This window comes from Dermacentor andersoni, chromosome 8, assembly GCF_023375885.2.
Source record: "Dermacentor andersoni chromosome 8, qqDerAnde1_hic_scaffold, whole genome shotgun sequence".
In the NCBI taxonomy this organism is placed as follows: domain Eukaryota; kingdom Metazoa; phylum Arthropoda; class Arachnida; order Ixodida; family Ixodidae; genus Dermacentor; species Dermacentor andersoni.
The window spans coordinates 128,219,209-128,354,636 of record NC_092821.1 but is presented as its reverse complement, the minus strand read 5'-3'; the positions used below and the strand labels follow the sequence as shown (position 1 = coordinate 128,354,636).

The 135,428-nt window shown below is 45.1% G+C and overlaps 6 protein-coding genes across 9 annotated transcripts; 3 read left to right on the top strand and 3 right to left on the bottom strand.

Moving 5' to 3' along the window:
- The first annotated feature begins 7,371 nt into the window (after positions 1–7,371).
- LOC126525623 (uncharacterized) lies at positions 7,372–20,542 on the top strand. Of its 3 annotated transcripts, none has more exons than XM_055067764.2 (3): positions 7,372–8,387; positions 16,856–17,135; positions 17,633–20,542. In XM_055067764.2, the coding sequence occupies exons 2-3, from the start codon at positions 16,863–16,865 to the stop codon at positions 19,478–19,480; spliced, it is 2,121 nt and encodes a 706-aa protein (XP_054923739.1). In that variant the 5' UTR covers positions 7,372–8,387; positions 16,856–16,862; the 3' UTR covers positions 19,481–20,542. The 3 variants fall into 3 exon arrangements, with proteins under 3 accessions (XP_054923739.1, XP_050029509.1, XP_054923740.1); XM_050173552.3 differs by having other exon boundaries at positions 16,852–17,135; XM_055067765.2 differs by having other exon boundaries at positions 7,373–8,387; positions 16,880–17,135.
- Positions 20,543–34,975: 14,433 nt separating this feature from the next.
- On the bottom strand, positions 34,976–49,026 carry Srp68 (signal recognition particle 68). The gene is made up of 10 exons (XM_050173551.3): positions 48,820–49,026; positions 47,396–47,462; positions 45,078–45,333; positions 43,992–44,108; positions 42,012–42,224; positions 40,880–41,089; positions 39,861–40,073; positions 38,805–39,020; positions 37,688–37,813; positions 34,976–35,306 (listed from the first exon to the last, which is right to left on the bottom strand). Exons 1-10 carry the CDS (start codon positions 48,908–48,910, stop codon positions 35,076–35,078), a joined length of 1,740 nt encoding a protein of 579 aa, XP_050029508.1. The 5' UTR covers positions 48,911–49,026; the 3' UTR covers positions 34,976–35,075.
- A 1,020-nt stretch (positions 49,027–50,046) lies between these two features.
- PGS1 (Phosphatidylglycerophosphate synthase 1) lies at positions 50,047–68,965 on the bottom strand. 2 transcript variants are annotated; one of them, XM_050173550.2, is made up of 11 exons: positions 68,889–68,965; positions 67,693–67,825; positions 66,818–66,895; positions 64,745–64,930; positions 63,180–63,307; positions 61,729–61,910; positions 55,904–56,058; positions 55,100–55,252; positions 54,164–54,383; positions 51,990–52,072; positions 50,047–50,448 (listed from the first exon to the last, which is right to left on the bottom strand). In XM_050173550.2, exons 2-11 carry the CDS (start codon positions 67,813–67,815, stop codon positions 50,329–50,331), a joined length of 1,428 nt encoding a protein of 475 aa, XP_050029507.1. In that variant the 5' UTR covers positions 67,816–67,825; positions 68,889–68,965; the 3' UTR covers positions 50,047–50,328. The 2 variants fall into 2 exon arrangements, with proteins under 2 accessions (XP_050029507.1, XP_054923738.1); XM_055067763.2 differs by lacking the exon at positions 68,889–68,965 and adding an exon at positions 68,665–68,852.
- A 91-nt stretch (positions 68,966–69,056) lies between these two features.
- DNAlig3 (DNA ligase 3) lies at positions 69,057–76,922 on the top strand. The gene is made up of 3 exons (XM_050173548.3): positions 69,057–70,699; positions 71,383–71,787; positions 72,667–76,922. Exons 1-3 carry the CDS (start codon positions 69,401–69,403, stop codon positions 73,633–73,635), a joined length of 2,673 nt encoding a protein of 890 aa, XP_050029505.1. The 5' UTR covers positions 69,057–69,400; the 3' UTR covers positions 73,636–76,922.
- A 1,747-nt stretch (positions 76,923–78,669) lies between these two features.
- On the bottom strand, positions 78,670–96,702 carry LOC126525617 (dynein axonemal assembly factor 5-like). Its single transcript, XM_050173546.2, has 10 exons — positions 96,072–96,702; positions 94,673–94,865; positions 92,993–93,066; positions 92,368–92,597; positions 89,682–89,879; positions 88,011–88,154; positions 86,160–86,322; positions 84,991–85,247; positions 82,416–82,719; positions 78,670–81,077 (listed from the first exon to the last, which is right to left on the bottom strand). Exons 1-10 carry the CDS (start codon positions 96,700–96,702, stop codon positions 81,013–81,015), a joined length of 2,259 nt encoding a protein of 752 aa, XP_050029503.1. The 3' UTR covers positions 78,670–81,012.
- A 481-nt stretch (positions 96,703–97,183) lies between these two features.
- Positions 97,184–106,815, top strand: ND-ACP (NADH dehydrogenase (ubiquinone) acyl carrier protein). Its single transcript, XM_050173547.3, has 5 exons — positions 97,184–97,527; positions 102,888–103,013; positions 103,571–103,658; positions 105,078–105,191; positions 106,688–106,815. The coding sequence occupies exons 1-4, from the start codon at positions 97,360–97,362 to the stop codon at positions 105,167–105,169; spliced, it is 474 nt and encodes a 157-aa protein (XP_050029504.1). The 5' UTR covers positions 97,184–97,359; the 3' UTR covers positions 105,170–105,191; positions 106,688–106,815.
- Positions 106,816–135,428: the final 28,613 nt, after the last annotated feature.

Sequence of the window (135,428 nt, the reverse complement as noted above, 5' to 3'; positions counted from 1 at the left end):
GTATACGGACTACAGGGCGACCGAAAGAACTCAATTTCCTTGTAAGTAACATGGGTACACTGAAATCGACGAGCACACTGCAAAGTTCGCAATTCCAAATTTCGACTGCAGTCCTCAATTTCAAGTTGCATTCATAGGCAGAAGAAAAATCGGATTATCGCGCAATCGCTGGACCGTACACCATTTGCTCACGGGCGTACCTCCATATAACAAACAAATCATGCACAACCCAGGGACTGTGGGAACCGGTGTCAGCGAAGCTTTGGTGAACCGGCAAGACGGAACGGCGAATTCATCATATGTATAGATAAGATAGGCGCAGCGGACTTGAGACGGCGTGATAACTGCGTCGGTCGATTCGTTGACCGCCGATCGAGCTCGTATAACCTACAGAAGAAAGGCCTACTGCATGCGCGCCCGCAACGCCTTGCTTCCAGAGGTGTCCCCCTATATGGCCCGCAAGGAAGCTTCGCGTCTTCTCCTTGCATCCCTGGAACAGTATAGCTTTATGGACATGGTGGTGACGGTGTACCGCAGTGACACGAAAAGCGAAGCTTATGGGCGAAGTAATTGCTGGCCTCGATAGCCAGGCTAAACCCACCTGTTGCTACAATTCACCACTACCAAGGTGGTCGTTTGCCCGCCTGCCTGCATAGTTGGAAGTTTATTTTCCCACTGATTGCACGGGGAGGACTGAGGGAGAAAAGAAATCTGGGAAAAGCTGACGAGCACATCGGCCCTATTACACAGGAAGCGCTCGGCCACATGTACGAATAACAATGTAAAACCATAGCAAAAATACAATCGCTCCGGGGTATCTTACATTACAAACAAAGAACACCACAAAAAATAAACCAATGTACATCGTCACACTTCGTTGTGTGGTTAAGATTAACACATACAGGCAAGAAGGTACGTATCTGCTGCTGGCTTACAAAAAAAAAAAAAAACTGGAAAGACAAGATGTTTAGCAAGTACGCAATTAACATACACAATAAACATTTCATAAGCGTACATCGGCAAAGTGAATTAGTGCGGTCGAATACCTTAATAAAGAACGTTATTGGTGCGCGAGGCTTACGGAAATCACATTCGGAGTTCTGCGCAACGATCCGTAACTGGCGCTCCGTGTTGTTCCGTATACAGAGCACCGGAAATGCCACGCAGCAGCCGAAACAAGATACTCGGGGGTGCCACGCTCAACTCCAGTGTTCCAGAGGACCCGGTGAATGACGGACAACAAACTTGCAAAGTCATTGTCGCAGTACCTGCGTCACACATGGCTGCATGCGTTATTTTTTTTTTATTGCGCTATTTATTAGGATTCTTTACTACATGCACATGCCTTACGTCTGTCATGTCGGTTCTGCGGAATCCCGCGAGGTGGAGGAACTATCATGAAAGCAAAAAAAAGGTGGCATCCACCCATAGTTGAGACAAAAAATTCATCCCGGACCTGGACGAATTTTTCCTCAACTGAGAAGCGTTCTTTCTGAGAAACACGTACGGGCTTCCTTTGTAGCCTCGTGCTGCGTATACGGGTGGGCGCCAATTTTTCCATTTCATGCCTTACGTCTAGCCCTCACTCCCTCCCTCTCCTCCCGGGCGAATTATGATAATAAGCAAATTAGATCAGCGGCCTCTCTCTCCTGTAAAATGGCATCGCTTAGGGTACAGAAGACCCACGGCGGCGGCTTAGCGGCTATGGTGTTGCGCTGCTGCAGTTTCAAATAGGTTAGAGCCTTTGGGTCGTATCTTATCCCACAGCAATAGGGCTATATATATAATTTTTTTTTACCTACACTGGCTACACGAGCGGAGCTAGTGTAGGAGGTCGCCATTGTTTTTTTTTTTCTTTTACTTTGTGTAGTAAAGTGTAAGCTCCGCCCACCTACACGAAACAATTTTTTTTTAGCTGTAGTGTCTACTATGAAAACTACACACCGTGGTTTCGATGAGCGTAGGCAGCAGACGACAAGCAAGCAGGCTGGCGTTGCAAACGCGTGGCGCCGAACGTGCGTGGCTGTCGGTGCTGATCATAGCGACGATAGTGAATATTCGCTGCAAGGGCGGTATCGAAGTGCTGGCGTGATCATGCATCACAGAGGAAGGTGTGCTAATCTTCCAATAAGATAAAATCATTTTATTCACGGTGGTGCGGGCTGTTCCAGACTCCGCGCTATACCATACGCATTGAGAAGTTGTCATCGTGCACTGCGCATTCGCGATATATTTAGCTGCAGTTTGTCTAGATTCGCTCACGAAAGGAAATTCGTACATTGGCCTTTAGTTTCAGGCAAGGGCATATACGCAGCCAGTAAGTGCGAAGTCAGGCGAAGTGCGGAGCTAGGCGCTTTTCGTCTGCTGATGCTGAAGACGACGCGCTGTCTGCTCTGATTGGCTACAGCCCAGCGAGCCAAGTGCAGCACACGACGTATAGCCTCTGCCCGCGCCACTACACTCGCGTACGCGAGCTTGCATGAAATGTAGGTTAAAAAAATATATATATAGCCCGAATAATCGTCATCTGTCTTTCCCGCATTTCCTTTCTTTAACGCTGTGAGCCCGGTGCTTCCGAGTCACGAACGGCTTGCGCGTTATCAGCGTGACACAGCATTCTCGGCAGGAAAGTAGCGACCGCCGAGTTTTCAAGAAAGGAAATGAAAGCAAGGCATTACGGCGTGCCTCATAATCAGATAGTGGGCTTGGCACTTCAAACCCTGGAATATCTAAGCTTAATTAAGGGCACAGATCTGGCACCTTGCGCTGAATGTATGCAAATATTAACAGTAACGCCAAAAGAACCAGTGGTAGCTAAATGAGAAGGACGATTATGAACGTCTGCCGCGACACCTGGGGTCTCGTATCACGAGTGCCCGGGGCGTGAACATGTCGAAGTGCGCATGCTCCGTGTACGACTGGACATATCTGCGATCGAGATCAGAAGTGCAAACATTCCTGAGCTCGGGCTCGTCGCGTGCACTCAGAAGAGCGATAAAGCGCGGGTAGATTTTTTTTTTTTTTTTTTTTTAGGAATTCGTCGTTTCATTTTCTAGCCTCTCTATCTCTCCATAGCAGCCGGCGTCGACGACGCTGGGGTGATCAATAAATATGTCGGCAGCGAGCTCAGTTTTTCACGTTGCCGCAATGTAGGTGTGCCGGCGCAGCCGCCGTAAGAGGTGCGATGAAACGTAAAAGCCATCACAGGCATGCAAACACGCGTTCAAGAGCGTTATCTAAGTGCTGCATGCGGACTGTGCGAGACAAAATATTTCACTCGTCGTTTTCCGTTCGCCAACGCAACTGCGGTTATCTCGGAGCGCCTCAACTGTGCGATGACTCAGCTCGGCTCCACGCATCTGAGCTCTCAAGCGTGGCTCGAGCACCTGTCGTAGTAAACCTGCAGCGTTCCCGCTGCGCCGTGACGCGAACATGCACACGCACACAAACAAAAAAGAAATCCGCCTCCATTCCACCTTGTGAAAGCGGTTGTATACAGCGAAGCTGGTGGGGACGTTAGATGAGTACCACGGTCATTTCTTTAATTCAATTAAGTACAAGTAACTTCCCCTGTGTTGTCCTTGGGGTCTTTGTTTGTTGGCTTCTTATAATATGATTAAAAAATCGACCGCCCTCGGTTAACCCCTTTCTTTTCGTTCATTACATAACGAGACTCTCGAATCCGGTAACTTTGATGCGTTCAGGTAACATTTGTGGGTTTATTGACCGGTTGCCGTCACCCAAAAAGATCACGTACTCGTGACGCCTGCGGCAGAAAGGATGTTCCACAACCGCCGCCAAGGTTTGTGAGTGGTGGCGCTGGCTAACACTCCCAAGGTTAGTTCTCGTAGTAACACATAAACACCCAAGAAAGTGGATGGGAAACGGCGCCGCGGTAGCTCAATTGGTAGAGCATCGCACGCGTAATGCGAAGACGTGGGATAGTTGCCCACCTGCGGCAAGTCGGTTTTTCATCCACTTTCGTCTCCATTAATTTATCATTTCGTTAATTCAATGATTAAGTAGAAGTAACTTCCCCTGTGTTATCCTTGTTGTCTTTGTTGGTTTGTTATGATATGATTAAAAAGTCGGGCGCCTCGGTTAACCCTGTTTCTTCTCGTTCGCCCAAACTGACGTTAGACGACGGTACACAAGCACCACCACTACAAGTTGCGTACGTCGCGCGCAGGTGCAGCATGCATCTTCATTCTTCTGGGCCATCCGCCAGGCGCAAATGCCTTATTGAAATAAATTGCTGTTCAAAATAAATTGCGTCAAAGAAATGCGTAAAGTACGACTTACACACAAGCGGAAGACATTATAGCTTCGGATTGTTATTCGAATATACGGGAAAACATAAATCTGCTAAGCAGAAACTGAACGACAAAGACATTTTTTCCAGCTGCCGTTTGAGGTCTGTCCGAGTGGCTGCAGCAGCTAGGTGGCGGTAACATCTATGGCGCTACCGTTAGCACAGCATACAACCCTATTCTTGTAGGCCCTCCGCATAGCGCTAGTGCGTTATTGAACTAATTGAATTTCTAAAAATAATATGCCTCAGGAAATTCGTGACGTACGACTTACACACAACCTGCAGACAGAATATAGCATCGGATCGTAGTTCGAGTTTACGAGAAAGCATAATACCGTTACACGGAAATTCAAGCACAAACCACTTTTGACAGCTGCCGCTTTTTTGGGTAAGCACGCCACGAAACATTCCAACCAACTGGAGGCTACAGCAGCGCCACAGTAAAAATGAAAGAAAGAAAGAAAGAAAGGAAGGAAAAGCCACCGCCATGTTTAGTGTACTGCGTATGCCCATATGTATGTAGACAATACAAGCCGTATCATCGCACGCATCGCTGCCAAGCGCACGCAGCGATCGCAACCGCGACGTGCGGCCGTTTCCGTCACATTTGCTTGCTCGAGCGACGAGAACCGCTGCAGACAGAGAACGCGTTGCCGCCATGTTCCGTACTCAATGACGCGTCGGCGTCGCATTTATGCAGGGCGACCAAGCTATAAATCGCAGAGCAAGTTTTAACCAGCGGACACGAAAGCCCGAATAGCTTCAGAGTGACAAAGTATTGTTTCAAAGCCCTGTATACACTTTCGCTAATTTCACTTCGTATAAGATAAACGTATACTGGGGTCTGACGTGCCAAAATCATGGGCTCCGATTGCGAGGTGGGCCGTAGCGGGGAACTCCGGCTCAATTTCGACCACCTGGGGTTCTTCAAAGCGCACCCAATGCACGGTACGCGCGCGTTCTCGCATTTCGTGCTCCGTCGACGTGCGACCACCGCGGCCGAGATTCCACGACATCCTGTTTAGCAACGCCACAAGCCGATAAAGCCACGACGGCGAGTATAGGCTCATTATTAAACGAGCAAATCAAGGTCAAAGTATCCTTTCTTATACTCTCTCGTCGACACCTCGGCGCTTTAGTATTTTAGTTTCTTTTTACTAACATAACTGAATGTGTTTTTGTTTTTTTCTATTCAGTGCTCTTTTTAAAAGAGGCCGACGTCTTCTGCGCCGACGAAACCAAGCGTATATGCAAGCAACTTAGCGGTAACGGCGTTCCGATGCCGAGCACGAAGCCGAGAGTCCGATTCCCGGCAACTTACCGAGATTTCGTTGCACTCTGACAAGCCCAAGGTCGGTCGATCGGCCTAGTTAGTTGATCAGTCAAAAGGCGTTATCGATTGTCGACACCAAGGCGCACGGCAGACACCGTGCGCACGACGCTCAAGATTTGCCCCTCTGCAGCGCGCATGTACTTGCTAAAGGAACTAAAAGTTAAGCTAGTCTTATCGTAAGAAGCCAACAAACACTGACACCAACGGTAACATAGGGGAAATTACTTGTGCTTAATAAATGAAATAAAGAAATGATAAATATAATGGAAATTAAAGTAGATGGAAAAACAACTTGCCGCAGGTGGGAACCGAACCCACAACCTTCGCATTTCGCGTGCGATGCTCTACCAATTGAGCTACCGCGGCGCCGTTTCCTCAGCCACTTTCTTGGGTATTTATGTGTCCTAGTAGAACCCTGGGAGTGTTAGCCAGCGCCAGCACTCACAGACCTTGGCGGCGGACGTGGAACGTCCTTTTGGCCGCAGGCGTCACGAGAACGTGATCTTTTTGTCTCAAGGTCAATAAACCCACACATGCTACCTGAAGGCATCAATGTTGCCGGATTCGAGACCCTCGTTATGTAGTTAAGCTATAGTTATCGTGGTCAATGTTTATAAGTATCAGCGCAAAATGAAAAGAAGGGGAAAAAAGGAGGAGAAGACAGACGACAGGGAAGGGCACACGGACAGTGCTTTTTAATGCTGTCCCCGTCTATTATGGCGCGTCCTGCAAAAGCGCACAGTCGGCGCCAAAAGATTGTGGGATGCGGGTTCCGCGACGAAGCTACATTTCAGAGCAGTCACTTGATAAGGTGGAAGCTTGGGCGAGTTGGTGATTCAATATCGACATGCGTGCACAGCGCAAAATACGAGGACTGAAGGAAGAACACGGCACAGGCGTTGACTTCAACTGATCTTTATTTGCGAAATCACCAGAACTACATACACGAGCAAAAGTAATGAAGAGCAGCTTTTGCATTATGTCACGCATGAACCCCTATTGCATCGCAGCCAGATACTTGATTTCGTTTTTGGTGAGGGCAATAGACGGCATGCTGATGCAAACGTCACCCAGCCGCTGTATCTTTCAGAGATTGCCCTTGTGACCCTGAATTTGAAAACTGCGTCGTTATCTCCAAACACCGAGAACAGCTTACACGTGAAGTCATAGAGGCTGGCAAGATACAGCGGCTGGCATCAGCATGCCGTCTATTGCCCTCACCCAAAACGAAATCAAGTATCTGGCTGTGATGCAATACGGGTTCATGCGTGACATAATGCACAAGTTGCTCTTCATTACTTTTGCTCGTGTATGTAGTTCTGGCGATTTCGCAAATAAAGATCAGTTGAAGTCAGCCGCCTGGGTGTCGTGTTCTTTCTTCAGTCCTCGTCTTTTGCGCTGTGCACACATGTCGATTCAGAACAACGTTTGCTTGCAGCTGCGCAGTAAACAGTACAGCGCAATGTCGGTAGCGTACAGTGGGCCACGAAAATTTACGAGGCACTGCAGGCTCTGTAAACAAAAAAGAAAAAAAGCTGAATTTTCGCGGCATACAGCGTCGAATTAAGAGCTTCATTGGGTAGTACATAGCCTGTTCTATAGCGTATACGCAGTGATTTATCAAATTAGAAGCGCCATGCCCCGGCACAACAGAAATTCGCATTTTGCGGGAAGCCCGCGTTGTAACCACCTGCCGCGGTATATAGTCCAGCGGCGTTGCGCTTCTGAGCTCGAGGTCGCGAGTTCGGTGCCAGCCGCATTTCGATGGGCGCGAAATTCAAAAAAGCGCTCGTGCGCTTATAGATTGGGGCGCACGTTAAATAAATAAGAAAAAGCACCAGGCTATAAATATTATTCCGCAGAATCAAATCTCAGTTTTGCAACGTAAAACTACAGAATTTCAATTTAACCACTGCCTCGACCGGGCAGAAATTCACGCTTGCAGCACGAAGGAAGGAAGGAAGGAAAAAGTGGAGAAGGAAAGTCAGGGATGTTAACCAGTTTAGCTTAACCGGTTTGCTACCCTACACATGGGAGCGGGAAATTGCAGCACGAAATTCGCGTTCGGTAAACCTCTGTGGTCGACTGCTATAGCACACGGAAAGCGAAAGATCTGCAATTCCAGGCTGCGTCTGCAGACTCGGCAAATATTCAGCTGTATTTCTCAAATCCTGCGTCCCGTAAACCTGCGACGCCTACTGCACATACGCGATGAAACACTGGCCACGTATACGATGACAGGGCTGAGTCAAAGCGTAGTTTCGCACCACGCTCTCGTCGCTCGATCCGCGACGAGCATGATGGTGGCACGGAAGCCTCTAGTCAATCGTCACCTGCAGCTCACGGACGGATACACGCGCAAAAAACAAAACAGAAACAAAAAACAAAAAAGAAACACCGCACGAAACAATCGCATGTCGGGGGTGATTCCGGCACCGTCGCTGCCGTCTCATCCGCGGCGAAACCGCGGGCCGCGAACGATGCCGATACCCCGAGCCAACGTTCGGCAGAGCTGCTAGTCACGTGACCGAGTCGCTTGTCGCGGCCTCGCTCGCCCAGAAGCGCATGTTGTCCCGGCGTAGCGGCGGCAGCGGCAACAGCGGTGACAGTAGCAGCCAGCGAGTGGGCGGCTGCTGCACCAAAGTGCGCCACGGAAATAAGGAAGACAAGCCCGAGCGGTCCGTGCTTCGCCGGTGACCCGGAGCGGCGGAGGAAAAGAAAAAACACACGACACTGCCTGAGGTACGGTACTATACGCTATTGAATTTGTGGATCGCGTGTTGCAGCGGATCTCGATTAATTCGTTGGAATGCGGGGGAATTGAACAGCCGTTTGGGAGATGTTGACCCACGTAGTGCCCGAGAAGAATATCTCAAAAGCTGCACCCCGCCACCGTCAGTGTTGTCAACCCCATGCAGGAAGGATCCGGGTTGGCTCCGAAGCGTTGACTTTAATAAATCCACCTTATTTTTGGTTCAAGTCGCTCCTAAATCATTTGTGCCGCGCTGGGCTTGCTTTGTCGAAATTCTCAAGCGTGGAAAACTAAGCGCGTAGCCTATAACTGTGGTTGTCTTTATAGGCTGGAGGGCGAGCTTTCAATTCCTGATGGTTCAGTAAACCAATTACTATAAGAATTAAGATTTCACCAAAGCAGCGAATTTCATTATTTCGGTACACATGTACTCTACAAGGCAACAAATCATGGTGCACAATTAACTTATATGAAACTGCGTTCGGGCATTACAGGGTTAATTAATTTGTTGCAATTTGGCAGCTGTTCTCTGGTTGCCCTGTAACGTCTTGGGCCCGAGGCTGACGACGGAAGAATCAACGAGTAGCTTCGTGAAAGTAGAAGCGCGCTACCATCTAGTGGGCCGAATTTAACGGAGCGGTTTGGCATGTCGATGTGCTCAACTGCATTGGCTTGGCGGCCGAAATAAAAAAAAGTTTCGTGCATTTGAATTTCGGCGCTCGTTAAATAACCTCACATGGTCGAAGTTAATCCGGATCCTTGTAGGTCCATGCGTTTGGTGCGAGCTACAGCAAACATCACAATTTTTATTTTGACCGTGGCGATGGGCGTGCCTTTGCGACTTGCTTGAGTACATGGACAGGCCATATGCTGCAAAAGACCTGTGCAGGTGATTTGGGACAGCGAACAGGTACTGCGAGTTTGCTTGCAAGATTCAGAGCTCGACCTCGGTGTCATACTGCCGTCGCAGATTATAGGGAAATGAGGAGGATTAGATAACGGCAGGTCGTGCTACGAGGTAATGGTACTTGTCTGCCGGAAATAACAATGCAGGAACCAGGTTTCCTTCTATTCTATTTTTTTTCTTCGTTTGTTTCTCGTTATTGTGCTCCAAGGCCGCCGTTATCGCCAACGTCTCTCAATAGGCGCGGCTGATAAGATTACGAGAAAATGGGGGGGGGGGTATTTATAGTATAATGTGTGCGTTGAAACGACGTCAGAACAAGTCGTCTAGCTGCTAAATAGAGGAACTAGGACTTGTTGCTTTGTGAGAGTGCAAGTGCGCTGTCTTGCACGTGAGCTTTCCGATTCATATCGACACGTGTACTTGTTTCCTTATCGGGTGACCGCGTTTGAACAACTGTGTTATGGCTCAGCAAGGGACGAGCCTGCGTGTATCGGAAGTTCCTCAAATGTTATTGATGTTTCTATCCGCTGTCTGGTTGTCACCGAACTTTGTGCAATCTGCGTGTGTGCGCGGCGCGAGTTGTGTAGTACTTTCTGGAAGACACGCGGGCACCAGCGATTACTCTGGAACCTTCGATGACTTATATATGTATAAAAGCCGATGCATGTCGATGCCCTTGACCCGCTGATCAGATTTTCGACGATCGCCGACTGTGTTCGCCGCTATCGTTGTCCTTTGAGTGTAGCCCGTTTTCAAGGGCACAGGTTCGGCCAATAAAACGCAAATTTCGTCAATCACAGTTTTGATGCTTTCTTCGCCGTCACTATACTACGTGACAATATACATGCCGATCTGGAGGTTTAGTAGAAGAGAACGATGCTTAGCTGGCTTTGGGTATCTGGCTCTTGCAGAACGCCGTTCTTCGCAATGACGAGGAAAAAAAACAACACATGAAGAGGGAAAGACGTGTACACAGCCTTGTCAAAGGAAATTTTCGGCTGAGTATCGAAGTACTGAGTATTTATCGAAGCACTCAATTGGCCGATTGGCACGCGGTTCCTCAGACTCGACCACCTGGAAGATAAATTGCTTCCGGTATAAGGTGACTGTGTAGTTTGTAGTTTATTAAGCGATGGGCAAGTGCCAGAATAGGCCACCCAATGGCCTGCCAATCCATGCAGTCATCCAAAATGAACACTGACGACTACGGATTACACGAAAAAAAGGTGAAAAGGGTATTGCGAATTAAAATATCGCGGACAGGCCGGCTGCGCCTTGAATTTAAAGCATGCAACGCTAGACTGCGCTGTGTGCGCTTCTAGCACAGCGTAAAGGAATGTCCACAAACGTTCGCACGACCCGCACGAGAAACGCGTTGGGTGTAAGCCATGCAAAGCCGGCCATCGAGACTGATTTCGAAAACCAATATCAACTCTGCACGATCCGCGGGGTGATATTCGTATACATTGTAAAAAGTTCCGCCATATTGTCGAATTTGGTAATGGCGGCATTTTGAGCCAATCGGAGCGGCAGCATAGCAGCCCTCTGGGCCAATCAGAGCTGACCAAATTGCAAGCTCGCATAACGCGTCACAGAATACGGACCCAGAAAAGCACTGCACCGGAGGCCTGAGACGTTGCAGGTGCAATTGTTACAGCGACGCTGCGCCAGGAAAAAGCCGGCGTATCGCATAACTTGTCCGAGAGCGCCGTGGCGTGACACCTAACGTCGTGAGTGAGTGAAAACGAACGCTTACCAACGCTACGGCGGCGAAACGCGCCCAGCTGCAAGACCTCTCGTCTTGGGGGGATTATCCGGGGCATTACGGCTGCGCAATCGCACTGTAAAGGCGCGACTCCGAAGCGCTAAGTCATCGCCTCCCTTTAGCCTTACCGAGTTGTCTCGCTATATGGTATCCTCTTCAGACCTGAATAAAAACACCCGAACGAACAAATCAATAGCCTGCCCGTAATGAACTGTTCCGTGAAGGGTGCCCTACAGTGTTAAAAATGTCTGCACCCTTTGGGGCGTATCATGTCCCACAACAATGATCATCTGTCTCGCCCGCATTTCCTTTCTTTAACACTGCGAGCTCGGCACCTTCGGCACTTCCAAGTCACGGACATCATGCGCGTTACCAACGTGACATAGCATTCTCGACAGGAAAGTAGCGAGCGCAGCGTTTTCAGGAACGGAAACGCAAGCAAGGGAGATGACGGGGCGTATCATGTCTCACAACAATAATCGACATCTGCCTTGCCCGCATTTCCTTTCGAGTGCTCCTATCTAAATACATGTTAAAGGAGAATTCGTTTTTCTCGGCAACCACTGCACCAAACTTGACGAGGTTTGTTGTTGTTGGTTTCGAATTGTCAATTTTTTTACTAAAAATTGGCAAAAGTCAAAAAGTTTCAGAAAACGAGACTACGCAGTTTACAACGCTGCAACTCAGCAATGATGAGCACGAGGTCGTAGGATCGAATCCTGGCCGCGGCGGCCGCATTTCGATGGGGGCTAAATGAGAAAACACCCGTGTACTTAGATTTAGGTGCACGTTAAAGAACCCCAGGTGATCGAAATTTCCAGAGTCCTCCACTACGGCGTGCCTCATAATCAGAGTGATTTTGGCACGTAAAACCCCATAATTTAATTTTAATTTTAACTCGGCAATGAAAAGTGATAATACAATTCTGTGAATTGCCTCTCATAGTACATCTAAAGCGGACAAAATTGATATGTTAAACATGAATCTCAAAAACTATTTAGTAATATGGAAATACAGTTTTTGCAGAACTCTTGAACACAACGTAACAAATTCACGTAAAATATAAATTTACATATATAATTTGACCGCTTTGAATGATCTAATGGATTCCGTTTACAGAACCGCGATATCTGTTCTTGATGCAGAACTATTAATTTGTAAACTTCGTGCTTCTATTTTTTCCGAACTTTCGAATTTTTGGAAATTTCTTCAATTATATTCAGGCCATAAATCGAAATTCCACTTCCAACAGTCCCTAGAATTTAGCTTTATCTTACAAATGCAGCCAATTTCATTAAAATCTGTGCAGCGGTTATCTCAGAAAAGCGTTTTTGCGTTTTACATGTATTTGAATAGGCCGCGTCGGAGTTAGGCCTGAGCTAAAGCTTCCGCTTAACGATGCGATCTTGGCACTTGCAAGTCACGAACACCATGCGCGTTGTCAACGTGGCATAGCATTCTCGACAGGAAAGTAGCGAGCGCAGCGTCGTCAAGAACGGAAACGCAAGCACATGACGGGGCGTATATTGTCTCACAACAATAATCGACGTCTGTCTTGCCCGATTTCCTTTCTTTAACGTTGCGAGCTCGGCACTTACAAGTCAACTTACAAGTCACGAACAGCATGCGCGTTATCAACGTGACGTAGCGTTCCCGACAGGAAAGTAGCGATCGCAGCGTTTTCAGGAGCGGAAACGCAAGCAAGGCCATTTGACGGGACGTATCTTGTCTCGCAACGATAATCGTCGTCTGTCTGGCGCTCATTTCCTTTCTTTAACGCTACGATTTAACGTCAATGTGGCACAGCATTCTCGACAGGAAAGTAGCGAGCGCGGCGTCTTCAAGAACGGAAACGCAAGCAAGGCAGATGACGGAGCGTATCATCATAGAGAAACATGCACGTACCTACGTAAAGAGTGAACACTCGAAGCGTTTCGCGGCCGAGCCAGTAAGGGTCTGACCACCCGCCAGGCGGCGTAGCGATTTGCACTTCTACTTTACTTCAAAGGTAGATAGCTTATCATACGTCTACGAGGTTACGTCCACGCATCCCGTTTCCATAGACGTTGATGCTGCGCCGGTCATGCGCCGCTGGTTACGCCCGCCCCGCCGCGCTTTTCCACGCGTCGCCTCGCTCGTGCGGCGTTTCCTTTTCTTTGAAGATATAAGTTTGCGCTTTCTTGTGTTAAAAACATGGTTAGGAAGACTTTTGTTACGCTGGGTGAGTGTAGTTTGCACGTGTAGCATAGAATCTGAGTCGCGGCACCCGTTAACCGTGCAGCCGCACGTTTGTTTTTGCACCTGTCTTTTCCGGAAGAGCATGTGCATCAATCACTTCGAACGCGTAACTTTCTATAAGTCCCTCGCAAGACCTTGCGTTTAAAGTACAGAAGTTGTGCTTCTGTGCTCACCTGTACCATCACACAAGCGTTTCATTTGGCGCGGCTCAAGCAGCGTAATGCGCATTTGGGATCGTGTTGTGAAGGATGTTTACCTCACTGCAAATTCACGCTACGTGCGCCTGGCCCGGTTCGCAATATCATTATTACTTTACGCTTTGCTTGTCGTGGTTGAAACATTCTTCTAGTTTGTGGCTGTATCAAGTGTGTGATCCATCTTTTCCTGTCCAATTTTCTATGTAAACAAAAAAAATCAACTTTTTTCTATGAAACCACTGCTTCCTATTGTGTGCTACTGAGCAAAGCGACTCAGAAATGGCAAAAATAATTGCAAGAGAGCTCTGACCGCACTGCTTTAACAGCGGAGCTGTTTAAGCTTGAGTTACAGCCGTGCCCGGCGATCACTCAAAACGGCGCAGCTATGCGAATGGAAGTGGAGAGGAGGAAAGGCTAGGCGAGCCAGAGATGCAACAGCTGCAGTTATGTCCGGAATGGGCACGGCTTCGGGCCGACGGGTGAAATGATCAATCATTGTTCGAATGTACCAGCAGTCGTGAGAGAAGGAAGCGGCCCAACCAAATCAAGATGGACGGGGTCAAATCGGCAGCCAGGTGGCAAGAAAAATTGCGTAGCTGAATTCGTGTGGCGGTTCACTTCGGCGGTCTGGCACGCGAGGCACGAACGTGCCCACTGACGAACATCGGTGCTAATGCTTGGCCAAATGTAGCGCTGTGTAACGATGCGCTGTGTGGCTCGGATGCTGCGATGGCAGATGTCGTGAAGGGACTGGAATAGCGCACGACGGAAGGCAGCGGGAACGAAGGGGCGAGGTGCAGCCGCTGATACGTCACACCAGAGTGAGCCAGGCACAAACGGGTGAGGAACCAGTTGTCGAAGGAGGAAACGGGGATGGTCATGCAGCGCTTGCAGCTCAGGGTCGTCCATCTGCGCCCGAGCTAGACGTTCCCAGTCCACAGTTGATGTCGAAGTGCCGAGGTAGGTGATGCGGGAGAGTGCATCAGCTGCCTCCTCGTCGGTGCCCTTGATGTGCCGGATATTGGTAGTGAATTGCGATATATAGGTCATGAAGTTAACCAAGTTCACGTGCGACGTAGTACTTCGAAGAGTTTGTACGGAACACAATACACCAGAGACTTATGATCCGTTAGAACATAAAATGGCTGGCCCTCCGGGAAGTGCCGGAAGTGCTGGATGTTGGAGTAGATAACGAGCAGCTCGCGGCCAAAAATGCTGTAGCGAGTCTCGACATGTTGGAGCTTCCGAGAGAAGAAGCCCTGTGGACGCCACTCAGAGTCGAGCGCCGATGGCCACGCCGAAAGCATTCACCATGATGCCAGTAGGCACGTTAGTTCTCGAGTGGATGAGAAGCACCGAATCGTCGACGGCTTGTTTAGCAGCCCTGAAAGCAGCTTGAGCTTCGGGAGACCAGGATATTGCGGGTGAGGAGCTCTTGGTCCTGCGAATAAACTCAGTCAATGGGTGCATAAGTTCAGCGCAGTGCGGGATAAAGCGTCGAGAGAAATTCACTAGGCCCAGGAACTGGGCGAATTCCCAGCGCCGAGGTGCGGTGACCCAGGAGCTCGAGCTCCGAAGACTCAAAGACTCAATTCTGGGGGTTGACAACCAATCTAAATTGTTGAAGGGTCTTAGAAGGGACTACTTTTGCCATGCCGACCGAGGGCGCCGACTATTAGCGTGCGCGCGTGGCAGCGTCGGTGGACGCTACAGTACTACACGGATAACGTGCGTAAGGAGATATTTATAGTGAATACATACGATATATGGTACTCGCGACGCTTCTAAGAAGGTGTCCATGCCTGCATGCATAACCCGCTGAAGTAGTAGGTGAATGGATGGATGTTATGAGCGTCCCCTTTGGTGGGTCGCGCCTCCAGTCTCTTGCTATTATACTGCCTAATGTTCTAACTCGGCTAAAGAAAGAAAAAAAAACAAGAAAAGAAAAAAGCACGATGAATTCCCGTAACCAATTTTTCTGGCTCCCTATTGTGAACTTTGTTTTTGTACGTCACCGTTTTTCGTCGTTTCCCTACTTCCACCGATCTTCCAATCGCCTCTTACTAATATATATTGCGGACATGCTTACTTTCCCCCTACTCTCGCTGAACCCAAGGGCTTCAAGGAGTCCAGTGGTGCCTAAATCGACCGCTGGGCAGATATCTTCACATTAAAAGATGTTCCATCGTTTCCCTAGCTTCACCACAGCAAACAGATGTTCCTAGGAGTTGGCTTCTCCGCAATATGCGTCTTTCTCAGGAAAAGTGACATTTACAGGTTTAGTCCGTTTTACGGCGTACCAGTGCGTACCCATAAATTTTTAAATTTATTCAGTAATTATTTATTATATCCAGTGGTTGTTCTAAATTTCACGAGTTTCTGTCAAGCTGGACTGCCCAGCTTAACGCACAAGCTACATTTTGGAAGCTTAAGCGTGCTGTTTTGTCTGCAATTGTGTCTATATACGTCAACTAATATATTATTATTATTATTATTATTATTATTATTATTATTATTATTATTATTATTATTATTATTATTATTATTATTATTAACCGAGTGCGCCAGCACCAAGACCCTCGAGGTTGTTTCTGGGCACTTTAATAAACAGCATTGATTGATTGATTGATTGATTGACACGCACTGCGGTGTAGTACGCGCACCGCAACTCGGCGGGAACGTGTGCGCGAGCAGTAACGCTCGTGCCACCAGCGGAGGTCAGAACGCTGGCTGCATGGTTCCGGCAGCGCTGATTCAGCGCAGCGCAGCGCAGCGCAGCGTGGCATGGCGGGCCCGTCCACTTGGCTTCGTCGATTTTGCAGCCAAACGCGCTGCGCTTCGCAGGAGGCCCTCTAGCCTTGCACGCGCGAGCCGATACCGTGAACAGCATGACGGTGACGGCGCCAATGGTGCGAACGGACCTCGACAATCCGTGTAATTGCTATCGCAGTAATGAACACAAACACACAAACAATGACGAGCATTGAACCTTTAAAAAATGGTATTCTGGGCTTCTACGTGCCAGAACCAGGATCTGATAAGGGACTCCGGATAAAATTTGCCCACCTGTGGGTCTATATAACGTCTTTAACATGGGCCTAAATCTAAGTACGCGAGCGTGTCGGCATTCCGCCCACATCGGAATGCACCCAGCGTGGACGGGAATCGAACCCACCACCTCGGGGTTCAGCAGCGCAATGCCACAGCCACCGAGTCACCTTGGCGGGTGAGCATTTAGCGTCGACACGCTTGAATCAGTGAGCAATGTGCGCGTAGTGGGCGAGACAAGAAACTCGGTGCAATATGTGCACGCAGAGCGTTTCCCGACCGATATGTTTTCTGACCAGGAAGCGTGGGCATGCTCCGACGAAACAGGGTCCACCCCGCGGTCCTGATCGCGCTGCCGTTCCTGGCCACCTTGCTGCTGATGACGTCGCCTCCCTGGGGCCTGCTGACGGGCCGCGGTAGCGGCCAGGTGCCCGCGGAGTACCTCAGGCACCGCTACTGGAACTACGACCCCGACGTCCAGGAGCCCAGGGATCCGCGCCAGAGCTGCTCGCTGCCTGCCCTGCACCCGTTCCATCCCGCCGTGTGGCCGTACCTGAACCCTGTCACGCCCATCGTCTGCAAGGTGTGTGTGGCTATAGTCACAAGTCTGATAGGCTTAAACGTAGCAGCGATGCTATGGAAGAGGGTTCTAGAAGACGAATTTTCCTCCTGTTCTGCGTCTGCAATACATAAAGGGGTGTTTTCAAGGTTGCAAACAAACTGATTGATTGATTGATTGATTGATTGATTGATTGATTGATTGATTGATTGATTGATTGATTGATTGATTGATTGATTGATTGATTTTAACCTCCCAAATCAGCCCAGTGAGTTATGAATGACACCGTTATGGAGGGGGGGGGGGTGGCGTTGTATCAATTTCGACCGCCTGCTTCATTAATGTGTACATAAAGCGTGTTGCACGAGCGCTCCTGCACTTGCCACTAGCGAAATGCGTCCGCCACGCGACAGGGAGTTGAACCCGCGACATTCTGCTCAGCAGCAGAACCGCTGAGCGATCGTGGCGTGAGTGCCAGCATGATCTCATTTTTTTTATCTCTTTCTCACTTTTTCTGCAAGGTTCGGCAACCCTGGCTGACGTTTATCGACTCGTACGGCAACCTGCGGTTCAATGCGTCATCGAGCTACTCACTCTCAAGCCTCCGGTGCAGCTACAAGTCCGTCCAGCGCGTCACTGACAACAAGATAACGTACAGCGACGCAGTGCCTTTCACCAGAGACAAAGTGCCTCTCAATGACGACGTCATCACCGTCAGTTGTAGCAACGCGCTGAAGTGGCCCATCTACAGCAACATCCACGCTGTGGCGGTGCGGCGTAGCTCTCCCGTTCGTCCCAGCGTGACAGCTCCGAACAAACGAACACGAGGACCAAGAAGCAACGCCAGCTTCAGAGGTTCCAGGCATGCGAGTAGAAAACCGCGGATAAAACCGAGGCAGTCACCAAACGTGCTAATCTTCGGCTTGGACTCAGTCTCGAGACTGTCCATGATGCGGTTCCTGCCCAAGACGTACGATTACCTCGTCACCCAGCTCAACGCCGTCGTCTTCCGAGGGATGAACAAGGTTGGGGACAACACGTTTCCAAACTTGCTGGCGCTGCTGACAGGCCGGCGAGTTGAGGACGTCGTGAAACCTGGACAGAGGGACAAGGTCTACGACGACGTCCACATCGTGTGGAAGGAATTTCGGGAAGCCGGTTACGAGACGCTCTTTGCCGAGGACTTCCCGGCCTTCGCCTTGTTCAACTACCTCGCCCGCGGATTCACGAAACCGCCCACGGACTATTACCTGCGTCCTTTCTGGCTCGCCGTCTACGAGTCCTTCCTGCTAATGTCTAGCTCGGCGCTGTGCTTGGGAAACGGGCCGAAGCACATGCTGCAACTCGAATACGTCAAACGCTACTTCGACGGCCGCAACGCTAGCAATTCCGATAGGCCTTTCTTCGCCTTCTCCTACCTGGTCGAGATCAGTCACGACTTCTCGCAGCAAGTCGGAGCCGCCGACGACGACTTCGTCGAGTTTCTCGACTACCTTCGCTCCAACGGCCACCTGGACAACACATTCCTCTTTTTCCTCTCGGACCACGGACATCGCTTCGATTCGATCCGATCAACCTTCGTGGGTCGAATCGAAGAGCGGCTGCCATTCTTCGCCCTCGGGCTTCCCGCAAGAATGGATTGGCTAGATTCGCAAGCGCGTGGTGTCGCATCGAAGTCGACGCTGACGCGCCTAAACGTCTCCCAGATCGCGTCCAACCTGGAGACCAACGCGGGTCGCTTGACGACGCCGTTCGACACGTACGCCACACTTCGGGACATCGCGTCATTCGCGAGCGGTGGATCTGCGATCGTCAGCCAAGACGACTCGCACTACGGCATCAGCCTATTCGGTGAGGTTACGCGAGACAGAACTTGCGAGCGAGCGGGCATACCTTCCGAGTACTGCTCCTGCGGGTCGGAGGTTCCCGTCGAACTGGACAGCTCTCTCGTCAGGAAGGCGGCCACGGCGCTCGTGGAAAAAGTCAACGACCTCTTGAACTCCGACGAACTGGACGAACCGTTCGCGAGGAGGCGACGATGCGCCAGGCTTAGCCTGCGTCGTGTCCACGACGCCCAGGAACTGTTCATCGTGGACAACGTCAAGGAGACCGCTGGCGGCGCGCGGCGCCTCAGGGTCACCGTCGAGGTTCTTCCCAGCGCCGCCATGTTGGAAGGCCTGATGGTCGTCAACGGGGAGGAACAATTCGACGTCTTAGGGGACATCAGTCGCATCAACAAGTACGGCAATCAGTCCCACTGCATCCGTCACGCGGTCTTGCGGAAGTACTGCTACTGCCTGGCGGAAGCGCCGATGAATAATGAAACTTCGAGGGACTACGAGGAGCAGACATTTCCTACGATCACCTAGAAATAAGTTCTCGTCGAAATAAGTTCTCGTCGAAAACGGATTTGCACGAAGTGAGCGACCGAGGCAGAACATGACGTTTTGTTTGCGCCCTGGTACGAGGCCGTACCGGGGTGTCCTCGGAAGTGTGCGGATGCAGCTGGAAAACTGCGACTCGCAAGAAGACACAAATCAGCCATGTACATACTTCTATGAAGGCTGTCGCAAGGTGGCGAGACGCCACGTTTATTGCCACATTCTAAGGCGAGTACCATGCATTTCTTTGAATCGAGAAAACAACATTCTTTTTTTTTTTTTTTAGAAAGTGAATCTCTTACGCAGTTTGCGACCGACATATGTGCGATGCTTTGTTAATACCTAAGTATGTATAACGTCCCGTTATAGCAGAGGCAGACTTTGCAGAGAATTTCGTATAAGATGATGACAAAGCCCAACGCCGAAGGCTGCCGTAATCAAGCTGTTTTGTAACTGTTGCGAAACATAGGTGGACTATGACACGGTCAATTGAATCAATGTGGCAGTTAGCTTTACACCGTTCGAACATCTCATCGCCGACGATGCCACGCGCGCTTCGAACAGAACGTACCTTAAAGGGTGTTGCGGTCTTGTACCTCTAGTGCCAGTTCTGGAGCAATAAGGTGCCGAGGCATAGCCTTTTAAGGCAGGAGCTCTGGTCTCATGTTTTCGGGTAATGCGTCCGCGAAGTCGGAAGCCGTTGGGAGACGCTTCAATTGGTTATGTGGTGTCACATGTGCTGGAAACTATACGTGGCAGTAGATTGTACTATAAAATAGTCTAGTACTCTTGAGAAACGGGTCCGACGACTGCAGAGGGGACATACCGAGCAATGACTTCGCATCATTCACAATATATATGTACATATTTTTTCTCAACAGCATCAAAGAAAAAGAGGCGCCAAGTTTTGTTGTGAAAGCTGGCCGTTACTCCTGCCATATTTATGTAACTTAAAATAAGGTGACATCATTTCTTTCTTTTTTACGTTGGCGTTTCGTGCGCAACATAGTTGCGAAATTATAGTTACGAAATAAATTTTTGCAAACAGCACTGTGTATTTATCTCTTTTTCTTCTTAATTTTCTTTGGGGAGTATCTTGTGTTGGGACGGAAATATCACAACGATCATAAAATTATTGCTCTTTGGAGAAAGTGCAGAACTCAAGGCTTTACATATGTATGGTAGGCGACAGCGCCTTCCAGCACTGTAACACCGGTGACATTCCCCTGGCCTCGATTGGCTCCGCGCATGGTGGAGGACCGTTCTTGTTTTTTTTCTTCACATGTCCAATTCGCGAAGCATTGCAGCTTCTCCTGCGAAATACTTATGCACAGCATGTTCATATGCCAGTACGCGGGACAGCGACCACATTTTCGCGGAGAATATGCGTCTTGTAGCGAAAGAGGCACCGTTGATTTGTCCGCGTGGTGGAAAGGAACGGCGGAGAAGGAGTGAAACTCTCTTCTTCAACCTCCATCTTTCTCTCCCCATTCCCTCGCCTGAGATTGCCGCGTCATGCTCGCAACTTTCTGTGGCTATGAAGGGAAAGCTACGGGGGCGGAGCTTCTGCACACATGTCACCGCGCCTAGTCCGCCAGCGTTTGACAGTGCTTTCGGTCGCTCGGAACAGACGCTGAATCGGCGCAACTTCCCGAGCGACGCTTTCGCGTTTACCTAGACGCGGAAGGGAAAAGCCGCAAAATAGCATTCAGTGATGTGTTTTGTCTTTCATATATTTTCATCTTTTATATATTTTGTCCTCATAATCAGAAAGTTGTTTTGGCACGTAAAACCCCATAATTTTAATTTTTTCGCGATGAAATCTTCAAGCAACAAAGGAACACTCAATCTCGTCGATGTAAGTCGCCTTTGAATGTGATCATGTATTTATCACATAGCTGGTCGGTGTACAGTGTAGTTGAAGGGAACAGCTAATCAATAAAAATATTACTAAAAACAATACAAGCGGAAAATAACCTTCAACGTTACCGGGAATACGCTGATATCTGTGGGCGCTTATGTTGTCTCAGCGATAAGGGCGAGACCCCTTTTACAGTGTACCGTGCTGCGCATTGTTGTATGTTGGGGATTTAGACCCTTGGGTCGGCTCAGTATATTCGTACAGTCTTCCTGTAACGGCAGCTCTTCACCGTTGCAGATATCAGTCATCGCGAAGTGCAGCAGAAGTCTGCATTTTTTTTAGAGCACAGCTTTAGGCGTCCGTTCCTGCTACGAGCATCGGCGTTGTCCCTCGTAACCGAGCGAGTGAGCGAGCACAGTGAAGGATGAAAAACGGCAATAGCGGAGGAAAGCGGAGGAGGAAGGTATGGCGAAAACGTGAGAAGGAAAGTGTTGTGTAGCGCAAAACAGGCTTTGCGGCCATGATGGCTAAGAGATGGCGCCAGAGTAGCGCGCTTTGCCTATGGAAACAAAGCGCTGCATGAGCGGAGGTCTGTCTGCGGCGGCTGCTGTGAATCGCGCCCACGCGTCACCCACGTGCTGTCTCTCGCGATCTCCCGATTAGCGAGCTAGTCGCACCATACTCCACTCCGTTTGAAACGTGCCGCACTAGACATTGTCCGCGCCAGCCAATATAAGGAGAAATGAAAACGCGTATGGAACTGCGCTCAAATTTTACATTAAGTAGTATTGTATTCGTCCGTGAATTTTTTTATCACCTAGAGAGAGCCGCCAGAATCATGACAGAAAATCCACCGTCATTTTCGGAGTTTCCCTGCCTGGAAATGGCCCGTTCTGCGCCAAAGCTGTGTGAGCCTTCATATCGGCCGACTATCGCTAACTGTGGTGAAACCTTGCTCAGTGGCGTATGCGCAATTTTTTTGGGGAGGCCACATACTAACAGAAATGCCGAGGGAGGGGGGTAGTCTCGTGCCCAGTGCGTTACCCCCTGGCTACGCCACTGACCATGCTGGTAACCGAACCATCACGTCCACCATGGGCGTTTCATCCTGTAGGTGAAACAGGCGGCTAAGCTGGCACTTCGGAAAGGGCGTAGAGCAACTTACCACTCGATATAACACTACCAGGACAACGAGTGGAACGTACATCAGCAATCCCATTGAAATGGGATTGCGGCTAGGGCGCTGCCTAGCCTGACAACTTTACCTACAGCCGTTTATTTAGAAGTTCCCTTGTTTAAAACCCTACGTCTCGGAGCCTTCTGTAAGGTAACAAAACCTTAAATTACCTCTGGGTGAATGCTGCGACATGGTATCAATGGTGTCGGCGCTACTTCCACGTTATTTTCGAATCGAATACAAACAGTCGAGAAACACGACCTTCTAATATCGACTCGGATACCGAATATTTTCCCATTTCTACACAATGGTGAAATATAAAAAGGTTGCGTGGAATCCGTCCGCGGGTAAAAAAAGTACAAACTATTATTTGCAATACACTATTTGACACATGTAAGGCCATTCGTTCACAACGAAACTTCCAGTCAATTGAGGAGCTTCTAAATCTGAAACTGAAAGGTGACGATGTCTGGGGCACTACGACAATGACAGTAATGAAACATAGGAAAAACACGGCACCTTATGTTAAGGGAGCAAATTATAAAACTACAGCACCGCACATCGTTTTACAGGGATGCAAACATATGGTGAGATCGTCCAAATAATAAATTGATTTGGCTAAGCCGATAGAACGATTCATAGGCTGCCTAAAGTTGAGCAAAAGAGAAAACTGAACTAGTTGGTATATGGCTGTACAGCTTACAAAAACAGCGTTAACTGTACGGTCCAGGTAAAGAGGGACACAACAAGAGCTGTGAAGTTGCGGCATCCGTATTGAAGGACTGCGAATTGTTGACCAGAAGATATTTACCTATGCGCTCTTAGCAATTCTGGTGCCTCTTGGCGGTAACTGCGGCTACCTGCGGCAGAATCATTCGGGGCAGCCTCCGCTTGCATCTGGTTTTCTCGCTTTAGTTCTCCCCTGTAGAGTTTAGCACTTTCGTGACCGCGCCTATACCCATCGATAGCATGCTATCGATGGTTACAAGTTAGTTTTGTCGCTCTCCGAGCGCTTCTGGACAGCCAGCGTCATCTAATGGGTGAAAGAGAAACTATCTTATCAGTTCTTTTTTTTTCACCGCGCGGGAATTTTTAAAGCGACATCGTCGTCGGGGTGACGAGCAGTGACGAGCGCTCGTAGTTTCTTAGATGGCGTCGAAGTCATTACTCCACGGAAACGACCAATTTCGACGAATTCCGATGCATCTGCATGCACTCGAATTTCCGTAGATAGCAATGGTAACAACACAGATTTGGAATTTGGAAAGATTGGATACGCTTAGTAGACGATCACAAGGAAGAAGACGGGACAGGCGCAAACTAACAACTGAGGTTTATTCGAGGGAAACACTTAAATATCAGTTCATGCCAGCGCAGGCACATCGGGGTATCAGCAGCAGATAAGAGGAGAAAAAAACACAAAATAAAAACAATGGCGTGGCTCAGCTAATCATATTTTCTAGGAAACGTGCCTCCCTATTGTAAAGTATGATCGATGTGTCGCAGATGCATGCTTGTCCCTTCTTTTTTTATATAATATGCCTCTAGAAGTTCCTGTACTTTTTCGTTACTGCACTTGCGCAGGGTCTTAACCTGGCTGAGCGGAGGCCTGCATTTATGATCTAGGCAATGCATGGGTAAATGATGTTGCTCCCGGTTTTTAATAGACCTTTCGTGTTCTCGGATTCGCACATTCAAACAACGGCCCGTCTGGCCTATGTAGGTTTCGCCACATGTCAGGGGAATCTGATAAATCACGCCAACGTTGCAATCTACATGGGGGTTCTTGCGTTTCACGCCACAGCCACCTTGCTTCTTTCTGGCGTTAAGTCTCTCAATGCGGGCGCAGAGGTGACTCAGCTTGCAGGGAGCCGAGAAAACGAGTGGGACAGCGTGCTTGGTTGTATCTTCTTCAAGTTGTATGCAGTTCTACGAAAATAAGGAATTACAACTGGCTTGGAAGTTTTGTTGGCAACATCAGCGTTTTCTTTTTGATGCGCTTTTAGCCTCTTGTCGAGCGTTTCAACAACTGCCGGCGCAACCACATCAGGGAAGCCAGCCTCATTCAGCCTAGAAATTTGCATGTCGAAGCTGGCCTGCATGGTATGTGTAGATGACTTTTTCAGAGATTGCTCGATAATCTGTTTAGCAATGGCCCTTTTGGTGATATTAGAGTGAGCTGAATCATAGGGTAACAGTTGCTTTTGTGTGCGGGGACAGAAACAGCAACAAACGTTCACATTACCAAAGGCAAGTTTGTGGTCTAGGAACTGCAGAATGTTATTGACAGGGAGCTCGTGTGTAAAAGTTAGACCTAAGGCATTATGCTCAAAGAGATTTAAAATGTCTGCAATGGCATCGTCATACATAGAATTATTTCGTTCCTTCAGCAACACAAGGTCGTCAACATACCTGAAGACATGTACTACTTTGTCTTTGTCAAGTACACCAAACAAGGTGCAGTCAATACTCGATAAAAAGATATTGCATAAAACTGGTGCTACGCACGACCCAATACACACTCCCTGTCGCTGCAAAAAGGTTTAGTTGTCAAAGGTGATAAAAGTAGCACTGAAATATAATTCCAAAAGAGCCAGGAAACTGTCTACCGAGATGCCTGCTGAGTTTTGGAAGCCTATGACATCGTTAGCTTCAATGCAGCTGCGCACTGATTCACAAAGTGGCTGGTGAGGTATGGAATAGAATAAATTTTCTACATCAACGGAGAACCCAAATCCGATTGAGTCAACTGTCTGCAGAAGCGAAATAACATCTTCATAATTCTTAGTGGCAGAGGGATCATCAATTTGCAACATGTTCAAGTGCTTCTGCAGAAAGATACTAATTTCGTGTCGCAATGTGACTTTCTCGTTAACAATGGCTCTGAAGGACACATCAATCTTGTGCATTTTTGCGGTAAAAAACACAGACAGGCTATCGTTCTTACTGTTGTTAACAACATGAGGCAGTTTGACTAGTTCTAGGTTATCGCATAAAGAAATTGCGGGTTGCTTTACGCGTGTACGTTTCACGGGTACCTTTATAAAGTTCTTGAGCACAGTTGCAGTTGCTTTTTCGTTGAAAAGTCCGGAGGGCAGAACGATGAAGCCACCTTTGTCAGATTCGACGAGCTGGAGTTTGTTCCTTACAAAGAAGCCGTGAACAAAGCTTCTGGAGTCTTTCTTGTTACCAGTCTTGCTCACCGATTTTGCCAAGCTGTCGACGCCGTCCAATAGGCACCTTTCCTCGTCTTCCGGACCTGCTTTCCTTGATATCTGGCGGTTCGTGGCTAGCCATTCATGGGATTCCAAAGTTGGTTCGAAGCAACATTTCGGGCCTTTCCGGAGTAGTGATGACACCTTGTCTGAGACCAAGGCTCCGCCCAGACACACCAGGTTACCTCGCTGGGGCTTCCTCTTCTTGAAGCGGGGAAGCATAAGGTTGAGCGTTTGCCTCCAGTAGAATTCCGTAGTCTGAGCCGTCTGTCGCCTTATACCTTGACATATGATTGCAGCCAACCATTGAGGGTCCCTGGAAAAGCACAGGGCTCGAAGCGTGTCCTGATACAAGCGGTCTTGACGCCATAGTTCCGATCGCATGATCTTGCAGATGCGTTTCGCATCTGCTACTGAAGGTTTGAAGTGTCCAAACAGGGCATTGACTTCGTCCGAGATGTAGCCTTTCTTGAGGTATAGGCCCACGAGTCTTGCACGGCAGGAAGTACCGATGACACCCGACATGACCGCTGATGCTTGGCAGGATGAAGGGAGAACACAAAAGGAAGAGTCCGATGTAGAAGAAATGTAGTAGTTTAGCAGGATGCGTTGTTGGGCAAGTTGGTTCATTGCATTTGGAAAGATAGGATGCGCTTAGTAGACGATCACAAGGAAGAAGACGGGACAGGCGCAAAATAACAACTGAGGTTTGTTCGAGGCAAACACTTAAATATCAGTTCATGCCAGCGCAGGCACGTCAGGGTATCAGCAGCAGATAAGAGGAGAAAAAATACAAAATAAACACAATGGCGTGGCTCAGCTAATCATATATTCTAGGAAACGTGTCTCCCTATTGTAAAGTATGGTCGATGTGCCACTGATGCATGTTTGTCCCTTCTTTTTTATATAATATGCCTCTAGAAGTTCCCGTGCTTTTTCGTTACTGCACTTGCGCAGGATCTTAACCTGGTTGAGCAGAGGCCTGCATTTATGATCTAGACAATGCATGGGCAAATGACGTTGCTCCCGGTTTTTAATAGACCTTTCGTGTTCACGGATTCGCACATTCAAACAACAGCCCGTCTGGCCTATGTAGGTTTTGCCACAGGTCAGGGGAATCTGATAAATCACGCCAACATTGCAATCTACATGGGGGTTCTTGCGTTTCCCGCCACAGCCACCTTGCTTCTTTCTGGCGTGAAGTCTCTCAATGTGGGCGCAAAGGTGACTCAGCTTGCAGGGAGCCGAGAAAACGAGTGGGACAGTGTGTATTGGGACACCGTGTATTCGACACCATGTATTAGGGAGTGTACATTGGGTCGTGCGTAGCACCAGTTTTATGCAATATATTTTTGTCGAGTATTGACTGCACCTTGTTTGGTGTACTTGACAAAGACAAAGTAGTACGTGATTTTAGGTATGTTGACGATGTTCTTGTGTTGCTGAAGGAACGAAATAATTCTATGTAGGACGATGTCATTGCAGACATTTTAAATCTCTTTGAGCATAACGCCTTACGTCTAACTTTTACACATGAGCTCCCTGTCAATAACTTCTGCAGTTCCTTGACCTCAAACTTGCCTTTGGTAATGTGCACGTTTGTTGCTGTTTCTGTCCCCGCACACAAAAGCAACTGTTACCCTATGATTCAGCTCACTCTAATATCACCAAAAGGGCCATTGCTAAACAGATTATCGAGCAATCTCTGAAAAAGTCATCTACACATACCATGCAGGCCAGCTTCGACATGCAAATTTCTAGGCTGAATGAGGCTGGCTTCCCTGATGTGGTTGCGTCGGCAGTTGTTGAAACGCTCGACAAGAGGCTAAAAGCGCATCAAAAAGAAAACGCTGATGTTGCCAACAAAACTTCCAAGCCAGTTGTAATTCCTTATTTTCGTAGAACTGCATACAACTTGAAGAAGATACAACCAAGCACGCTGTCCCACTCGTTTTCTCGGCTCCCTGCAAGCTGAGTCACCTCTGCGCCCGCATTGAGAGACTTCACGCCAGAAAGAAGCAAGGTGGCTGTGGCGTGAAACGCAAGAACCCCCATGTAGATTGCAACGTTGGCGTGATTTATCAGATTCCCCTGACATGTGGCGAAACCTACATAGGCCAGACGGGCCGTTGTTTGAATGTGCGAATCCGTGAACACGAAAGGTCTATTAAAAACCTGGAGCAACGTCATTTGCCCATGCATTGCCTAGATCATAAATGCAGGCCTCTGCTCAACCAGGTTCAGATCCTGCGCAAGTGCAGGAACGAAAAAGCACGGGAACTTCTAGAGGCATATTATATAAAAAAGAAGGGACAAGCATGCATCAGCGACACATCGATCATACTTTACAATAGGGAGACACGTTTCCTAGAATTTATGACTAGCTGAGCCACGCCATTGTGTTTCTTTATTTTGTGTTTTTTCTCCTCTTATCTGCTGCTGATACCCTGACGTGCCTGCGCTGGCACCATGTCTGTTTCCATGTCTTTTGTCTCTTTAGTAATAAAGAAAATATCACACGAACGTTAGAACTATATCAGTTCGAAACCAGCAAGGCAGTGCATGCCGCTAATATGAAAAATGTAAAAGCCATGAAATTAACAAATTGAGGACAATTATTTTATTTAAACTTTGCCATTCAAGAACCTTGTTTACATTTTCGTACATATGCAACCGTCAAGGAAAAATCTCAATGACGCTGTCCTTTGATCCAATGTATTGCCCAGGAGCAGCTGTCACCGGTCGTGTATTGTGAGTAATGGCACCGACGTTGTGTAGTCGCAACAGAGAGCACATATAAAAAGCAGGAGTTCTCCAATATACACAAGCGCGAGACAAATGAAAGCGAGCAAATGCGAATATATGACAAACGGGGTACATTATTTAAACGTAGTCTCCATGAGCATTTAGACATTAGTCCCACTGACTAACGAGTCGCGTGATTCGCGTCTCATAAAACTCCTTGGGTTGCCATTGAGAATTGCACCTCTCCCCCCTTTGGCTGCTTCATGAAGTGTGTAACTGACCCTTTCAAGTCATCGTCCGACACGAATCTGGCTCCCTTGAGCTGTTTTTTCAGTTGCCCTAAAATGCGGAAGTGGCAAGGCAACAGGTTTGGCATGTATGGCGGACGTTGCAGCGTTTCCCACTTGAAATTTGCCAGTTTTGTGTTAATCACATCAGCGTCATGGGGACTGGCATTGTCATTGATATGGAGTGCTTGGAAGTGCTGTGCTAACACGTGTCAAACATTATTCGTTCTTTTGTGTTACGTCATAGGCAAGCAGCCTTTATATATAGTTCGTTGTCTCTGAAATAAACGTTGTTGTGCGTTTGCTCTTGGGCCGTCTCCGTCATTCTGTCACCCGCTACAACAGTCATGAAGCAAGATGACCCCATTTGTCAATTTCCCACGTCGTTTGTTCTTCATCCGGCGTTTCACAATATCGGAAACGATTGATAGCCTCTCCAGGTTTAGCAAATTCGATCATTAATGGCCCCTGACGATCGAAAAAAAAAAAGTAAACACCTTTCCGGCGGAAATGAAGGCCTTTCTTTCTTTGGGGCTGGTGAACTCGAAAGTTTCCACAATAAGCCTTGCCGCCGTGTTTCAGGGTCGTAGTAGTGGCACCATGATTTGTAGCCGGTCACAATTGCAGACAAAAAGTCGTCACCCTCATTGTGATACCGGATCAGATGAGTCAAGGCAACGCTGAACTTCTCCGTCATCTGGCGGTGGTTCGAAATCTTGGGCATCCATTGCGCACACAAGAGCCGATGACCGAGATATTCATGAATTATGGTGTGAATCGAACCGTGACTGAAGCTTACACGCTCTGCCAGTTCATCGATACTTATCCACCGTTCTTGTCTAATCAGATCATCAACCTTTTCAATTCTGTTGGGGGTGATTGCACGGTGGCTTTGGCCCGGTCTTGGATTGTCTTTGCAACTTTCATGTCCTTTTTTGAACCGTTTGCTCCAACGCTTCACAGTGGCCAATGAAATGAAATGTTCAACGTATACACGGCAGCCATACAGCGAATAATTTCTTTTTGGGAAACACCTTCAGTTGTCAAAAACCTCACGACACCACACTGTACAACTTTTGGAGCGTCCATTATGTCACGCAACCATGTTCAACCCAGTGTATGAGAGCATTAAAGAACATTTATCCTCACACCCGCGTGTCACTTTTGTAAATGAGAGATGCCTGTGTGCTACGCGTATGCCTCGCAGGTAATGAACCGAACAATTATTGGACGGGATGGGTTGGCTTACTTTCATTTCACTCACCCTCATGCATTAAAAATGCGAAGATTCAATGGAATATACAAATGCGAAGATACACCTTGATAAAACGCAAAAAAAAGTGTAACTGGAAACAAAGTTCACTGCACGTATACACAATACCTCGCAACAAAATATTGAAATATACGTATAAGTCTCCAATGAATCTACGTATCTAAGAAAAAGTCACTGTATATAATGTGTCAAACAAGGCAAATAAACATGTTGCGCAATCACAGATCACAGAATACACCCCCCCCCCCTCCCTCCAATCCCACTGATGTATCGCGCGCGACGGAAGGCGGCGGGCTTCCTCCCCTCTTTTGTACCTCGCGCACACAAGACTGAGCCACCATCGTATGCTCACCTATGCTATGTGTGACCACCACCCCCTTACGCTTTCATTTGAGCATACAGCATGCGGCGCGCAATCACGATGTTATCGCATAGGACTTTACACGGATAATGAGGGCGACGGCAGGAATGCGCCTAGAGTGTCCATACAATTGCTATCGCAATAATATAATATAAGTATCCGGCAACTCAAGCGTCCCGTGGGCCATTACTTTTTAAAAAAAATCGATTTCTCAACATGCGGTAATTCGCTGCGCCGCAACAATGTCTTCTTCTCTTTTATGGAGCGGGGGCACCGAAAGGGGAAAAAAAAGCGCAAAGGAAAGCATGTTGGCCACAATCGAACGCCTACTTTTGGCACCTATAATGTGGCTACCGAAGGAATATCGAAGAAAACGTGAGACTGTTGGTCGACAGAGAAGCATGCATACTGCTCAGTATCCTACACCGGCGAGACTACTTTCCCGAGTGGTCGCGCTCAAGCGAACGCTTTGCAATCCGTCGAGTCCCCATATTGATGCTGGCGAGCGACCATTGTTTCTTTTTCTCGTCTGCAAGCCGGAAAGCGTCTAGAACTCTGCCAGGCGAAAATCAACTCGGCCAGAGAAAAACGAACGCGCACCGAAGTGTGCCGCGCGGTGGTCTGGGCAACACGAGAAAAACGCATGCGCTTTGGCTGGCTCTGACAGCCCGCGGGTAGCGAGAACAAGAAAACTGGAGACGCTCAATGTGTCCTTGCGAATAAAAGTCAAAGTAGAAAAATAAATAAGAACGTAGTTACCTTTGGTGGCTTTAGTGTCTTGACATCGATGCTTTGGCGCAGGTAAAAAACATGTGATAGTCTTTTCTGTGGCATAACGGCACAAATGAACCACCACAACGCTTCGTCTCATCGGACCTCGCTGCGTGCTTTGTCAACTTGTCCGATAGTGTGTTGATTTGGCTTGTCTCGTTGTATAGTCCTATGTACGTTGTATAGTCCTATGTACAAATATCCGGAATTGAAAATCTAAAGCACGACTTTGGAAATATCAATGCACCTTTTGCATCAAAAGTTGATGAGAGCTTTATACTCGTAATGTTTCGGAATTGAAATCCATGTGCTCCGTAGATTCCGCGGCCTTCGCGAGATACCGCGACAAGCCCGCTCGCCATCAAAAACACACTTGAAACTTTGTGCTGGGATGGGGCTCCTTGAGTCATGTGGCTCCCGGTGCATGGGCGTTGCCGTGAAATTCTGCCCGTGTTCGCAATGTTCGCGCTGGAATGTCCTTTCGAGCGTGAAATAGACATCTTAGACAAAATCCGGAACGATTTCCGGCGCCGGGGGTTGTTTTGGTCGGCAGTGCATGACAGCCCGAAAAAATTTCAGGGAAGGGGGCCTGAAGCCCCATAAATGTAGCTTGTGCAGCTTCTTCAACTGCAGTTTACAGGCTTTGTGCACGTTGGCTGGTCCGTGTTGCACATGCCTACGGCGCCGCGGTTCACATACGCTTTCGCTCTGAAAGTTGGGGCGGGAAAGGTGTAGTACGTGTTCGGCCATTCTCTGCTCGGCGTTGTGTACTGCACAGCCATTGTTCGTGTTCAAGTACGTATTCGAACACCTGACGGCCACGTGACTCATTGGCATTCTTGTAACATCTCAAATCGCGAGCGCAACAGGGACAACGCACGCCGAGAGAAACGCCCGTCAACATGCAAATGATGAGAGCGAGCAATGCGCCTGGTTATTACATAGGCGCAACATGGCGCAATTGACAGGTCAACCATATAGAAAGGATTGATCAACAGTTGCGTACGGACGAGACTCCTACCGACGTGCCTACCGACAATTCTCGACATGTCTTGGTCCCATTTCGAAGCGATGCAGCAGCTTTACAGATATTTATCAAAATTTACCCCATTCTAACGCGCGCGTCTTTTACAAGAACATAGTCCAAAAACAACTTGCTTGGGTTACAATCAGACACGAAATCGAAACCGCGTTCTTAATTGGTGCTAGCCATAGAGTTTCCGTAGGAAACTCTATGGTGCTAGCAACAGCTCGCTGTCTTCGCCAGCGTCATCGTCACTGTCATCACAATGTGGCGGCAAAACAAGTTTTTGCGTAGCATGACAACGATGACGCGCCGCTTTCAGGCTGTAATTAGGAAAGATAATTCAAAAACAACTTATTTTAGATGCCAATTGCTAACTTCAGAAGAGTCGCGTAACGGGTTTTTGGCCCTCCGGAGTCTTGCATGCGTCGCATGGCGAAGTAACGGTAACGGTGCCGCAGGTAACGGTGCCGGATTGCTTCGGTTTCCCGCTCCCTAAGCTAGGGATCTTCACGTTGCTGTCGGAGTGCCTGGGCTCGGGTGGCTCTAGGCTGGATCAGCACGCCGACGGCGAGCCCTTTCACGGGGGAGTTCTCGCCGCAGCTCGACGAAGGTTCCCAGTTCCTCGGGGGAACGCGCGGCCGTCCCATCCGTTTTTCTGAGAATGAACTGAATGCAAACGAAGCCGGCGCAGCGCGAGCGAAACCCTTTCCTGCCCTTTCCCTCTCGGTTGAAGCGAAACTGCTCTGATTGGTTGCGCGCGTGGCGTGAGCGCGCGCCTATGCAGCTGGAATCCTCGCTAATGACTCACGCTCCGGCGCAGCCGTCAACTCTTCAAACACCCCTTTATCACAGCTGCTCTACTCTGGGAGCAACTGTTTTTTTTTTACATGATCACAACGCCGCCGAGATTTGTGAGCCAATACAAACTTTGAAAATATATTTGAAAGGGCAGCATGTTCCTGATTACAATGTTGCGAAAATTTATACAAGAAGCAGAGTTTTAGTTATTGAAGAAGCAGGTTATACAAGAAGCAGAATATATTTGGTTACTGCAATAGCTGTACCAGCAGGTGGTGCCGACCCGACCACAAGTGCTTATGCATCTGGTAACCCAGTAATCCGCAAACGCCATTGCATATATCAGAATAATGGACTCGCAACTCTCCACTGTGTTCGATTGCCTCGTATATTCCACATTCTATATTTTGTACTTGTGCTTTCAAGGCATACAAGAATTATCACAAATTATCAAAACTTTACTGTCTTTCTGGTTGAATGGTTGCTGCCTTTCTAAAGTAAATTGATGGAGGAAAAGGTGTGCCCTTTTTTTATGTTACAATACTTTCACTTACTTTGCTTTTCCCCAGCTGTTTTCCTCTTCTCAGTATTGCCAACACACTCCCTCAGGTCAGTGTAGCACATATAAGCTGTGTGCACAACACTCAGATAGTCATGTCACAGTAAGCTTTTCAGATCATCTTTTTGAATGATTATTTCGCGAACATACTCCTTTAGCCATTCAAACAAACATGCCAATGGTGCCACATTTATACTCAGTGATAACACAACAAACACGATTCCCAGCTGTGGTGGCCCAGTGGCTATGACGTTGACATTGCTCAGCTCAAGGTAGCGGGTTCAATCCAGGCCATAGTGGCTGCATTTTGGTGGAGGTCAGCTCGTTTGCTTAGATTTGAAAAACACTTGTTTGCTTAGACTTAAGTGCATGTTAAAAAGAAGCCGGGTGGTCAGAATTCAGCCCCCAATTATGGTATGTCTCATTATCATATCATGGTTTTGCCACTAAAAACCCCAGAAGTTAACTAATTTAAACATCATATTATTAAGAGATTATAAATTATTAAAACACAGGGAAGGACAGAACAGTGGGGTTCGAGATGCCCCCTTCCCACATTTTCTCTGCACTTCTCTTGAACACTTAAGTCATCTCTGCTTAAGAGGGGACAAGGCACTTTAAATTACTTTATTTTCTTAAACAATTTTGATGAATTTTGTACAATTAATGTATCTTAACCAGCTGATTTCAGAAATGCAATTTTTTTCCTATGATAAATATTTTTTTATGATATCCAAAAGATGATGGTCTTTGTTTACGGCCTAATGAGCTAATTAAAAGCAACTTGCACAGTAACGTACAGCACACTGAATCGATTCTGAATGTACACAGTATGTCGCAAGCTAAAAATCGTTGTTTTAGGCCATTTCTGAGTGAAGTTATATGTTGTCAAAATACCCACCTTGATAATAGAAAGATATTGTTGGGCATTTGTCATGACTAATTTTGATAACCTGCAACTTCGCTTCAATACAGCCTAAAACCATTTATAGCTCACGACACAGTATGAACATTCAGAATCCATTCCGTGTGCTGCACATTGCTGTGCAAGTTGCTGTAAATTAGCTAATTAGGCCCTACACAAAGAACATCCTGTTTTGGATGTCATAAAAAATTTATCATACAAAAAAACATTTCATTTTTAAGATCGGCTGGTGAAAATACACTAACTGTGCAAATGCTATTCCAATTGTTAGAAAAATAAAAGTTTTTTTGAAGTGCCTCGTGCCCGCATAAGCAAAAGCAAACAACTTCAGCTATTGAGCTGCATGTTACCATTCATAGTGTCCTGCATGTTTTTTCCTTGACGTTGGTCAGTGAGTGTTACTTCCTAATGTCCTTTTATGCAGATTATGTCCAAAACGAGTTAGCACACCTGCAGAAGCAGCAGTAAGTAAATACAACTGAGCGGTGGCTCTGTCATTTTATTCAGGCACAGTGTTTTCAAACAAAGTGAAACTCTGAGAACGAGAGGTGAAGCACACTGTGTACTTAAACAAACACCAGAGGCTACTTCTTCCATCCGCCCAGCCATCCCTTGACAAAGCCTGTCAAGCCTTGGCCCTTCTTTGTGTCGACAACGTCGTCAAGCGATGGGAACTCGATATGGTTGAGAGCGAGGTCAAAGAACAGCGGTTTGCATGGAATGGGCTCGAATGGTGGTGGAAAGGCGGCAATGTTGGGCTTTGAGGATGTCAGACTCTTGTCCTCAAGGTAAGTGTCCAGACGGTCTACCAGTAACTGAAAAGCAAGCAGGACAGTACAGTAGTTAAGGACATTTAGGTACACTGGTGTTGACTGCCATGCATTTCGGCAATCCACAATGCCACCATGTTAATACTATACATCCTTTGAATTGTGCACAAAAAATGCACCGGCAGCACAAGAGCATAAGCATTCTAAGGTGCAGTCTTGAAGTGAGCTCTGATGCAATGATCTGCACCAGTACGGGTTTGTTAGAAATTGCTAAGTCCGTTTCTGTTGCCGGACGCCGAAAATAACCACGGAAAGTTAGTCGTATACAGCTTTCGCTGTAAAACCGAAACCAGGAAAAGGCTAATTACCCACAAACTAAGAGTGGTCTGCCAAGCAAGATTAAACTACCTGAACAGTTTCTTATCAAATTTTTATATGCCATCAAGTTGCAACACTCCTGTTCGATATGCTGCCACCTAGAGGTGTTCCTTTATAGTACAAAAGTAAATGCATTTCTAATATTGTAGCTAGCGTTTTGTTAACTGACACGAATCTTGGCAGAGATTATTGAAAACAACGCACTCGAAGTATGACAAGAGTACATTCACCGAAAAATGGAAAAATAGGTGAAGCAAGATGAGAATTGAAGTTTCTTTCTTGCATAGAGTAAAACATGTTAAAATGCACTTGGATCCCTATCTCAAGGCTAGTTGATATCCAAAACAAAATTCTCTACAGGAAGCATCGCAAAATACAGGTGGCACTGATACATATGCTTAGACTAAGCAGGTACCTTTACATCAGACGAGCTAGAGAATACAGTACAAAAAATCTTGACAATGCAGGATGTACAACAAGCAAAAGCTAAGACTGCAGATCTACATGTAAATTGAATGCACAAGAAAAAGCATGCGGTGAATGTAACATCAAACGGAGGGAGGAGATCATGAAAATACAGTTTCAATCTCTCTAAATTTGCTGCCCGTTTTACTTTTGCGGGTAGAACGTTCCAGTGGACTACGCCATCACTTCAAGTTCGTGTCTTACTATACACTAAAAGCGTGACATTTACAGTAGACTTCCATTAATTTGGCCCCGGTTAATTCAATTTTATGGTTAAATCGATCTAAGCTGAAGGTCCCAGCCTACACCCATGCATTTCTATGAGCCCAAACTTTTGTTCTTTCAATCCTGAAGTTGGCCTTTGCTGGACAATTCGAACTTGACCAGTCAGCACAGACATGCCTGAACTCCATGGTGACCCGAAAAGTGACCCCTTTAGTGGCAGCGTCTGTCTCGGCGGAGTTTAGGGGACAGTGAATGCATTAAAGACACGTCATCTCCTGTCGAAAACTCTTATTTTCAGCCAATTCCAAGCAATAACCGTAGCTCACAATGTCTGATTGCAGTATTTACCAGATTCTAACATGAGCCATTTTTTTCTCTTATGAAAACTGGGCCGGAAATTGCTTGCGCGGTGCAATGGGACACAATAACAAGACCTTCTTCCACCGTTAGTACGCCTTACCGCAAAGCATGAATATACTGCGGCAAAGCCGACTACAAATAGTGCAGCGAAGCTGACTTAGGAAACCGGTCGCCATTGTGCAACATATATTAGACCCTTGCCCATATTTATTGCTAAAAGGTCAAATGTGCGTTAGATTTCTATTTTGTTTAGAAGCTTTAATGTCATCTCTACATTGGTGTTCTACTTTGTACAATAGACAATGGGCGCGCATTTCATTTGGGGGCATGTTATAATGGGGGAAATATCAAATGAATCAGCAGTGTGTTCTGGCATTTTTTCTGCATCTTGTCTAATTCGACCCGCCGGATAATTCCATCAGTTTCGTTGGTCCCGTCAAGGTCGAATTAGTGGAGGGAGTAGTGGGAATTAGTGAAGCTGACCTCTTTGCCTTTCACCCGCCGTGGTTGCTCAGCGGCTATGGTGTTGGGCTGCTGAGCACGAGGTCGCGGGATCGAATCCCGGCCACGGCGGCCGCATTTCGATGGGGGCGAAATGCGAAAACACCTGTGTGCTTAGATTTAGGTGCACGTTAAAGAACCCCAGGTGGTCAAAATTTACGGAGTCCTCCACTACGGTGTGCCTCATAATCAGAAAGTGGTTTTGACACGTAAAACCCCATAATTTAATTTTTTTTCTCTGCCTTTCCTTCAACAAAACTTCCCTCTCCTCTTGAAATACAGTTGAATGCCTTTATAACGATGTGCTCGGAGCCTCAGGCATCATTTGCTATTCAGGTCACTTCTTTATAAAGACCACGCATTGCACCACTCACAATAAAACCGGGACAGAATAATTCCTTCATTACACAGGTCATTTAGTTGTAAAGGCGTTTGTTGTAGAGGCACTCAACTGTGTAGAGACATTACAGTTGAGTGCAGCACACCCTGCTACCCACCTGAACCTCCTTATTGTCCTCAGGTGTGGGTGCTTCAGCCTCTGATCCGAGAATGCTTTGAGCATGCACCGAGTACACCTGGCCCTCTAGGATGCCATCTAGCTCCTTCAACGAAGCCACTGCCTCCTGCACAAGAGATAAGACGTGGTTGTTACGTTATCAACATTATCATGGTACAGCTTCCGTGATCACGGTATCCTAGTCTTCTTGAATTGAAATTATTGCAGCAGCCTTCCATTAAATGATTGTTGAACCTTCTCTTTTTTCCACGATGAGTATGTTGCACTGAAAGCTTGAAAGTGAAGTGAAAGCTTGAGGTAAACAAGTGGCAATAAAATGCCACATGTGATAGCTTAAACATGTTCCAACCAATAAGCAGGCAAGACCTCTGAAACCATGCATGAACATTCTCACTTTCTTTGTCAAACACACATCTATGATTATATGTATACATGCGGAATGATGTAGTAGTTGCAAAGAGTCCATTAATGTCAAGCACATACAACTGCTTCACGCTGACTGGACTGGCATTGTGTTCTATCAAGAATACTAGTTTGAACACACAACATCCGCTCCCTCTCATTGTCACAAGATTGAAAAGCCAGTTCGTACCTGTGTGCACAAGCTTATCTACACAAGGTCATCATCTACTTATCTTCCAGCTACTGAATGCTACAGCATCAAAAGCTTGCGGTTTCATGCTCTTGAAAAACTTGCAAAACGCACACGAAAGAAGGTATGGACATAGAAAAGGATAAATGTGCAAAGTGCTTTTGTGTGTTTGTCCTTCTCTGTGACCTATCTTCAAAAGCTTTGTGGATTTACGCTCCTGGTGTACTCCTGGAGTAGATTCCTGGTGCACACAAAGAGAGGGCATGGAGAAGGACAAACACACAAGTGTTTTTCTTGTTTGTCCTTTTCTACGGCTGTGATTCCTTAAGCGAGAAGTGGATCTGAGGGACTCGAGCAATGTCAGCAGACAATGTCTGCTGACATTGCCTGTTTCTTCATATGATGTGTTTTTCATTGTGCGTTTCGTGAGTACGACCTGTCTTACCAAGAAGCCCAAGCCTTATAGTCATGCGTGCACAAATTGCAAGCGTTTGCATGGCCTTGCCTTGCTCAGATGAGATGAGACGGCGAGGGCTTGCTGGACATAGTCGCGTCCGCGCCGGTACAGCGCCATTGCCTCTGGGTAGCGGCCTGCCGCAGCCAGTGCCTGCCCAATGTGACGGACCCGGTGCGCCTTGTACAGCAGCAGCTCCGCCTGGACCTGCTCGGCAAAGTCTGAGCCCTCTTCCACGCCTGGCAGCTGCAGCATCTCACCCAAGCACTGCGACAACAGTGGAGAAGGAGGGCACAATTAAGCAATGTTGATGCTGCCATGTTCTCAGTTAATACTGTCTCTTAATTTATACCTTTGCAGGCAAAAAACATTGAAAATATATTCTCAGAATAGTGGATGCTGCTTAACAACACTACCTTTTTTTTTCATCTTTTTTTTTTGTTGAGATGTTTCAAGGTTCTATGTACTGCGCCATGAGAATAGTCTGCATGGTGATGGCGTTAGCGCAGCCTAGCACAATGACGGTACATAGGTGTTAATGCAAAGGCAAGTGCAATAGTTAATGCAAAACAAAACAAGTGCAGGAAAACAATAGTGTGACTTATGAAACCAGTCACCGAAGTGCCTGTTAACACCTCTATAACAATGAGCACTGTGTAACTGTAGCATTCATTGCACAGAAGCACACTAGCAAATCTGCATTAAATTTTGAGTCAAGCTGAAGCATTCACTCAAAGAAACTACTACTTGGGAAATGCCGACAGCAATCAGAAATTATGCAGACATAACTGTCACACAAATGGTCAAAGCTTAGTTGAGACTCTCGCAATTCCTGGGGCAGAGGATGGTGACTCTGTGAAAGGACTGCAGAGTACACTGAATAGAGGAAGAAGAGGTTGAAGAAATGAATGATGTTTTGTATCGCCTACTGCAGGGGACTGAGGCACCTTACCTACTACTTCCATTAAGTGTGACCAGTTTTCGTATTCCATGGCCGTACACTACTCAAACACTAAGTTAGCATTGTATTACAAGCAAGGAAAACTGTCCGACTCACTATCAGCCCGCTGTTGTGAGTGTCCTTTGTACATGGTCACGCAGACTAACCTGGACGATGATCTCGTACGGCCGGACGAGGTCCTGGGGCTTCTTGGGGCCCGACTCGTTCTCTGCCAGCTGGCGTATGAGCAGCAGGTTGCGCTCGACCGTGGTGCGCTGGCGCAGGTACATCAGGTACGAGTGCAGCAGCTGCAGTGCAGACACCGGGCCCTTGCCCTGAAGACCACCGCCTCCTTCGGCACGCAGGTCTTCACGCAGGAGCTGGTCAGTCGAAGCCGGGAGATCACGTGCTTACGCTCGGGACACAATGTGGTGCATGTCGAGTAATGTGACCAGTGGCAGCTATTGTGCCTATATCATAGGTCTGCACACTCACGAGTACACCGACTTATGCTTGCTTCACATTCATTTCACAGAGCATTTGCAAATAACGAAAGGCATGAGCGGATGTGGGAATGAATAGGAGCATGCGCTGGCTAACGCGAGTAAAAACGAGTCAGGTTGTGGAGGGTCTCCAGATTACTTTGTCCATTTAATGTTCTCTAACAAGCCCTGAAATCTCAGTACACTAATGTTTTCACATCCACCAACAATCAAAACTGAGAATTCCATCTGTGCACCTGATGCAGTAAAAACCTTCTTAGAACAAAGCCTCATCTGGCATGAAATTACTTTCGCTATATCTGATATTTGTTAGAAGCATGCAAGCTGATATCGGTGAGATCACATATTTTAGATTGAAATTGCCATACCCAATGATCTGTTATATCTGTGTTTGCTATGTTGAGGTTTAACTGGATTTAACGTTAGGGTATATCTGATTCAGGAACTAAATAGGGAAAATGATAACCCACAATGAATAAAAACTCATCAAAGATAGCAACCACGCGTATAAATGAGATGCAGCTACAATATTGCCCCGTTGTAGTGACATCAGTGCTAACTTGTTTAATGGGCAAGCTTGCACCCAGAAAATCAAGCAACACACAAAGCTCACCAACAGCAATAGCGAAAAACAATGTGTGCATGATACAATAATATGATGAAGCACTGGAACGCCACGTTACCTGCAGCGCATCCTTGCAGTCAAAGAGCAGCCGCTCGTGCACGGCAATCTTGGCCTCGATGTCGGGTGCCTGCGCCAGCTCGCGGGGCGCCTCCTGTGCAGCCAACAGGAACAGCCGCACCTTCTCGTGCCGCACAGGCACCGTGCGGCCCAGCCACGTCACCTCCGACAGGCTACTTGCTTGCTTCTCACGTGCCTGCTCGATCAGGTGCTGCAGAACAGTGCGTGTTGGTTTGTCAGTTCAAGCACGACGACTACGTTACAGTACGTTGTTTCACGTCTTTTCACATTTTATATTCCTCAGTTTGCATCTCTCTAAAGACGTTAGTCACGCAGGCAATCAGACCTTTCAGGACAGAGATCGCAGTGAAATCCCTTTCAACATAATGATCCTCATGCGCCATCGCATGTCGCATTCACAGTTATCACTGCCAACCCTACTGAGCTAAGTATTTTCCCCTATCTGTTTCACAATGCGTGTGGCGTACTGCCGTTGAAACCGTACTGCATGCTTTTAATTGGCGATAACCCAAACGTAACACCGTTCCATGCTGCAGGCACTGCAAAGTGACCATCATGTTTTGCTCTGGCAGCATTGCACTCCGGCGTCGCCCACCGGCTTGATTTCATTTCAGTTTCCTGTCACTGTCTTAAAACACTACGCAATAGGCTAAACACCATGCACATCTTGAGCCCCTCGGGCGCTACCCTGCGTCAGTGTCTTGTGCAGCAATGGTTCTTGCCAAGTAGGCACGCCAAAACTGCTTGCCGAAATACTCCGTCCAAGCAGCTGCTGACCTAGACTGAATTCGAGGAGCACAAACATAACCTTGTAGAAGCCGCAAAAACGGCAATGCGCATCTCAGGCCACTCGGGCTCTACCCATTCGCCAAACGTCGGCGTCTCATGTGGCAACGATTCATGCAACGCTAGGCATCGTGCTGATTTTAACTACACTTGAGTATGCCAAATTTTTCGGTGACTTTGGATCGTACGTATTCCCGGTCAGTCAGTACATTTGTTATCATTTTTTTTTCCCCAACACGTACGAACAAGGTTATACTGTAATCGGAGTTCCACGGTATGCCTACTGCTTGTTTATGGGCCGAGCAAACGAAGGCAGGTCAACTTACATCCAGCTCGTTGCCCATGTTAACGTTGCCCTGAAGCCTCATGCGCTTCAGGTCCGAGATGGCCGTCTCATCACCGATGTTGTACGCACAGTAGCGCAGGCTTGGGCTCAGCTCGTCCACCCGCTGCTGGTAGAGGGCACGTGGAATCTCTCCGAGAGCCTGGGCCAACTTCTCGTAGATGGTCTGCGCCTTGCTGAAGCTCTCCATGGCTTCCTGCAGAACAGAGCAGGAAAAAAGTTCATGATAGCTACTGCTCACATCACACGCATCATAAAAGGCAGTTTCAGTGACAAACGATGCCTTAAAGGAGTGCTGAAACATTTTTTTGAACATGGTAAGAAAACAAAAATTCCCTGTCTGTAGACAATGCTGCCATGAAGATGCAAGTGAAACATGTTATTACACTCCACGCAGCAGGCAGCCCACAATCTTGCGCAGTAGATCACTTGTTCTCTCCTCTGGCTTTCGAGGCTGGTGTATTTTTAATGCAATGCTTTCGTTGCCTCTTCTCCACCCCACCACATTGGTGGGTGCTGGCTGCTGCTGCCTTGCCAAGTAGACAACAATTTTCGTCACTGGGCAAGTTTGCCACAGATAAGTAAAAGAAGGCAACAGAAGTAGCCGAGCATGGTGAAAGAGCGAAGTGAGCAAAATGGGAACAGAGTACTAACGTCTACGTGGTTGCACTACATTCGAATAAACATTGCTCTTCATCTGCATCATTGGTATATCATGTCTGCATGAAATTACATTCTACATATGCCGTCTTGTACAAATATTTCCATCACTAACGCTACGTACGTGTAACAGTTGCTTTACATTTGCACAAACATCAAAGAAAGCTTCGGTTTATGCTGCTTCCCGCATGAATGTGTCATCCATCCTATTTCTTTCCTGCCTATGGCACTGCCCCAATTGGGAGGAATTGATGAGTTGAAGGGGGAACAGGGTAAGTAGACAATGCACTCGTTGCATATCTGTTCATTATTGGTCCCTCTAACAAATGTTTTCAGGAACACAGTACACTGCTTGGAAAAACAGTGCACTCATTCCAGCATACGATTTAGGTTTTATAAAAAAAGTGTTTCAGGGCCTTACCTCAAGACAAGGAAATGAAGCACAAGCACAGTATTTTCGCAGCTTAGTCAACTCTAAAGTGATGCACTCAATTCTTGCATAGTAGTGCAGATTTTGTGTTTCAGGCAAGCCCAATGCAGAGTTATCAGTTGGGTGCGGCTAGCATCAACAAAACAACAAGCCTGCTGGGAGACACTGGTTCACATTTTGCTTGGCCAACACTCAAGCAAAATGGGCATTCTGCATTTTTGTGAATTTTGTTTATTTTATTTCGATACCTTCAAGGTCCATGAGGATGCTACAGAATGGAGTGGTAAACAGTCCTAAATTATAAAAAAACTGAAAGCAAAGCTAAAGTCTGTACTGCTGCCAAATCCAGAACCGCCTCTTCTGTGCTGAAAGACTTGCATTCTTAATTAAAGGCAGATATTGTTTTAATGCACACCGGAGAGGTTTGCCTGTTGGTATACCTAGCTTTCAATTCCATATTCTTGCTTTGTAGTTGGAAAAGAGCTATACATAGGATTTAAAGCGCAGTAAGGCTGGACATTATATTGCCCAGGAAAGGTTCACCGTTTTCAGAGCACGTTTACGTAAAGCCTCTGAGCAACTGCTTTTAGTGAGTAGTTTGACTATTGTAATTATATTTGGCAGCTTATGTACTGCAGTAAACAGAACTATGCTCCCCTTCTTGCAAGCTTTACTACACAAAGCACTGGAACATGGGATAAACTTCACACTACACTTAGTGTCTAGGTTTAAGTATCACGATTACAGGTGCCGATGGCTGCATATCATCCGAGAGTGCCACACTGCATGTTAAGCTTGTGTAATAAACACACAGTGTTAACGCTAATCGTCAAACAGTTAGTGTGAACACTAATAGGTGTGTGGAACCCTCACCTTCCACTGCTGCAGTTCAGTGTGCAGGGTTCCCTCCAGATAAGCGCAGTAGGCCTGTGCTTCCAGCTTGCAGCGAGCATCACATCTTGTCGATGCTGTACACAATGCTTCCAAGGCCTGCATTTGAAAACACATGCGATGGGAAAATGACTCGGAAATTGTGGCAGTTCTTTAAATGCGGTTGTACTCGCGGAGTTTGGTTGCTGTTACTTCTATGCATCATTGGTGAAGCCAAGCATAAATCCTCTGAGTGTTACAGAAACATACTTTAGGTTTCAACAAATATTTATCTGGTTAGATATTGTGACGAAAGGCATTAACTCTGGTTACTGACAAAGCGAGGCGAAAAGCAAGGGGCTAATGTCCTGAAAGACTTTTCTTTTCTTTCTCCAAATAAAAAAAATATAGAGGCATACAATATTTGTAATCAAGAAATCATAAGAGTTCTGAAATGCTAATCCTTAATCTTTTGTCCATTTAACCTGGTTAGCGACAGAAAGTGCTGTCTGTCACAGTATGTCGATATCGCTCTTTTCTTGGTGCTATCTTAAGGAACCTTCCTATTTTCTTGCCCTGTCTGCTAGTGCACTGCTTCTAATTTTAGTTTGAAAGTGCGACATAGACTCGTGTTCTCTCTGTCTCTTACACTCCCCCTTCACCCTCCCCACACATAGGGTAGCAAACTGGACTCAGTCTGGTTAACTTCTCTGCCTTTCCTTCCTTCCTTCTCCCTCTCTCTCTTTCTCTATAGTGCATAGTGATGAGGGTACGTTGCTCAAAAGGGCATGTCTTGACAGCTTGAACGTCTTAAGAAATCTTTATAGATTGAGTTCGGTGCCTCACTATAACAATTATTGCTAAACAAATTACAAACTCTACTGGCTTGCCACTTATTAGGACTATCCGTGAAGTTTGTTTAACACAAAACTGGTTCAAAAGCTTCCAAAGTAAGGATGTAACAGAAATGTAAGGTGCTTGCTAACACCGTAATACAAGTGGAGGATGATGTGTAAGCTTTGTATGCCGATATGATGGTTTACAATGTGGCCGAGCCAAGTGACTGCCCATCGTCAAGCCTGTGCTCACCTGTGCATGCTTGACAGCCTTGCGCAGACGGCCGAACAGGTGGAACCGCTTGCGCGGCTCTGTGTTGGCCTCCTGACGCAGCTGCATGGCGTGTGCCCACGCCCGCTCACACTGGACAACGATCATGAGCAGGTACCGGGCATCGCCGCCCCCAAGGAGCTCATCTGTCACCTCGCGTCCCTGGTACCGGTGCTTGTTGCCCTGCAGGAAGTGCAACGACTTGCGCAGGCGGCGAAGACGCCTGCTGCAGTAGCCCCTGAAGAAAAGCAATTGAACTGTGCTGATTGATCGATTCAAGGGTTTAAAATTGCCATGCAACACTAGGTTTATCAGAAACACTGCGGTGGGGTGCAAGTGATTAGTTTTGACTACCTGGGGTTCTGAATCGTGCATCAGAAGCGTGGTACACAAGCGTTTTTACAATGCACCTCCATCAGAGTGCGTCCGAGAATTGAACCTGCGACTTCACACTCGGCAGCAGAATGCCGTAGCCACTGAGCTAGGCCTGTGGGGATTGAACTGTGCTGAGACTTCAGTCGTTTCATTGTGAACGCTAATATGAGAGACGTAAACTGCAAATGGGTGGCAGCATCAGGGATATGCTATATGGTAAATCCACACATTACACCGACACAATGCTTCTGTAACATTTATTTATGTGTGTGTGTGTGTGTGTGTGTGTGTGTGTGTGTGTGTGTGTGTGTGTGTGTGTGTGTGTGTATATATATATATATATACATACAGTTCCACGATAGCCACACAGATAAACCGGTGTGGCAAAATCAGCTTGTCGGTTAAGCATTACTGCAAAAGAATTGTAGAAAAAGCAAAAGATAAGTGACTGAGTGAAGCGACAAAATTGGATGAATTATGTCCATGTAACTTCATGCCAACAGCATAATATTGGTGCAAGGAACAATCAGGCAAGCTGCAGAACAAAGATATGGATGCAAAAAGGTCAGGATAACCAACCAATAATTTGTGTAACAGATGCAGCAGTCTAGGCAGGTTCTGTGACCCATGACAGTGCGTAGTGGGCCCCACCCGACACAAAAATATCCGTTCAAGTCTGATGCTTGGTAGTGCCCAAAGCGTACATGCTCGTGTTCACTGGTTATTTGAGTTGGTAACACCAGCTTTTGAGAACTTTTCTGGGTAATAAATGTACCACGAGTGTAAATGTACAAGGCATTAACAGATGTTGATTTGTATTTTATAGATACACGTTTACAGCGTGAATGTTACAATAATAAAATCAAAGCTTGATTGCAGACAAATACAGCTTTGATTTCATGCATCTCATAAGAGGCCCGTGTTTGCTTTTTGAGAAAAAAAAAAACAGTTAGCAAAGATTGTGGACCTCTGCAAGCGATAGCTCACACATTTATAGCGCTTAAGGAAATATACATTTCACCCATCTGTTTGCACAAAATGGGGGTGCCATATTGAGTTTCTATTGCACCAAGTGCTCCAAAAGCTTTCGATTAAAGAAATGACAATGCCAAACAAAATTACTTTGGTTAATGCCTATAATGTTGTGCTTTACAAGTTTAACTGCCTGTCTTGGACAAGAAATAAGGAGAAACATGAGCAGAGCCTGTGCCGGGTGCCAATGCTTCAATGCCACAAAATGTCTTCTGTCAATACAGCAACAGCCATTATTAGCAGAATTTGTAGCAAGAGAGTCAAACAGCACAGTGGTATGTGGCATTAGGAGAGCAGAGTGGGGAGAGAGATGAAAAAGTTCATCAAAGCCAATGTAACGAGTTGGAGTTAGCATAACTCTTTACACCACCTTTTCAAACCTTTGAGAACCTGACTGGCTCATATTACTCGTGACCCACAGGTAGCTGAGCCTACACTCTAAAAAATTTTTACGTCTTTTGAGGCTTACCTTGTTCCCAAACAATTTTCTTGTATACGTTTTTTTCCTTTAAAACGCTACACTCGCTATACTTTCCTGTCAGGAACACCATGTTGCGCTATGTGCACACCGTTCATGACCTGAAAGTACCGGGAGTGCAGTGTTGCATAAAGAAGGTATATAAAGAATGGATGACGATTATTGTTTGGGGACAAGCTCCAAAGGTGCAAATTTTTCTTAGACTGCATGTTAACCCCCTCAGTGATATCCAATAACTGTTGTCTTCTAGAGGAGTTGTCGATTCGTCAAAACAGTGGGGATAGACTGAGGCTCCACTATTATTTCTGCTAGACTTGTTCCCATTCCTTTCAGTTCACCCTGTGCTCAACAAACAACACAGGAAGCTTCTTAGTTGACAAGTTTGGCAACAGAGAACATAGTACAAGTGTAGTACCTGTAACGCTGGTAGTCTCCATGCCTGAGCCCATGCTTCTGCTGAGCATCCTTTATTATCTGCAGGACTGCGAAACCAAGGCTAAGGAAAGTTGCAATTCTCAAGTTTTCAAGGCAATACTACTTGTCTATTCTCTCGTTGCTCCAGTCACCACTGTGGAGCATCTAACAGCATAGCAACAGCAAACATTGTGTTGACACAAGAGATGTCCTGTTCCCCATAAGGCTAAATACTTTGCAACAAGACCCAGTACTAGGAACCACATGTTTGGGATATTAAGATTACATATGAAAGCAAAAAAAAAAAAAATAGAGGTGCATGCATGCGAGACATTAAGAGATAGCGAGTGAAGCTGGAGCTACACAATATGTAGCTTCCAGATGGTGTATATGGCAGAGCAAGCATTCGCCAGGGTAGGTGCTTCCACTGTTGAAAGAGTGACGTATGTCTCCGATGAACCAAGAGCACCAGGCAAAGTCAGTGAGCGGTTTCTTATTGTGCGGAGCAACGCTCATAAATTATTGTTACAACTTTTTTTTGAATATATATATTGCATGAACAGTTTTGGCACTACAGTAACAGTGCAACAATCTGACATGCAGCATCTGCTGTCCCTGTAACCTCACGGACACAAGAAACTGAGCAGAAGTCGCTGTTGACAGACGAAAGTTGTACAGGAAGAGTTATTATCGCGAGGTTCGTGCACGAGGCAGGTATGACACATGCTTCGGCTTCGTAAAATGAAGTTGTGGGCGTAAGTCAAGAAAAAAAACTGGCTGACACGGTGCCAACGGTCAGTGCATACTTGCCGTCGGCGTAAAGTAAGTACGATTGCTATAAGGTGAAACCTCTGGCAAATAATTCTGAGAAGACAATACGGTGGCTCGACATTTGCATGCCGGTTACTGCGAAAGGTGTAGGCGGGGAATTATATCTGGTGTAAAAAAAAAAGTGTTTTAAGTGGTGCTGTGAAAACCTCCAAGTGCAAATTTATCGCGTTGTAGCTTGTTTTCAGAGGCGACATAGAACACAATCGATCCATTCGCACGTCTGCGGATGCCAGAGTCTGAGACCGAAAACAGTACAGGCGGCGAATTGGCGGCGTTCTAGCGTCGTACAGCGACGGCATCAGGAGGTGATGCACTTTATCCGAAACTGCATTCACGCCGGGTAATTTATCACAGCGGTAACATATGGCCTGTACAGCCCAGCGAAAGCACGCGCCGTTCGACGCGCAAGTTCCAGAGGTCGGTTGCTAAACCACCTCCACCCAGCGAGCTCGCGAAAAGGCGGCGATGGAAGAGCACCAATCTAACGTTATCGCTGGCACGCAATCTCCAGATTTAAGCCGCGAATTCCGTGCCACGTTGAGGTTTCCCTGGTTCGACGCCCGTCACGTCAGGAAAGCCGGCGTTCAAGGATACTTTCGAGGGTCAGTACGGTCTTGGGAGGCTCCTCTGCGGGCTTGGTTTCGCTGGCCTGGTCCCCCGGCGCTTTTTCGACTTCGGCGGGCATTGTGTCGGTGCTTCTAAAACTTGACAGGACCCAACAAACTTGTCGTATTTTTTTGCACGCACGCACATAGACACACACGACGAGGAAGTGGAGCGGCCTGTAAAATCTGGCAGCACTGTCGCATCAAGCGCACGAAGACATCACAGAGGGCCAGTTTGTAACTTCACCGCTAGGTGACAGTAATTTCCAGGTTATAATTACGTTAAAAAGATAATTTCAAAATGAAGTCACGGTATAAATAGTTACTATACAAATGTAACAATTTTAACCACAGACATAAACAGCGTTACAATTTACGCATAAGCGTGCTGGTGTTGAATCGTGGTGCTGTTGCCGCCGCGGAAGATTTGAATTCATCTCACGCTGTAGGAATCTCGCGACAGCTTTACAGGGTTCAGTGGCTCTTAGGTAACTAACAGAAAAAATGTTGCGGCTAAGAAAGAAACAGATCCTTGACATTTCTCCGACCCTGTGTTATTCCGTCACCTGGCGTAAAAATTAGGCACGACCCTGCTCGGTATATTTAACCGTCTTATCTTTTTTTTTCTTTTTTTTTTAAAGGAGCGTGCTGAACCTGTTCTTGAATATATGGTGCAGTGATATTTATGATGAAAGAGCAATGTTTCTAATGCAAGCGCAGCAGTTTCAAACCAACACAAGATATATGTCATCACCATTATCAATTATTTGGTATTCAGCTCTTTAAGCAAATAAAGAAGGTTAATTGTGGATCAAGCTAATTGGAAAACTATTGTTTCGCCTGGCTATAGATGAGCACTTAATTGCCCACAGTGCAACGGATCTGCGTCTTGTGCGTCATTTAAAAACTGATAGAAGTTAACCAATCGTGTTATCTAACTAATTATAAAAAATGAGCAATAGCAAGATCTTGTGCTTATCGTGGAAGTCGCATTACTAGCTACTACATATCAGGATCGTACAATCAAATTTTACTGATTTGACCGACCCCTACAAGTGATACAAAGTTGGTTCAATTTATCATATTTCGAGTTAAATGAAATGTTGCTCACACATGGGCATTTTGTTGGAAGCATTTGCAACAATTAAGTTAACTGATGTAAACTTAATGAAAGTTAACTGTTTGTATGGTTAGAAAGCTGATGACAATTCACAAATAAGAGAGAATATTTAATGTATAACATTAGAAATACACAGCACAGTACAGGAATAATGTAGAACAAGCACAAATGGCATCACGTACACATCTGATGCCTGAATTACAATGGTATAAAGCTCTGTCACATGACACTGTAGTGCATGTCACTACCAACACCCATCAGTAAGGCACTGCAACTCTGAAGACATGCGATTTAAAATGTTTATTTTATTCAATTAGTTTATTAACCTATAGACATGATGCAGGTGTGGCGTCTGATTCTTATGTGTGATGCATATGCTCAGAAGAGCGGCCGGAACAGTGGCATAAGAAGCCGGACCCAGAAAGGCACATGACGGCTTGGGTTTTGAAATGTGGCGAGGGAGACGGGTGCTGCAAGGTCGTACAGCCTTTGCTGCTCCTGCAAACGAAAGAACAAGCAAAAGAAATGTTTACAGACTGAGTGAGAAGGTTTAGAATTGGGCATTTCAGTAACCCATTAATTTCAGCAGGACAGTACAAAAGTCAAATCTTGTTACAATGAAATTGCGACAACAAAAAATTTTTTATTTTGTTATATCTGATATCCTTTATAAGCAAATACATTTATTGCATGCTGATATTGATGAGAAAAGTCATATTTACTTCCCTATATCCAATAATTTGTTATATGCAATAATTCGTTATATCCGACAATTCGCTATAACCATGTGCGTTATGTCAAGGTTTGACTATTCAAAAAAGAAGAAAAAAAAGCGATCACCTAGGAGAATCAAAAAGGACAACACATTGATCTCCAACAAAGGTTTATTTCAATGAAACACATATGTATGCAAATTAGTGCACCTTGAGCATGCTCAGTAGGACATCTGTTTCAAGGAAAGAGCAGTGAAGGTAAGAAGATATCATCGGTGATGTTGAGACATAGAAGATATAAATAAAAATATTTTTTCATTAAAAGCCGGTGATGATTTCTGTCCCTTCTTATGACTTTTTTTTTTAACTGGCCATCTTGGGCCTTCAGAAAGGACTGTGACAGAGCCTAGCCAGCTGCCCCAATACCATATTTTTTGGTAAGCCAGAAAGAAACAGAGGAAAAAAGAAACAAAACTATTTAAAAAAGAAGCAATGTACCTATAGATTTCTGCTAAAAGCATGACATTTTAGCATCACATGATATGAGACCTGCTCCGGTGTCTAAATGAGGTGGCCCGAGATAGGGCGGTCTCGGGTTGACTAATCATGCCAGCGGGTATCTACACTTCTGCTCTATTCTAAAATTTTTTGTGCTCCAGCTTCTTCATATATTCGTGCTTTGTCCCATGCACATACAGTATGGTACACTATTGAAGGGTACACCTAATTGGAATGCCGGCACCAATTACAACTCAGATTAGATAAGGAGATGTCTACAATGATTGCATGTCAATCAATGTCTGCCTAATGCATCATATCAGCCACCAATTTATTTTTAATACGAAGACTTCTCGCAGTTATGCAAAACTGAATGCTAAATTATTGTTCCATTTAAGAGTCTACCTTACTGCACCTCCGTAATCTCTCTAAAGCATTAGAAGGTTGTATTTCCCACAAAAATTTTTTTTTCAGGATTAAGTTGTTGCAGTGGAAAATGTGCTGTCACTCGGAACACAGATTGCAAGAGTATCTGAGTGTATCCAGCTTAGTTTGACGTAACTATGAATTAGAAGACAATTTGAAGCTACTGTAATGTGGCCCCTGATTGCCTAGATCGTTAACTCTTGCCAACCAGCAATCATACTGCACCCAATGTTGGGCCTAACTGAGTTTTCCAAGTACGTAATAATTAAATGATGCTTTTGAATGGAACACAAATTGAACACCAAGAACTATTCTATTTGCATATGAAGCACTGAATATTTGCACACCTCTATTACATTATGATAAGAAACTAACGAAAAAATTATAAGCAGTACTACTTACGTGGTTCAGCTGCCTCTGAAGTTTCTCATTGGTCGTCACAATGGCAACTTGTGCTTCGAGATCTTGGTGGACTGACCGGAAACCTGCACGTTCATCAAGGAAGACAAAGAAAAAGACAGATTTTGTGGAATAATTGTTTGTGGGGACAATGAAAGATTACACTAGGAGACCCCAAGAGGCCTTGTTAAATCAAGCATCAGCACCACAAGCCTCCTGTATGCGAGCCTCCTTATCATGATTAGATATTTCAAATGAATAACAAATGAAATCTTGGAAAACTGGACTACGAGACGTGGTGCACTTGTACATATGTTGGATGAACTTTCATTCCAGGAACTACAAGCTAAACCTGTGTTTTGTGTAAGCTGGCATGCTACACATGCAAATTTCCTAATTTCATCACACCACCAAATTTTCTGCTATCCTCAACTTCGCTTCCTTTCCCTTCGCATCCATTCTGTAGCTCAAATGGTCCAGTGGCTATCTGCCCTATATATTACATGACCTGCCCAGCTCCATTTTAACGCGACAGCATTAAGAATCCCTTGTCGCATAAAATCCGGAGTCGGTGTCTTGCGCAATAAGTAAAATAATTCCGAACCACGACCACACAGGCCCTCCACGTGGCGCAGAGGCATCACTGAACTAACTGAATTCCTCAAAGTAAGATGCGTCAGAAGAATCATAAAGTACAACCTAAACCCAACCTACAGAATTGATAGCGTTGGAATGCAAGTTGAAAAATGGCTGTGGCTTAGCTAAGGTTAAGCCCAGGATGCGAAGCATACTAGCCTTTATTTTAGTTGTTGAACCACTGTTTAGCCTGGTGAACTGCTGTTGCTTGGCTATATTTGGTTCGGCTAGACGAAGAAACAACTCATGCGTTACTCTGCTTCGCCTTCAAGAGTGGAACGCGACAGCGTTCCCGTCGACCCGCCAAGAGGTGTAAGACAATGGGCTACGGCGCAGCGACTACGCGCCCCGCATTGGACGCGGTGAGTGTCAAGCAAAGCAGCGTTCTGCGCGGCAACGAAATGTGCGCCTGAGCAAGCGACGCACGCCTGAGCCTTAGAAACAGCTCGTTTTTAAGGCAACACCGCATTCACTAGAGGCGCTTTTGTACCGCTTTGAAGCATCGTACTCGTGGCTCAGTGGTAGCGTCTCCGTCTCACACTCCGGAGACCCTGGTTCGATTCCCACCCAGCCCATCTTGCAAGAGTTGAGCCCGGCTTGCAGCTGTTGTGACGTCAGTGTCCTAGCGGGAGGAGCGGGAGTTAGGCCGCAGTACCATCTGTGCGACCGCAGGCGAGCGCACGAGCTGAGACCCGGCTATGTAGCTACGCGGCCGCAAGCGAGCGCACGAGTTGAGCCTCCGCTTTTGCAGCTGTTATGACGTCATATAGTAGCTACGCGACCGCGCGCGGCGCAGCAAGGAAGAGCGTGGTTGTGCGGCTAGTATGCTTCGCATAATATACCTGAAAACATAATTCTGTTACGTGGAAACTCAAACATAAACCCCTTTTCCAGCATTTCTACCATTCATAGAGCGGCCCGCTGTGCTCGGTTTCTTGCAACAACACCATGCAGATGGCGCTTGCCTTCCCGCATCTGCGGCCCACACAAGAGGCCGCATTTCTACCAGAAAGTTCGCTTGCTCACCTTCGTGCACAGTGTTCACCAGCAGTGTTTCCCGGTAAACATTACGGTTACATAACCTGCAGCTGCCAAGAACTGTGAGAAGCAGTGAGGGATCTTTGAATGCTATCACGTTCCACTCTTAAAGGCGAAGCTTAAGCGTCCTCCAAATTTTTTTTTTCTCTTAATGCCAACTAGAAATTGGCTAGCCCAGTTTGCGCTCTGATCCACACCTCTCTTCCTGTTCCTTGACTTCATGCTTATCATTTATCATTTTATTGCTCATTGTGCAGTCTTTAACTTCTTGTCAAGCTTCTTTGTTAAACTCCAAGTTTCTGCCCATTATGTCGGTGTCGACAGAATGCCATGATCGCTGAATTTTCATTTCAAGGTTAGCACTAGACTGGCAGCCATGACTTGGTAATGCCTGTACAATAGTCCTGAACATTGTGCACGTTAAAACAGAAGAGCAAGCAAGAGTTTCAGGTGCTGTGTAATGGCCTCCTGTTTCAAAACAAGGCCTGTAAAAAAGCCCTCACCAAAGTTTGGCGAGCCAATGAGAGAGAGGCACGGCCATGGCTGGCCGTCTCTCCACAGCCACAGTCCCTTGCCGTGAAAAGTCCATTGGGGCCGCTCGTACTCGCCAACCTGAACGTGACCGTGGGATGGCCCGACTCGCAGGAAGAACTGACGCAGTAAGTGCGTGTACACGGTTGGGATCACGCTACTGATGCCCTCGGCACCGTAGAAGCCATTCACCTGCACGTCCAGATACATTGGTGGTGTTGGTCATCTAGCGAGTGATGAAAATATCAGAGCCCAAGATAAGACTTGAGACTACAGCTGGACCTTCATATAACAGACACCGTGAATTCAATCTTAAATTTGGCTGATCACACTTTAAGCGAATTGGTTTTCTATGGCTATAACATAACTTGAAATAGAATATTTATAGCAAAATCAGTTACAGTGTGAAAAAAATACAAGAAAATTTTGAGCTCGCAGCTCAGAATGTGTATTCTGGTAGCGAAAATTCGCAACCCCAGAAACAGCAACTTGTGAGTGCATCTTGGAATGGCAGTAATGAGGTTACAATCCCGATAACCTGCACTGCACTAGTGCTTTCTTTTTGCATTTTCTTTCAGAGATCTGATTATGATCTTTTTTTTTTTTTGCTATCAATCTGTACTTTTATAATAACTATTAGATGCAATGAAGGCCTCTTAATGTCGATTGTAGCTTTGTTTTAACACTAGCAGTGAATATCTAAACCTTAAGCCATTAGACAGAATATTAACAAATACTAACAGTGAACCCTTACTACAGCAAGCAGTAATTATCCACCTAAATTCTCCACACCTTTTATTATGGATCAGCCAACACATACGAATGCTGCCAGCGAAGTGATTGCTGCAACCAAATGCAAAGCTGGCACAATACCACATGTTTAGACAGGGACTGGAGCTATAATTCACCTTGGGTGAGGCAACGAGGAGGTCGAAGCGTGAACTTTGATTGTTGAGAATGATGTTAGAGTAGCGCTCTGTAAGGTTGAAGTAGCCCGTTGCGAGCCGCAACGTTGATCTCGCTGGAGCATGGGCGAGCAATCGCTCGGTAACAACTTGGTCCTGCAAAGAAGCAATAATGGAGAAGTTTTCTGCCTTTCTTTCTTTTTTAAGCTTGAAGCCATATGTTACGAGTGAATGCACTAAAAACTATCCCTAAGACATTTTTCATGCTTGCTCTGAGCTTCTTGCATCAAATGTCCCAGTTGAGTGACAGCACTCTGCGCTGGTTTCTATTGGATCTTCAAATACCAAGCTGTTTGCAGTTGAACTCTATGCTGTATATAAACCGCATTTTTCATTTCCTCCTCTGGTTGTCTAAAAGGCCTAAAACACATGTTAAGCATAAAAAAACAGCCAATGATCACTCATGTAAACAGCAATTACCGCTATATTAATAAAAGCCTAAAATAGCAATGACAGGTTTACTTAGCTGGTTTTATAAAACTCCTGTACACTGCATTCAATGACCGGAAATGTGTGACCCCCTGAGAAGGAACTGTGAGCTGCAGTACGATCACAGATGAAGGTTTAGTAAATAGGTGAGATTAAAAAAACAATTCTTCACAATCTCAGCATGCAGTCTGAAAGTGAGGCATACAATATGCACCTATGTAGCTTGCATGATCACTGAGGGGCACGCGTAAATTCTGGGTTTGCAATTTTTTCCATGGCTCTCATGCTCTGTACATTTCCGAGAACTGCTCTGCATACCTGAGTGATGCCTAGTGGCGCCATCTGGAGCAGTGGAAAGACCCAAGTGTCAGCCGAAGCACCACCTTGACTTGGTGTCGGAGCTGTCTCCCTGTTTGGCTTGATGAGCTTGGCCAACCGCTGGTTCGCAGCCGACACAAATTCTTGTTGGTCACCTAAAACAGAGATTAAAAAAAATATATATATTTGAGTGCTGCAGTGGCACCATTCGCTCATTCCTTCAGGCACCGTGAGCACTAGTGTGCACACCAAGACAGCGCATCAAAAGTAAAAGTGTTGATGAAAAATAATATTTAAGACATATTGTGTACACCTTGGAATGCTTTTGGTTGGGTCTGGGCTGCAAGCAGGGGTGTAGCCAGGGGGGGGGGGGGGCTTATGGGGCTTCAGCCCCCCCCGAAATTTTTTCGTGCTGTCATGCGCCGCCGACCAAAACAACTCCCGGCGCTGGAAATCATGCTCGATTTTGTCCAGAATGTCCTTAATTCACGCTCGAAAAGACATTTTAGCGCAAACATTGCGAAATCGGGCTGGATTTCGTAGAAACGCCCATGCATCGGGAGTCACATATCGTAACGCAAGGAGCCCCACCGAGCAACAAAATTTCAAGGGCGTTTTGATGACGAGCGGGCTCGTCTCGGCATCTCACAGAGGCCGCGGAATCTACGGAGCGCTTGGATTTCAATTCTGAAACTTTGTGGGTATAAAGTTCTCATAACATTTTGATGCGAAAGGTGCGTTGACATTTCTAAAGTCGTGCTTTAGATTTTCAATTCCGGAACTTTGTGGGTTTAATGCCGTTGTAAACATTTGACGCCAAAGGTGCATCGACTTTTCTAAAGCCGTACATCGGGCCATACAACGACACGAGCCAAATCAACATACTATCAGACAAGTTGACAAAGCACGCAGCGAGGTCCGATGAGACAAAGCGTTGTGGTGGTTCATTTGTGCCGTCAGGTCACAGAAAAGAGTATGAAAATTTTTTTTTCACCTGCGCCAAAGCATCCATGTCAAGACACTAAAGCCACCATTGTAACTAAGTTCTTATTTATTTTTCTACCTACAATTTTATTCGCGACGATACATTGAGCCTTTTTATTTCTGTATTTATGTATTTATTTATTTATTTTTTTTGTTCTCGCAACCCGCGGGCTGCTGATCCAGCCAGAGCGCATGCGTTTTTCTCGTGCTGCATCGACAACCGCGCGGCGCACTTGGATGCGCGTTCGTTTTTGTCTGGCCGACTGCATTTTCGCCTGCCAGAGTTTTAGGCGCTTTCTGGCTAGCAGATGAGAAAAAGAAACAATTCACAGTCGCTCGCCGCCAGCACTGCGGGGACTCGACGGATTGCAACGCGTTCGCTTGAGCACAACCTCTTCGTAAAATTTTGTCTCGCCGGTGTAGGATACCGAGCAGTATGCGTATGGTTTTCTGTGGACCAAGCGTCACAGGTTTTCTTCGATATTCCTTCGGTAGCCACACTAGGTGCCCAAAGTAGGCATTCGATTGTAGCCCCAACATGCTTTCCTTTGCGTTATTCTATTTCGCTGCCCCCTGCCCCACAAAAGAAAAAAAGAAGACATTGTTGCGGCGCAGCGAATTGTCGCATGGTGAAAGTTCGATTTTGTTACTGCTTTTGCGGAAAGTAATGGGCCACGGGACGCTTCAGTTGCCGGATACTATTATATTATTGCAATAGTAGCTATATGAAGACTCCAGGCACATTCCTGCCGTTGCCCTCATGTTCCATATAAATAAAGGCCAAGGGTGATAACATCGTGACCGCGCGCCGCATGCTCTATGTGCGAGTGAAAGCGTGGGGGGGGGAAGGGGAGGGGGTGAGCCGACGATAGTGGCTGTCATGTGTGCGGAAGGGAGAAAAGCTGGGAGGAAGCGCGCCGCCTTCCGTCGCACGCGATACATTTTGGGAGTGCAGGGAGGGCGGGGGGTGCTGTGATCTGTGAATCTGTGGTTGCGCAACCTGTTTATTTGCCTTGTTTGACGCATTATATATAGTGACTTTTTCTTAGGTACGTAGATTTATTGGAGACTTATACGTATATTTAACATCTTGTTGCGAGGTTTTGTGTATATGCGCAGTGAACTTTGTTTCCAGTGACAATTTTTTGCCCTGTATCAAGCTGTATCTTCACATATGTATATTCCATTGTATCTTCGCATTTCTAGTGTACGAAGGCGAATCAAATGAAAGTGAGACAACCCGCCCCGCGCAATAATGGTTCGGTTCATTATTTTCGAGGCATGCGCGTAGCACATATGCATCTCATTTACAAGTGACATGCAGAGGTGAGGTTAAATGTTCCTTAATGCTCTCATACACTAGGTTGAACATGGTTGCGTGACATAATGGACACTCCAAAAGTTGAACAGCTTGATGTCGTGAGGTTTTTGACAAATGAAGATGTTTCCCAAAAAGAAATTATTAGCCGTATGGCTGCCGTATGCGTTGAACATTGCGTTTCATTGGCCACTGTGAAGCGTTGTAGCAAACTGTTCAAAGGACATGAAAGTTACAACGACGATCCATGGCCGGAACAAAGCCACCGTGCAATCCCCCCCAACACAATCGAAAAGGCCGTGGTTGCTCAGTGGCTATAGGTGTTGGGCTGCTGAGAACGAGGCCGCGGGATCGAATCCCGGTCACGGCAGCTGCATTTCGATGGCGGCGAAATGCAAAAGCACCCGTGTACTTAGATTTAAGTGCACGTCAAAGAACCCCAGATGAGGGTGACGACTTTTTGTCTGCAATTGTGACCGGGAATGACTCATGGTGCCGCTACTAGTAGCCTGCAACATTACGGCAAAGCTTACAGTGGAAACAATTGAATTCACCACTCCCAAGGAAACCAAAGGCCGTCATTTCTGCCGGAAAAGTGTTGACTTCTTTTTAGGTCGTTAGGGGCCATTATTGATCGAATTTTCTAAACCTGCGAGAGACTCTAAATCGTTTCAGATATTGTGAAAGGTCGGATCGGCTGCGTGTCGCAATCAAGAACAAACGACGTGGAAAATTGAGCATTGGGAACATCTTGCTTCACGGCATTGCCCGTTCCCACGTCGCTGTTGTGGTTAATACAAAACTGGCAAAGTTCAAGTGGGAAACGCTGCAACATCCCCCATGCAGCCCAGACCTGTTGCCTTGCGTCTTCCACATTTCATAAAATTTGAAAAAAACTGCTCAAGGGAACCAGATTCGTGTCGGAAGATGACGTGTAGTCATTTACAGATTTTTGAGGCAGCAACCCAAGGAATTTTATGATACGGGAATTACGCGACTCGTTAGTAGGACAAGTGTCTAAATAATCATGGTGACTACTTTTAAATAAAGTACCCCGTTTGTCATATATTCGCATTGGCTCACTTTCATTTGACTCGCCGTCGTATATTTTGCAGAACTCCTGCTTTATATATGTGCTCTCTGTTGCGACTGTAATTTCGGAGCAATTACTCGCAGTACACGACCGGTGACAGCTGCTCCTGCGCAATACTTTCTAACAAAGGACAGCGTCATTGAGATTTTCCCCTGGTCGTTGCATATGTACGAAAATGTAAACAAGGTTGTTGAATCACAGATATATATATATATATATATATATATATATATATATATATATATATATATATATATATATATATATATATATATATATATGTATATATATATATCTATATATATATATATATATATATATATATATATATATATATATATATATATATATATATATATATATATATATATATATATATTGATCCCTCGACTAATTCTATAATGAGGAGGCCGAGCTGCAAAGTGAGCCCCCCACGAACGAAATTTCTGGCTACGCCACTGGCTGCAAGTGAGAATAATATGTGCGAAGTGTCGTAGTAAAACGAGTTGGAAGATAGACATAACCTCGGTGTCAGTATGTCGTCATGTATAGGGGGTTCATTTCTCTCATTGTTTTTCACAATGTTTTACATCACGCATATCTGTCAAGTGGCTGGATGGGCACTTTCCAAGCATGGCATACATAAAATAGTTGGTGTTCTCATATCTGGGGTTCCTGTGGAGAGTTGTCACACGGAGAGTCCACGTGCTGCAAGCTTGACAAAACTCACCGAAGGATTAAAAATTCCTAATCCGTTCTGCAGCTGTACACTTTTCGTGATTCTGAAGACGCAAGAAATGTATGTAGTTCAAAAAAATTTTCAATTAATGGACAATATTAATTGGTGTCCGAATAGGTTAAAGCTTTATTAGCTATCGGCACAGAAAGTGACGCAAGGACAGGAAAGACTACAACATAGACAGAGCGCATTGCCTACATTCTAGTTGTTTCTTGTCCTCGTCTGTGTATGCTGCGCTGTTAGGTAATATGTATGTATTTGCAATTCCAACTTGGCCAGCACTTCATTAAGTTAAAAAACTGTGGCTAAATTTGTAGCTGCAGCCCAAAGTGATTTTTTCCTGCCTTTCGTAATGTGTTCCTCGCTTTAGCACGCTGTCACATGAAAATCACGTTCCATTCGTTATTTGCCCTGAATTGTCCCAGTTTGCTTCTGTGCTAAGCCTATATCTACCTAAGGTCTTCGCAGCATGATCAATTGTCACACTAATTGCCAATCAGTCCAAACTTTTGTTTTGTATTCTTTTATGCCAGTTCCATTATTGGCTGCACAATGGGCTATAAGGGAGCTTGTAATGCAAGGCTTCAGATCCATGATTTTGACCGCCTGGTGTTATTTAAAGAGACATTAAAGAGAAAAGTAAGTTGAGCTTAGTAAATTACCCTTCTACAATACCAAAAGAACTGCTTAACACGAGAAGGGGCTTGGCAAGCTAGAAAAGATGCAAAAATCAAAGAGATGTGGCAATGCCACCCTGAATATCTCGCACGAGCTCATCATGACATCATGGATTTTGAAGGCATCTGCTCAGGTCTAGTCAATTTTTTTATCAGTAAAGCATCAATACATTAGAGAGTTTTAGATTAGAGGACGCAAGCTGTACCCTAGTGTTGGGGGACGCAAACTGCCGGGAGTACAAAAGAGCCCAAAGTGAGCACAAAAGAACATGAAGAGCCCACAAGAAATGCTTGCAACCCCTAACCTAAAGCTTATTACCCAAGGTTAAGAGACAACCAAGGGTGGAAAACAAGATTTGAGGACAGGAAAGAGCACCTTTCCTGTCTTTCTTTCTGCCCTTGGTTGCAACTTAACTTGCGTTCAAAGATGAAACAACTATCTTATCTTAGCAACAAGTATTGATAACCTAAAGCTCAACTATTGCATCCTAAAACAGCCAAAGACTGAAATTAGCAAGTTTCAAGAAAATTTATGAAAACAAAGACATTTCAAAAACATTTTCGAGTACAATGACCCAACATACGGAAAAATAGCTTGAAATCCATGACACCACACTGATGTGCCAGCACTGGGGTTTAAATGTAAAGAATCAGATTTAATGAACGAAGTTATGACCCAACATTTTGGTGCTGATAAAAATGAAATTAACAAATATTCATTTTTCAAAGAATAATCTGTCATTATAAACTGATTCAGTGTGCCTCATTAGTATCTATTTAATGTGCAGCTAAAGCACGGTATACAGGCGTCGTTGCGTTCCGCCCCCATTGGAATGCCGCAGCTGCGAGTGGGGACAACCTGTGACCCCATGCTCTGCAGCAGAACACCACAGCGATTGAACCTCTCCACAGTGGGTAGCAATTTTTTTCCCACACGGAAAATGTGTAATGACTATTTTGCAGATTTATTTCCTCTCTCTCTCTTTTCACATTCGTCTTTGTCTTTTCCACTACCTTTGAAAGGATGAACTTTGAAGCTGGGATGAACGCAAACAGAGTCGTCCCCTTGTAGCTGCAGGGAGAACGACGACACCGTCTGCACGACATGAGAAAAGTAGTCGGCAAGGTGTGGACAGTTGCGGAAGACCACGTAGCGGTCCTGCCGGTTCCTGAAGTACTGGTCACTCAAATTGGCCCTGTGAGGAAGGAAGAAAGAAAAAGAAAAAGAAGAGAGAGAGAGGAAGGTGTAAATTTTACGCCCATGCAGTTGGCACGTCCAATGACACCCATAATTGAACTTTCACCAGACTGAGGTGCAGAGAATACACTGAAGCTATTCTAAGGTGACCGCGAAGAGAACATTGTTTATTACAAATTCAGTTTCTACACACACTAGCGATGCACAACTATTGGTAAATTGAATATCAATAGTATTCGATAGTGTGAAAAAGATTCTCGATAGTATCAACAACACTATTGAGAGCATTACAATATTTTGATATGATATATGGATAATGTAACAAAAACTATTGACAGTGGTACTATATATAAGTAATATTGCCACAGTTAGGTAGTGAGAATGTGATCGATAGTTCTGCGATTGTTCAATAGTGATATTACCAGAAATGCTGCGATAACTGACCACCAATAATGCTCAATTGATGCAAATGGAAACAGGGAAACATCCCAAAGTTTACATTGGAATGTTTAGGTGTGTACGTCACGTGATTTTACACTGTCAATAGCATACTTGATAGTACCACATATATTAATAACGTGCTATCGATTGTACTATCGATGATGTGCTATGAATGGCACTATTGATAGTTTCTGTACTAATTGATGGATAATTACCTAACTATATATCAATAGAACTATTGATAGTTTTGCATCACTAATACCACACATAATGATGTTCATGCCTGAATCTTTGTCACTGTAGGAGAAGTTCTGTTAAAAAGAATCGAGGAGAAACTGAAAGGGCTAGGTGGAAAATACTAGAAGTAGGCTTTTACACTATATTAGATTGCCCTACACAAGATGGCTGACTTCCCGCTCACGCTAGCAAATGCGCCGAGAGAATTTAGAAAGGAAGAGATGGTTGCGAAGATAGCAACAGCACCTTGTGTGTTCCTGATTTATTTCCAGCTCTAGGATGGCATCTGCCATGACGTGTGGATCAAACGAGATGTGCAGAGATGTGCCTATTGGTGCTATACCCATTCAGCTTAGCAAAAAATTTGTTTTATAATAGGGTTAGCGTTAAATGCATGTCAGCCTGCAGAGTATTGTCAGAAAAAGAAAAGGAAACCAGGAGGGCTGCAAGATATGCAATAAACTTTAGTATCCGCAATCCTCAGTACTCCTCTTCTAGCACTCAGCTGTTACTAACGAGTGTGGCAACAAACATAAAGAAAGATAAATGAAAATTAGCAGACAACAGCAGGCATAAACAACCTGCTCACCCACTCAGGATGAGGGTGTCATCAAACAGGTAGACCTTGAGGTGAGTGAGTCCAAGCGTCTCATTCCAACGTGCTGGTAGGAGCCAGCGTACGAGGCCGCGGAGCCGTGGACTGTGGTACAGCGCCACCTGCGAAAGATGAGTGCCGATGTGCAGGTTCCTACCAGTACTAGAAATGCTTGCCTGCTCAATCCAACTCGTGCTCTCAATAGATGAAATTTGAGTAGAGTCAAACCTTGATTTAACAAACATGTGTATAACAAATTATCAGATATAACAGAGTGAATAGAACAAAAAAATTTTGGCCATATCAACATGTAACAAATATATGTTTGTAACAGGTATCAGATATAACATAGACATTTGTTTGTCGGTTGCTGCTTCACTGTTGCGAGAGTTGGCTGTACAGCCTCCAGGATCAAGTTGTGCGTCACACAGATTGCATCAACAGGAGTTGACGAAAATACACTAGAATCATCAAACATAACTGGAAGGGACAGAAAATGTGTTCCGTTTATCCGAAGTTTCCTTCAAGAGAAGAACACAAAAGATCGCCAGTGACTGCTTTATGCGAAAAGCGTCCAAGTGTTTTGACATTACTTTCATGAAAAGGGAAGATTTCACTATGGTCTGCTTCTAACACTGTAGCTTCTTTTGCATAAGGTTGTGTTCATGAGCGAAGGGGTTCCCAAAGTTTTGGCAAAGTCTTTGGATTCGAAATAGCACTGCAGACTCTCAATTGCATCTCTTGCCATCTGGTCCCAAAGACTAACGCGCACTGCGCCTGATGGATTTAATTTTGTTCACTATTTATAGCATCACTATTTGGCATGTTTTTTGGACTTTTCCTGTTCCGTACTCCAATAACTTAGGTGGCAGTCTTGGTCAAAGTTCTATCTGAATTTCGGGAAAATATGGGTTCCATTTAATCCAGGTTTATTGACATTGTGCCTATGGGTGGCCAACCAAAGCTGATATTGTCCTGTTTATCCGGTATTTTCATTTAAGAGAGTTTTGTTTATCCGGAGTGCATTGTAATATATTTTCCAACTATTCAAGAAACATAGTTCCAGAAAAAAAAAACCATTTACAGTAATTCTATAAATTGTAGTGATTATATTGTGTCTAAAGTAGAATGAAATCAGCATGTATGTGGCTCTTGGAGAGCACCACGAATTGCAAATCATACTTTTGCAAACTTTATGTAACAAAAGTAATTATTTTATGTAATTTGTAACTTAATTATACCTGCTCTAAATGCACTATCACTTATAGTCTACACATTTCCTGAAACAGTCAAACGAATTATCAGATATAAGGAAGTAAACATATAATTTCATCACCGGTAACATATCAGTGGGTAACGAATATATGCTCACAATGAATATCGGATATAATGAAGATACTTTCACGCTGCACGTGACTTAGTTATAATCAGGCTTTACTATGTTTTTTGCCACCGGAATTTTTCAGTTGCCAGAGACCAGCAAAATGGACTGTCTCAATTTTTTACCCACTGCTTTCTTCAACTTCATGAAGTGTTCATATCACAGGCAGACCACAAACCTGAACTTGGCTCGGGGATTCTGCAGGCTCCCCATGGCTGCCACTACTGCTCGACAGGCCACCAAACTCTTGCAGCAGGGGCATCAAGAGTGTGCGCGAGTTTATCTCGCCCCTCGATCCCCTGGTATAGTCCAAGAGCACGCGAATCTCCACCTTGCGCCTGGCCGCCGCATGCAGTTCCGAGACCTGTGTCAAGAGTTCTTGAAGCTCTAACTCCAAGGAGCCCGATAATGTTCACTACTTATAACAGACCACGGATGAATTGCGGTAACCAAAAGCTCACATTTAAAATACCTTAGGCTCTGAACTCTCTTACAGCAATCCTTGAGCTCGCACATGACATCTGCACTCCGAATCAACAGAACAAGTGCGTTCACGACATTGTATTTAACCCCGTAATGCCCAATGTATCATCTATGCCAGGCTGAATTTGATACATCGAAATGGTTATTTAAGCATGAGAAACTTAACTCATAGCCTATAGCTCCATTTCTTTATATGATGTAGCGAGTTTTCAGTTGAGCATAGTTCAGCAAACCAATTACTAATGAACTTTTCACTAGGCTATTTTATTCAAATAAAATCATGTTTTTTGTAAAGTCATGTTTTTTGTAAAGATGTGCTCTCTATGGCCAGAAACAATGGTGAACGAGTTATTTCCTTCACAGGGATCTGTGCTTGGACATTACGGGGTTAATTAACACTCTTGGTTTCTAAGATGGTTTGTTTAGGTTTTCTAAAGCAAACAGCTTTCTATGCCTCTTTAACACATTTTTGTCATTAGTTGGACTTGGCAATGAAAATGTTTGTTCACTTGTTCAGTCACTCACTCGCTTGTTCTGGCTGTTCACTTACACTGATGTTCATTGTTGATGGTTACTGCACAATTTTATTCTCCTTGCTATATTCCTGTGTTAATTTCAGGTTTTATTGTATCTGTGAATTTTAACATAACTGATTTATTTTGCCTTGCATTAATTTTACGTGCTGCAGTATAGTCAGCTGACATTTCTTTTGTCCTTTATTTTATTCTCAGACAAGGCATAAGAGGAGGCAAGGCAATAATTTTCTGACTTCACCACGGCTTCCTTTACACAATGCATATGACATTGAAACATATTCCGTTTTTCAATTCACACAGCCATAGACACATTGGTACACGTCCAGAACATGAATTCAGAAAGGAAAAAAAAGGATGCTACATATCTGCTTGACATAACATACAACAAAGGTCATGTACAGTGCTCACGGATTGAAATAGGACACGGAGCATTTAGTACAACCCTACATATGTGCAAAGTACGCGAGAGCACAATGTCATGTCGGTAGGAATTTGGTCACCAAAGGTGACGAGGACTCCGATGTAAGTGTACGCGCCAGAATTACGTCGATGTGACACGAACTGCAGCCGGTTGAAGCGAAAGTATGCGCATTACTTAGCCCTAAATTGACGCGTTTCATTCCGTGAGCACTGTACAACAGTTTACAAGTACAAAATGTCAATTACAATAAGAATGTATCAAATCCAGAGAAATGCAACACAATTTAAAAGTATACACATCAGATACACTACATAACGATGTGATAATCAAAGCTTTCCTTGCATAGCAACAAGTGTGCAATACATAGAATAAGTACCGTGTGATGGAGGCAGTTAACAATAAATAAATAAATAAATAAAGACACACACTATTTAAACAATAAGAAAAAGCAGAAAATAGAAGGTTTATGTCATCACAGCAGGTGGCATTGCTGTGATATGTACATTCCCCATTATTATTATTTATTTATTTTTTGTACAGGAAGGCCACATCTTAGGTGATGTTCTTCCCTTTGCTTCCCTTTCTTGGTTTGTAACCAATGAACCAAAATAAACATTATTATTATTATTATTATTATTATTGTTATTATTATTATTATTATTAATGCACCATGATGCGCAGAAAGTGCAGAAAGCAGAAATACCAACACAGTGGCATAAATGCAGATAAAAATTTTATTCAAGATAATACGAACCATGTTTGCGTTTTTCTAATGCACATCAGGTGGCAAAGTGTCTCAGAGTATACTCACTAGGTCTTTCTCGAGTTCCCCATTGCCAAGGTAGAGAGAGGCCAATACGATACGTTTACTTGCAGATGCTGTCAGCTTCTGAAAAGTTGGAAGGAATGTGAGAAAGAGTGCATCTGGTGCTCCGACATTCTCTTTTCTAATGTACGACTCATCTCACTTGAAACAGAAGGGAAAGAAGGACCTCTTACAGCTGAACCACTTCTTGCACTGATGCTTCATCAGAGTAATTGCCAATGCAAAGCCACGCCAAGCTTAACAATATCGCTGACCTAAAGCACCAGAGGACAATTGTATGTCAAGAAGACATACTGTGCATATGCCTGCAACCATTAATTACATAGTCAGGTAACTGATTGTGGTTGAGATGCATCGATCTTCTGGAATTTACCTCTCTGCTCAAAATTAAGAGAAAAATTTTCCTTCAGCTTTGAAAAGAAATCTTCAGGCTAACATTTGTCCTCAACTTGCATAATTAATACATTTATAAGGAGATTTACACGTTGTGGTTATCTTGTGATCTTGTGCTCGAATTTTTACAATCTCACTGCTTTGATCCCTACATGGAATATATGCATATGCTAGTTCATTATTTTGTACTGTGACTCTATATATAGTCGAAGTATGCATTAACTTGTGCTTTCATTGCAAATTTATCATGCACTCTGTTCTTTTATGGATACCAACTAGTCCGCAGCTAGGGATCCAAATGCTGTAAAATTCTGACAAAGAGTAAACTGAATTAAGACCTACACCAACAGAAAAAGCTGTGCAAGACGGCAGGAATTGATGGTACAGAAAGGCAGACATACAAAACAATGCAGACACAGGAGGAATGAGAAGAAAGCCTGGCATTTGTACTGCAGCACTCCACGTACCTTGAGATGCTCATAGAACTGGTTTGGTTCATGCAGCACGGTGACGCTGTCACCCGAAATTGTGAAACCGGGGCCGAACTTCCATAGCCAGTGGAAGTCCTCCATGGTCCTCGACGACTCCATCGATGACTAACTGCAGTCCAGGATGAAATTAAAATCAAACCTTTAATCAAATTATTTCTTGCAGATGGATGCATAAATAAAACTAATTATATGTATAAAAGAAAGGGGTTGGCAACATTTAAGTGCCATTATTAGCTCATGTTTAATCACTAAAATAGCAGGTCATTTCTGAGTTCCACACCTGTGAACTGCATGCAGTTACCCCAAGTGAAAATCTTGCTGCTGGTTTTTAACTGGAATGAACCGGTCTGAAGTGGTGCCAGTTGAAAACCAATTGGCGCGCCACTGGTTTAACGTAGTCCGAGTACAGTGCTACTGGTCCTGAGCTAGGAATCCGCTCTGGCTGGAACTGCTACTCTATTATACATGCGTGTAAAATCGGAGCCAGTTTGTCAATGTGATCTATATGCAAGAAAAAAAAAAAAGATTTTTTTTTTTTTGCCCGCGGTTTAAGTGCCAATGAAGACCACATTGTTCAATGCTCTAGCCGCCTCTATATCAATTAGATTAGTGCTTACATAATTAAGCAAGCTCATCTGATTTTCGCCATTTAACTGGGAATTAATACAAACTATGTCGCATAAATCACGACTCAATCAACGCCAGGCCTGACAACGAATGTCAATTTGGAACCAAGCCCTTTGTGGAGCTGTCAGGTTTTTCCTCTCGAAAGGGTGAGCTGTAAGTGGGCGCCTAGCTTTTGCTGCACCTCAAGCACGATCACTTTCGCTTAGCTCAGCTGAAACGTCCGTCGCAGTTAAAGCGCTGATCCAAAAACTTAATGCCTGGGAGCCGCATTCTAGATACGATAACGTGAAACAACATGACGTGAATATGCGTCCTGATTACCTTTTCAGGAGCAGTGTTACAAATTGTGGAAGCATCGTGAAATGACGCAATTGCATATCGCCGCAGTTTCTGAGTGCTAACAAGATATGGGCCGTATTCCAACACGCAAAACGTAGTGTGTCCTTCAGTCTGTTATAAGCTGAGTGCCTAACTATCTTTGTACTGAGCGCTACGTTTGATTCAACCCACAGTACACTGAAAATGAAGTAAAACGATGAACTTACACGAGAGGTGCCGGAGCGAGCACGCTTCTACCAGCAGAAGACAGCGTCGTTGATGAAAAAAGCGTGGGAGGCCGCTAGCATCGATATCACTCCTAAGCAAAAACTGTTAAAACAAACCTACAAGCATTTGTCTATAACAGGAAAACTTATAAAACTTATTTTATTTTTTTAATTACACAAAAGCGTTGTTAGCGCTTAACCCTTACTCATTAAGCAAGCAAAGAGAGTACTGAGAGAACCAAGACAATCCATAACCCAAGTCGCTACGTGCCGTAACTCGTTGCGCGCGCCAGAGTGCTTCTTGTTACGATTTGCTGTGGTGCTTCACGAAGAATCGTTCCGATTGTTTCTCGCTCATGGAAAGACAGTTATCGTCTACCCCTGCAACGAAAAATACGGTCACCGACGGCAAAATGTAACACGAACGTCCGCGGTTTGCGACCGTCTCACTCCAAAGTGCGATCTCCGACAATATTTCCTACCAGCGACAGTGCGCGCTCTCCCGTAGAGAAATGTCGGAGGCTCGCTTCTGCATCGAGTACGCCAAGCGGGGAACTGCGGGGTGCAAGAAGTGCAAGCAGAAGATCGACAAGGAAGTGCTGCGCATCGGCAAGATAGTGCCGAATCCGTTCACCGACAGCGGCGGAGAGATGAAGCAGTGGTTTCACGTCGACTGCATCTTCGAGCAGCTCTCGCGGGCTCGTGCGACCACGAAGAAAATCGAGGACGCCGGCGACCTTGAGGGATGGAGCGAGATCGGCCAGGAGGACCGAAAGGTAGTCCTCAAGCATATCGACGAGCTGTCGGAGAAGTTCGGCGCAGGAAGCCCCGGTAAGCGAAAGGGGAACAACGCCGGCGGCGGAGGAACTCCTGCCAAGAAGCAGAAACTGCAGACGACCCTGACTTCTCAGGGGTCGGACGATACCGAGGAAAAGCTCGATCTGGAGGAACTGGAAGCGTCGCCACTGACGAGGAAGTCAAGTAAGGACGACGCCTTCAAGGAGTTCCGCAAGCTGTGCGCCGCCATCGCTGAAGAATCGACCTACACGGGCAAGACGGCGATTGTGGCAAAGTTTTTCAAAGGAGGCAGCACGCGCAAAGGTTTCACGGGCGACCTCTGCCTCTGGGTCAAGTTCCTCTTGCCCATGGTCAACAAGCGCGTCTACAACCTGCAAAGCAAGCAGCTCGTCAAGGTGTTCAGCCGAATCTTCGGCAATGGCTGCCATGAGGAGATGATCGAGGACCTGGAACAGGGCGACGTGGCGCGTACCGTCGGCGCGTTCTTCGAGAAGTACGGCTCCCCGGCCGACAAGAGCACGCTGACGATGCAAGACGTCGACGCCTACCTGGAGCGCCTGTCACGGCTCACCCGCGAAGACGATCAGGTGCAGCTCCTGAGGCACCTGAGCGCTCGCTGCACTGCGAACGACTTGGTCATGGTCGTCAGGCTCATCAAGCACGACATCCGCATAAACTCGGGACCCAAGCACATCCTGGAGGCGCTGCACCCGGACGCGTACCAGGCGTTCCAGGCGTCTCGGAACCTGGAAGACGTCGTGAGGACCTCGAAGGAAGGCAACGTCAGCGTCTCGGCGAGCCTGATGACGCCGATGATACCGATGCTGGCGGAGCCGTGCGGCTCCGTGGACGACGCCTTCGCCAAGTGCCCGAACGGCTTGTACGCGGAAATCAAATACGACGGCGAACGGGTCCAGTTACACAAGAAGGGCTCGGAGTTCTTGTTCTTCAGCAGAAGCCTGAAGCCGGTGTCGGCACACAAGGTCCAACATCTTAAGGACTTCATTCCAAAGGTATGAAATGCCGAGTTGCTCGGTGTAATTCAAAGGCATCCATAGTCCAGTCATTGCGATGCATGCTGAAAGAATTGTCTGCTAAAGCTCTTACCATTACAATGCCATTTGCACTGTGAACTTTCTCGTGCTTTGTAAAATCAGTAGGTGCACTATTATTAGTTCATTAGACAAGGTGCCAACAAAATGAAACGCTTGAGCACCATTGCTCAAGAATGTTTTAATTCGCTATTTAACTACATTGTGCAAGTGTACGCATTTGATTTTTATCAGGGAAAGCAGGTGCATTTACACTTGTTGCAATATCTGGACGGCCCATAGTCTGGACAGGGCACAACTGCCTTTTTCTGATGGACAGCCACAGTTCTGTTCGCATGTGAAGTGATTGTAGACCAGGGGAGCAATTCTGTAAGCGCCACCTAATGGATATTTCCACTTCGTCTGCTGCTGAAGTACCAATTGGCTGGGGGCGCTTGTCTCCTTCTGAAGCGTACACCAACCCAGCCAATCAGAACTCCAGCAGCAGACGAAGCGAACATGTCCACTAGGTGGACGCTTGCAGAATAGCCCCCATGATGAACGTGGCAACTCACATTGAAAGCCATGACCATTGCATTTATCTAAATTTCTTTTTTCCGCTGTTTACCAACTTCACCTGTTCCTTTGGATGTCCTTGCCTGCAGGCTTTCAAGCATGGCCATGACCTGGTCCTCGACAGCGAAATTCTTATGGTGGACACACACACGCAGAAGCCACTGCCCTTTGGAACACTAGGAATCCACAAGCGGGCAGCCTTCAAAGATGCATCTGTGTGTCTTTTCGTCTTTGATTGTCTTCACTACAATGGCAAAAGCCTACTGGACCGGACACTGCGTGAGCGCAGGGAAATCCTACAGGCCAACATGACCCCCATCAAGAATCACGTCGTGTTCAGCGAGCAGCATGTGATCACGACGCGTGAGAAGTTGCGGGACCTCATCAATGATGTCCTGTCTCAGGGCCTAGAAGGGCTTGTGCTCAAAAACCCTGATGGCATTTATGAACCAGGAAAGCGCCATTGGCTCAAGGTTAAGAAGGACTACCTTAAGGTGAGCATTGAATATTGCAATTCTAGCATGTCTGTATCCATAAAAGAGAGCAACTGAATAAGAGAATGCAAGCACCAGCAGCACTGGTGGCACCATCTTATGACACTGAATTCAGCAAGGGCACACTGTAGTTGCAATGACTTTTTCTAGTTATGTGCTAGTGCAAAAGCATCAGCAAGAACAATCAATTATGTATAGATCGCTTGCACTGATTTCATTCTAGCTACCGTGTTAGAGGACCGCAATGGTGAAAAGGCATGTCAATTGGCGTCTCACGCATTGGTTCAGCCGGTACTGCCATGGTTCTGGCACAGACGCAAGTAGTGTTCTGACCGCATGTCCATGACATTGAAGCAGGTTTTTTATGTAGACTTTTAAGATAAACCATGCTTCTGGCACCATTGCCGCACCGGTACAACAGAAAGTGATTATCAGCAAGAAAATAGCATTTGAATGCAAGAAGTTTCTCTTGTGGATAAATGACAGGGACGAAGTGACGAATTCGCCATGACCTCCCAGTCTGTGCACTTCTTGGCACAAAATGAGTCACCACGCTTGGTCACCTGCACTGTGCGCTGTGACTCAAAGTAAAACCTAACAAAGTTTACAAATTATGCTGCCTTTCTTATGTGTCAATATTTGCCACAAAGGACCTTGCCCCTGTCCATGACTTCATAGTTTCCGCAAACTGTGTCATCACAGGAGGCTGATGTATGAATTAAGGCAATGGTGCTATGGGCCTCTTCTCTCTCCATGAATTTCTTTTGCTATTCATCTTATTTTGGTAGAAGGGGCATATTTGCTTCTTTACAAGGGAAAGCTTTTAGTCTAGCTCGCGTTTGTTTTCCTTGAAGCGCATGACCTTATTGCGATGTGCAGGGTGGTAGCATGGCGGACTCAGCCGACCTCGCGGTGCTTGGAGCATACTTTGGCACTGGAAGCAATGGTGGCATCATGTCCATCTTCCTAATGGGCTGCTGGAATCCGGCAACCGGTCGCTGGTGTACAGTCACCAAGGTACACGGCGGCCACGATGACAAGACGCTGGAGCGGCTCCAGACAGAGCTTGAAATGAAGAAAATATCACGGCAGATGGAGCGGGTGCCAGCGTGGCTTGATGTCGAGAAGGTCCTGGTGCCGGATTTTGTCGCTAAGGACCCGGACACCACTCAGGTCTGGGAGATCGCCGGCGCCGAGTTCACTCGGGCCGAGGTGCACACCGCAGATGGCATCTCCATCCGCTTCCCCCGAGTCACGCGGATCCGGACGGACAAGACACCGAAGGAGGCGACGACACTGCCCGAGCTGCGCAAGATGTTTCAGAACTCCAGGGCAAAGCCGTTTGACCTGGGCCTTGGCGAGGACGAAGACGACGGCGGTGTTGCAAATGCTTCGTTTACCTCAACAGATAAGTCTTCCTCGCCAGAGAAATCCATTTCCCCAAGAAAAAGCAATTCTTCAAAAAAGTCTGATTCTCCAAAACAGACTCCCTTGTCGGTTTCAAAACAACAGCCTTCACCCGCCAGGAAGCGTCAAGCAGAAAGAGCATCGAAAAATGACACCAAATCGGAGGTGTCTACAGGAATGAAGAAGAAGCTTTGCGACTTTCCTGACGTCTTCACAGGTGTTAGAATGTGTCTTCCTCAGAGTAGGCTGTTGAGAAGGTACTTCGTTGCCTACGATGGCACGCTTGCGAAGAGTGAAAGTGACAGTGTGACCCACATGTTGTCGTCACCGAATGTGGGTGTTAGACAATGTGCACGTTTAGTGAAGATCATTACCGTAGATTGGCTCTGGGACAGCATAAAACATCAAAAACGTCAGGATGAAGCGAGGTACTCTGCATGAATGCAGTTCTTGTTTTTGAGCCTCTAGCTTCTACTGTTGGAGCTGTGCTCGACATGTGCAGAGTCTAACTTTGAAGTTCGCAAACTTTCGGTGCTGAACTTTCTGCATTCTACTATATCCTTTATGAATGGGGCAGTGGCCTTCAAAGAAGCCTCGCTTAGAATTTGTACATTTACAGTGCTGCTGTGTTTGTGCACCATTGTACTTACGCAGTTTTTCTTGTAGAATTGCTCTTGGAGTCATTCTTGCATTCTTCTGAATATCCTTATTGATGTCAAGGCGTGTTGTTTTCACTGCTGCCTCTATCTCAGGAAGCAACTGCTATAAAGGGCCTATAAGCCTTCCTTTATGCTGGGGTTGAAACAGGAGCAAGCTTTATTATTGTTATTATTATTATTATTATTATTATTATTATTATTATTATTACATGCAGCGCATGAATGTTCATTATGGCAAGGTTAAGGAGGTGGAAACTAAAAAGGCATTGAATGTACATGTATTGTAGGGTTCATCAAAAAACCGAAATTATTTAGTATTTTGGGACTGATTATTTCGCTTTTGACACGGATGCATTTACCAGGTCAAATGTACCTAATGCGTCACACCATGTGTTTCATTTTAAATTGATACCTTCAAGTCATGTTGATTTGAACACTATGTAATTAGGTGTCCATTTTAAAGGCCAGCTGCAAAGAACTTGGGCTAAATTGGTTATAGATGAACTGTTTATACCAATGAAGCAATCATGGCAAAGTTGCAGGGCTGGTAGTTGTCTAATTTGCTTATTAACAGCCTTTAAATACCGTCTTAACAGATGCTGCATGCACCTGATGATTAGTGGATGTGATGCAACTCACAAAATTTGGGATTTGTTTTCACCGCCGTACATAGTACAGTCGTGACCCTCAAAGGGTTAAGGGTGGACTGTACTGTACATAATGTGTGTTGCATAAATAAGAGTGCCACATCTTGCTAAGCAGCAGGGTCATTCATACTCAAATTTTGCACAGAGGTACCATTTTGAGGCGAGTTCAGCCTAATATATTATGTTTGTGAGTATTACTTATCAGTTTTGAATAATCTTCAGAATAAATCTAGACAACACCACTCAAGATGTGTTGATTTCACTGCAATGTAATGGTTGCACCATCTGTCATTTTTCTAATTAACCTTATGTTTTCTCCTAAGCCATGACACATAGTGGCACTATGGCATGGCAGTGGAATCAGAAGCTTTTTGAATAACATCACAACAGACACCCACTTCAAACTTATTGTGGACAAAATTGATGAGTAATATGTACTCATAAAAATGGTATTAAATTAAACTCACTTTCACACTGAAAATTTGCATACAAAAGGCCTAGCAATTTAGCAGGAGCACTCCTATTTATATGGCGCATAGTATAAAGTGCATGTATGCTTGTTAGGGGCGTGTGAATATTCAAAACTTTCTAATAACAAATTGAATAGGGTCCTTCTCAATTCGGTTTTCAGATCGAATAGTCACTATTCGTAAATGTGAATATATTTCTCATAATTTTAGAACATTTCAAAATGTCAACTGTGCCCAAATAAGCATAAAATTGGAGCAAATGTATGCTACATTTTCTCTCCCGTGAGCATACTATAGACATGAAACATGAGAACTTGTGTAGTGGAGCAGGCTACATCACTTAGGTAGCCATACTTTACAGGCTGTACAGCGATCATTCACACACTCGAAGAACTCTGTATATGCGAAGAAACTACTTGTTGGCTTCTGAAGCTCCGTTTGTGCTTTTAATAAACGATTTGTCGTAATGTGCTATGTAAGGACAGAAACTTGCTAACTTTAAGAATACTGGGAAGTGAAGATCATTTTGCATCAATTGTGGTAACAGCTGTTTATTACTCGAAAAATGTTTGAAAAGTATTCAATATTTGATTTGCTTTTGGTACTAGTATTTGATTCATATTCAATTCGGTCTCAAATATAACTATTTGCGTACCCCTAATGCTTGTGTATCTGTTTGTGCAAGTGTGAAAGGATGAAATTGTACTCATGTTCAGACCTTTCTCTTGCATTTAGTTCTAAGTTGCACGTTGTGCACTTTTTCAGTCTCCTTTTTTGGCCTTTGTCACTTTGTGCATCTGCGTCTTGAAGAAGGCATTTGTTTTAAAACTCAAAGCTCATTAACTAACGATACCATGTCAATGTGTGTGTTGTCCTGGCACAAAACCTATTTGGCCATTACATATGACTGATTTGTTTCTTAGCTGCTGTTGCTGTTTGGAACACAGTGCAAAATATAAATTTAATGAAAATGACAGACTTATGTCAGGCTTAACATGATTGTTAAGCATTGCATGTCTTCCAAAGTATGGACAGATTGAAATTTTTCGACTGAATTGTGAAGCTGAGCATTGATAGATGAAAAACATACTTTGCAAAATATATTTGACATGTTTGTGCCTTGGTTATGTAATCCTCTAGGATGTTTGGAAAATGCTTGTTGCTTTTCTTCACAAAGAGGCATAAGTTACTAATTAACTTAGGTGACAAACATATTAAACATGTAGAGGTTTTTGTCTGGTCTGGAAGGGTCTCTAATCTGTTACTGCAGCGTAGTTGTAGTATTCAGATAATGATACTTTGATTACATAATGTGTAGTGCACCTCTAAACAAACTTAGCAGTATCTGCAAGATATATATTTACATATGCTAATACATTTATGTGTATTGCCTACAAAAGGTATTTTTGCCGTCAATTAAATTTTGCTTGCAGTGATATTGCACTGTACACCAATCCAGTACACTAACATGGCTGGATGCTCCAAAACATCTCACATTTTTTAAATATGTTTCTCATTCGGCTACTCTGTAATTTCAGTGTTTCTATACACACAAGTTTGGAGAGTTGACTGTAGAGAACATGATAATTTTGGGGCATGTGCGGTTAATATCATGAATAGTATTTAAAAAATGGAAATGAATGCTTTAATGAATGCTTCATTAAGCATGCACTTGGAACAATGTTACCAAAGAAAAGCTGTTGTCTTGTGGGCCTCATAGATAATAATATGTACTAATGCACTATATCCCTAGAAAAGTGTCTGACCAAGTTATATAAAGTTTGTTAGTGTATATTTGTGTCGATGGTTAATCTCTATCTACTAAGTATGTTTTCTCAATGCCATATTTTATGGTCTGTGCATGACTATTAAATCTGCTCAGTGTTTTGTTGCAACTGGGCACAGAACATCTAAATAAATGCTTCCATGTGGTTTTCAAGCATATCCCATAATTTGTCATGTGTGAATGAAAAGAGCATTTTTCATAGCTACAAGTTAAAAATACAGTAGAACCTCGTTCACACGTGTTGAGAAAGAAAAGCCGCAAGAAAGAAAACATACTAACCGGGAAAATGTATGATCTGAAGCAACTACAAAATTTGACAGACTTAATGCAAAGAGTTGCACGAATCATTGAGGCTCGAGACGCCGACACTTGTCGAGCTGGTAAGGCTCTGCTGGGCGGCCTGAGACACGTTTTGTTGTTTTCTCATTGTGTAGTGTTTTAAAAGGGCGATGCCAAACTGAAACAAAATTGAGCTGGTGAGCATTCCGAATGTCACTATAGCGAAACATGACGCTCGCATCACGCCGCCTGCACCAGGAAACGGTGGCATGTTTGGGTAATTGCCTACTAGAAGCACGCAGTATGCTTCGAATGTCACTATACCCCACATGCTGTAATACGAGTAGGTGAAGATGCTTATCACAGTAGGTTTGGCAGCGAGCGACAACCTAGGAGGATATTTGCTGGTACCGGAATAAGAAACTGAGTGTGTTCTGGCATTTTCACACCATATGGGTGGGCAAGTATTGTAGGGAAGCTGATGCGGTGGGCAGCTACTATTCTTGATCGCACATGCTTTGTGTATTTTCTTGTTTACATGGGATCCAGCGGCCGAAAAATGTGTCATACATACTGTCGAGAACTGTACGGCTGGCTGCGGAGCGCCAGAGCAAAAGGACAAGCGTAACCGACTTCTAGAACAGAATTGCTTGTGCCGTGCTTGCACATCAACTATGCGCTGCGGACACCAAGGTGCTGGCTGAGGGCGCCAACCTTAGCGTCTTTGCGTTGCAGTGTCGGTAGGCGCTACAATACGATTGCGTCTTGCAATGTACGAAACGCAAGTTCCAAAAGATTATGTTTCCCGGGAATGTATGAACCAGTAAAACATAAGCATAACTCTAATGGGTCATTTTTTGTGTTCTCGATTGTGAATATATCAATGAGGTTCTTCTGTATTTTACAGCTGTAGCTACTATAGATGCTTCAGCAAACTTTCATGTGGTTTCCGTTGTCACTCTATCTTCCCATAGGATGTCGAAAGAACAGGAAGCTGTGCTATTTGTCCTAACCAGGATTTGATCCTGTGTCCACAATTTGCGAGCCATCATGCTGTCATTGTCGTCACTCCATCATCAGCTGGAAGCTACCATGATTTCATGTGACATTCTAGTTTTCATGCGAGTGAACATCTACAATTCTTCAAGTTATCAAGAACCAAGTTCCTCTTTGGCAGGTCTGAGGTTCGTCCTTCCTTATTTTCAGGCACACTGCAAACAATGGCTTTCTTCAGGGATGGGCAACACTGCCCAGTGCCATGTCACTGTGCTTCTGCTATTAAATTTTTTGTGTGGCACATAACCCTACACGTTTGCTTGGGTTGCTTTCTTCACCGCTGTGCTTATGACATATGTATGTCAACTTGTCATCTAAAATGTGGCAAAAATAGTTGAGAAAATGGGTATGTTAAATATGATCAGCTGTCGCTAGTTGGCATCTGTGTCTTTTCATGTTCCAGTGTTTATTTTCTCTAGCTTTCTGGAGCCTGTAACATCAGTGAAAACTACAGAGACACTTGCTGGGTACTTGTTTTGACTCTCAGCATTTCAATGCATACTATCATGACGTTCCAAAAACGGTTCAACACCATCGTCACGGCTGATTGAACTAAAACACAACATAAAATGGCGATCAAGACTTTTTAAACACTTCTCTTTATTGCCAACATTTCGCTGCAGACTGCTGTTACACTCTGCGTCTAGAGCAACGCTGTAGTAGTAGTAGTAAAGGATTGCACTAAGATAAAAGCCTGACTGGCTACTCCTCAGTCCTCTGAGTACAGTGAATTGATGTTTACTGCAGGCGATAACCCTGCACAACAAATGAGTTAACTTGGCACAGATTTGCTGCACTGCGCTAATCTAACGTAGCAGACTGTACTTAGCATTGCCTCGATTGTTCGTGGTAATGCAATGGACTTTGTGGCACGGATCAATGGATCAGCCTTCTACTGTACAGACAGTAGGCTCAATGCTGGAGCTATTGACTTCACAGCACTACCGGGGCCGGTCTCTACAAAGAACCAGCAAGATCTGTTTCCTTTGCAACTCCAACAGCTTTGAATAGGTTTGAGCTAAAGTGGGCTGCTATGGGAGACCAAATACAACAATGCATGCAGTTCATCAAAGGGAACTGACACCAGAAGAGAAGTCTATGGGTCAAGGGTATCGTCTGTGCTATCGGGGTCGAGCTCTGTTCATGTACAGGGGTCGTATATATGAAATAGAATGTCTAATCAATACTCAGTGAGCAGGTACTGCAGAAGCAAGAGTTGGAATACCACTTGCAGGCATATGCTAATGACACTTCATTCAACTAATGGCGTTGTTCACTCGTCGATCTAGAGCGGCCACCGAAATCCTTGAGTGAGCGCTCGGGTTTCACAAATCCGAATTGGCCAGTGGAGCGCAAAAACGCTCCGCGGGGGATCACACAGGAAGTCTGCGTACACGTGACACAAACCGGATCCGTAAGCCATGCCTGACTTCTGCTCTGTTCGTTTCCATGGCAGCCAAAGTCGCCATCCCCCGCAGTCCCCCGTGCGTAATTTGACCGCAGCAGTCCCAGAGTCCATCATTTCCATGTCACGCCCGCAAAGATTTTGTATGGACAACGTGCATAGAAAGCTTCGTACAGCACCTGCATCACCTCGTAATCGCTGTCGTTCGAGCTCTCATTGTTAAACGCGACCGCTGCAGCTGCACCGAACGCAGCCATATTGCGAAGCAACACAATGTTGTGCGTACCAACCGGGTGCCGATTCTGCTTTAAGACGGAAGTGATGCGAGCTATTTCTGCCCGAATCCGCGCATCGGTGGTGGAGCAAGTGAGAGCGATCGGTGGCGGAGCAAGTGAGAGCGATCAGCGCGGAGCAAGATGATCCGAAATGACCAGCGGAAAGCGCGAACTCGCTCCAGATCGACCAGTGAAATTTGGATTCGTTGCCACAGAGCAAAGAAATCCTGCTCCGAATCGACCAGTGAAAAACGCTGTAAGTACTTCATGGCACCTTGTCATTTGGCCACAAAAAAGGCAAGGACCTTTAACAGTCTGGAACACAAATTGGGGTGTTCCCATTCATATTGCTGCACCTTGTATACAGAATGCACCATGGCTGCAGCTTCTGAGCACTGCCTATGTGTAACAACAACTATTAACATTGTTGAGGCCAGCAGTTTGTCTAATACCTAACCTAACATGCTACTCACAGTTCCTAACTGCAGGTACACAATGTACTCATTTTTTACTGTTCTCAGTTCATTCCTTGTGGAACCAATGCACAGCATTCATGAGTACACTCAGTCCGTGACGGCTACCAGTCCATTTCTGCTTTCTTTTTTACTCGTAAGAGAGAGCAGTAAGTTAACTACCACGCTGACAAAGTGTCACGATCAGTATCGTGTGTGTTGTTTGCACTAGCTTCTACTGTGGAGCACTTTTAGGGGCAGACAAGGGAGATGCCATCAACCTTTTAAACACATTCTGTCAACAGAGTCATCTTTCAGAGGCCACTAGCAGACAGCTGAACAATTGCCACAGTTCAAGAAATTCTATGAGTTGTACAACGCACATGTAATGAAACTGCTGACTGCTTTAACAGGTGCTGGAAATACCGGATCTTGGCAGCAACATTAAACACATATTTTCTCTCTCATTAACTTAAACAACGGACTCAACCAGGAACTATGGAAGTCTCCAGTTCACAACGCAATGCCACGACAAATGGAACTAAACGAAAGCATTACACAATGTTGGACTATGTACATGTGCCGAAGCATGAGAATTAAAAATAAAGGGGGGGATTCTGTTGTAACAGCAGTTTGACTGTGGAACAAACAGTTTCCTTTGTCTTTTGGTTTTTTTTCAATACTGGTAGCTGACAGGTGGATGAAATGGGGCAGTTTTTATGAGAGTTGCGGACCTGGTTGCAATGTAGTACGATGTGCTTCCTAAACAAGGTTTGGAAACATGCTTGTTCAGCCGGGCAAACCTTCCTCCATTTCCAGCTGCGAACTCGTGTCGGAGAATCGGCTGAGAGCCTCTGGAAAAGACAGAAGGGTGCAAATGGCCGTGAAAAGTTATATGTCACCTGTAAATTGAAATTCGGGCTGTTACAAGACAGCACCCCCTAGGATGTTTGTGAAACTAAGAACAGCCGACATGGTGTTGTTTTGAGTTCATTGGTGATGCATCATCGAATTACACTGCAGAACAAACACAGCTACATCAAAACAAAAAAATATGAAGCAGTGTGTATTTCTGTGTAGTTCTCTTTCTTCATTCCACATGGCAAGTCAATGTCATGCGGTTGCTAATCTCCTGCTGCATGTGACACGTAGAGACTTCACCACAAGCAGCAGCAATAATGACTGAAATCATGCACGCCTATTTCTCAACCAGGCAGTTTAAACATTTAGAACTGTGAAGGTCTTGGCCAGTTGGCTATGCGTCTTCAATGAGAATGGTACAGAAATGAGACATAAGGATTGAACAGGTGACAGCATTCTGTGGTGTCATATGTTCCATCCTATTTCTGAGATTGAAACTGGACTGATTATAAAAGCCACCAACCAACCAGATTTACTATGTTCAAACTAACATTCCATAGCTACTTTGATTCATTCATCAGGAGTAACTTGGGGAAGCTGCAATCACTTTTAAAAAGTTCCACTGATTTCAGCCGAATGTCGAATTAGTACTAAGTAAAAAAAAACTTTGCAAAGACGCGACACAAAGTGAAGGAACGCCATAACACAGCACTTCATCGTATGTCCTGTCAATACGTCGTCAGAATAAGTGGATGCCTGCTCACACTCACTCGCCAATATTTTTCAGGCTCTGTACTCACCTGAACTCACGTGTACTCACACTCGTCCGCATTCACCCGCATTCCTACTCATGCTCACCGAAACTCGCATTCATAGTCGCTTCCAATCACATTTTCTGGCCCCCACTCAAGCTCATACTTGCATTTGCTCCCACTCACTAGCTCTCACTCACATACACACATACGTCCGCTCACACTCGCCGAGCCACTTGCACGACAGTCTGTTCAAGCTCACCATCAGTGACCTTTGTTCATCCTCACGTTAACCGGCACCCACTCTTGTCCATGCTCATGTCCACCCACACCCTTCGTCACTCACTAATGCTCTATTTAAGACAGAGCTGAGAAATAAATGTGGAGCAACTAGGAGTCACTGCACTCGTGAGTGAGTATGCTGACCTGTGGTCTTCTCTGTCTGTGTCCCATCTTTGTGCTGCCTTTTCTTTTTCTTAATAAGCTATGTGAAACTAGCCCACGTAAACTACAATCCTGCTGAATGTTAAGTACCCTCAAGTACTTCTATGCCATTCCCGTTAACTTTCATCTGCTCACCATGATAGGAAGCGGCGCTCTCCCGTCCTCCGCTGCCTCCTGTTGCTGCATCGTTGCCGGAACTGGTGGCATGCAGGGCGAGTGCGTCGAGCGCCTCCTCGAGGCCATCCAGGGCGAGGTTCTCGAGGGCGCGAGCAGCGGCCATGCGCACTTGGCGCGAGTCGTCCTCGAGCCGTGCTGCCAGGGCCCGCACGGCCAGCTGCTCGGGGACACACGCTGCAGCAGCCTGGCATGCTAGCATGCGCACCTGCGGTTGGCTATCCTCCAGCAGACCCAGTACGGCAGTCACCACCTCGCCCGACACCTGCCCGGAGAAGTTGCACTTGTTTCACCCTTAGTGTGGGCAGTGGCAGTGATAGCTTGCGCACTAGTGCGTGCGCTAAGGCTTCACAGTCACGGGCTGGTAAAATGAACACAGCTCACTCTGCCTTGCTCACAAAGTACATTTAACTTAGGCCTCTCTCAAACTCACGTGTGGGCCTAACTGAGCAAGCTTTGGAGGGAGTTCACCACCCTGGGTTGCCAAGACAGTGGCAAAGAATGTGCTTTGTAGTTTTATCGCTGCCTCAGTCATCACATGTAGCGCTGCCAAACATTCCGATACAGTAAGCCGAAGCTTTAGTAAAAGCTGCTCCAAGTCATAGCCATACAAAATTCAGACAGAACCCACCCCTTGGGAATGTTTATCCTTGTTAATGTGCTTCGCATTCAAGTGGTGGTGTACATGTAATTTGGTGATGGGAAATTCATTATTGAAAGCATCAATAAAGATTTGTTTAATGTTATGTGCCCGAGCCGATATGCCGCTAGAGGGTGAAACTAGGTTTGTACAAAACATCTGACTCAAAATTCAAGGACTATTCAAGGATTTGTTGAAACTAGGTTCGTACAGAACATCTGACTCAAAATTCAAGGACTATTCCAGGATTTCAAGAATTCTGAAGACCATAATTCAAGGAGGGGGAAACAAACATTATTCGTACACATACACTGAAAAAATAGGTAAATCTCCTTTTTCTCACCTGCAACTTCTTGCGGCTAAGCAGCTGCTGAGTTAGACACACATTTCAAGCTCTTCAGGTCACTTTTCTAAGTTGACTGTTCCTTTGTAATGATCTCAGTCTCTTTCTGGCATGATGGTTAGTACAGTGTCCAACTTCAGCCAAAGATACTCGTGTTAAAGCCAAATGGCTGAAAGTTATCTTCACCAGAGCACGCCTGGAGCTTAGGGCTCAAAAATGGAGCTATGATTGCTATGGTGTAAACCAGTGAAACAAAAAAATAGTGGCATTGTTTGGTCGCTTGATCTGGCTTTGTCTAGCTCCATGATGGCAATGGTGTTTTTAAGCAAGCCTGTCATTGGTGGCTGTGAACAAGCAACATTTCAATTGTTTAGTGACACTCTCAAAAGAAAATAGCTAGGCTTTTTTTCCCGATGGACATGTGTCCATGGCATAGCCCCTATGTGGATTTTGTTGATTTGAATGTTCAAAAGTTGCCTCTAACCCCAGTTTTCAAGGAATTCAAGGAGCACATTTATTTTCATTGAGCTTTAGGGTCCTTGAATGTCTTTCTTCAAATTCATGGGTCTTCAAGGATTTCAAGGAGATGTATGAAAACTGGTGAAAGAACTTGAGATATGTACAGGCGCATGGGGTGGCAGTTTTCGTCGTGCTCCATGTACTGCAAGGTGTCCATGTTCTTGTTGACCAACCCGTCAAACACATCAATGTTGGCCTTGACCACACACAGCTTCCTGACACACAGGCATATCGAGGCCGAAAGGCGCCCCCAAGTTGTGTTTCCATCTGGACCACCCATGCCTGTGTGACTCTATGGCTAGTTGCTCCCGCAGCCGATGCTGTCGTCACACACACCCTGGCAGACGTCATACATTACCTGGAGAGACTGCACGTTGTAGAGGTCCATGTCAACATTGCTGTAGCAGAGCCGTATACCATTGGGGGGGGGGGGGGGAAATCTGTGCCGGCTTCATTGCGGGTGACGAAATGGCTCTCATTATTTTCCCATAGTGTGAGCCACTGCTGAAATGCGTCCATGTATGAGCTGTGTACTGCAGCCGGGATCCTCCCTTGCACTTCCCTCTGGACACACTGCGTCATCTAGCGATGCAATGCCCCCCTCCCAATCTAGTGCAATGTCCCCCTCCTTTTGAGTGGACTTGGAGATTGCACCGGAGGTGTGTCAATCCCTGCTAATGTTTAGGACCAATCCCTCGTTACCAAGCTCATGATCGTGGCTGGGCGGATGCAGCATCAGGCTGTTGTGCTGGGGGACCCAGGTTTTATACCGACCAGTACCGAAGTTTTGCAAATCATTGTTTTTATTATAAAGACAGCCAGAGTAAGGAGGCTAGAAACACGGCGCAAATGGCAAAGTGGGGGAAGTAGCCTAACAATGTTAATTACACTAAAAACCAAAAGTTTTCCTAATTCAGGTTAGTCCCTATATGTAGTAGGGTTCACGTGACCAAGATCAGCATGTCAAACATATTCCACGTGGATAGCATGGCTACACGATGCAACATGGTGTAATGCCACAGCAGTCGGCTGACCTGCAGGGATGGTATGCACTCCAGAAGCTGGAGGAGGCATCGCAGCCCAGAGGTCCGTGCCGGAACACTTGGTCGCCCCGCAGCGGTCAGCAGCGGAAGCAGGGCTTGCAGCGCCGCATTGGTGCACTGAGGGGGCATCCGGCCAAAGGAGAGTGCCTGTTGGAGCACCGTGGCTGCCTGGGGCTGCCACTCCGGCCGCCGCTGAACTGCGTTGAGCAGCGCGACGAGCGAGGGAACCAGGTCTCCACTCTGTGGACCTGCAGTGGTTCATCTAGTTATTAAGAATCCTTTTTTTTTTTCCTGGCATTAACTGGCAGCTGTGCATGCGTGTGAAACACAAATACACTGTATTAAAAGGATGCTACATTGGATTATTATAAGCTAGGCTGAACTGGCCCTGAAGACAATGGTTGCTGGCTAAGAAAATATGACCTACTTAAGAAAATTGTTGCCACAACTGCACGAATGAATGCATGAATGAATGAATCTTTAATTGAGTAAGGATGGCCTGAGGTTTTAGTAAGGAGAAGGAAAGGTGCATTAGGACATAACAGGACTATATTGGCAAGTTCTTCTTTTGTAATATGTAATCATGGGAAAGAAAGTTTGTTATTAAATAGTGAAGAGGCTTGCTGGTGCATAATTATTCATTATCATGCTGCTATGCAAGCCAGAGGGAGAGAAATGCTTGGTAGAAAGGGAGCACTAAGACTGAAAGGACAAAGAGAAATTGTGCAGAAACCATTGATGATGAGTGTCAATGTAAGCGAATAGCCCGAACAAACTAGCGAGCAAATGAGAGAGAGCCAGAGAAAGTAATCAAGCGAACGCTCTTCTTGCCGAACTCAACTATCGACTACCAACCACAAAAACAGCCGAAGGAGCCAAAGAAGGCTATTTACTTTAAAAGTTATGTGATCTTAATTTCATTGTTTACTCTCCTTTGGACAGTAATGCAAATGGTGAGGGCCCCCATTGGAAAACTGACTCCATATACTACACAAGCCATAATGACCTCCCATCATGGCTTCCAGAACATCAACTTATCCCGACTCTGTCTCAGCACTTTCACAGATGCACACATGATCATGACTTCCAGCTTCATTAAGGCTAAAGTTCTTCACACTAGAACTTAAAAGAGCCAGATAGAAAAAAAGACTTTAACACACCTGCAAGTGAGACGAGCTCCCGCACGGCATCCCACTGTGTTGTCTTGGTGTGTGGCCGGTTTTCCGACAGGTCCTGGATCATGTCCTTGCCGTAGCCAACACACATGTCCTCCACACAGGGGAGGTTGAGCATGTCCGCAAGCTGCCGCAGCAGCATCGACACCTGCACATGAGGTGCAAATGCACTTCAATGTTTAAATGATCAGTAACGACTACATCAAAGTCAAGCACACGAAGATGCCAGAAGAAAAGAAATAAAAGGAGGTTTAGTGCTGTCCTTGAGATGCCCACTTATTCCCCCACTGCTCCTGCCTAGCTGACTTGTTAGTTTATGCAACTGAATTGCTAGTTACAACAAGTTTAGTGGAAGGCAAACAGCCACGCATACAACAAGAAATAATACAAGCAATCGTCCCATCTCTCTTTGTACAAAAGTTGTCAGATATAGGCTGAGACTTGTGATCAGACTGAGGCCTCAAACCTAGACAACATGAGCCAAGCCATCTTTTTCCACCTTTCTAAACATCGTCCCCTATGAGCTAACTGCGCCTTGCTCCATGTTAAAGTAATGTCCTTCTTTTTCCGTTCCCGACACATTCCCCTTACCCATCCTACAGTCCAGATGTGGCGCTCTCCGACTTCATTAAGTACCTCACAGCAAAAATTGCTTCGACATGGAACAAGAGACATGGGTTTTAAAGCTATCGTGCCTTATTATTGAACCAAATTTGATAAAAGTTTGTATGTTCGTTGAGTTTCTTTTTTTGATTCTTAAAATTTTTTTTTCTGTACATTCATTATTTAGTGAGATAATTAAAAGAAAATTTATTTTGTGCTCTAGAACAATGGAGAAATAAACACTGCACAAAAATATAAGTATGGTGCATGAAAGAATACTAGAAAGCATAAGACTCACAATGACGGAAGCACTTTTATGACTGAGTCATCATTTCTTGTTTCATATCGAACTGAACTCCAGTGTTTTGAACACGGCCATGCAGTAGTCACACAAAACAAATTTTAAGAACTGTAAAACAACTTTTTTTTATACCTGCTCCCTATTTTGTGAACTCCAAACAACTAGCTTCACGCTGCAAGGAAAATTATTCTTCTATCTGGTATAAGTACTGATGTGTCACAGTAAAACACGTGCTGGGTGTGCACAATTAGTGTTTTGAGAAAATGAAGAAGGCAAACTAATCTCCCACCCTACAGTTTTAAAATTAATATATTATGGTTGAAATATGGACATAGGAGATAATAAACTTGGCAGATCAAGAGAATAGATGCAGAATCCAGAAACGGAATTTTACAAAGGCAAATCTTTTTTTGGTAATTTTTAGGCCAGAAGATCCATGTCTTCCCTTAAAACATTATAGGCAATTTTTAAGGAAGTGCCAAAGGATGGCTTCACTCATGTAATCTAGGCTGGTGGAAACAGTGGGATGCGTGCATTTCACTTACTGGGGAGCATAGAGAAAGGGATAAAGGTGCTGACGAATAATTTCCAGAAATAAAGATTTCAGAGCATGAGCCTCATTCTTTATTGAATAACCCTCATATGTTTGATCCCTTGCCTTGCACTAAACTTATCATAAAAAAACATGCACCAATTAGCTGAAGTATAAGTTCTACTCAAACTGAGTTGTTTGATTTCGCCATATTTGCTCTGCCCTATCACTTAGTGTTCCTGTCCATGCCCTGTTGTTTGACTCGTTAGAACAAAATTTATGAATGACTGACAAGGCGACACCCTGCCCATTTATGCAAAGACAGAAAATAAGGTTCTACAGAAGCCACACCATAAAGATGCATGCCTGTTCCTCCTCGCACGTATACTGCCAGACAAACCTTTTCGGCGACGCATTCGTCCTGAGAAGAGCAGGCCCGAATACTCAAGCAGCAGGACAGCAGCTCTTTCACCGACAGGTCCATGGGGTCACACACACATGACAGCAGAGCATCCATGATTCCCAGCACCTCAAGTTGGCTCCTCTGCACGGCAGGTGTTTCACAATAGTTTTCAACTGGTACGTATATGCTTTTGCGTATGTTTTAGTGTAACAGCTGAAACTCATTATAACGAAGTCGTGTCGAACACGAAAACACATTTGTTGTATTATAAAATGTTTTTTATAGGCATATATTCATTGCATGCGCATATTACTGAGCAACATTTAACATTTACTTTGTTATATCCATGGTCATGTTGAAATTCGACTGGTGTTTTAAAGAGACCGACAACAGCCCAGAATCAGACCATAATTTATAGCGATAGAATCGAGCATGCTGTTCTTGATTTAAGTAGGAATTAGCATCATTTTAAATTGCAGCAGAAAGTCATGAAAAAAGGCATGTCATGCCATCTGGCAGTAAGACCTTGGTGCAGGCCTACGGATGCACTCAGGTTAGTGTATATAAGTCAGTTATGCTATGTGTAGCATAATTACTGTTTGAAATCACAGTCTTGACATTACATAGGTGTATGGACTTAATTTTATGCAAATTACAAGCTAAAAACCAGTTTACGCAAACAAATGATGCTGACTTCGCGGCAGTAAGTGGACTGGCAGACCAAAGGCGAGCTGTGGCTGTCCCTCACTGCATGATGGTGCACGAGTGCCTTTTGTACACATGCGACTTTGTGAGTGAGTACCCAGAAGTCTGTAATCTCTCCGTGCAATACAAAATGACATTGACTAATTGTGCCGTAAATGGCTGTCAGTGCTACCTGAACAGCACTACTGGTGTAAAAGCATTGTTTCAATTTCGAAAACTTGGTTTCTTTAAGAAGAACACCTTGATTTGCATCTGACAAAAGAAGTTGGACAGGAAACCACGAAAGCACATGGCTATTATTGTAGAAATAATTCAACACTTCAGAAAACATGACCCACATGAACATCGGCTCGATAAACAACGTATTATTTTCTTACAGCTAGGGCGACACGTGTCGTCTGCTTTCCATCAATGCTGGCGTACAATTGCTATCGCGCACCTTTATCACTGTTTCCAGCATGGTTCCAACGTACGTCTTCATGATTTCGATCGCAACTAACTACAGATAAAAAATTTTCCACGTTACCACTTTAGGATTGGACACTCTGACTGGTAGGCTTTCCGTTGCACTACAAAAAAATGGGTACCATCAAAATTGGTTGCCAGACCCTTTAAAGGTGAATAATGTGATAGAGATGCAAACAACAGTACTAGTCTCAGCACCTGGCTGCACTGTGTTCAAAAAAGAACGCGCTGGAACACCATTCTCTTGCGTGACGCTTTTTGGCGAGGAAAAGCACAGTACTTCAACACTTTGAATAATTGGGAATAACGCATTCACAGTATATTTATCAATGGCTATCTCTGACAGCAAGAAAGGCAGTCTGCAAAGGCAAATTAACACCGTGGCAGCACAAGGACCGATCACTTGTCTAATGCACAACGGCTGAAGTAACCCAGGCAGGGAGCACACAACCCAAGCAAGTTCACTGCCAAATGGCTACTCTGTTAGCATCTACTCACTGTATCAGCCGCAGCACCCGAGTACTCAAACAGAATGGGAAAAAACTGCTGTGCGTAAGGCCTCAGCCGGTCGGGTGGACTGGGTCGTACGAGCGCAGCCAAAGCATGCAGTGCGCCTGTTGAGAAGGGAACCGACACGGCTTCCAGCCAGCTCTCAGGGTCCACCCACCGGGCGCACGTTTCCAGGCTCTTTGTGAGCTGCAGGTGAAAAACAGAATACGAATCTAATAGTACTTGCTTCGTTAATTGGTCACAAAGGTTGTGGGGAAGCCCTCAGCTTTTTTGCTTCCCCTGACATTCCGCTTCCCCACATGCTACACACGCAATGGTATATGTTGGTGTCGTAGTTACGCAGCATCCACGAGAGATGGCATAAGTGTTGTGATGCGAGTGCCACCTGCTCGTGTGGATAACAGGGGCGTGGACTGACTGACTACTTGTTGCTGCTCCTTGCAGAACTACCCAGCGAAAGGCTTCCCGTTCGACTTCGGAGTGTGGCACTAGCATAGGTGAATGCGATCGCTTGGACGTTCTTGCGTTGTTGGAACTGCACCTACGAATAGTGTAGTCCCTAATGTCCATTATAGAAGGAGATTCGTTCAGCATCACTGCTTGGTGAGTCGAACATCTCACCTGCTCAGCATGGTTCAGAGGCATTTGGTTAGCTGGCACTGTATTAAAATAGGAACAATACATGGCCTTTTTAAATGGTTGTACTACTGTGTGCTTTGTTCTTTGTTACCAAGAGCACTTCAAATCCCGCGAAGTCAGAACGCTGCAAATGTACTTAAGCCAGCAAAATAAGCACCGTCCTTTTCCTTTCACCAGCTATGCTCACTGCACCTTATACTTACTACGATGGACAAAAACATGTGAACGAGAAAGTATGGCACCTCCTGCAAACAATAACTCGAGAGTATGGTCTTATACTGCAACATATTACATTTGTAAAAGTTGGCGTGGGCCCCAAACTAAATGCACATGCCAACATCACAATTGATGAAAGCAAGAAAAAATGGAAGTTCTCTAGGTAGCTATAGCTTGTTCACATTTCATTTGTTCGTGTTAGCACAGCTCTCCTTTGTGTCAGTTGTAAAAAGTGCATAGTAAGCTACTTAAACATAGATCTATCCATCTCATCCATTCCATACCAATGCCATCCATTCTACTTCATCCATCTTATACATTCAATTTCATCAATTCCATTCCATCTACCTCATCTATCTATTTAATCCATCCCATTATATCTCATCAATTTCATCCTTCCCAACCATTCCATCAAATTTCACTCCATCCCAATCGCCATTCACCCATTCATCTATTCCATTCCACTCCATCTATCCATTCTATTCCATTCATCAATTCACCCACCCATCAATCTATTCCATCTATTCCATCGATCCACCTATTCCAATCCACTCATCTCACCCACCTATTCAATTACATTTATACATCTATTCCATTCCATCCGATTCTATTTCATCTATTCTAGCCATAGATTCTATTCGATCCATCCATCTATTGCATCTATCCGTCTGTTCTATTCCATTCATCTATTTTATTCCATCCAACCTATACATCCCTCCCATTATAGCTCATCCATTTCATCCTTCCAAAGCATTCATTCCACCAAATTCTATCCCATCTATTTCATTCCACTCCATCCCAATCATTCCCATCCACCTATTCCATTCCACTCCATACACCCATCCATTCCACCTGAGCATCTATTTAATTTCCATTCATTCATCTTTCCTTACTCCATTAACTTGCCTATTCCATTCCATCAATAATAATAATAATAATAATAATAATAATAATAATAATAATAATAATAATAATTTATTTATTGGTAAAAATACAGAAAATTACATGTGTGTAGTATACATAAGGAGGTCCCATAGTCAAAGACTATGCAAGCTGTGCAACAAATGCAATGGGTATTTTTGTCGCTTTTCAATAAACGTCCTTCATGCCAACAATTTTAGCAAGCTCTGCCATGAATGCACTGCGTGTGCCACTCTTCAATGAACCTCTCATCAACTTGGGTCACCAAGTATGTGCCAGTGGGTGTGCGGCCAGAGAGGAAACAACTCTCAGTGTTCGCATGCATCGGCGCACGACGCACCTCGTTTTGAATGCCACATGTAGACTTTTTTGACAGCGCCACCTGATGGCGCAGTGTGTCCAGAAAAAGCGCGAGAGAGGAGCTCAGCTGCCACCTGATGCATTTCTCAGCGCATGCACCGGTGTGCCATGCATTTCAAAGGCCATGGGCAGGCTTCGTGGCACCATTGCTAGAGGGCGCAGAATGTTCATAGGAAAGCCTGAGTGAAAAGCCCTGCTGCAGTACACACCTAATACATAAGGTGTTTCAATAGTGGCAATACACTGTATCGCTATATTGCTTCAGTACTAAGCGCATTACCGTCTACAGTTCGAAAATGATACTATCAATAACTTGATAATGACTCAACCATCAATAGTACTGTCGACAGTTTTGCATCACTAGTGCGCTGTCTATAATAAGTGCATAAGCAGACAAAAGGTTATATCTTTTTGCTCTTGAATGAAATAATCATATTTGCATCAGTGTTGTGAGAGTTTTCAATTTAATGAAGTCTTCAATGTCACTAAATATTTGTCGAGTTGTGTCGACTTTGGCTAAACTGGAGTTGAACCTCACCCAGTGCCTGAGATCCTGCTCATCCCGGCAGAGCACAGTTGTGAGCGTGGGCAGCAATGAGCACAGGTGAGGCGCTGCGTGCGCCCCGGCGTGTCGGAAGGCTTCACACAGGAGCTTAGCTGCGCGTAGCTGCTCTTCCAGCCGCCAGCCTTGTAAGGAGTCATGTGTCACGCCCATAAGGTATGGAAGGTGCTTTTGGACCAGAAGCCGACAGCCCTCACTCTCGACAGCTGCACGAAGGAGTCAGCGAAAGACACAATAAGTCTTGTAGTGGGCTTTTCCCACCAGAGGGCAAGTTTTTTAGTCACCATGTAAGCGTAATCTTCTGCTAACCAAAAACGTAATAAGTTACTTAGGCACTCAGAGTTACACAACACAAAAATGTATTTTAGATTTATTTCATCTGACCCGATAATTTGTTATATACATGTTCACTTATATTGACATTCGACAGTACTTTAGAGCCTTATGAAAGAAAAGTTTTCTAAAGAAGACATTAACCTAAGGTTTGCCAGTGAATCACTGGCTAAACCTGCGCTCTCCAGAGAAAAAACTAAGTTTTAGAGAGAATAATGCTGAAAATGACGTGTTTCAAAGAATGGTGCTTAATCTAATTAGTACTCACCAGGCCTCAATGACTGATCAGTTGCATACAGTTTTCCGACTGCATTCCAGAGGTCACTTGCTTTGGCACTAACACTGAAAAATGAAATGTTTTTTTTCTTTTGTCAGGAAAGCTGCTACTCGAAACACTGCAGTCACTGCTCATGCATTAACGTCATTAGCTACAATAAATTCACATGTATGCTTCTATCTGAGATAACATCCAAAATACTGAAGCACGTCGCCTAGTAACCAATGAAAAACTTAATGCTCTAGGAGCAGTACCAATGTTTACTTCTCAAGCAGAAGTAAATCACAAATTAACTTTTCTTCATCGAAATAAAGCTGGAAACCATATTTAGGAATGTCTCCAACCAACAGTGGATTTATTAAAACCCAACGTTTCGGAGCCAACTCAGCTCCTTCCTCAAGGGTTAACGAAGTATGGTGGTTGGGTGCAGCTGGTGGGGTGCAAGAAGTGGACAGAGAGTTTCACTAAGGACAGCAACTTGTTTCCTTGTCTTTGACCAATAGGGACTTCAGAGTATCTTAAAGTGTCACAAAAATCCTGTGATGACCCATGTGTGGCAACTGCGTTACATATTATCTAGAAAGTCTAAAATATTCCATAATCGTGAGAAGATGAAATGCACATTCAGCTAGCTTGCAATAATGTCTTGGCACTTAGATGCGCATGTCAAGTAAGAAACGACACACATTCAAACATGCTTTCACAATGCTTAACCTTCTATAGCGCCAAAACTCATGCTATAGAACCACTGTCGCCGAGAGAAGAGTACTACACTGAGCGTCCTTGTTGAAAATGAATTGTGCTTGTCAACTCACATTTCATTTCGCATTTTAGTTTCAGTGGTGATACATTCTCTTCAGTGCTTCACGTTTTTTTTTTTTTTTTTTTATTATCAGTTCAGTCAGGTTAATATGCTTAGAACTTAAATGTGTGCTGAGGAAAACCTTCTTTTTTGGAAGAAGCATCTACCGTGAATACTTGGGGTAAATACAATATACAGGCTGCATGAGTGACCCCCTTTTTTAAATAATCATATACAGTCTTGCATCGAACATAAAATAGCTTCATTATATCCAATAGTCATTGTAAACATATATTCATTACAGGCTAATATTGGGGAGGAAAATTTGATTTACTTTGTTAGGTCCAATAATCCATAATATCTGTGTTTTTAATATTGAGGTATGACTAACATGCGCAAGTTTGTGAAGATAAAAGGCAATTCAGAAATCCCAAACAGTTTTTGAGGCTTTCTTTATGAACCGTCTTGAACTTTTCTGGCCATGGCTGCTGAGTGATGACTAGTTCACGCATAAAAAAAAATTTCATGATGTGCCCGATTGTGGGATCAAACCTCAGGCTCCCAGCAGAGCATCCCAATGCTCTAACCCTTAAGCCACAGTCGCATGTACACTTTTATCGTGCCAACACTAACTAGCTCATTCAGAGGACTGCCGTATGCATTAGATTGAGTAGCATGGGTGCACATGCCAGTTTCCTTTATGCCAAAGACACTAAAAATAAATGGGCAAATTTATAGCATTTGATTGTCTGCTTCACGAAAGCTTCGCTTCACATAGATTTCAAGATATTCGTTGAATCAACATTAGTTTCTTTTCTGGAAAGCATTTGGGAGTCAAAATGTAAGGCCCTTTAGGTGTGCATACCAACCTTTCAACAGGATCTGCAAGTGCTATAAGCACAATGGGCAGCGCCACCGGTCCAAAAGTTTTAGCCACCCATCTAGCCGCTGCCGTGGCCAAAGCTATCCGGACGGCAGGCGAGCGATCATCAAGGAGCTCTGCCACTGATGAGATGACAGTAGGCGTGAGTGAGTTGCAGTCATTCTGCTCAAGAATTGGGCCTGCAAGAATTGAATAAAATTTCTGTATGATCATCCAATGCTAGGCAGTGGAAGGATGTTTCTGAGTCAGTAAGAGGCAAGCCAGAATGACATGCAAGTGCTAAGGAACAAACTAGAGGGCATGCGATGTGTGAGTACTTTAACATGTGGTGTGGCATCTTGTTGTCATCATCATCAGCCTACTTGTCTGGCACATCAGCCTACTTATAGGCTGATGTGCCAGCTGACCCTATCTTATGGCTGCAAATTTGCTAATTTCATCCCTCCACCTAATCCTATGCCATCCTTGGCTGCGCTTTCTTTGCCTTAGCACCTACTGCGTAACCTTCAACAGACTACCACTTATCTGCCCTATGTGTTACATGTCCAGCCCAGCTCCATCTTTTGCTCTTAAATTTAACTAGAATATTGGCTATGCCCATTTGCTCTCTAATCTACATTACTGTCTTCCTGCTTCTTAAAGTTGTGCATATCATTTTTGTTCCATCACTTACTGCACAGTTGACTTCTTAAGCTTCTTTGTTATATTCCAAGTCTCTGCCCCATTTGCTAACGACTGTACACTTTTATTTTCACGGATAGCGGTAAGCAGCCGGTGTCGTAATTTGGTAATGCCCTCCAACCCATTTTTGTTCTGCAAATTTACATATGATCTGGGTCCTCCTGTGAGTAATTGGCCTAGGTAAATGTACTCCTGCGTACAATTTAGAGTCTGACTGCAAATTATGAATTCTCATTATCTTGCCTGGCTGTTGACAATTAGGTCTGTCTGTCTTCTGCGTATTAATCTTCAACCCTACTCTTACACTTCGTCTGCCGAGACCCTTAATCATTTGTCGCAACTAATCTCCGGTGTTGTCGAACAGGGCAATATCAACTGCAAACTACAGTTTGCTGAGACGTTCGCTGTCGATCCTCGGCCCTAATCCTTCCCAGTCTAACAACTTGAACACTTCTTCTGAGCATGCAGTGATAAGCGTTGGAGAAATTGTGTCCCCTTGTCTGGCCCTTTTCTTGATAGGCATTTTCCCGCTTTTCTTGCGTGGAGAATTAAGCGAGCTAGGTCTGAGCATAGCTAGGTCTCGCTCGAAACAATCAGCGCAACTTTGGAAAGAAGTAATATGTGTATCTGCCGTTAGCTATCCCACCAACACGTGAACGACTGTTTGTGCCTATGTCCCCAAATGTTCAGATCGCGCTCCTTACCTAACGCTTGCACCGCAAGCGTCCGAAGCGCTGAGTGCTGATGTCGCAGCGCTTGAACGAGCGCAGGTAGCATGGAGTCGCACTGCAGGTGGAAGTGGTTGGGCACGGCCTTTTCCAACTGAACGGCGCAGCGACACGCTTCCTTTTTCACTTCCACGAATGGGTCCACGAGACAGGCGCACAGCGTTATGACGATGTCGTTCAGGTGAGACACGCACCTCGATCCAGCGCCCATGACCGTCCGCGTGAGCGCCTGAGCTTCGAGAAGGCGCACTTCCTCGGCCACTTCGCCGGCGCAGCTCGTGACCGGCTCACTGCCGGCGAGCAGGCGTCGGCGCAGCGCCGGCACGATCAGGGCCACTACGTCGTCGGAGAGAGGCAGCACCGACGTGATGTCGAGGAGCAACTGAGCGCCGAGTTCGCGACACCGCTCAGTGGGGTCGGTGAGCGCGCCGATTACGGGACGGATGATGACCGACACGAGCACCTTGCGCTTGTTTTCGGGCAGGTCGCCGTGCATCGCGTTCACTGCTGAGCAGATGTTTTCCAGCGCCCGTTTCCTGATGTGCTTGTCCCCCGATTCGAGCCGCTCAAGCTCGAGCAGCACGTCTCGGAAGTCGTCCGCCGCCATCTTTCAACGCTTCGCCGCGGTTGCCCTTGACAACGCAGCTTACGCATGCTTATCGCTTAGGGTGTATAAAATTCTTTTATTTAAGTCTTAATTTTTAATTTCTCACGTATTTCATTTAAAAAAAATTATAAATACGGACAATTTTGAAAGCAACTAGTCAAAATATTTTGAGCAAATGGATAGATGATAAAAGCGTCTGTTTTGAATAGTTGATGATGGCTGTCGCCTCTAACCGCCTCTAACCTCCATTACGAAATGACAGCTTACCTTATTATTAAGAAACTAATGTATTATTTGGCTGTTTATCACACTTCTCTTTAGCAACCTTAACTTCCAGGTTTCCAGGAGTCTGAATTCTGCATCGTTACTTTAAAGGGTAGCGAAGCAAGCAGACGCTTCTCGTTAGCTCTAGTCTAGCTCTAGATTACTAATTGTGGTGTGGTGGCCAGCGCCTAGTGGATGCTAGCGGGGCCAAACTCGGCAACGTGCACATTCGCCGCAAATTTGCGCTCTTCATCAGTACCATCCTAGCCCGCACAGTGAGCTGACAAGAACGATAACCGGAAATAATCGGCTAGGCACATCTCCGATACAACGACTGCTGCCATCCACCTGGCGGTGCCTTTGTGGGGTCTCCCCTCTCCGTGCTCGTTCAACATGGCGGCGATCACACGGCTAGGCAGATTGAGCCTGAAACTCGAGAAATTGTGGGCCGTCGGGCCTCCGCAGGCCCGCTTTTTGTCGTCGGTCGTCAAGCATCGTGCACCATGTCAGGCCCCGTCGGTGGCGCCACAGCCTGCACAACAAACGCAACTGCTAATTCAGGTAATGCAGTGGAGGCCTAAGAGGCAGTGTGTCTGTTTGCAACTAAAAAAACGAGTTGTTCAAGGGGACACTGGGTTAAGGAGCCCGCCGGGAAAGTGTGAGCCTGGTGGCACGCGCTTAGAAGCTGCTGCGCTGTCTCTCGCGAAACTCTGTGCGGACGCACAAACTTTCTTTCGCCAACTGATTTCGACGTCGTCTTCTCCGTGCCGCAGAATCCCCGCTTGACCTTGCGGCTCAAAAACGTGACTCCAGCGATCGCCGGCATTCGTGCCGTTTTTCTTGGGATTATCGCATCTGTTGGTTGTGTGATTGCGCAACATATCTGACTCGTCTGAGGAAAAAACATAATATTTTAATAGCGGCGCGCGAGCGCCAGGCAGGGTAGCTGTTTCGGACCGTGTTGCGGCCGGGTTCGAGTCCTCACCCTTTCAATGGATGTCCTGGGGTCAATGCACTTTCTTATTGCAGTTTTGGATCGTTTGGCAAACTTCAGCAAAACTTGTCCTACTTGCTTGGTGAGGCGACGAGCTTATCGCAGGAAAAAAGTTTTACGTTGCGGGTTCGCGCCATCCACTTTCTAACGCGGTACGTCGGCATTGTGTGTAAACGTGTCTGCTAGAGACGCCAAAGAACAAACAGATAGACAAAAGAGAAAATGTACGAGCAGTGTTGTTTTATCGCCTCCGTACTCGAGCATTGTCGCAGTCTACGGATAGGGTTTGGCTCCCGATAACGCCGACGTAATCATGTACCGTTAGGTTCTTCAAACTAGGGCGACCGCGTCTTTTAAGTTTTTTTTTTCCTTATTTGATTTACTTTGTAAATTGCCGATTACCCCTTAGTCCTCTGGCAGTTGTATATTGTATTTCTATGGGGTGCATTGGTGTGTGAGCACATTCATGTCTCAAAATTACGCGTTAGGGATTTAGTATTTGCTAGGAATGATATTAGCACGTAACGTATATTCTTAACGTGTATACTGCATTTCCTGATACTGTTGTACAATGTGGCACCCTATTCAGTTATTTGGTGAGTACATTAAACTTTCGTAGGCCACAAGGGAGAAAGCAACGTCCTTAAGTTGCCATGTTTTCGGCATGGACTGCTTAGTCAAATTTCTTTCAAGTAATGTTTCAATTGAAGAATTATTGCTTCTTTGTCATCGTGAAGCATGTTGTTTAACATGCAACTATAGCTCAATCATCAATGATGAAATTGCTTGAAGTGGCCATCACCAGCATTTAGTTCCTTTCAGTTGCCAATAAGAAAAACTTCAAGGTGACGCTATTATTAGAACAGATTGGTAGATTACACTGCTGGAAATGCAAATAGTTCAGTCATACTGCTAAGTCGCGGCATTCTTTCAACAAAACCTACAGATAGGTGGCATTTCCTCCTTGGAGTTTCTGCATTAGCTCTCTTGTTAGATTTTTAGGGTGGGGCTAAGGCTAGCTTATTGCTCGGATGATATTGTTACGTGGAGTCAGACACAACCGGGAAATGTAATTACAATATATTTACAAGTAGAGCAAGCACTGAAGCATATGTTCGAATGCACGTGCCAGCTCAAAAGCGTCTTCTTCATCGATGCTCCTCTAGAGGAACATTACCATGACAATATGAAATAAATACATTAGAAATTGAGTTAGCCCAGCAGACTTTTGGGTCTCTTCCGTACTCGAAAACGACTCAAGTATGGAAGAGAATTAAGAAATCGTAAACTTTACAGTTATGTCAGGAGGGCTTTTATTTGTACATGAAATGCCCAATGTAGCAGTTCAGTGGCTATGGTGTTTCTGGGTGTAGCTTGAGATTGAAGATTTCATTCTTAGCCATGGTTGCTGCATCTCGATTGGGGAAGAATGCAAGAGCGATCATATGGTGAACGTTAGTGCGTTAAAGAAATCCAGACGACTGAAATTAATCCAGTTTCGTCCATTCTCATATTGTGTGTGTTGCTGGGAAATTGTTATCTCCAACTGTCATTAATTCGTGTGCAATATTTAGTAAGAGCCATTTTGAGCCTTAATTTTCTTGGCTAATAAGCACTCTTCTTTTCACTGAAATGGGAAGACTATTTCAAACGAGTCATCCGCCAGTGCATTGTGGCTTAGTAATCTCATTGGCGAGTCTTTAAAACGGCGCAACACCTGTTTGCAGGATTTTATGGCTACGACAATTGAGGGTGAACCTAGTACCACTACCTTTTCTAAAATTGCTGTGTTTTTCACAGCTGGTAGTGTTATTGAACTGAAATGGGCAAAGAAAAAAAAAACTGACAAGTAATTACTTGGAAAGGCTATACAGTGCTTTTCGTTGTGGGCTGCTAAAGATAATGATGTCCCAAAGCTTGAGTTCTAATGTAAAAACACACATGTAGGCATTGTGCTTATTTCGTTTCCTATAATTTTTTTTTTGTTGCACCTGACAACGTGCAGCTGCTTTCTCGTAGTGAGCGCTTAGTGACAGTACATGGTGAAACTTGATTATTCGGATCTGATGGCTGTGCCATCCTGCCTGCAGACACAATTATGTACCTCATCGGTCATTGCCGAGCTCTCCATCCGGCCGAGTACTAGGGATGAGTGTGCAGACTACAGTGGAATGTTTCTGCCTTTGCCCTGGCAAGGTTGCTGCTCAGTAATTTTAGTATCGAGATATTGTCGTCCGACTTTCAATATTTTATTTTGACGCGAAACATTGTACTTTAGCACACACATGCCACCTTGTACCTTAGCTCTCTCCATGTTTTATATATAAATAAAAAACGAAAAGGTTAGGCCTCTTTACAGCTTTTTGGCCGGCATTAATACTGTGGGGCTGAAACTTAAAGGAGTACTTGGCAGATATATTTTGTAAGGTACAAAAACACTTCTTGCTTGTAAAGGGATGACACTTAGCAAGTATAAAAGTTGGAAACTTATTGTATACTTTTATTTCATACTAAAGTTGGTCTCGAAATGCTGGACCAGGCATCATTGACGTTATGATGTCATGACAGAGTGAAATTTGTTGATGTTATTAGCACTAAGGCTAGGTATTGTGATGTTGCTCATAAAAATAATAAACAAATGCTGCATGCCTTTCTTTTGGCTGCGTTCATGGGCAACAGTCGCAGCGATAGCAGGAACAGAGAAAGCCAATTTATTGTGACGCATCCACCCACTTGTTACCAAAGCTGGTGTGCAGACACTTTGCCAGTATTATTTCTAGGGCTTAGACCTCCCTTTCATGCAAAGCAATGGCAATTTGAAAATGTCATGTCATTATTTCCTTGATCCGTTTAAGGACAAAACAGGTAAATACTGGAAGAAAATGTCTTTCCTAATCTAAATGTACAAAGTACACAGAGAATGAGTGTATTCAACGAAAAGGAAAAAAACGTTTTGTGGAAACTCTTTCACCAGTGGAGGGGCAACACCAGACAGAGCACTGGAAGCGAGCTTTATCCGAAGCCACATATGGCTTTGTGTGGAACTTGTACAGGCAGTTCTTGCCAGATGTGAAGCAGAGACGTACATTTCATTTTCTTTACATTACCTCTGCTACACCACTGCAACCGGCAATCTTGCATCTGTCTCTTCTGATTGTGCTTTCGAAAGAAAGCGAGTTGCACACCAAACTTGTTCGTCCTTCTCTTGTGCTCAAACCCTAGTCCGGCAAATGAAGTATGCTGCCTGCCATTCAGTGTTGACCTAAGACGTCCAGCCAGAAACTTGGTACTCAATGCCAAAACTAGACGAGAAAAACTTTTTTCTGGTGTGTTGCTGTAGGGAACGTTTGTACATAAAAGGTAAAAGGGGAATTAAGAAAGTTGACAAAATTTTAGGGAAAATGGTAGGCATAACATTAAGAGACAAAAACACAACAGCATGATTTAGAGAGTGAGCATAGGTAGTTGTAATGTTAGTTGAGGTGAGGAGGAACAAGTGTAGTTGGGAAGGTCATGTAATGAAAGAACCAGATGATAGTTACAGAAGAGGGTGCGAAGAGAATGGAAATGGAGTCCAGGATGGATGAAGGCTATGTGTTGTGATGAAATTGGAAAATTTGCAGGTGTACGATGTATTATGCTTATCAAATTATGTAGGAAAGTGAGAACTGAATATTGCTGGAAAGGGATGGGGGGGCCTTTGGTCTGCAGTAGGCATAAATAATTTGGAGATGACGGTAACTGTTAGGTCTCCTAGCATCTGTATAACAGTCTGTCATTTATTTTTTTCTGTTTTTCCAATTATCCTGGCTGCAGTTGCTGCTTTCCGATGGGGGCAGATTGCAAAAGCACACATGAAGACCCGCGAGCAGTGGAAACAATCAGATTGCTTCCAAGAGCCCTTAGTGACATAACACACATGCCTTGCTTAACAGTATTCATTGAGACCTAATGTTCAGTGGGATGGCTACTTGCTAAATTATAACACATTAGATTTGAATTAGCATATCATGAGCAATCGTTCATTAACTCTTTATGGTCCAATGATACCCCGTAGGAATCATGGCGTTTTACAGGAAATATCTGAAATCGACAAGCTCTTGAGAAATATCAGTGCAAGCAGTGCTAATTACCTATTGTCTACTTTGCAGCAGGTCAATGTTCTTCCCTGAAATTTCACATATGTCCATGCCTTGCATGGCAGGGAGGTTTTGGAGCCTGCTGCCTAATGCATATTACCTGCCTCGGGTGGCATAAAAGTGGTCTTCGAGTGATCTGTGGCCACATTTTATGCCATTATGGTTGTGAACTAAGAAACCTGAACCACACGCTGCTTACAACGGGGATAGCTTTTGACAGTTCATAAGAACAACCTTCGGTTCGTTGTCAACAGTGGGAATTTTCCCATAAATTCTCTTCACTTTTGTCCGTCCAGATGCACATAATGTAAAATTTTCTTTTCATTGGTAAATTAGAATTAGAAAGGGTTAGAAACGAGTTTTGTGTTTCCTCTCATATTGGTGAAGAATTCAGCGAGTATTGAATATATGTTAAAGAACCCGTGGAAATCCAGATTATCCAAGAGCCTTCAGCTGTGGTGCCTATGTGTCATTGGTTATCTTGGGAGGTTAAAATATATAAAATAATAAGTCACGGCCATAGTTACTTTTACGATATTAAACTCTATAAGGGATAGCCTTTCTGTAGTATCTGTGTATAGAAGGAGACTCTCGGTAAACATTTAGTTGCGTTGTGGTTTCCATTAGGGGTGATGTACGTTCTGGAGGAGTGCAGAGCACTTGACAGAGTGCTGCAAAATTTATTTACCCAAAAAATTCTCCTTTTGTGCATGTTTGCTTTGATCACAGGCACGTAAAACTGTTTTGGTGCCATGGGATTAATTTCACAGTCGTTGGCTTTCTTGCAGGTGCAGGCACCAACACAGTTCCTCCCGTCACGGTCGTACAGCGAGAAGGCGCCGCTGACGGTAGAATCTATCCGCGACAGAACCATGCTCGTGTTGAAGCTGTACGACAAGATTGACCCTGAGAAGGTCGGTTCATAAACATTCCAAGACTAACTGTGTTCTGACTGTTTTGTATAGTTTTGTGAGTAAGTTAGCATATTTGTGGAGAAATATGGAATATTTGTCTTTCTTTCTTTACTTGCCGTGGTAGTTTAGTGCGTATGGGATTGCACTGCTGAGCTCAAGGTTGTGGGTGCGATCCCAGTCATAGCAGTTGCATTTCGATAGAGGCAAAATGCAGACATTTGCACACTTAGATTTAGGTGCATGTTAAAACACCCCAGGTGGTTAAAGTTAATCCGGAGTTCCCAACTACAGCATGCCTCAAAATGAGGTTGCAGTTTTGGCACGTAGAACCTCAGAATTTGGTTAATTTAAACTGATTTGTCTCTGCGGTGTCCACATGCAAGCTGCTCATGGACAAAAAGAAATGGTTGTGTATCAAATCACGGCCTGTAAGCTATCCTTTGTGGACTTCATTTTGTGGATTTGTGCGAAGGGTCCTCAAGGGTTTTGTCAATATTGTCGCCCGTCATCTGAGGCGTGAAGTAAAGCTGTCCTCCTTCTCTTGACCTTTCCTGCAGCTCACGCTTGAATCGCATTTCATCTACGACCTGGGCCTAGACAGCCTGGACTGTGTCGAAGTCATCATGGCCATCGAAGATGAGTTTGGTCAGTGCCCACCACTTTGCTGTTCGTATGCTTTGAACAAAAGCTCTGTGACAGATACTAGCCATCTGTAAATGTAAAGCCAACCATTCTTACATATTTTCTTGTGGGCTGCAGATATATTTTTTGATTGTTGAAAGATTTTATGTTTAGCATTCCAGGTCCTACAGTTTGTCATTTAACCTTTGCACAGTGTGGCATGAAGCCTTGGCAAAATTCTGCAAGTGTTCTTATTGTTGAATCAGAAACTGACCATAGTGGCACAAGACAAGACACATGTAGGTTAATTGGTTTTTATGAAATATGGCATTGTATACCATAGGCCTTCTGCCAGGGTTACGTTTTGATGGTTCACTTTTAAATCACTCAATCGATAAACGAGTTCATTGACCAGTGATAGGATAGCAGCTTCACTGAGCTTAGTGCTATGTGCTGTCAGCACAATGAGCATACCTGCCAACTCTCCCGATTCATCCGGGAGACTTCTGAATTCGAACCAATCTTCCTGATTGTATGGACACGGCCATAAAACTCCCAAACTGCTCCAACCTTGTGCTAAAAAACGAAAACAATATTTTGCCTCGTCAAGTCAGATTTAGATTCAAGCTAGTCATACGAGTTGGCCTAACTAAGTTTGTTTCGAATTGAGACATGCGTTAAGAACGGTACGTGAGAAAAGGGTTGAACATGCGCTGCATAATGGGCTTTTCCCTAAGCTAGCCTTGCTGCCATATAGCTGCGTGATGCAGTTAAGCATATTAGGAGCAGAAAGGAGTCACTGCCATGAGGCATAGTATGTGTTCCTTAATTTTCCACGTACACATGTGCTGTCTCCAGTAACAGCACGAGCACCAGGACGTCTAATAACTTTACTGGCAGTCATTCAGACCTGTGTCTTATGGTGCTGTGGCTGAGAAAAAAAAAATGGTGAATTTTTTTAAATCAGCGGAGAAGGCAGCAAGGTTTGTCGATAGGCGTCGCGGCAGTGAGCAATGGAACTAAATGTGATAGGTGTAACATTGTGAGATAGGAAGACAGTGGTGTAGATTTGAGAGAAATTGAGGATAGTCAATATTCCTAATAAGATTTAAAAGGCTTAAATGCAGTTGGGCTGGCCAGGTAATGCATAGGGCAGGTAACCGCTGGTCCGTTAGAGTTGCAGAACGGGTGCCAAGAGAAAGGAAGCACAATTGAGGCTGGTAGATATGGTGTGATTAAATTTGGAAATTTGCAGACATAGGACACAGGGGGTCAGCTGGCGCAAGACATAATTGTAGATCGCTGGGTGATGTCTTCTTCCCTCAGTGGGCGTAAAATAGGCTGATGATGATGATGTGTAAACTTCTCTGCAAGTAGCGTGTAAGGTAATTTCCTGGCAAGTTGTGTTCTGTCTCACCTTGGGTCTTCTTCTTGCTGCAACAGGTTTTGAGATTCCGGACACGGATGCAGAGAAGTTGGTGAAACCTTCGGACATCATTCAGTACGTGGCCGACAAAGAGGACGTTTACAAATAGGTGGTGGCTACTACTATAAGAGGTAAGCGGTCTCAGCGTGGCGGCGCTGCGCTACTTATTTCGTATTGTCTTTTAGGAATCTGTGAAAGTTGTGTCAAGCTGCTGCTCTTTGGTTTAGGGTCTGCATACCTGCCTAACCTCTCAAATTTTTCGTAAAACGTTAACACAAGCTTCACACAGAGCCCATACTCTGTGCCTTGTTCCTTATACAGCATCACCACTCTTGTGCTGCACTTTGGGTGAGAAAGTGGTGCATCCCGCTGTCGTTGACGTTCTCTTCCTCCATGTCGACACTCAGCAGACTGAACCTGCGTTTTGTTGTGGACTGCGATGCAATGCCAAGCATTTCTTTCAGGTTGTCGGCACTTGCTGCATGCTCGACGAGCTGTGACCTGCTATGTTGCAGTTCCATACTTGAATCGGCAACTACCGATTCCATGAGTATGACGCAGTCCGTGTCGGCACTGGAGGCGTGCACGCTGGATGTGCTAGGTTGCGGCTTCGTACTCTCTCTGGCAATTCCTGGAGCATGGCATGTCTTGCCACCTTATGTTGTGAATTCCATGATTGCCTTCATTTCTTACCAAACACTCCATACGTAGTCCTCTTGAGATGACTATCCTCACTCATTGGGGCCCTGAGTGAAGTGTCAGCCAGTCATTCAACGTGGTCGCAAAGCAAGTGGCTGTACGAACGTGATGCAGCACACTGATGCAGGCAATTTGATTGAGGCGACACCAAGAAGCGCGCGAGACGAAAAAAAAAAAGTGAACGAAGGCTCTGGGTCAATGGGAGGCAAGCGTGTGAATGGAGCGCGTGCTGTGGCCAATCAGCGGCATGCAAGTGTCTTTCGAGAAAGGTGCGATAACATCATCTCCTCTACAGCAACACCATTTTGAATATAAACAAAATATGCACAGAGAAATCGGCTTCAAAACAAACCCAAAGTGGCGGCGGCCAGTTGCTGCCTTCGCATGTTGCAAGCATGTACTCTCTGAACATGTTTGGCAAATTTTCTATAATTTCGCGTCCACCCTGGCACTTATAGTGCCTCTTTTCCAATGAATTTGGCTTGCAGATATTGCAGAGAGATTCTTGAATGTATAAATGTAGCATAAGTGGCATTTTGCTGAGAGTAGAATTTTTTGTGATTCTTTTACTCTTTACTTTTACCTGCATCTCCCCTTAAAGCATTGCGCTGTTTGTTTGCAACCCTTGGGGTGTATTTTTTCCCCCAAAAAAAGTGTCATCGGTCTATCTTGCATTTCCTTCATAATTGTGCTTGCTACTTTCCTCCCATGAATTGTATGTCATCTGATAATGTGCATGCCATATGTGACCTTGAAGTGCCAGAAAAGCACTCTGAATAGGTGACGATTGTTGTTTGAAGACAAGCTAAGTCCAATAAGGTGCAAGCTTTTCTTGGAGTACACCAAGTATATTTTTTCAGAACAAGGAATGGAAAGCCCAAAAGCTATGTTATGAAAATGTCTTTTGTTTGTTTCTTTTTCTTTCCAGGTTGCCGAAAGTTTTGTACGGGCTTGGCATGGGCCTGTCTATCTGAACCGTCGTCGGAGGAGGATAGTGCGCACCTATTCATTTTTTTTTTCTGTGTACAGTAGACAAATAAATCCTGGTTTGTTCTACATTGTGCCCAGGGCAAAGTGCTCCTGACAATGTTGCACAGCCCACAACCGCATGGAATCGAATCGTGCTAAGCCTGAATCATCCTGGTCTCCTGAAAAGAAACGCTAGCTAAATTTAATGTATGAGGGACGTTCCGAAAGTAAGTTTCATCATTTATTTTCACACGGAACCTTTATTGCCAAAAAAAAAAAGGAATATGCACCATGGCATCATGAACAATCTTGCACCATTTTTTCCACATAGTCGCGTGGCGATATCGAGTCGGTTGTCGTAGCGTGCAATCAGTTTGAAGAAACCGGTCTGGTAAAACTCTGTGCCTTGCGACACAAGGAATTGTCGCACAGCCTGCTCCACCTCAGCATTGTTTTGGAAGTGACGTCTCGAGAGTGGCTCTCAATGCAGGGAACAGGTGCCCATTCATACCTGATAACAGCATGCACTTCCATTAGCAACCACGTTGTCAGCACACGTCTGTCTGCCATCGTGATTTGTACTCCCATAACCTTGGGTGTGCCGGTCTGCTGCCACTCTCCCCTCGGTGCTCTGTGCATGTGGCATTCTTCCTCCACTGGTGCTCCTTGCGTCGTTGAACCAGCAACGAGCGTGGATTCTTATGGCGATTGTTTCTTTCACCTGGTGTACCATCTTCTCTTTCAAAAACATGACGAAACTTACTTTCGGAATGCCCCTCGTATGTGTTATGAGGCTAATTAGTCTTGGCACTAAGGAAATAAATGAACTATATTCTACTTCTGTTAATTCGGCCCTGATGGGACTGACAAAACTGATTGAATTATCCAACAGGTTGGATTGAACAAGATGCATAAATAGCGGCAGAACACCCCGCCAACTAATTTGGCAGCATTTGCTCGGTTCTAACAAGCCCCCTAATCAAGCGGATGCCCACTTTCTCTGTGACCAAAGTAGAAAACTAACGTAGAAATGACCAGCTCCTAAACAATGTAGAAATCTAATGCACATCCATTTTTAGCAAAATAAAAATGGCCAAGGGTTTGAATGAGTTGCACAACGGTGACCGGTTTCCTAAAGTCGGCTGTGGAAACCGGTTTTTTGAAGTTGGCTTTGCCGAAGTATGTATATTCAGGGCAGGTCAGAAATAGGCATTTTCAATGGGAGATGACGTGGTCCATGCATTCACTGTCCCCAAGCTCCACTGAGATAGACTCTGCCACTAAAGGGGACATCATAGGGGTGAGGCATGTATCTTCCCATTGGTCAAGTACGAATTACCTGGCGAAGGCCAATTTTAGGATCTAAATAAAAGTTTGCGCCCATAGACATGCATGGGCGCTGGCCGGGACCTTTGGTCAGGATAGAATCAACCGAAAAATCGAATTAACTGGAGTCAAATCAACGGAAGTCTACTGTATAGTGAAGGTACAACTTTTACGTGCTTGGCTCAAAGTGCTCTACTTTTGCAGGATTATTTTTTTTGTAAGCATCAAAATTTTTGTTTCAATGCACCTCATTCCCCTTGTCAGAGAGATAGCCTCAGAGCTGTAACAAGTACTTCCAGAGCAGGCTTGGCGAACTTTCATGCTTTGTCGTACATCTGCCGTGGGATTTGCATTTAGAGCTCTCCTTTAGAGTAGCATTGACACATTTCTGACTTCAGTTTTTTATGCTGAATGAAGGTGGAGGCCCTCTGAACTAGTGAAAGCACTGGAAAGCACCTGAGCGACCTAAATTACTCATACCTGTTTTGGTGAACCAGTTTTCATAGAATTTGCTACAAAACTTACTCAAGCGAACTCAGGTTCTCATATCTCATCATCATCAGCCAATTTTTATGTCCACTGCAGGACGAAGGCCTCTCCCTGCAATCCCCAATTACCTCTGCCCTGCGCCAACCGATTCCAACTGGTGCCTGCGAATTTCTTAATTTCATCAGCCTACCTAGTCTTCTGCCATCTTCGACTGCACTTTCCTTCTCACGGTACCCATTCTGTAACCCTAATGGTCCACCTGTTATCTAACGTATGCATTACATGACCTGCCCAGCTCCATTTTTTTCTCTTAATGTCAATTAGAATATCGGCTATCCCCGTTTGCTCTCTGATCCACACCGCTCTCTTCCTGTCTCTTAATGTTATGCCTAACATTCTTCGTTCCATCGCTCTTTGCGTGGTCCTTAACTAGTTTTTGAGCTTCTTTGTCAGTCTCCAAGTTTCTGCCCCATATGTCAGCACCGGTAAAATGTATTAATTGTACACCTTTCTTTTTAATGATAATGGTAAGCTTCCAGTCAGGATCTGACAATGTCTGCCGAATACGCTCCAGCCCATTCTTGCCCAATGTAAATTTCCTTTTCATGGTCAGGGTCCCCTGTGACTAATTGACCTAGGTGAACATACTCTTTCACAACTCTAGAGGCTGACTGACGATCCTGAACTCTTGTTCTCTTGCCTGGCTATTGATCATTATCTTTGTTTTCTGCATAGTAATCTTCAACCCCACTCTTATTCTCTCTCTGTTAAGGTCCTCAATCATTTGTTGTAACTCGTCTTCAGTGTTGCTGAACAGGACATGCCTATGGGAGCTGCAAACAGGATGGTTCAGCCAGCTAAGGATTGATGGTTAGCGTTACCTAAAGTTTGTCCTGGCTTCAAGTGCCTTTGTGTCTTTACAGACCGGTCTTGAACAATGTGTTGCATTACAGATGCCACGATTTGCAGTAATTCCACATGTGCAGTCTTACTTCTTTCTGTGTTTAGAAAAGATAGGGTTGACTTGAAATTGGATTAATAAAAGGGCAGATGAAGCAAGCAAAAAGCCACAATGACATCTGACGCTGGAAGTGTGTAGGTTAGACAATCTATACTAATGACAATTCCCACGGTAGTTGAACGGTTGCGTGCAAGTGCTCGAGTTCCCTGTAGTTATTTTGGTACGATAATCTGTACCAGTTTCAGTACCCAGGAGCTGCATGTGTCATGATGTGCTCGCTCTGTTCCCGTGAGCACAGCTTGAAGAAATGCACACTTGTTAATTTTCCAGCAAAGCTGTTAAAGAATGTTCCACAACGGTTCATGCGTGGCAGTATCAGTGCTTCTTGCAACCCCATGGTCAGTATCAAATGTCGAGCAGCCAGCAACACAGCCTGCATTGGACCCCTGATGCAGCGGCCATATCACCAGGCCATTGGCGTGAACGCAGAGCTAGGGTTGATGAGTTTTCACTAAAAACAGCTAGTAGCACAATGCTTACCAGGCTGTTGGAATGCTCGGCTGGCGTCGGCAAGGCCGGTGCTGTATGCAGGAACAGGTGTCGGATATAACGGGGAGTACAGAAGTACTAAGCCTAGATATAGCAATGCGTTTGAAATGGCATGGGTATGCCCAAGCATTTGCGATGTCTTGGTTAGATTGTGGGCAGTAGCAATACAGACTCCCTAGGACTTTCGAAAGGTGTGAGAAATTCATCATGCATCTTTGCTGACCTCAATGTGCAACTTCCTTGGGTTGGAACACATCTATGAATTTCTGAACGTAGACATTCTACACTGGCAAATGGTCGCTAAACAATAACTCGCAATTCTTCAGAAACACCAATAAAAGCTTCACTTGAACTGATCCCCCACAGCCCATGGAATTCACACGTCTTTTCTCGTAATGTGTGTTTTAGGATCGATGATTCCAGGAGTGGGTCTTCAGAGACCTATGTTATCATCAGGTTATTTTATAAGTTTCCCAATCTTTGTGCTTGCTGTGTATCATTATTTTACGTACGCTAGTGTTTCTACGAGTTCGTAACCATGTCAGTACACCTTTAAAGCATGTTTGCTCTGTGTTCAGATTGTACAGCCTCTGGAAAATGTGTCGTGCATGAAGTGTTCCCATTGTAACTACACTGCCTTGCCGAGACAACTCGTAATTGCGGTGTAGCCTTTCACAAATAAGTCAACATTTATCAAATGCAGTTGTTGCCAAGCTTTTTTTGTTTACCCCGACACGGTTTGTATATGAACTGTAGTTCTGCTTGTGACTGATCCAATTACTGTTTTTTCTCTCGGATCGAGAAAACTCGTTTGAAGTTGTGACAGCTCTGCAGCTTTTGTGTTCAGTGATTGACAGTGGTTGTCATGTGTCCGTCTGACATTCTTGTTTTGATGTGACTGTATCTCTAAATCAGACATTTGCGGCAAGTGGCACTGTCAAGTGTAGCACAATAGTGCAGCACACGCATTATGCGAAGTTTGTGGGTTTGGCTCCCGCCGGCAACATATTATCTTTTCGTCCACTTTCATTTCCCCCTTCATAATTTTCTACATTTCAATTTCAACTACAGCTAATTTCCCCGATGCTTACTTTGGCTTCATTGTCTGTTGGCTTTATGTGGTCATGATTAACAAAATCGAGCCCCTTGGTTCTCCTTCTCACTGTCTAGCGTGGGATGAAAACTCTAAAGGAACATTTAACCCCTGAATGGCCTCTTTTTTGCCTTAAATAATTGTTATGGAAGCGAGTTATTTTAGTTAGTTTCTTTATTTACTGACCCCCCCCCCCCCTAGAAAGAAAAATTAAAGAATGAACGAAACTGAAAACTTTGTATAGCATAGAATATTTGCCAGGCCCCCACTACAATGCCTCAGAACTTTGTGAAAGGTATTGCATTGTAGCATTCTTGTCCCGATGCTGTGGAAATACTGCTGACTACCAGCGGTATGATGGCACTCAAAACATGGTACTCTTAACTGTGCTTCCTCATCAGGCCATTTACAGCAGGTTTCGATTTCCTTGCGAATGTTCTTCCCGCTGCTGCCCATTTCGGGTACCAGACGATGGAACAGCACGTCCATGTTAGAATCATTGACTGCAGTCTGATGTGGAATATCTTAATATAAGTAATCAAAGGAACCTTTCTCAATGAGAAACATGAGGGGGAAAGAAACAAAATCTGCAAATGCAGACAATGCGATAAAAGAGTTAAGTGTTGCCATCTACCTTATGAAAAGGGCAAAACAACCTTTTCACGGACTTTTTCATCGTCCCAATTCAAAAACTGGTGAAATACCCTTGAAGAGGTGAACTCGTCATAAGCCGAAAAATGGCAGTCGCCCTTGATGAGGTGAGGTCAGAATGCTTACGAAGTTAGGCTGGATTTGTAATTTGCACTTTTGTAACGCCATAAATGTGAGGTCTTAATTACCACGAATGACGTCTTTGCAAGCCAGAAAAGAAACAGAAAGTTCGTGCGCTAGTTCTAACGCGATAGCGTTGAAGAGCCTGTGTCGCCGAAAATCCGGCCTCGGCGTCCGCTGTCGTTCCGGTAAAAGATATTCGAACCGCACATACCCAGGCCTTCCATGTGACACAAGGAATTGACTTAATGGAATTTCTGAAGCTAAAATACGTGAAAAAAATCTTAAAGTACGACTTACATACAACCTTTGACATGATAGCGTCGGATCGTAATTTGAATGCGAGAAAGCGTAATTCTCTTATGGGAAAACTCAGAAACCACTTCGAGCGTTTCTACCATACATAGACTGGCCACGGCAATCGCCAGTTGCGCGCCGGTGCGCTAGTATCTCGGGGGCCACGGAGCGGCGCGGCCGGTTCCTTGCAATACCTCCAGATGGCGCTGGCCTCCGCCGCATCGTAAGAGGCGATTGGAGGATTAATGGAAGTAGGGAAACGACCAAAAACGGACACGTACAAAAACACAGTTCGCAATGGGGGATCAGAAAATTTGGTTATGGGAGTTCTTAGGTTTTTTTTTTTATTATTTAACCTAGGTAGGACATAGGCAGTATAATAGCAAGAGCCTGGTGGTGCAACCCACCGCCCCGTTCCATAGGGGACGCTCACAACATCCATCCATCCATCGTAGCACGGAGGAAGGAAACTAAGGAGAGGCCCTGACGTCACTCTTTGTGAAGCAAAAGTGAAGCCGGAATTTGGCGTTGCTCATGGCGATGCTCCGCCTTTTGGGCCACCCTCCTCTCTTGTTTACATCTTTCGCGAAACCACGCCGCGCTGCGCGTGGTGTCGCGCGCGGAGCGCGCGCGCTCGCGCAACATCTGGCAGAGCACGGTGCAGGTAACACAGCGCAACAAGACACGGTGATTAACGCAAACCCGCCCACTCAGCGCCTTTGCCACGGCCCGAAACCTACCAGAGCAACACGTGTGAGCGCTCAAAACCATAACAACGCCGCCATTGTGGCCCAAAAGACGTGGCCATACAACAAAAAAAATAAAAAAGCAGCAATAAAATGAGAACCTACTACGTCATTTCCGCCACACTTTTCTCCTAGCGCGCGGAGGGGGTAGGGCCTCTCCTTAGTTTCCTTCCTACGTGCATCGTAGTGTTCCGTATATGCTCCCGCAGGGAGCAGAGTTACGCATAAGTTTTCCGGCGCTGCTCGCACCGCTATTCGCCGAGCACTATCACGTGGTACAAAAATGACGTTAGCTGTTCAACTGCGCCGCTGTGAAGCCAACTTTACGGGCTCGGCGCCGACTCGTTGCTGTCAGTGCCGTCGAAATTGCAATCAGCGGACCGTCGAGCGTGCGTTCCACCGATCGGCCCCGGGTTGCAGGTACGGTGTTCGACGATATTAAGGCAATAACTTTGGTGAATTGGTACGAAACCCATCATTCTGAAACTTTTGTATTACAGTATGACAGGGTGCAGCGCACCAAAGTGCACAAATCGCACGGAAGGTGGCAAAGCTTTTTACGCGGTGCCGTGCGGACGGACGAGACCGGCGAGCTCCGAAAGGGGCAGGATATGCGAGTTGCGTTCGCCTTGTTTACAGAGGCGAGTTCGGCTTGTTTACACTAAAGCAGCATTTATATCGAGTAACACTCCCGTACACGCTGAAATGCGTACGTCTAGCATGAGAGGTTCACTTGTGCAATGTTTGGAGTATATGTGCAGCACCCAGACGCGGGACAAAGAATGGACGACACGTCTGTGTCGTGCTGCACATATACGCCTAGTATGTTAACTTACCAACTCGCCCAGTTCGTCGTGTCCCTTGTACGATCGTTGACTATGCGGCTCTATAACAGTGTGTTCAAAACAGAGTAAATACTGGCAGACACGATTTGCCCGCTGTATCCTGGCTTTCCTCAACTGTTTTCTTTTTTGTCGGCGCTCTGATTTTTCATGTAAGGTCGATTAATGTAGTCGTGTACGTTGTTTTGTGGTATGCGAAAACATCGCGCGCTCCCGCTGATGAGACAGCTGTGATAGCTTCAGCACTTACCGCCCGCAATATGTTGCTTGTTCAATTAGCCTTAGTTGACGTGAGGAATGTGGAATTATTTTTGTACGTTTAATTAGCGCTCTGTTATAGTAAATTAACCTGAGTAGTATATATGAAGAGATAAAGAAAAATGCCATATTACAGTCTGCAATGTCTGAATAATTACTTTGCAAGTTTGCCACATTATGTGATTAGTGCAATAAAAATAACCTGCTGTTACTGTTAATAACTTGTTGCCTTTCCAGTGGCTTTGAATTCTGCCCCAAAGGCTCCAAGAATCAGCACTCATCCCCTGCTGCCACCAGCCATTGCTCATCCATTCCCCTGTACGAAATAAATTTGATCTGGAAGCTCGTGCATCTTGAATCTTTTTCCAGTCGCAGATTTGCTGCTACGAAGCAGCTGTTAAGTTTGCGGTATGACTCATAAAAATAACCTTTGCATAAAATGTGCTCATGTGAACATTTGAAATGAGTTTAAATCTACGTGTCTGTACCGCATATACAGAAAACGTGCAGCAGCTGTGAATTACGGTTAGTGACGAATGACGGTCACGGTTAACGGTAACTGCCATAACTACAGGCACCATAGTTCTCATGGCCACGATTATTATTCGTCTGGTTTCGGCAGCCAAAATGTGCTCACTCTAAACACCCTTTAAAACATTTCTTGCCTTCCGGCCTCCGCGAGAAAACTTCATATACATGCTGAACAACAATGCACCACTTTTTGTTGCAGGGTAATGCGCGTTTGCACGCGAACTTTTGAGATGTTCGAGCCACAGGGGTGGTCAGGATTTCGTATCGAGGGGGGTCGTACTCCTTATATGTACGTTCGTGCATGTGTTTGTGTATGCGTGTGTATATATACATACAAACAAAATTACCCTTCCTGCTACGCCAATCGTTCGAGCTTAGCCTGCATTAAAAGGTGTCATCTTGCTCAGCGCTTGCGAACAATTGCCGCGTGTTGCTCGCGACGAGCAGACAAAAAAGCAATTGCAACACCGCGCGGCATTTGCCTCCTGCGCGCTCGAGGAGTTGCTTCACTGCATAGCTGGAACACAACGGCGGACCTATGCGCAACTCTGCTAGTCTGCTCGGCGGACTATGCACAACCGTCACTCCCCAGCACCTCCACCAGATGTCACGAGGTAGCGACGGTAAAGAAAGTAGCCAAACTGGGGAAGACGAAACTAGCGTTTTATTGGACGAACTTGTGCCCTGAAAAACAGGCTACACTCAAAGAACGGCGACAGCGGCGAACACAGTCGGTGATCGTCGAAAATCTGATCAGCGGGTCAAGCGCGTCGGCTTTCATAGATCAGTCGTCGAATGTTCCAGAGTAACCGCTGGGACCCGCGTGTCTTCCACAAAGTTCTACACTATTCGCGTCGCACATACATGCAATCATATTACACAAGTTGCGGTGAAAGACAGTGGACGGAACCATCGATAACATTCCAGAAACTTCTTTTACCTGCAGGCGCGTCCTGCGCTATGCGATAACATTTCTTAGGCGGTGAGAAGCGGTCGCCCGATAAAGGTAGAGAAGTACACGTGTCAATACGCTCCTGTTGGGGATCGTGAGGCCCAGTCAGTGATCTTTGAATGCTATCGCGTTCCACTCTTAAAGGCGAAGCTTAAGCGCCCTCCAAATTTTTCGACTGGGCATAAACAAATGAAGTGCTAGACTGATATCGCGCAGCAAAGCCAAACCAGGCAGGATAACCTTTTCGAACTGCTTGATTATTCGGATATTTTCGCGGCATTGCCGTGTACGATTAATCTGCCGGCTGCCTAAACGCGTTCGTAACCAGCTGCCAGTGGTCGCGTTATTCTGCATAGCAATCTGAGACTGAGGGCAGTTTGAGCCTTCGAAGAGGCGCTACAAGCATTCCTCGTGTAAAGCCCGCACCCTGCAAAAATTCCAGAAAAAGAAAGCACTGGCCTTACGCGGGTAAACTCATTACATTGAATTCTAAACGAACAAAATGCACAACGTGCGTAGAAAGTTCAAAGAATTTATTTCCGGAGAAAAACAGCCCCAATGGTATACAGCAAAATCTGAAAATCGATGAAGAATTCAAAGTCCCTCGAGCTGTCTCTCTTCTACACTTCGAGCTGACCTTACTATTTTGTACCCATTTTTGCTCTTATGCAGTGAGTGAGCTACGTAAATGAAAGTTGCCAAGAAAGACAACTGTTACTATGGCAAAGACAAATCCCTTTGTCAAAATGTTGGGTCTAGCTTGCTTGCTTGTGTGCTGCATTTCATGGCGCTTATTCGCGACGGGAGCATTGGCCAAGAAGCTGGCGGTTAAAGGGGGAAAGAAGGAGGGGGAGATGAGGGAGAAAAGAAAACTTAATTGAAAAAGGAAGTAAGGCAGGTTAAGGTAGAAATCTTAATAATTATGAAAACGAATTTTCGTGAGCCTAAATTAACGAAAGAATAATTAGATATATAAACAGCAAATTATTTGATGGTATTAGGATAATTTTGACGGCGATTTGGCGCATTATGCAAATTTGAATCAGAAGAATTGAAATGTTATTCACCTTATGCCACTAGTGTTTATCTCCATTGTTCGATTGGTTGGTTAGTCGGCTTTCCTCTGCGAAGGACTCAAACGCACTATGAGGGATTGGCGAAGAATCTGGTTTGTATTTTTGATCATTTATTTCTTCATTCTATTAAAATCATCAGCTAGAATCTATGTATTAATCCTCATATACCTATTGACAAGTTTTGTTTACAATATTTTGTTTCCTTCTTTTTTTAATTGTTATGTTGAACTACTCGGTTCTTGGCGAATTCCCCAGAGTGGGTACCGTATTTGCACGATTCAAAAGCGCAGCTTCTTTAAATAAAAGGTGCGTTAAAATTTGCATGCGTGTTACGATCGTAACTAATTGTACTCAAAATCAAAAACGATACCGATTCTTACTAAAAAAAAAAAGTACAATGCCAGGTACTTTTTTGCATAGCATTGAGGCAATGCAATGGCTCAATGCCATCGAAGGGGTCGTCTGAAGAAAGCGACGTTCGGAGACATCGCAAGGTCACAGGTCACAAAGGCCTAGCCTTAAACGAATATGCAGACACACTCGCAGTAGCATCCCACGATGGTCCTATAATCCCCATTGTACCTTTGCCAGCTTTCATCACTGCGGTCAGAAAATATACTACTACAAATAAGTGGGCGCAATCATCATTGACAAGATTTGATTTCCCGCGTCTCAGTTTTCCTTGGAACAACAAATGGAGCTCCTCTAGAAAAATTGAAGTAACGATTCCAAGACTACGGTGCCGAGTCGCCCCATTGAACTTTTACCTCCACAGGTCTGGTCTGGCTATATCGCCCTTGTGTCCTTTATACAATGAGAGTGGATCTCTGGAACACTTCTTTTTGACATGCCGCCGTTTCATTATTTAACGGAAAATATTTTTAGAAGAACCCTTCCAAAAGCTTGGCTTGCATTTGACTCTTCCTATAACTTTTTCCGCTGGGGCTACTGTACTGGGTTAAAGCCACAGGAACGTTTGTGAAGCCCTTTGCATCTTTCTGCGTGAGACAAAACGAATTGCATGTTAGAATTCTTCAAAATTCTTATAACGGCCACAAAATTCACAAAATATATCAGATAATTGATTATTCATACCTGTAGAAGTAGACACTTTAAATCCCAATTGCAAGATACTTATTTCATTTCACCCCAATTTCTTCAAAAAAAGAAATGCAAGCAGCACCGCCCGACTCATGGCCGATCCACCGGTGTGGGCTGCGCCATTTCACTATGGAACAAGAACAAGGTGGGTCTGTGGTGTGCGGAATGCCCTCCCGCAGACGATGGTTGCGCGAGCTTCCACAAATGTGGCATTTCTAATGCATTAAATGGAACTGAACATGACTTTCTGTGGTCGGTGGACAGCAAGAAGGAGGTCTCGTTGGACTCCGATAGCCACTTGCCGCTAAGACTCAGTTGTGTGGGTGTCTGTGTGCCTTTGTATGTTCCACGATATCGTTTCAGCACGGTGCCCGTCGACTCAAGTTTCGTTACTTGATGTGCGCGTTAGAATCGGCACCAAGCCATTTTTAACGCGACAGCGTTAAGGGCCCCGTGTCGCATAAAATCCGTCGTAGGCGTCCAGCGTCGGACGTCACTTCGGCAAAAAGAACTTCGAACGACGCATACCCAACCACGAAGGCCCTCCATGCGGCGTAAGGATATTACGGAACTAATTGAATTTCTCAAAGTAAAATGCGTAAAAAATCGTAAAGTACTACTCACATACAATTTCTACAGACATGATAGCGTTGGATTGTAATTTAATGTACGAGGAAACATAATTCTGTTACGCGGAAACTCAAACATAAACCCCTTTTAACGCGATGGCGTTTTCCAGCTGCCGTTTGAGGTTTGTCTTAGTAGGAGCGGCGTGGCCCCTCTGGTTCCTTGCATACCATCAAAAAAAAAGAAAAAAAAGAAAGAACCACAAAGCTCGCCTTCGTGCATAGCGTTCGTCGCCAGCGTTTCCCAGTGAACATTACGGTTACATAAGCTGCAGTTGCTGGGAAGCATGAGGAGCGCTTAGGGTTCCTTGAATGCTATCGCGTTCCACTCTTAAGGCGAAGCTTAAGTGTCCTTTAGACTGAACTACGTTTGTTGCTATTTACTGTCTCTTGATCTACTATTCTAATTTAAGCAGTTTACGATAGGTAGCGAAGCACTGGAAGTGGTAAGGGAATACATCTACTTAGGGCAGGTAGTGACCACGGATCCGGATCATGAGACTGAAATAACCAGAAGAATAAGAATGGGTTGGGGTGCGTTTGGCAGGCATTCTCAAATCATGAACAGCAGGTTGCCACTATCCCTCAAAAGGAAAGTGTACAACAGCTGTGTGTTACCAGTACTCACATATGGGGCAGAAACCTGGAGGCTTACGAAAAGGGTTCTGCTGAAATTGAGGACGACGCAACGAGCTATGGAAAGAAGAATGATGGGTGTAACGCTAAGGGATAAGAAAAGAGCAGATTGGGTGAGGCAACAAACGCGGGTAAACGACATCTTAGTTGAAATCAAGAAAAAGAAATGGGCATGGGCCGGACATGTAATGAGGAGGGAAGATAACCGATGGTCACTAAGAGTTACGGACTGGATTCCAAGGGAAGGGAAGCGTAGCAGGGGGCGGCAGAAAGTTAGGTGGGCGGATGACATTAAGACGTTTGCAGGGACAACATGGCCACAATTAGTACATGACCGGGGTAGTTGGAGAAGTATGGGAGAGGCCTTTGCCCTGCAGTGGGCGTAACTAGGCTGATGATGATGATGAGTCGTCCTCATCATCATCACCAGCCTATTTTATGTCCACTGCAGGACGAAGGCCTCTCACTGCGATCTCCAATTACCCCTGTCCTGCGCCAACCGATTCCAACTAGCACCCGAAAATTTCCTAATTTCGTCGCACCACCTAGTCTTCTGTCGTCCTCTACTGCACTTCCCTTCTCTTGGAACCCATTCTGTCACCCTAATGGTCCAACGGTTATCTACTCTACGTATTACATGACCTGCCCAGCGCCATTTTTTTTCTCTTGATGTCAATTAGAATATCGTCTATACCCGTTTGCTCTCTGATCCAAACCGCTCTCTTTCTGTCTCTTAAAGTTATGCCTAGCATTCTTCGTTCCATCGCTCTTTGCGCGGTCCTTAACTTGTTCTCAAGCTTCCTTGTCAGTCTCCAAGTCTCTGCCCCATATGTCAGCACCGGCAAAATGCACTGATTGTGTACTTACCTTTTCAATGATAACGGTAAGCTCCCAGTCAGGAGCTCACGATGTCTGCCGTATGCGACCCAACCCATTTTTATTCTTCTGTGAATTTCCTTCTCATGGTCAGGGTTCCCTGTGATTAGTTGACCTAGGTAAACGTACTCCTTCGCAGACTCTAGAGGCTGACTGGCGAGCCTGATTTCTTGTTCCCTTGCCCGGTTATTCATCATTATCTTTCTCTTCTGCATATTAATCTTCATCCCCACTCTTACACGCTCTCGGTTAAGGTCCTCAATCATTTGTTGTAACTCGTCCGCAGTGTTGCTGAATAGAACAATGTCATCGGCAAACCGAAGGTTGCTGAGGTATTCGCCATCGATCCCTACTCCTAAACCTTCCCAGTTTAATAACTTGAATACTTCTTCCAAGCACGCAGTGAATAGCATTGGAGAGGTTGTGTCTCCTTGTCTGACCCCTTTCTTTTTAGGTATCTTCCTACTTGTGTAGAATTAAGGTGGCTGTGGAATCTCTGTAGATATTTTCCAGGGTATTTACGTAAGCGGTCTGTACTCCTTGATTACGCAATGCCACTATGACTGCTGGTATCTCTACTGACAAATGCTTTTTGATTGAGTAGAGATACCAGCAGTCATACAGTCATAGAGGCAATTTAAACTGCTAATAGTCGTATACGGCCCTAAAGAAGTGGATGTCGCTGTGTTTCAGACTGCAGTGTGGCAGACAGTTGTGGTTGTAGCGAAGCTACAGGGACCTGACACATGTGGCCGAAACAATCCGATATGCAGGTGGCCTGTACGATGTGAGCATAGCTCTGTGCAACGTTTTTAGACGAGGAGGTGTAAATATCTTGGTTGTTCGTACGAAGCTTGTCAGGTGTTTGATCGCTATTCAGTTACTTTTTTCCTCGTCGAGCAATATATCTTTTAAATTTACAATACTACTACTCTCATTTGAAAGCGGGGCAGTTGGGCGATACAGTATACATGTATACGTATATCAGTATGCATCTAGGCAGAACAGTTAATTGAAGAAAATAAAATAAAAATAAAACAATTGCCCGAGGATGGCAATATAAGAAGGAAGCTGAGTTTAGGAACAAAAATGCATGTTTTCACATGACAGGTAATTAACATGACACTAGCAGTGAAGAACATGTAAGTAACCAGTTATACATGAAATAGGAGCGAACTGAAATATAACACTTAACGCGTCAAGAAATTTTAAAGTTGTGTGAAGAGATGTGCTTAAAACATATACATTTTGAGAGCGAGAACAAACGAATTGAAAAAGAAAAGTAACTCGTGGCAAGTCACTAGGCAGCTGCCGCATGTGACAACTCGGAATACTTTTGATCATTCGATTGTAGGTTTTTCCTCAAGTGCGCCTACTCAGTAGCCACCCAGAGTCAGTGCACGGAGATAAGACACTTGACTTTAGGGTGACATACGTGTGCATAAGTACTTATTTATCTGAACTCCTCTCAAGTTCTGGTAAATGTCAACCTAGCAAGTGTGCAGTGTGTATCCTTTTTCTTTTTTTTTTGGGGGGGGGGGGGGGTTAATTTTTAATAGTATTGAAGTGAACATATAAGCAGGTACCGTATGCAGCTCAAGGCTGACTTGAGATGTCTTATACTCCGTATGTAAATAATGCAATCCTCGAAAATAAGGGACCAAGTGCAATAGAAGTTGATTCGCACGTTTTCCTTCATTCACACTCAAATCCATTTCAAAAACATATTACAATAGGCGATACATATGCGGACGACAGAAACTAAGGCTTAAGTATGAAGAAAGCGCAATGAAAAGGCATTCACAATCGCATAAAGTAAGCATATTCCTAGATAAAACCCAACGGTATAGTTGAGCGTAGTTAAAACACTGCAACAAACAGATACTACGATAGCTCATCAAAACTGACAAAATGCAACATACAGCACTAAAAAAAAATGATTGAAAAAAAGTTCACTGCATGAGAAGGATGCTTATATGGAAGCAAAGGTTGAGGACTTTTGACAATAGTGGACAAGTTACAAAAAGCTTCTATAGATACATTATACAGCTGCGCGTTGCTTGTAGTCATGTGCGTTGCTGTTTTAGTGCGTGGTTTATGATCCTAAAATCTTTACTGTACAGTCGGACCATAAGCATATATTGCGCACTGATATCGGCGAGAAACATTTTAGAATATTTTCGTTATATTCGATAATTACTTATATTCAGGTTAGGTTGACGGGTCTCTCGGGAAAGACGAAGAGTTGCCGTCACCCCAAACTTGCGCACGATTTCACGTAATCTGGTGTGGGGTAACGTAAAACTATTCCAATGTTCCAATTCCAATCACGGAGGCCTAGTGACGGATTTGGAACAAACACACATGGGAATAGTTTTACGTTATCCCGACTTTGAAGAAGGTCGCGCAACATTCCGGTGTGAATGTCGTTCTTTCAGCGCCCAACAGACTGTGTAGGCTGTGCGGGATGACTCGGGCAGAATTGCGACAAAGCACGAGTGCCTTAATTAAAAGGTATATTGCCGTGCTTAAGCGTTGGAGAAACGTACACTGCGTACACTGCGTACACTGCGTACACTGCGCGCTGGCTGTCGTGCGATCAAAGTATCGAACGGCCCTACGGCGCGGAAAGCTGAAATGCCACGCGAGAGACCACGCGCCCTTTCTCTCGAGGCAGTCGAGTTTCCTGGTGCAGTTGAGTTTCCGTTGTTTCAGAGAAACAACGGCGCACAAATGCATAAACGGCTCAATGTCAAATGCGCACTGCCTGCTGCGTCACCAAATACGGCACGCGACTGCGGTAAATCATCCAGTGCAAAAAACGAAGAAAAAAACCCGCCATTGTAAGTTCGCCGCTCAGCAAAAAGAGAGAGAGGACTAATGCTGTTGTGTCAGATAACTGAGGGACACTGCAACGCGGACGTTAGTTAATGTTCTTCTTTTTCTTCTGGTTATTCGGCACGTCAGAGACACGACCTACCAATAACGCATGTTTCGCTCCTACAATGAATGCTCTAAGGATTCTTTTTTCCCGCGCACAGTCAGGGACTGGAATCATCTTAGCAACAACGTTATCCTAGCAGATTCATTATCTGTGTTTTATTTTTCGTTATAACTAAGTGCACTTTGTTGCGCTTTCAGTGTAACTTTGTGTGTTCTTTTTGTGAAGACTGGTTCCCTGTTAACGTGAATGTCTTAAGCAGATTCTGTAACTTGTGCATGTTCCTTCGTGCCATTAGACGTAGTATTTTCTGTTACTCTGTATCCCACCCTGCTAAAAACCCCGTAATAGCCATTGGCGAAATTAATTTTAAAGAAGGATGGGGGGCTCGTGTAAGTTACGCGGTTGCTCTGCTCCGGTGTTGCAACAGAACTGCTTGTTAGCCTAGCTGGTGCTTGCTAAAAGACACGTTTTTTGCCGCAAGTTGAAACAGACACAAAAAAGGAAGACACAAGAAGGAAGCGTTGCCTTTATGTGTCTTCCTTTTGTGTGTGTTTTAACTTGGTGCAAAAAACATGCCTCTGCTCCGGTATTGGAGCATGCATGCAGGTTTGGGTACGGGCTGGTTGGCATTCCATCGCAAACATCACTGGATGGAGAAAGCCAAGGAACAAATGTCGCTTGCGGACGCGAGTTGAAGCAAAGCGTGATAGACGTTTCTCAAGGGGGGGGGGGGGGGGGGGGGGGCAGGGGGACCTTTAGGAGACAAAGTAGGCCATCCCCCCTTGCCCCCCTCTTCCACTCCCCACGCACACACTTTTGAAAGCGTCACTGTCAGCTCACTGGCAAATCGAAGAAAACAGCAGCTGAGGCCAAGTTTTCCTTTGATGATATATATCACCCACGTAAGCAAGCTTTTTTTTATTATGCACGTACGCTCTGCTTGGGCAGCTTGGATTGTCTTTCGGGCCTCACTTCGACGCCGGGTAGTCCAAAATAAGTTTCACCTTCCACCACTTGCCGTCATGCCTTGTTTCTTGGGGTAGCATAACCTAACCAACTATGAAAGCACAAGATCAGAGTTGCGTTCGCTAATTTACCGTTCTGTAATAATCAGCGTTGCTATTTAAGTCGCCAGGTTTAGCGACTTTCTCTTCTGTTTAGCGGCAAAGTTTTCTATTTAGTGACAGGTGACTTAAACAACTTGAATGAACAATTGGTTACATTTTAGCGACTTCGAAGGTAGGAAAATTGCGTCGAAAATACCCTTCTAGAATGCACCTTATATTATTCAAAAATTACATGTAAGTGACCGTAACTCGCTTTACGACACGACGCACAGACTCCGTGCATGATAAAGCAACGGTTACGTTCACATTGGAAGTCTTCATGTGCTTCACAACACAGTGGTCATCATCAACTTCACATCGTGATCACAAATTTTTTTTTTTTTTTTTTGCAAACTGATTTGAAATGACCTAAACGCTGCGGGTACTGCGGTATCACTAAATTCAGTCGATTAGTGATATATCACAAGCGTAGGAGTAAATTATTTGACCAAAACCAATTGGAATGAACTTTAAGTTCAAATTTAGAACACACCAGGTGAATAACACCGATCGACTGCATGGAAAGGCGTGTATAGATATCGGAGTGGCTTAGCTCGTTTACACGAATATGAACAAAAGAGTACGCATTTGGGCTGGTTGGTTCCCGATTACGAGCAGAACACAGCGCTAACCAACAGTACGAAGAGAGGGACACAGCGCTGTGGTTTGTGTCCCTCTCTTCGTCCTGTACGTTGTTTAGCGCTGTTTTCTGCTCGTAATCCTGAACGAAAGCTTGCGTTTCTCTGGGCTTTCGGGCCAATCAAAGCTTCACGGTGGCTTTCAGGTATATCAATGACGGAGACGTAGTATTCGACCTGTATAGAGCTCGGCTAGTCGTCATTACCTTATTAACATTAATCGGCCAAGCTTGTTCCGCAGAATTAAGTTGACCTACCACGAACGTCCAGAACCAGAAAAAATGGAGGCATTATGTAGACTACGTGCTTTTTTTGTGCTGGGAAAATTAGGTTATTTGTGTTCCTTTGAATCGTGTTGTAACTGTAACCTTCGAATATGGAGGCAAACGCAGAATTTAGGCCGTCATCATCCGTTATCAAAATATATCAGCAAGGTAAAAGCTATTGCACCCTGCTGTTAGTTTCACTGCTTTTTCATCACCTGCGAGCACAGTATAGACAAACATGAGACTACTACACAAATTATGATTTACGTCACGTTAGCTTTTACTATATAGTGTTCCAAAACGCCTGCATTTTTTAAAAATCCTCTTGACAGTCTTAGCGAAAGCTTTAGCAACATTGTCTCACTTTTTTACAGTTTGGCGTTGTTTATTTTTGCACGAAACCAGAACATGAAAGGGTCTGCTCATGGCCACAAGGCTAGCAGAGGGTCCGTGGAGAAATAGGCATACAAAACAGCGAAAGGGTGGGAATGGACACCACATGCAGGTAGTAATAAAACTTTGTTATCGGTACTGGGAGTGATGTGTTGGGCGACCTCACCAGACATGACCTCTCAGTCGGCGCTGTAGGCGACCTGTTGGGCTCGTGCTGTACAAGAAATATTTGGACAGCCTGTGAGGAAAACACTAACTGAAGGTTTGCACTAGAACTGGAATATTCAAGATGTACGCTGAATTTGTGAAAATCTTAATTTTACAACGAAGCTGTTAGCCTCTAGTTCGTCGGGATTTTTCGTGGCGTGCTCACCCAAGAAATGGCAGTTGGAAAAAGGGTTTGTTTCTGAGTTTTCGCGTAAGAGAATCTCGACCAACTAGAGGCTAACAGCTTCGCTGCAAAACAACAGGCCGCAGATGAGATACGAGTCCTTGACGGAGCGTTTGCGCAATGGTGTTGTGCTGCTCTCAAGCGCGCGTTCGGTGAAAGTCGACAGAGAGAGAGAGAGAGTTCGCCCCTCCCCCCATTCAAAAGTAGTTGTTACGCCACTGCAAAGCGTTTCTGTTGGCCAACGTTGTTGGTGAAGACACTTTTGCACTAATTACGCCAGTTATTCGCCAGATCGGAAAATGAAATTGTTAAGTCAAACCTTGCAGTTCCCTTGTATATTCATGGCGTTTCCCACAAACTGATGAAGGCAGCAGGACGCGCCGTAGTACCAGTAGTTTTCGCCTCCAAGAACAATCTTGGATCAGCGTGTCGGATGGTCGCGAATGGCACTTCGCTCCATCAGACCTGTGACAAGAGCCATTCACGGGGTTTTATTCCGTGCGAGAAAAGTCTGGCGAACGAGGTATCGCTTGCGTGAATGCTCTGCATAAACAAATAAAAAATAAAAGAATAATAGAGTCTTGGGTAGGGTAAGAATGATGTGGGGCGCAGGATCCACAGTATCAGCTGTTGAATGAGCGCCCCTTGAGGTGGTGTTGTGTCAGATTGGAGCCCCCCCCCCCCCCCCCCCCCCTGCTCCCCCTCTCCTTCAAACCCTGCTATCTGAATGTAACTCAACATAGATTTCAAAACTTTCTGTGCTCTGTCTACTCCTGCGGGGGTATTCAGAGGTCTATTCTAAAGCCCCTCCATACTACTACCGCAATGCATGAGCTGATGGAGGGGCTTTAGGCTATAGCCATGTTTCAGCTGGAACGCCACATAGTGTCAATTCGCGCAACGCGCTGCCCTGCATGGCTTGCGGCGGCGAATGAGCTAAGCCTGACGCTGCGCTCACTTGGCGTTGTCGTTTTCACAGCCGAACGCGCTGCGCGTCTGCTCTCTCCCGCGCAGCTCCTTCTTCCCTAGCCATACCTCATTTCCCTCCGTCCTTCTCCCGTATCTGGTTGGCCTGCGAATGACGTCAGAGCCTCTTCTCAACCTTTGACGTCGAGCGTTGCGTTCTCCACTTTCCTCCTCTCGATAGTTCGTTTATCCGTGCGAGAGAAGTAAATCGTGCCTGGGGGTGGGGAGGGGGAGGAGCGGAGTCGGCCACAAGAATGCTACTGCGGATGGCATGCGCAGCAGTCGGTGGTCACTGAATATGGCGCTTGAGGATGAAGCATAATGAGAACATGTAACATAGATGCAACGACCGTGACAAGCAACCGAGTAATTCGGAGCCACATATAGAGCCACCAAAGGGAACACACCATATGCTTTTGGTTACATCTCGCTCAAGTATAACATGACGAGCGCCCCATTTTTTTTCACGGTTCCCCCACAGTGCCATGGACTGAAGCGTCGCTCGCTTGAGGTGCGAAGCAGTGGTCTCCCTCAGTACTGTAAATGACAAACAAACAAACAAACAAACAAACAAACAAACAAACAAACAAACAAACAAACAAACAAACAAACAAACAAACAAGCAAACAAATGCCCCCTTCAGTACAACTCAAGTACTGTCTTGCGTAACCGATCTTACCAATTTGCTCGCATCATCACTCTTTCCATGACTTCTGACAATTAATGCTAACTCGGGAGCGTGGGATGCAGGATGCGAGCCGTGATTTATTTGATTTAAGGCCACTACGGGACGAAGGCCTCTCTTTACTCGGCTCCACTGTTCCCCTCCCAACCTGTGCTACTTCAACTGAACGCAACATCTTGATCTGTGATACTTTGTCCTGATACTTCCGCGTGAAATATAGCCAAACATTCTTCTCACAAATTAGGCCTTGGACCATGCTATGAAGTTAAAAATCATTCAGTAGAACGTTCTTTTTAGTGTACGGGGACTTATCTCCATGGTCGTCTGAAAGCCGCATGACGACGATTATTGGCATTGCGCGCGCTTTACGAACTGTATGCTTTTTTTCCCTCCACTAACCAGATACTGTAAGATAGCAAAATGTAGATATAAAATGTTTTTGCCTTGGGCATAGAGCTGACTTTCTACGATTCGTTAGGGAACAGTTTTCGAAAATGCTTTTAAAAACTGCTGTTGTAGTCGAAATGCCAGCGGGTGATTTCGGGGGCCTGTCGCACAAGGTGTCTGTGCATCAAACCAGTGCTTTCGTCGAATGCAAGCAGTTTTACAGACAAGCAATATTTATATTTTTGCTAGCCGTTGAGCGCGTTCCGAATTCATGTCCAAAGTTATCAAGGGCTGTTCGTGAGCCAATTGTTGAAAACAAAGACAGTGCGAAGTTGCGTGACGTCGCATAATCTGGACAGAGAAGAGGAACGCGTGACGCTGGTTCTGGAAATCACGGCAGTATGTTCATCGCATTTTCGAGTGCTACTTTTCAGAACCACAAGGAACAAGCTGTTCGACCAATTACCCGTCACGAACACGTTGGCCCGCTCAGGTATTATTGAGCGACAGCCGTGGTGGACTGAATACGTTATTCTGGGACCACGACACACAAAGCCATTTCTATATTTCCACATGCCAGGGATACGTCGGGGCAGCAATTGCTGCATATGGTGGCGCAATACACTTGCCGTATTGAATAGAAACCATTGAAGATGATTGTCAAAAGTGAATAGCTACTGCTGGCTGCAGAAACAAAATGGACACACTAGTAGTACTTCCGAAGTATACCGTGTGTCTCAGCTGTTAGGCTGGCTGTTCAACGAAAAAACATAATGTTTAAAAAGCACGGCGCAAGATACAGTTATATGATTTACGGTGTTCGGTCGTCAAAGGTCTGCCGATCGAACACCGTAGGTCTTATATTTGTATCTTGCGCCGTCTTCTTTAAATCTTTTTTTTTTATTGAACCTCTCATAGCTAACGTTAGCTGGGACACCCAGCTGCTGACCTCGATCTCGGTGTTTGATGATGGCGTCACAAATTGTCATGTCTCTGACGGCATTGTAAAGCGGGACAATAACGACGATGGCGGGGCGACGATGAAATGAGGACACTGGAGATGACGAACGGCAGCATGACCAAGATGGCATGACGATAACGAAATGACGACAGCGTGGCGACGGTGGCATGACAACGGCTGGGCCCCCTTCCGTCACCGCTCGTTCACTTTCACGACGAAAGCCAGATACTTCTCCCACCGTTTGCCTATTAATCATGTCGGTACCACACACTTTGGACGGATGGATGGATAGAGGAATGTATGTATGTATGTATGTATGTATGTATGTATGTATGTATGTATGTATGTATGTATGTATGTATGTATGTATGTATGTATGTATGTATGTATGTATGTATGTATGTATGTGTGCATGTGTGCATGTGTGTGTATGGATGAATGGATGGAACATTATTTGATCTCTATATATGTGGTTGGGCTCCTAGATGTCCGGGATCCCCCTGTCCTTTGGAAGTAGATCTAAGCGAAGCCACGGTGAGACGGTACGACGAAACGCCGCGTCTCGGCAAGAGACGCTCAGTGGTCTTCGGCGATGAACGCGCCCCGCAAGCACCAGTCCAGACGGCAGAGAAACGCGACACAAGGCCGTCACCATAGAGTCTCCTACAATAATTAATAGAGGGAACTCTGGCGCTGCGATCGCTCAGCCACCACGGGAATGATGGTTAGTTCACGGATTTGTTAGATCTTTGTGCTTGTGGCTTCAGACGTTATTGCTTCTACCCAAGCTGAGCAATCGACCTATATTCGTGAACAAGGCTAGCAATAATAGTACCGAACTAACAGAGTTCTTTCACCGCGCATGCCGTAAAGTGAGTCTGGAGATTATCTAGACTGGATTCAAGAGATGTTGCATATATCCAACGTACTCAATGGCACCGAGGACGATGTCGTTTGAGCTGCCTTAGGTCGCCTGCGAGGCATCGGACGATGATCCCTTCTCTGGCAGTTCCGACGAGGATGCAGCTTGTGGCATCGACCAGTCAGATTTAGTAACCGAGCTAACTGTAGAAATAAAAGTGTATCACGTTCAAACTGTTCCGTTTTCCCAAAAAGATATAAGTCGACCTATATTCTAAATGATATATACATAATTTTAATTTCTCGGCGAGTTCAGTATATACATAGGAGTCGACCTATATTTGCGTTCAACCGTAATCGAGTAAATACGGTATGTGTGCCGAGCCATGTCATGCGATGACATGATCTCTGTAAAACGGAAGTCTGCTGGAGAACTTCGGAAAAAACCGCTTCTGCAGTAAACGTATAACTGTATGAAACCTGAACATATAATGTCGACTCAAAGGTATCTCTAAAGCGTCACGACATCTTAATGGAATAACGCATTACACTCAATGGATATTATTTGCTTTACTTCATTTCTTTTATTCAGACATTCGGCATGTGCCTCTGGATGTGCGCCGCGTTCTGGGCCAATGCTCCAAAACTGGTTATGTGCTACGGTCTGACGCAACCAGGTGCAGCTATACTAGAATCTTCAAATGTGGCTAGGTGTGTGTCGTATTTCTCCGTGTACACCTGTCGTCCCCATTTTTCCTTCGACAAGCGCCGTACATCGACTTCGTCCTTGTGACATCGCAGTGTGTAGACGTCTCACACTTTGCGTCCGCTCGATTTGGTGTTTGCGTTGCGGCACGGTTTGTGGCCGTTGTAGCGTGTAAACTTGAAATATACTTGAGATGGCACGTTTCATATAAGATGAAAGTAAACACAATTCTATGCGTCCCCAGTAAATGTGCAGCATCCGTTGAACCGCTTCACTAAAGCTTCGCTTCGCATAAAATCCAACATCTGCGTCATACCTGCATGATCATACTATTTTAGCGAAGTCTGACTCTTTTTCGTACGTGCTGAGCGGTTCATCAACCGCCGACTGGAACGCCGGATCGTTTCTTTTTCCATTTTCTTTTTCCGGGCATGTTGCTTTCCTTTTTTGCTTGTATGTATGTATGCATGTAGGTACGTACGTGCGTACGTACGTACGCACGTATGTGAGTATGTGCGTACGCTCGATGGAGCGCGACGTCTGCTTTTGCATTTTCCAGTAGTTTGAGATCGCTTGAGATCTATCGTTTGAGATCGCACCTGTGCCGCGACGTAGATCAGGAAGCCATGGTCGCGCACTTTATCGCTTTTCTTTTCGAAGTGCTGATAAAAGTGTAGGGTTCGCAAGCCATGCAGTGTCGTTGAGCGGAAATACGCACGGGAAGAAACGAAGTGGGCGGGACAGGCGCTTCGCTTCTTCCCGCCCGCATTTACGCTCATGGACACTACCCACAATGCACCAACTAGCCTAACAGTCTAACAGTCTACGGTTCGTAGGCCTCTTTTCAGTAGGTCCAACGACGGCGCGTCGAATCATGTCGGCGGGTAGCACACTGTTGCCGCGCTAATGAGCAATGCTCATCAAGCTCGATCGTGCTGCCGACGGTGCTGTACAATCGTGTCACGATATCAGCACGCGCGACGCGCGAACATCGGGAGCACATCTGTCTTCCTGGTTTGATGCCCGGGCTGCAGACCGACAGTTTAATGACCTCGCTCGAAAGCCTGAAAGCCTGCATCAATATTGGTGCGACCGCTTAGCGTTCTCGCCGGTGGCTGACGCAACGCCGAGCGAGGAGTGATCTGCCTTCAAGTTGGCTTCGAAAGCGGTTGGTATACTAACAGTTTGTGTTAGCATTTTCTTTCCATCCCCGAATATCGGAGCTTTCTAGGAAGGCAGTTTTTTTTTTTGCTTCTCTTTAAACGCGCCGAGCAAGGTGTTTCTAAACACCTCGCTCGCCATCGTCACCTTGCTCGTCATCGTCAATCGTCACTTAAACTACGTGAGTCGAGTCACGTAGTTTAGATGACGACTTTGAGATTCTGTTCAATATATTACACAGTACAGTATACAAAGCGCTAAGAAGATGGGAAATTCCCCCTTAATTCGGAAACTTTCCGTACGCTACCTCGCGCTGTCCCATTATTTATTTATTTATTTATTTACCATCAGGGCATTTCGGCATTAAAGAGGGGAGTGGGTTGTACAACAAAGAAGAAGAAAATAGATTACGAGCTTAAACACAATATTTGCTAATTATACAATGTTAACTGAAATTATGTTATATACAGTAATAGAACATGACATATAAAAGTAACATTAAAAAATAAGAAAGGAAAACACCAACAGTAGTTCGTACAAATGTTTGATATTATACAGTGTTAGCTAGTGCTTTTCGAGAATTATCACTATAATCATCCGGCTACATTGATGCCTTCAGGTAGCAAATGTGAGATTATTGACCTCCCCCATCCCTCTCCCATGTGTAGGGTAGCAAACCGGTTAAGCTAAGCTGGTTAACCTCCCTACCTTTCCTTCTCCACTTTTTCCTTCCTTCCTTGACCAGTTCACCCAAAAAGATCACGTTCTCGTGGCGCCTGCGGCAAAAAGGACGTGCTACGTCCGCCGCCAAGGTCTATGAGTGGTGGCGCTGGCTAACACTCCCAGGGTTCTACTAGGACACACGAATACCGAAGAAAGTGGATGGGAAAACAGCGCCGCGGTAGCTCAATTGGTAGAGCATCGCACGCGAAATGCGAAGGTTGTGGGTTCGGTTCCCACCTGCGGCAAGTTGTTTGTCCATCTACTTTAATTTCCATTATATTTATCATTTCTTTATTTCATTTATTAAGCACAAGTAATTTCCCCTATGTTGTCCTTGGTGTCAGTGTTTGTTGGCTTCTTATGATATGACTAATAAAAAATAGGGCCCCTCGGTTAAACCCCCTTTCTTCTCGTTCAAGATAAGGTTATGTCATACTTGTTTAAATAATTGATGAACAGTGACGAAACAAGAAAATACTCAGTCTGGAACCAACGTTTTGACGGGGGGACTTCGCGATAAAAACAAGAACCCTTGTCGGGAACGTCGATTCCAGATTGACGATTATCTCGTTCGCCCGCCGTTGATCGCTACGAGTCTTCACAACCTGGTGATCCCTTTGTGATGTTTAAATTGCTTAAGCGAGCTAGTTCTGCGGTACTCCGGAAAGTCGTTTGACATCTATGAGACGGAACTAAAAGCAGTACGAAGCTGTAAGAAAGAAAGCATACGAATAAACGCCAAAAAAGAAAACTTCTTCCGTTGAGCTATCTTCGCCGCTAACGCGTTGCATACATAGTTATAAGAGAGGGCACAACTGGTTTGTTCATTTTGCAGGGTCGGCATTCAAACACCGCTTTCACGATGGTGGCCATCATTCCGGCCGGACATGCGAGCATGGTAATCCTATATACTCACAGCCTTTTAGCTGTTGCTGATGCTGCGAACAGATATAGGAATGAACACTACGCGTGTTCCAGTTTCACGACACCTTGTCGAGGAACACTGACGCTGCAACAGACTAGGGATGGTCGATTAATTTCTTTTTATTTGATGAATGGTTAATAACTCAATTTTAACCTTTATTCGTATAATCGCTTTCAGTGCAGGGCTTTTCATCGATTAACTGATTAATCGAAATTGTCGCACGTTAAAACCACAGGTGGTCAAAATTATTCCGGAGTTCCCCACTACGGCGCACCTGAGTCACAATCAGATCGTGGTTTCGGCACGCAATACTCCAGAACTTAATGACTTTTTTAAAATTTTTGCAGGGCACATTAAAAAGGTTGCAGCCCAGTTATCTACTTTTGTAGGATCCTATTTTAATGGTGGAGAGCTGGAACCAAGTTGGAAATACAAGTGTATAAAGTTTGATAAAGAATAATATTTAATTTGATAGACTAAATAGAGTTCGCACTAGTGGCCTTTGCAGATATAAACAATCTAGGATATAAAACGGCACTTAGAGCAGCATTAAACGAAATAAATGGCACTACTGAATCCCTCTGGAGTACAGTTTAAAAAGATAAGAAATATGGCAAGTGAAAGCTCAAGTCGAAGTAAAATATGCAAGAAATTACAGTTTGCACTGGGGAAAACAAAATTGCTGGTTTAGGCTTTTAAGTCACATGATCTTTTCTACAGAGCGAAGGAATGTCAATTGGCTGGGTTGTTTGTATGAAACCGACATCTTTTAATGGCCACGCAACCAGCATGCGAGAATAGGCTCTCGGAAGCTATATATTTTCTGGAAACGACAGCAACTCCAGCGCAATGTCACATACGTGCTCTAAGCCGGCGCGAATGCAGTGCCACGGTGGGCTGGGAGTGGCGCGACAATCAACGACTGGGTTACTGCAGTATGCCCTGGATTGCGGGGGCGTTTCGAGCCTGCAGCAGCTTCGGGTGGTGTGGTGGCGTGTGGCGGGAAGGGAGGGGAAGCGGAGGAGACGGGAGGGAGGGAGCATTCACTGATCGGGCTCCGTCCGCCATACTAGTACGATTTCGAAATTCGTGCGCAACTTCTGTCAAACTGTGGAAAACAATTAATCGGATGTATCTAATCGATTAGGTCGATTAAATGAAAGGTGGACATCGATGAAGATTAATCGCGTTGCGGGGTGATATTAATCGATTAATCGATTAGTCGTTCATCGATATTACCTAACCTGCAACAGACTTGATTAGCTCCTCGCTTAGTCCCTCGATTGCTCGTATGAACACGTTCTGGTCGAGTAGCGTGTGACAACTCAAAACCACTGTAGGAGCCGGCAGAAAATTCACTGCGCTCGTCCGTTGCGTGCCTGGGCCTCCCGATAACGCTGGCGATTATCAGGCGATTATCAACCCCGTTATAAGTGGTATTTGGAATGATAAGGGTCATGATCCATCTCTGCCAATGTCTCATCGTATATGAGCCTGACAAAATGAGACAAAGGAGAAAAAGAAAACGACGGATCCCACGCTTATGTGTGAACCGGTGATGCGCGAAGCTTTCTTCAATGTTTACAGAAATTTCTTCCCCTCTGCTTCTTCGCTTTCATGTAGCTCAAGAAACGCTACTCGCTCAATCCACGCTTTGGTTCCATTTTTGTTTCGCTCTTCTTCACTGATGGCGTATGCCTACCGCGAGGCTAAGATTCGGATGGTATCAGTAAAGAAATTGTCACAGAAAACAACACAAGTTTTCGGTAAAGAGTGAATGAAAAATACCACACGAAGAATTTAACAAGGAAATTCCCGTTCACTCAACTTCTTCCTCCACACTCGGCTGCTTCTGTTGACGACTCCTCTTCACTCATCTGTAGCCGATTTCCTAAATTTTTTCGTTGCCGTCTTCCCTTCTCAGCCCTTCTTCTGCTTGTCTATTGGGACGTCCACCTAGTGCGAGACGTCCATTTCGGGGATTGGCCAGGAATATTCACATATTCACCTGAGCCCGTCGCTCAGGCGACTGTGTTCACGTTGAAGCTACAGCTTCGTGCATAATGAGATGCATCAGAAATTTTTTTAGCTTCTATTCTAAAAAAAAAAAGAAAAGTTTACCCTCTCTGCGAAATTCTCAAAAGTTCGTGATTCCTAAATTCTATCTTGAAGCTTAATGTACTTTGACAACGGGTTGCAGATAATCTCTCACATGAATTTGCGTCGATGTTCACCAGACGCTTCCTTGAAGGTGCAACACAGTTTACAGTAACGCACTTCATTATTCGGGGATCGTTTACAGAATGAACAATTACGGAATGAAACTACCACGCAAAATGATAACCACACGAAAGTAGCTCCAGCGACTCTAATCGTTTCCTGCGCTTCACTAAAACCGCGAACTTTGCCGCGTCATCAATCACAAACAACCATGCACTTTTCTGTTTACTTATTTGC

Coding starts and splice junctions, on each gene's coding strand:
- LOC126525617 (XM_050173546.2), bottom strand. CDS start 96,702: ATGGCGGCGGACGACTTCCGAGACGTGCTGCTCGAGCTTGAGCGGCTC. Junction 89,880..92,367: donor AGCAGGATCTCAGGCACTGG/GTGAGGTTCAAC, acceptor TTTCACCTGCAG/CTCACAAAGAGCCTGGAAAC. Junction 82,720..84,990: donor AGTGCATACCATCCCTGCAG/GTCAGCCGACTG, acceptor TTCTCCGGGCAG/GTGTCGGGCGAGGTGGTGAC.
- ND-ACP (XM_050173547.3), top strand. CDS start 97,360: ATGGCGGCGATCACACGGCTAGGCAGATTGAGCCTGAAACTCGAGAAA. Junction 97,528..102,887: donor AAACGCAACTGCTAATTCAG/GTAATGCAGTGG, acceptor GCTTTCTTGCAG/GTGCAGGCACCAACACAGTT. Junction 103,659..105,077: donor GGCCATCGAAGATGAGTTTG/GTCAGTGCCCAC, acceptor TTGCTGCAACAG/GTTTTGAGATTCCGGACACG.
- PGS1 (XM_050173550.2), bottom strand. CDS start 67,815: ATGGAGTCGTCGAGGACCATGGAGGACTTCCACTGGCTATGGAAGTTC. Junction 61,911..63,179: donor GACACCCTCATCCTGAGTGG/GTGAGCAGGTTG, acceptor CCTTCCTCACAG/GGCCAATTTGAGTGACCAGT. Junction 54,384..55,099: donor TCCTCGTTGCCTCACCCAAG/GTGAATTATAGC, acceptor CTGGACGTGCAG/GTGAATGGCTTCTACGGTGC.
- LOC126525623 (XM_055067764.2), top strand. CDS start 16,863: ATGCTCCGACGAAACAGGGTCCACCCCGCGGTCCTGATCGCGCTGCCG. Junction 17,136..17,632: donor TCACGCCCATCGTCTGCAAG/GTGTGTGTGGCT, acceptor TTTTTCTGCAAG/GTTCGGCAACCCTGGCTGAC.
- DNAlig3 (XM_050173548.3), top strand. CDS start 69,401: ATGTCGGAGGCTCGCTTCTGCATCGAGTACGCCAAGCGGGGAACTGCG. Junction 70,700..71,382: donor TTAAGGACTTCATTCCAAAG/GTATGAAATGCC, acceptor CCTTGCCTGCAG/GCTTTCAAGCATGGCCATGA. Junction 71,788..72,666: donor TTAAGAAGGACTACCTTAAG/GTGAGCATTGAA, acceptor TGCGATGTGCAG/GGTGGTAGCATGGCGGACTC.
- Srp68 (XM_050173551.3), bottom strand. CDS start 48,910: ATGCCCGCCGAAGTCGAAAAAGCGCCGGGGGACCAGGCCAGCGAAACC. Junction 47,463..48,819: donor GACCGTACTGACCCTCGAAA/GTATCCTTGAAC, acceptor TTGGTTTCGCAG/TCCTGCAGATAATAAAGGAT. Junction 41,090..42,011: donor ACATGGGCAACGAGCTGGAT/GTAAGTTGACCT, acceptor ACTGTTCTGCAG/CACCTGATCGAGCAGGCACG.